This window comes from Lynx canadensis, chromosome F1 (assembly GCF_007474595.2).
Source record: "Lynx canadensis isolate LIC74 chromosome F1, mLynCan4.pri.v2, whole genome shotgun sequence".
Taxonomy (NCBI): Eukaryota; Metazoa; Chordata; class Mammalia; order Carnivora; family Felidae; genus Lynx; species Lynx canadensis.
The window spans coordinates 59,699,446-59,821,341 of NC_044319.2; the positions used below are offsets into that span (position 1 = coordinate 59,699,446).

At 49.3% G+C, this 121,896-nt stretch overlaps 1 protein-coding gene across 1 annotated transcript; it reads right to left on the reverse strand.

Moving 5' to 3' along the window:
- Positions 1 to 40,850: 40,850 nt before the first annotated feature.
- On the reverse strand, positions 40,851 to 121,455 carry UCK2 (uridine-cytidine kinase 2). The gene is made up of 7 exons (XM_030302640.1): positions 121,325 to 121,455; positions 59,123 to 59,282; positions 58,237 to 58,333; positions 54,537 to 54,679; positions 48,338 to 48,435; positions 46,195 to 46,243; positions 40,851 to 44,530 (listed from the first exon to the last, which is right to left on the reverse strand). Exons 1-7 carry the CDS (start codon positions 121,421 to 121,423, stop codon positions 44,391 to 44,393), a joined length of 786 nt encoding a protein of 261 aa, XP_030158500.1. The 5' UTR covers positions 121,424 to 121,455; the 3' UTR covers positions 40,851 to 44,390.
- Positions 121,456 to 121,896: the final 441 nt, after the last annotated feature.

Here is a 121,896-nt window from a genome sequence, read left to right on the forward strand (position 1 = left end):
TCTTACTCTATAGCAAATCATAAGATTTTCAATGGTGAGACCTCCATGATCATAAGCCAGGGTGAGGAGAACAGGGAGCAGGTTCCCTGCTGACTTGAGATGGATTTGTAGCATGAGTTAAAATTAAACTTTGTTGATTCAAGTCCCTGCTATTTTAGTCTGTTTGTTCCTGCAGCAAAATGAAGCCCATGCAGGGGCACCTGGGTGGCTCAGTCGGTTAGGAGACCGCCTTCGGCTCAGGTCATGATCTCGCAGTTTGTGAGTTCAAGCCCCGTGTCGGGCTCTGTGCTGACAGCTCGGAGCCTGGAGCCTACTTCCAATTCTGTGTCTCGCCCTCTCTCTGCCCCTCCTGCTCATTCTGTCTTTCTGTCTCTCAATAATAAATAAACGTTTAAAAAATTAAAAAAAAAATGAAGCCCATGCAAACTCCTTAGGCTGGCATTGAAGGCTCCCCCATATATCATAGCACCTACCCTCCCAGGCTTTTCTTTCACAAATCTGACATGAACCCTACACTCCAGCCAAACTGGTCTATTTCCCATGCTCCAAACACATCCAGAAGCATCTGACAAGCAGGCATTTCCCATGAGCACCCCCTTACCCAAAATGCCATTCTCCCAACTCAATCCTACCAGCTTATAAAATCCTTCTTAGCAACTCCCTCTTTAAGAAGCCCTCCCGGATGACTTGAGTTAGAAAGGAGTCCTCCTGTGGACTCCAAAAACCCTTTCAGTGTCCCATTCATGCCTATTTATCTTATGGAGTTTTCTAGAACATTTGGTCATTTGTTGACTGTGTTCCTGCAAGACTGTGCACCTTGAGAACAGGGCTTTGGGTCTCATTGATCTTTGTGATCCACACTCCATGTAAACCGCACTTTGAGTGTCTTACACATCACTTGCTGGAACATTCCCTAAACCAGCATTCATGAATGTAGATAGAAAATATGGTGAGCTCTCTCAGTCACATTATAAATCTAAGCCACTACTAACCTTCTAGTCTTTATCTCAAATGTCTATTTTCTGGCCCAAAGTCCTAACATTCACTTCCCTCCCTCCATCCTCAACACTAGTTGTTGCTTTCTTTCAGAGACTATTTTTCATCAAGACACTAAACGGTTATCATTTAACGAGCTATGGCTTCTTAATGGGTTGAGGTGCAGGCACTGAGCAGTCAGAAAGCTTCCCTCACCAGCTGAGAAACCCCCTCTGCACCCAGCCTCATGGTGCACAGACAGACTCAGCCTCGTCAACACCACAGATTGCTACACCCCAAGGACCTCCAGGTTGTTTGAGAATAGCTGACACTGTAAGTGATAAATACTGTCATTCTCACCTTGCAGGGTTCCTGTGAGGATCAGAGACTAGTCTGTGCAAACGCCTGGTACACAACAGGCACTCAAGTGACAAGCATGGACATTGTTGTTACAAGGTAGCCTTAGTCAGGCCACACATGGACACACAGATGCCCTAGCTTAGTGACCATGGCAAGATCTAAGGGATGAGAAGCAAGGCCTCTGCTTTCTCACCGTGCCCCTCCAGCCCTGGCATTTCCTCTCTCTCTTTCTATCTCTCTCTCTCTCACACAAACACACACTCATGCACTAGTCACCCCACTCTTTGTGTAGGGTCTGGAAATTCTACCTATTATGTTGGGGAATATTATATCTGTCCAAGAAAGGCCTCTAGGAAACAAAAATAAGTTTATTATATGATCATGTAAGCCTTCATCATCTAATATCTAATAGAAGATTCGTAACCTAGGAAATGTGGCATAGGATTAGGCCCCCTTCACCATTATTTGGGATCATGGGGAGGGAGACCCAGAAATAAGGAAAGAGAATCATTGGCCTTTAGACCTCAAAGAGACTGGTTGACCTTGGAAGTCATTTAGGTCAACCCCTCATTATATATAGGAGGACACTGAGTCCCAGGGATGGAAGTAACTTGCCCACAGTCCCAGATCCATTAACAAGAATGCTGGCTCACCCTCCTAGACCTCCTGACCCCATTTACTCTTCTTCCAATACCATGCATCTCCTGGAGACTGACATGGAATGCCCCAAAGGCCATTTTTCCGGGGCGCACCCTGAACTACAATCCCTACTTCTTTCTCCCCCTGCCCCGGGTGTCCTCCTCCTACAAAAGTCCCCATGCCCACAGCACTCTCCTTTCTTATAGTACCATCATTGACAGAAAATTCCAGTAATCCCAAAAGAAAAGAAAGTAGGTAGGGAGTGGTCAGGAACGAAAAAGGGGCTTCCCACATGTACAAAAAAGCCCTGGCAGGAGCCAAGGAAATATACAGCTGCTCTAGCTTTCTGAGTTGAGCTGTTAGCAGGTATTCCAGAAATTCAGCTGCTAACAGCAGCAGCGGAAGTCTTGCCTGCTCAGCCTCCCACATCTGCTCCCAGGCTCCAGAAGGGGGAGAGGAGCCCAGCCCGGGAGGCCTCTGAGCAGATGGTAACTCTGCGCCCTGTGGATGACTTCACCCGGGTAATTACGACTGACGAGGGTATTGGGAAGCCTCCTTGCTGAGGATAATTAGTCAGGATAAATAAACTGAGCCCTGCTCGGAAGTCTGGGAGATCATAAAACATTAATAATAGTAGCCGCTGGTCATGGAGCACCTACTAACTGCAGGCACTTTACAAATCTTTTTTTTTTTTTTGGTTAATCCTCGCTACAACCCTATGAGGTGTAGGTTTTATGGTGCCCATTTTACATGGGAAAACAAAAAAAGAAAAGCCCCTAAAATACTAAAGCAACATGCCCAAGATCACACAAGCACTAAAATAGCAGCTTCAAGGTTCAAACCTTAGTCTGACCAAATGAGGAATCTGTGTGTTTTCTGGGGTGCCACATACATACCCATGCTGCCACTGGTGGTCTAACAATGTGAGTCTTTTTAACCAATACGAATCTAGTCTCTGTTCTGAGACAGTAAGATGGCCCTGAGTATCCAAAGACAAGTAAGACACCATCCCTCTCCCAGGGGCTCACAGTCTAGAGGGAAAATAAAAACAGAGACCTCATGAGTAATGGTACCACCAAGCGGGAAATTCCTTCACAGAGGTGGGTAGTCACCTGGATGACTTTTTTTAGTTTCCTTCTTTTCCAATATCCTCCGGATCCTAAAGCACCATAAGGGTGATGTATAAATAATAAAATGTTTTTGAGATAAAGGAAGAAAGATGTAGTAAGTGCAGGAAAGAAAGAAGAGAAAAGGGAATTATATATCTATGTGTGAGCACAGGAAACCCCACACTAAGCTTAGAGGATACAACAGGGCACTAGTCATAACCACTCAGGTCCTGGGAGACTTGGCTACCACTAACCAGGGCTCCTTGCCATTGCTCAGAAACATTTATGGCAGATTAAACATAACTCAGGTCAGGCATCACACCTCCCTTATTTGAGTAGAGACCCTATGGCTTACCTCATGTCTCCCTATCATTGGTCTCAAAAGGTCCTTGTGCCTCCCCATTGCAAAAATCTTACCCCCTGAAAAGTAAGAAATGAAATAGAGCAATTCCATACTTTTATCATCTCCTAGAAATATCTGCAGAGGTTGGATGGTCATTTCCAGGATGGGACAGAAGGTTTCCTGCTCTGAATAAGTCCGAGAATTAAATGATCTATAAGGTCCCATTCCACTCTGAGGGTCCTGTGCTATGTAAGGTGATCCCAGGCAAAGAAAAGATGACAAGAGATCCAATCAAGGCTTTGCAGTTATTGTAAGATGACAAAGGACCAAAAATGAAAAGGTAAAGAATGTAAGAGGCCAATTTCACTTGTGAATCTATTTACTTAGCACCCATCATTTACCAGTCAGCAGGTTCTTAAGGGCAGTGACCAGGACAGAGCAGAAATATTCACCCTCAAGTCACATGCATCTCAGCAGGAGGAGATAGACAATCAGCACATAAACAAACAAACAAAAAATGCAATAAAGTAATTTTAGGCACCACTAAATCCTAAGAAGAAAATAAAATGGAATGATATAGAGGAATTGCAAAGCTGCCTAACTATAGAAACCTCAAGAAGACGTTCTCTAGGAAGGTGACATTTGAGTTGGGTTATGAATGATGAGAAAGAGGTAGCTTGGAAAAGATCTGGGGGGAAGAATATACCCCCCCCATGACAGTAAGGTTGGTATGTTTAAAACCAATGCTGCTGGATCTAGGGAGCAAGAGGGAAAAGTGGAGAGAGAGCTAGGTGGAGGTTAAATAATAAAAGGTCTTACAGGTCTTACAAGCAGTTTTACTTTATTCTCCTTACAAGGGACTGCTAGAGGTGTTTAAGCAGGAAAGAGACATAACTTGACTTATGCTATAGGAAGATAATTCTGGGGCACTTGGGTGACTCAGTCAGTTAAATGTTCAACTTCAGCTCGAGTCATGATCTCGGGGCTCGTGAGTTTGAGCCCTGCATCAGGCTCTGTGCTGACAGCTCAGAGCCTGGAGCCTGCTTCAGATCCTGTGTCTCCCTCTCTCTCTGCTCCTCCTTGGCTCATGCTCTGTCTCTCAAAACCGAATAAACATTAAAAATAAATACATAGGGGCGCCTGGGTGGCGCAGTCGGTTAAGCGTCCGACTTCAGCCAGGTCACGATCTCGCGGTCCGTGAGTTCGAGCCCCGCGTCGGGCTCTGGGCTGATGGCTCAGAGCCTGGAGCCCGTTTCCGATTCTGTGTCTCCCTCTCTCTCTGCCCCTCCCCCGTTCATGCTCTGTCTCTCTCTGTCCCAAAAATAAATAAACGTTGAAAAAAAATTTTTTAAAAAATAAAATAAAATAAAAAAATAAATACATAAATAATAAAAATAATAAATAAAAAAGGAAATCTATGAGTATATTATACCACAAGTTATATATGACAAAAGGTGTGAAAAGGGCATTTAATAATATTTGGATGCATTCTAAATAAACATCTTAAGATGTGAGAGTAGATGTGTTGTTTCTCAACAGAATAAAGAGTTCCTATTTCCAAGGGACATCATTTTTGTGTATAAATTATTAGAGACCCTAAACAAAGATGTCCACTGTTTTCATTACAGTTTATTATTTTGGTCATAAATGGCTAGACAATCTAATAAGACATGAAACACAAATAAAAAGCATCCATTTGAAAAGAAGAAACTCACCATTATTGATGGCACCTGTGTGCCAGGTGCTTCTGACATGCCATCTCTCTGAACCCCACAACACATCAGGGGTGACATCTTTCTTCTCATTTGATAGATAAAGATAAATGGTCTTCCTCGCTATTGAGCAGGGAAGCTGAGATTTGAACATAAGTCTGTGATTACAAGGTCTGTGTTCTTACACCATGTTGCCAAAACATAAAAAGATAAAGTCAGAAGCTGCCAACACTTCCTCTTTCCTGTGGTCCCAGAGCTGTGGAAATTTCAGCTCACCTGCAGGATTAAGGTAGGAGCTAGAGCTAACCAACATCTCAGAAGTCTTATTGCCAGAGGAAGTGATATGGCTGGCAGCTGCCTCCTTCCCTGCATCCCATGGGCCATTCCAACTGGGAAGAGGCCCCAGAACCTCAGCTGCTCAGTATAAATAATGCTAAGGAACTTTGGTTAGGTGTGAGTCTTGGCCCTTCCAGGGAATATTTTTTTTTATTTTTTTTCAAGATATGAAGTTTACTGTCAAATTGGTTTCCATACAACACCCAGTTCTCATCCCAAAAGGTGCCCTCCTCAATACCCATCACCCACCCTCCGGGATTATTTAAATTTTAAAAGAAGAACATTTCTTACCCAGATGACTCTATAGTTGGTTGAATTGTGTGAATAATATTTTAACATTGGGAGGGGTGTGTATTTGTAGTTTCTCTTTCATCCTCCATGCAGCTGCCAAAGTCACTTCCCCCTACAGTACAAGAGGGTATAACCTTGGCTCCCATCTCTGGAAGTGTGCCAACCCTGTCCAGAAGTCACACATTGCTGCACACAGTGACTTGAAGAAAGAGGTCAGGCCCTTGAGCTATGACTGCACAACCTGATTGTCCTCTTTAGACCCCAAGGAGGCTCAACCCAACACCCAGGGATGCTGAGTTGTCCTAAACCAAGGAACTCTGCTTCTCAAAGCTCCAAGTTCCTGCCAGGACTATAGAACTTTCTCTTTCCATTTTGATGACAACATCGAAATAAAGTACATCTCTTCCCATTTTCAAATGAAAACCTCCATTCAAGGAATTGAAAACTATTGCCTCTCTAAGATAGAATGGACTGGCATGTCTACATTTTCCACATTTCTCTTGAAATGCCAGTGTCAGGGGCAAAAGGCATTTCACCAGCTGCCTCATATCTGCCTGAATCCAAAGTTGGCAAGCCCAAACTGGCCTCTTCCCAGTTGCCAGTCACTTTGAAGCTTTTCAGTTTCCTTGGAGTGTTTTCTTTCCTCCCACCCTAAAAAACACAATAACCACCTGCAAGCGGCCTGCATTATGGCCCTTCTCCCATTTCTCCCATGCCCTCCAGCATGTAGCAGGTGTGAAGCTTGGATATGGTAAAGAGGAGATGGGAGGGACAGATAGGGCATGGGAAAGGGGAGGGGGAAAGAGGAGAAAGGGAGAGGAGGAATATCTGAGGAAGGGCCAAGAGGGTGACAGTAGAAGACTCTGAATCCACAGACTGGTGGCACACAGCACCAGCTATGTCTTAGAAGCACAGGGTCATGAGAGAAGTTTCTCGGTCGTGGCCTGAAGCACCTGTTGCTGTACCATGAGGGCCAAGCTGTCGCGGGTTGTCTAAACTAATATTCCAGCCAAACAGCTGAGCACAGAGGAATGTGGTATTTCACTGTCCTGGAACCTTAGGAAATCTGCCCGCCAGGAGGGCTCCCATTTCCTCCTGACAAAATCTTGCCGGACACCCTGGAAGGATGGCCAGCGGTGCCTAGCAACCCCAGCAGTCACCATTCAGTACCCTGGACAGCTCCCTGCCAGCCCGGCAGCCCATCCCTTTCAGATTTCCACAAAGCTAGGCAGTTTGCTTCTCTTGGAGTCCAGTCACATAAACAATAAAGACAAACAGACTTTAAAAAATAAATTTGGGGCCACCTAATCCATAGTCAGGGTTGGTTATTCTGCAGAACAAGTCTCTTTAAACATGGCTCCCACGTCCCCCTCGAGTTGCCCCGTTTATCATTTATGACAGATATTTATTAGCAGCAGAGCAGTAAACGGTGAGTGAACATCTGAAAACAGGGCCATAAAATCCTGTAAATCACAACACTGCACAGGCAGCCAGCAGCACTGGGACGACCCCTCCCTTCCTGGCTGTGGAAACCATGGCAGAACTCCATCTGTACTGGAGTCATTTACCCTGCTCAGGTGCTGTGTGCTACGATATGGATGGCCTTTTCCTAAGTAGACTCACTCTGTCCCCTCCTCACTTTGTTTGCAGAGCCCAGACTGTGTGTCAGATGCTGCACTCGGGGTCAGGACCTGAAAATGGTCCCAGCCCTCCAGGAGCTCATAATCCATTAGCAAGAGGCAAAGAGCCAACACCACAGTTGCATCCTTGGCTCTCAGAGGAACCCGGTCCCTGCTTCTTTCTGTCTCTTTTCAATCATCATGCCCCCTTCGTCAGCACAGGCAGCTGGGCCTACCGCTGCTGCTGCTTCTGGTCCCTCACGTTGCTCCAGGCTCAGTCTCTCACATGTCATGCTCCATGCTTCATGCACCCCGCCTCCCATGCTGCAGAACCCACTGGATCCCACTGAGCCGCTTGGCATGCACACTGGCTGGCCCACACGCATCTTCTACAGGCAGGCAGGGAGGGAGGGCGTGCCTCTGGTTCCCACCACCATCGCCAAGTCATGGGATGTGGCTTCCCCAGCAGCCTCCCACAGGGGCAGGTAACACAGCCTGAGAATACAAGGGAATTAAGGCCCCATGAGGGAAACTTTGGCTGATCAGAGCAAGAAGACAGGAAGGAGACAGTGGATCAATTCTTCTCCTTCCCTCCTCCCAATAGACTACTACCAGACTCAGTATCTCTGTACAACCCCTCCAGAGGCTTCCCATTTGATGGATCAATACTAATGCTTCTCGGTTAAACTGTAGCCTGTTTAGTAACACTCTTCCTCCCATTTGTTGTCCCTTCTTCTTTGCACCATTTCTCTTCCCCCTCACTCTCACTTCCCTGGGGCTGCATGCCTGCGCCCCTATAAGCATTAGCTCATAAGTTTTGCCTCAGGCTCTGTTTCCTAGGGAACTCAGGCCAAGATCCTTCTCAGTCATAAATGACCAAAAATAACTTCCTGCCAACCTCCTAGCTGCCCTGTTCAGCCCATCTCCACAAAGCCTGCTTCAGATTTTGCCTCAGAGCCAGCTCCCTGCTACAGGGTGGAGAGGAAACCAAAAGGAGTCACAATGGAAGGTGAGGAAAGTTTACCCTTTGATTAAAGAATAAGAGCCTTTATCAGCCTGGTAGGCCAGGCCCCTCATTGACTGAAAGAACTAGGTCTCAAACTAGGAAAGCTAGCTTATGGCTTATACACACACTGCTATCCCAAATTCTCGGGGAGGGTGATGGGATATGTGGGGGGAGAGAAGGCGGGGAAGCTATAAGATTTCCTTCAATTTTGAGCACCATGAGAAGCGACTTCCCAGCTGGCCTGTGACAAGGCATTGCTAGCATTAGTGGGTCCTTGAGACATACTTGGCATTTTACTGAAGATACAACAGTAAGACTGTTCCTGACTTTTAGGAGCTTACATTTCAGTAGAGTGCATCAGGTTTCAAAATTAGATATCCTTTGCATACACCCCCCCCAAACCTTATCAAAACGGATTCAGACCCATAGACTCATCAAGCTCCTCTTGTCACAAGTGGCATGCTCTTTCAACACAGCTGTCTGAGATAACCCACGAAATGGCCCGTTGACTGAGGTAAGGTCAGAAGCCACATTTGCAATATGAACCCATTTTTAAAACATGTAGTCTGTGCTTACTACGTACCAGCCATCTAGAGGCTAAAAGATACCAAGATAAAGAAGACTGAGATCCTGACTTCAAAAAGCTTGTCTGTTCCAGGACACCAATATATTCAGTTTTAATATGATGTGCTATTGGGGTGCCTGGGTGGCTCAGTCGGTTAAGCATCTTTCGGTTTCGGCTCAGGTCGCGATCTCACAATTCGTGAGTTTGAGCCCCTCATCGGGGTCTGTACTGATGGTGCAGAGCCTGCTTGGGATTTCTCTCTCCCTATCTCTCTCTGCCCCTCCCCAGCTCTCTCTCTGAAATAAATAAATAGATAGATAAATAAACATTTAAAAATTTTTAATAAAAATATGATGTGCCATCCTAATAGAAATGCATATTGGGAGTAAAAAGGAGAATATCTGGTCTAATCAGGAATGCTGAGCTAAGTCTTGAGGAATAATTAAATTTTTTTTTCAACGTTTTTATTTATTTTGGGGACAGAGAGAGACAGAGCATGAACGGGGGAGGGGCAGAGAGAGAGGGGGAGACACAGAATTGGAAACAGGCTCCAGGCTCTGAGCCATCAGCCCAGAGCCTGACGCGGGGCTCGAACTCACGGACCCCGAGATCGTGACCCGGACCGCGAGATCGTGACCTGGCTGAAGTCGGAGGCTTAACCGACTGCGCCACCCAGGCGCCCCGTCTTGAGGAATAATTAAGAGGTAGTCTGATAAGAGGTGATACAGGAAAAAAGGAATGGTATATGAAAGGGCTTGAAAGATTTAAACCATTCCAGGGTCTCCAAACATTGCTTCCAATATTTCCCATTCAGAAGCCCCCTGCTGCAGCTGACAGTGCTATCGCTATCCTTCCATCAGTCATACCCTACCGTGACATAATCTGCCAAATCTCTTCGGCACACTACTTACTTCTGGCCATTTCCCCCAAAGCTTTCAGGCATATTTACTCTACTTGTACAAGGAACCGTGGATGTGTCAGACAGACACGTAAGAGGCTTCCCACATTCCCATCTGCAACAGTGGCTCCTTCAAGCAGTGATTGCCAGTCTTGGGTGCAGGGGCAGGTACAAGGCAGAGGACAAGATAAGAGATTAGAGCATGTGCCGCATGAAAAAATAAATCCAAGGGGTTTACTAGGAAGGCCATAAACGACTTTCTGGGAGGATAGAAAAGTTCTATATCATGATAAGGATTTGGGTTACAGGGACGTATTTATCTGTCAAAGCAAACTGGTAAAATGTATGCATTTTGTTGTATATAAATGTTACAACTATAAAAGGATAAGAAAACTGAGTGTACGTTGAGGAGCAGGTAGAGGGATGGATGAAGCAAGGACGGCAATGGCAAAGTGTTGATGACTGTTGACACTGGGTAATGGAAACGTACCACCTTATTTGCTATGTAAATGCCAAGACTACATTCTTTGTAAAGTGTGGCCGCTGAAGTCTGTTCTGTTGGCTTAAGGCTGAGCTCCTGATTTGACCGAGATGTCCTTAAACACCTGAAGGGGGAAAAAAATGTAAAAAAAAGAAAAATTGCATACTGACAGTGTGCTATTCCTTCAGGACTCAGCTGGGCATTTACAACTCTGCCTTAGCCTTCACTTCCTGTAGGATGAAACCTAAAAGTTAGCTTTGCAGCAGTGAAAGCTTAGGGACTTCCCAGGTCTTTTCTGAGCATGTGTCCAGCCCTGGGCAAGTGTGTGACCTTCTACATGCCCCAGTAGACAGAGGTTTTTCAAAGCCCTTATTCTGTATCTCCTTCCCCAGTCTTTTCCTTTCTGGGATTTCCTCTCCATCTCTACCTGCCCTGAATGTTATCTCCTGCAGTGGGTGGCTGCGGCTAGTATATTTGCCTTTAAGTGCTTTCAACAACCACCACCCAGGGAAGCCACTTCAGCCCTGAGAAGGCAGGAGAAACAAAAGTCATTCAGCCTATCTTCAGGAAGGCACTAGACAGGTCAAATCATACACCCCAACCTTTTGAAAATAAGGTCTGCTTGCGCCCTCTCACACGGGCTGCCCAGCTGAGGAGCAGGGGTTGGGAAATGGGTAACTTAACACAACACAGTGCTCTCTTCCCGAAATTCAGCAGCTTCTTTCTTCACTAAGCACTCCCCTGGCCATTGTAAGTATTTTATTAGGGTTCCAGAGGTCTGAAAAAGTTGATTCTTGCAGCTTTTGTCTGCTTACTCATTGCTTTAGTCAAGAAAGTTTCTGAGTTCATGATCCTGTCCTTTTTGGTGACATCACTCCTGTTTATTCTATATATGTTTCAAATTTTCCGTCATAAAAAGTTTTTGTTAAACCTGCAGGTAAATCTGATGGGTTATAACCACTTCCACTCATCCAAACTTTCAAAACTCACTACTTTCTTCTTCCTTTTTTTAATGTTTATTTATTTTTGAAAGACAGAGGGAGCACAAGCAAGGGAGGGGCAGAGAGAGAGGGAGACACAGAATCCGAAGCGGGCTCCAGGCTCCGAGCTGTCAGCACAGAGCCCGATGCGGGGCTCGAACCCACACACCATGAGATCATGACCTGAGCCGAAGTTGGATGCTTAACTGACTGAGCCACTCAGGCGCCCCCAAAACTCACTACTTTTTAAATGAATTCTGGCTTTCTCTTTTTTTGCTTTGAGCAACTTTAACTCACTGCCCCCCTGTGGTTGTTTGGGGTTACGCTGGTCATCACTGTCCCCACCCCCACCCCCTCAGGAGGTCTCCTGAGTCTCCAGGGGACCAGACACCCTGTGTCAGCCAGCTCTGTTAGTTCATCTACAGGAGAATCAGAAGGGATGAGGAGTTACACAGAGCACACTGACCAGGACTGACTGGTTGGGGCCAGTTTTCTTCCCTCTCAATGCTGAGCATCCCAGATCCAGTGTCCCTCTTTCTTGTGTCTTTCTTGTGTGTCTCTTGTGAGACGCGGTTCATGAGAGAAAAATGAGGAAATTGCTCTCCAATAAGCACATCTGCAACCCCAAGGACTATTCATTGGCAAACACCGTTTAGCTTTGTTGCAATGTGGTTTTGGTTTTAATTGGTGCAGATGTTACTCCCACTACCCAGAATCTCCACCAGGCCTTTGAGAGCTAGGCACTGAAAGGATTAGGCATTTCTCCTCTTTTATTTTTTCTAATGTTTATTTATTTTTGAGAGAGACAGAGACAGAGCACAGGCCGGGGAGGAGCAGAGAGAGAGGGAGACACAGAATCCGAAACAGGCTCCAGGCTCCGAGCTGTCAGCACAGAGCCCGACGCGGGGCTCGAACTCATAGACCTTGAGATCGTGACCTGAGCCGAAGTCGGACGCTCAACCGACTGAGCCACCCAGGCATTTCTCCTCTTGAACGCTCTCAGAAGAAATCTTTTCGGACAGCCACAAACACTGCTAAGCAGCTGAGTACTTCTGAAATGCTTTCTCTTTCTTTCTTTCTTTTTTTTTTCTTTTTCATTTCACCATCATCGGAGCTGTTTCTGGCCACCTAGAGGGAACTCAGGAACAAACAGCTCTCCATGTGCTTGTTTCTCCTGATCCAGATGCATGCGGCACCTGGCAGCTGAGTGATTTGGGGAAAACAGCTTCTTGTCACACCTCCCCTCACTCCACAGCCCAGGGAACCCTGAGGGATTTCAGAAATGGGGGCACGGAGCTGGGCCTGGCCAGTTCTCACTTTTCACAGAACTCAGAGGAATGTGAGACACCGTCATCCTTTGCCTTTTGTACAGTTTCTTGGTTTCATCTCAGAACAAGATGGGAGTACACTCCTTCTCGCTCATTAACTGATGTAGAACTCTACACGTCATGCTATTCTGTGCCCCAAAGAAACTTCAGTGTCGCCCCATTGTTGGCAAATTAAATCCAACATCTTTTTGGGTGTCAAACAAGCTGAAACTGACCCGTTTTTCTAATTCTGTTTCATGTTGTGTAGCGCGTTGTGTTCCAGACAAAATCAAACATCATCCGTTTTTTTTTTTTTTTTTTTTTTAATGTTTATTTATTTTTGAGACAGAGAGAGACAGGGTGTGAGCAGGGGAGGGGCAGAGAGAGACAGAGACACAGAATCCGAAGCAGGCTCCAGGCTCTGAGCTGTCAGCATAGAGCCTGACACGGGGCTCAAACCTGCGAACTATGAGATCATGACCTGAGCCGAAGTTGGAAGCTTAACTGACTGAGCCACCAGGCGCCCCACTGTGTTCACAGTTTCTACCAGTTAGGGAAGACAGTGGGGCTGCTTCTGCTACTGACATTATCTTCTACATACGAGGCACTCAAACCTGTTCTCGTGCATGAATAAATGTTAAAAGGAGAGTGAAAGAACATGCCAGTTGTTCCTCTTGGGTGCCGAACAGCCCCCAGGGAAAACTCAACCAAGATCTGCCTCCTCGCAGTAATCTATTTAGTGCCTCCAAAGCTGCTGAGTTTAGCTCCCCACCGAAGTCCTGCCCAGCCAGTGTAGTGCTCCTGGAATTGACTGATCAATGCCTAAGGGATTAGAAAAACTCCTTTCCAGATGCACTGCCTCTTCTCTTGCTAATTATCCTCTGTGTCTCCTGAACAAATTGCTCCCTAATCAGTAACTTCATCCTCTGCAGAGAGAAAGCCTGGCTCTAACTTAAGATGTCTGAACCCAGCTCTGTCCTCTCCCACCTCCCCGGGGACAAGTGGGCCGTCAACAGACCTGAGAATGGGGCCTCAGCACTAAGTGGGCCGGGCACACAGGAAGGAAGGCTGCAAGCGCCCAGAGGGGCCTCTGAGCCCACCCAGCCCAGTGTTCCCCTGATGTACAGAGGGAAGGGGAAGATGGAGGCCAGAGGTGGAGGGGCGCTGGCCCACGGTCACGTGGCTCCGTGAGGGTGGAAAAGGGACCAGCCCCCTGGAGTCCGGATTCTCAGGACCGGTCTTGCCATTCGCGATGCCAGCATTTTCCCAAACCTGCCTGGGTGCAAAACTCACCCAGTATCTTTGTTAAGAAGAAAGAATCATCAACACTTTGCTACCACCGAGTTATGGAGGATAAAGGGGGCAGGATAAAAAGGGAAGGAGGTTTCATGCTTAGGGGGCTGGAAAAGAAGAGGGTTTTAAACACAGAACGGGAAACCACAGGCGGATGCTGAATTGCAGAGGGGAGTGGAGGGGAGCTCAGTGTGGGTCACTTTGACAGCTGCCAACCACGCCTCGAGCTGGACACCGAAGGTGACACAGAAGGCCCACAAAGTGTTTTATGATCTAGTTGTTAAAAACTAGACTAGGGGGGCGCCTGGGTGGCGCAGTCGGTTAAGCGTCCGACTTCAGCCAGGTCACGATCTCGCGGTCCGTGAGTTCGAGCCCCGCGTCAGGCTCTGGGCTGATGGCTCAGAGCCTGGAGCCTGTTTCCGATTCTGTGTCTCCCTCTCTCTCTGCCCCTCCCCCGTTCATGCTCTGTCTCTCTCTGTCCCAAAAAAAATAAATAAACGTTGAAAAAAAAATTAAAAAAAAAAAAAAAAAAACTAGACTAGGGCCTGCCACAGCAGTGGCTCGGAGCAAAGCATTGCTGGTGTTTGGAGGAGAAGAAAGAAGCCTGCTTACTGAATGATTAGCCAAGGCTTCTTGGAGGAGGCAATGCTTGAGCTGGACCTTGAAGGACAAGCAGGTTGCAGTGGAGTTTCCAGGAGCGAGGCGCTAAGGCAGCAGGCATCTGAGATTAGCCATCGCCAACTAGCGGTCAGGGAGACTTGAGAAAAACGTTAGAGTCAAAGAGTTAAGCAAACGTGGATTCTCTTGCGTGGTCTCATCCCTCCCCTCCTCACGGTACGCCTCACACAGCCCTGCATATCCCGCTCTCCCCACCCATGTTACCCAGTGCCTGCTCTTGACAAAGCCCCGCTGAGATCTGTCCTACCCTAGACAACTCCCGCATTCCCAACCTTCTTGGTGCTTCTCCCAGGTCCCCTGGTAAACCAGACCCACTCCGTTTGCGATCACCTCCTGGCCTTTCCAAACAACTGGCCAATGGAACTACCACCAACATGGCAATGACAGAGAACTCTCTCAATTTCCAATACCCAATATCCCAATAATAGCATACTCAATATTCCAGTAATAACTCGTTAACAGTTACCAGGGCTTACTATGTGCCAGGGCCTGTGCCAAACAAAGGACATATAGGATCTAATTTAGAACTCACAATTTAGTGCCTATTATAGATACTGTTATTATTGCCATTAATCAGAAGAACAAATCGGGTGCGGCAGGCCAAACAACGCCCCCATCAGAGATGTCCAAATCCTAATCCCAGGAACGTATGGATATGCTACCATCCATGGCAAAAAGGACTTTGCGGATGTGATTAAGTATCTTGGGATGGGGCAATTATCCTGGATTCACTGAGGGGGCCCAGTGGAATCGTAGGGTCCTTACAAGAACGAGGTAGAAACATCCAAGTCAGGGAAGAAATGTGATGGTAGAAGTAGAGGCTGGAATAGTGTACCTCGAGGGTGGGGAGGATGCCAAGGAACGCAAGCAGCCTCTAGAAGCTGAAAAGGCAAGGGATTTGATTCTCCTCCGACCACCAGAAGGAACGAAGCCCCACCAACACCTTGATTTTAGCCCATCAGGCCCATTTCAGACTTCCGACCTCCAGACTGCAGTGATAATAGATTTGCAAAGTTTTAATCTTCTAAGTTTGTGCTGATTTGTTACAGCAGCCACGGAAAACGAATACACTGACTTCACACAACATTTGCACCAGAACAGAAATCTTTACTATCTTAACTCAGTGGTGTTTCTTCAAGCAGAGGAAGTTTGGTCAAGTCTGTCGGGCCAGTAGGGGAGATGTTTTCATCTGATGCCTTCTCCGTAGGGCGTGCGAGGGAGGGTGTTGTAAGGAAGGGCTGTTGGAAATTCATCGAAAAGGCAACAAAGTGTTCTGCTGGAGAGAATTTCCCAGGGCGGTTAACGCTGCACCAGGGAGGAGATTCTGCCCCGGGCACCCGAGGAGACCAGGCCAGAATGTACCACGCGGGGACCTCACCCCTCACAGGGCTTTCGAGTCCTCTTACCGCCTTTGTACGGAACCAGCCTTTGTTCTCCGGGAGCCTGCTGTCAACCTGCCTAATTAGTATGGTGCGGTGATCAGAAACGGGAACCGTAAAAGGAAAATTGCTGAGCGGCTGGCTGCTCATTAGAGAAGGGCTGTGCCTATCACTCCCCATTAACGAAAGAAAGGTGGGACTTGGTGTCACCTCTCAGCTCTCACAGCGCCTGGCTGCTTTCGTTGGCCCGTAGGGGACTCTGGGCAGAAGATGCTGGAACGCTGCAAAAGCGCTTTATTATACAAGAGTTGCTTTGCAACCAGCAAGACAAGGTAAAGTTACTCTGCTGCTGGGGGGAGTGGGCACCTGAGCATTTTGGTTTTTGGAAAATATAATCAGTCACTGGGGAAAAGAAGTAAAAACTACCCTATGACACGATGCGAGGTAAGTGACCCTTTATCTCTGTGGTTTCCCCACCAAACCCAGACCCCAATCTGATCATGAGAAAAACATCAGACACTGCCATCCCCACGGCAGGTGAAAGTCTGGCTCACCGTCAGGGGTCCCTCTGAGCCAGGGGCCCCCGAAAACTGTGGCCTCAGGATCCAGCAGGCAGTCTGTCAAACTTCAGAAATAACCAAAGCAGAGAAGCACCCAGACGTTACCTCGGAGACATGACCTTGAGGAGGTGCTCCCTCTAGGTCAGTGTTTGCCAACCTCCAACTGCAGACAGGTCACCTGAGGACCTTGGCAAAGGCAGGTTCTGATTCAGGATATTTGGGGTGGGGCCTACCAAGTTCCGAGATGTTCTACCAAGTTCCTAGGTGAGGTCGATGTTACTGGGCCACTGGCCACATTTTCCGAAGCAAGGGGCTGGACCCCTAGTTCTCAAAAGGATGCTTTTTGCCTCATCGGGGACATTTGGCAATGTCTGGAGACACTCTGGGTTGTCACAATGGGGAGGTGCTATTGGCACCCAGTGGGGAGAGGCCCTGGGATGCTCTAAACATCCTACAATGCACAGAACAGCCTCCACAACAAAGAATTACCTGGCCCCAAATGTCTGTGGTGCTGATGTCGAGAGACCCTGGTCCACAGCAGCGTGGACCCGAGAACCACGTGGAGGACTTGTCCAAACACAGACAGCTGGGCCCTCCCCCGAGTTTCTCAATCAGCAGGTCCAGAGTGGGACCCAAGACTCTGCAACTGGAAGAAGTTCCCCAGGTGGTGTTGACACTGCTGGTCTCGGGAAGCACTTGGAGAACCACTGGTCCAAGGTCCTTGCAGCCATGACATGCCTTGCTCCCCTCTTGCCTCTCACAGGAGGCAACGACTCCTTATCTTCAACCCCCAATACCATCAGAACTTGCTGGTTCCCAGGTAGAAATTGGCATGATGCCCCGTGACAGCGTCAGATCTAACAGAAGGCAGAAGTAAGAGGGCGGGGGGGGGGGGGGGGGGGGCGGGCATGTGGGTGGTTCAGTTAAGCATCTGACTCTTGATCTCGGCCACGTCATGGTCTGATGGGTTATGAGTTAGTTCAAGCCCCACGTCAGGCCCTGCGCTGACAGGGCAGAGACTGCTTGGGATTCTGTCTCTCCCTCTCTCTGCCCCTCCCCTGTATATACTTGCTCTCTCTCTCTCTCTCAAAATAAATAAACTTTAAAAAAAAAAAAAGGTGGAGGAAGTCAACTCCATCGTGAAGAATATCCCTGATACATCTGGCCTTAGGTTTAGGTAGATCCACTTTTGAAAGAAACTAAGGACAGTCCTCCTAAGGCTCAAAACAAAGTATTGGGGGGGGGGGGGGCGCCTGGGTGGCGCAGTCAGTTAAGCGTCCAACTTCAGCCAGGTCACGATCTCGCGGTCCGTGAGTTCGAGCCCTGCGTCGGGCTCTGGGCTGATGGCTCAGAGCCTGGAGCCTGTTTCCGATTCTGTGTCTCCCTCTCTCTCTGCCCCTCCCCCGTTCATGCTCTGTCTCTCTCTGTCCCAAAAATAAATAAACGTTGAAAAAAAAAAAGTATTGGGAGGGCAATCTACCCCTAATTTTACTGCTCCCTCCATTTTGTTCCCCACAAGTGGACCATGAAATATCAGAAACATGTACACGGATTCAGCCAATGGGCAAAGTGGGCTGTCCATTTAGGATAACATCTTGGGGGGCCCCTACAGGGGCACATGGTGACCTTGGCTTACACTATGTAAAAGAGAATAATACGGACCTGTCATAGGGCTACATCCGAGGCGACAGGTTATGGATCCCCTTCTACGGGCCAGCACATTTTAAGCATTGGTGCTACAGCCATGAACAAAACAGACAGAAATCCCTGGCTGGCTGGCCCAGCGTAGGCCCTCAAAATTTTTTGTTGAATTTACTCAAGGAAAATGAGTGGAAGTGCTAAGAGATCTATCAAACACGGCCTCCAATCCACACACAAAGTAAAGCTCCAACAGGCAAGGCGGGTAAAGCAGAGAAAATGGAGCCCAGTGAGGCCTTCTCCGGGATGATTTATTTTTAGCTCAGCATGGTACAGGGCTGCGGCTCTCTGAGCTTTAAATATTCAGGGTTTCATTATGACTATTTCATTACCCCGAGCAGCACATTGCAGGAGACAAAGTGGCTCAGTGTGACCAAGGCAGGAGGTGAGGCTGGCTGGTGTCTGAAGCCTGGTCTTGCTGGGACCTGCCGAGAGCTCCTGGGGGGCAGGGCCATGTGTTGATCACCGGCACAATCATGCCTGTGCCAGGCACTGGCTGGGCACTGGGGACACAGCGGCACTCGGGGTGAGGGCTGAATGGCCCTGCAGTAGATGCCCAGAGCTGCCCCAGGACTACCGAGAGCCACAACGCTTTCTGGATGAAGTCTTCCAGAAGACGGCTGGGAGCTTCTGGCCGGCCAACAGAGCAGATCGGTCCGGAGTCCCTGCAGGCTCAACATCACGGGTTCAGTTGCTGGGGCCAGCAGCCCTAAGCCGACCCCTGTGCGTGTCTGCCTCGTCTCCTCCATCATGAGTCCCTTTTCACAGCTTTGCCTGGCCACCAGGCTGCTTCTTCCTGTCACCTCTTTCTCCTAAGGTAAGACTTCTCCCATGTTCTGGGCCTTTCCACCCACATGTTTCGATGCTTACCCAGCCTGTCCCCTCCCTGCTGTCAATAGCTAACTAGGCGTGGGGCACCTGGGTGGCTCAGTCGGTTAAGTGTCTGACTTCAGCTCAGATCATGATCTCACAGTTCATGAGTTCAAGCCCCATGTTGGGCTCTCTGCTGACAGCTCAGAGCCTGCTTGGGATCTCTCTCTCCCTCTCTCTCTTTGCCCCTCCCCTGTGTGCACTTGCTCTCTCTCTCTCTCAAAATAAATAAACATAAAAAAAAAAAAAAAAACCCTAGCTAACTACATGTGATCAACTATCCCCAGGCCTGGGGTTCAGTGGATGCCTCTTACCAGTGTAGCCCCTCCCTGCAACACTCTTGTCTATGGATCTTCTGGAGGGGGCACCTGAGCGGCTCAGTTGGTTAAGTGGCCAGCTCTTGATTTCAGGTCCGGCCATGGTCTCACAGTTTGTGAGTTTGAGCCCTGCATCAGCTCTGCCCCGACAGTGGGGAGCCTGCTTGGGATTCTCTGTCTCCCTCTCTCTCTGCCCCTCCCTGCTTGCACTCTCTCTATCTCAAAAATAGAATATAGATCTTCTGGAGACTATTTCTTAACTCAAGGAAACAACAAATGTGAAAAATTGCCACACCATGTAAAAAATGTAGGGGGAGTAAAGGCAAGGTATGGGGTCGGGGGGATGAAAACATGCATTTACCGCTGTGATGGCCTGCTAGGGTCACAGTGACCCTAAGAGATGAATATTACTGAGGCACATTTTTACAAGGGAAGAATCTGTGAATGAGAGACCTTAAGGAACTTTCTCGAGCCAGCAGAAAGCCCACTGGCATTTTCTGACTCTAAAACCGCAAGCCCGTCACCTCCCACAGGAGGAGGGGAACTCGTGCAGTGGACCAGGTCGTCCACGAGAAAGAAGCCAAGGAAACCTGGGGTGGGGAAGCCTGGAGGTGCGAGGCTTCCCCAACACCTGCCCTGAGCCCGCTTTTGCTCCCTGCAGCCGTATCCCGTGGGGGTGGGGCTGGAAGCCATCAGAGGAAGCAGTGAAGCTGGGAGACAGGCGTTCTCTGCTGGGAACCACAGCCCGGATCCAGGGCGCGAAACACAGGGTCCAAACCAGCTCCGACTGGGACAGCTGGCCCCCTGGAGCACCCTTCCGCTACTAAGTCCTGGGGGCCGATCGAAGCAGGGTCCAGCCTCACGGCTGGCCGTGGCTGGAAATGTCAGCCCTCCTGGATCACAGTAACATCTTGACCCCCATCCTCACGTTGCTGCACTGGAGAAATGGACACGTAAGTCTGTGAGAGGCAAGCGGGGCCTTTCCTAGACCCCACAAAGTCTTTGACTCCCCAGGTGCTGTTCTTCTGCTCCTTATGCAAGACTTCCCACTAAGGCTGGCTCTCAGTGCTTTCCTGCTGGTGGTGGGAAGGGCTGGCTTCAGGGCCCCCTGCCTGTCTCTTTTCAGCCAGGCAGCTTAGCCTCAGCTGGGGCTCCAGCTAATGGGCTCCCTCTGCTCTTCCCCAGCTGGGACTGAAAGTCCCTAGTGCCCTTTCTGCTCCCTCCCCCTGACTCCGGCACCCTCCTCCGCCCCAAACTGGATTTCTAGGTCTCCAACCCAGTGCCTTTGACGATGACGCCCCCAGCAGCACCGGAGCGGACCTGCTGGTCCTATCCTCCGCCATCCCCTCCCCTGACACGTGGGATGGACCACATCTCGCCCACACATGCCCGTGGCCAAACGGAAAGGACCTAGGGCTCTGAGCTAGGTGGCTCGGCGGGGACTCCCAGCTCTGCCACTTGTTAAGTGTGTGGTCTTACTCAGGACATGCCGTCCCCAAGCCTTAGTTTACTCAGCTGAGAAAGGGAGAGGAAACTAATACCTGCCCTGTCTCACAGAGTTGCCGCGAAGGTCAAATAAGATCATGCATGTAGGGGGCAAATAAATAATGCCCCTCCTGGGTTCAGAACTAATTGAAAAAAAAGAGACAAAGATGAAATGGTTTTGGGGCGCTTGGGAGGCTCAGTCGGCTGAGCAACTGACTCTTGATTTCGGCTCAGGTCGTGATCTCACGGTTTGTGATATCGAGCATTAGGTTCTGTGCTGACAGTGCAGAATCTGCCTGGGATTCTCTCTCTCCCTTTGTCTCTGTCCCTGCCCAGCTCACTCTCTCGCTCTCTCTCTCTCTCTCTCTTTCAAAATATATAAACATGTTTAAAAAGTGATGAAATAGGGTTTTTTAAATCAAATTTATTGGAAGAGCTGAGTTGGAGAATACTGACTGAATTTATGGCCAAGGTGGGGGACCTACTATATCCCTAATTATGTCCCTCCTGAATGCAGATGTGAAGGCAGAAGTCATGTGTGAGTGGCACTCTGGGCCAAGGGACATACCACCTATATCTCTGAGCATCACCAATCAGCCCTGAGGCAGGCATGATTGGCATTAGTTACTGAAGAGAAGATGAAGGCTGAAAGAGATTCAGTAGCTTATCTAAGACCACACAGTGAGCAAGTCGCAGAGCTGGGATCTGAACCAAGTTATTGGTTCCAAAGCCCGGGCTTGTACTGCTAGCCCGGGAGAAACCAGGGCTCAACTAGCAGGTGACTTTACCGCCACAGGAGGCAGAGGCAAGGAACAACAATCTCAACCTAGGGGTGATGCTTCCACTTTTCAGGGCGATTCCACACGCATTATCTCCTTTCGCTCATTCACCTGTTCAATAAATATATACTGAACATGTCCGTGTGCTAGACAATCTATCTAGAAACCATACAAAGTCCCCACTCACAAAACTTACATTCTAGTGAAGAAACAGACACAAAAGAATTATCCACATAGAAGGAAAGGTAGGCAGGGGCGCCTGGGTGGCTCAGTCGGTCAAGCGTCCGACTCTTGATTTCGGCTCAGGTCATGATCTCGCGGTTCTTGAGTCGGAGCCCTGCATCAAGCTCTGTGCTGACAGTGCAGAGCCTGCTTGGGATTCTCTTTCTCCCACTCTCTGCCCCTACCCTGCTCTCTCTCTCTCTTTCAAAATAAATAAATAAACTTGAAGAAAAAGAAGAAGAAGAAGAAGAAGAAGAAGAAGAAGAGGAGGAGGAGGAGGAGGAGGAAGGCAGATGGAGACAGACCTAAATGTAGATAATCTCAGTTTAAAAATGGGGCATCCGAGGGGGCTCAGTTGGTTAAGCATCCAACTTCATTCATCTCAGGTCAGGATCTCACATTTCGTGAGTTCAAGCCCCACATTGGGCTCTGTGTTGACAGTGAGGAGCCTGCTTGGGATTCTCTCTCTCTCTCTCTCTCTCTCTCTCTCTCTCTCTCTCCCTCCCTCCCTCCCTCCCTCCCTCCCTCTTAAAAATAAATAGACAGCTTTCAAAAATGAAATTAGGGCCCACCCGGGTGGCCCAGTCAGTTAACCGTCCAACTCTTGATTTCAGCTCAGGTCAGGATATCACAGTTCATGGGATTAAGCCCTACATCAGGCTCTGCGCTGTCAGCTTGGGATTCTCTCTCTGCCTCTCTCTCTTCCCCTCCCCCCTCCTCTCAAAATAAATCAATAAACACTGGAAAAATGAAAGCGGGGCTGAAGACAGGCTGAGTCGTCGAGGATGACTGCCCTCAGCATCACATCCGTCAGAGACCCCAGTGAAGTCAGCAAATGTGACTGTCGGGGGAAGAGCACTCCAGGCAGAGGGAAGGGCCAACGCAAAGTTTCCAAGAAGGGAGCCATGCAGGGACCTAGCACTAGGAAGTAAGACATCATGGCTGAGAACCAGCAAGAAGGAGGGTGGTAGGAGGTGAGGTCTTAGAGCTGGAGACAGGGGGTGAGTCTGGGGACAGTCAGCCTTGTCGGTCACAGGACAACAAGATTTGAGGTTTTCTTCATAAGCGTGTCAAGAACTGGAGGATTACGGAACAAGTGAGTGGCTTGATTTGAGTTATAGTCTTAGAATACGGCAGTGAATTGGAAGCAGGGGGCCCCGTCCAGTGACGAGGCTACTAGCTTGTTGCATCTGACAGACCAGGGTGGCTGGAACCAGAAGGTAAGCAGCGGGCATGGTGAGAAGCGGCTGGTTCGGGATCTGTTTGGAAGGGAGTTAATAGGATTGCGATCCTAACAACCTGCCTGTGAAGACGGGGGCCGGGCGGGGTGGGGGTGGGAGGGCGTGAGGTCATCCCCAGAAACAAAAAAGGAAGCCCAGAGCCCCAGAACAGAAAGAGGAGGGTAAGTGTGCAGTGTGCAGAGTGACCAGTCATGACGCCTGAACCTGCGCTGGAAGCAGCCCCCCCCCCCCGCCGCGACCCTGGCCAGGGACCCCCTGCGTTGGAGACACCGGAACCCCTCAGCATGTCCGGCGGGAGGCCCAGCACCGGCCACGAAACGCCCTTGGCTCCTCAGCCGCCCCCGTCAAGACGGCAGGCCAGATGCGCCATCCAACATCCGCTGCGCAGTTTGCAGAGGACATTTCCCCGTCGTGAAAACACAGCATACGCCACTTTCATGCAAGACGGTGGGACAAAGGCACAACTCCGGGGGGAGGCACGTCGGAGCCCTCCCATCCAGGCGGCCAGGCCTTCCGTCCCCTTTCCACATGGGACGCTCCATTTCCATACGCGTTCCCGACCGCCTGCTCTCCAGGGGCTTGCGGAGGTGCCAAGTGGGACGTTACAGGGTGCTGCGCTCTCAGTCCGGTGGTGGGAGACGGGTCGCGAGGCCCCAGGAGAAGCAGCGAGGACGAATCTAGGGTTGAGGAAAGGGGACGAGGAAAAGGTGTTCGGGGTGCGCCCTGAACGAGGTCTGGCGACCGTGGGTAGGTGGGGACAATCGTGGGTGGGCAGGACGACGTGCGAACGGAGGCACGCGGTGTGAAGAAACCTGGCAGGGTAGCCCCGGGCGTGGGGGTCTGGTGTGGCCCCCGCGACAGCAGCCACAGCAGAGACAAGACTATCTGCTGAGCCACGCGCCAGGGGGGCCCCGGTGAAGACCTTGGAGACATTTGCTCACGGAGTCCTCACAGCGCCTGGAGGCAGGGTGAGCGGACCGAAGCTCAGAGAGTTTAATGTTTACGCATTTATTTTGAGAGAGACAAAGAGAGTGTGAGTGGGGAAGGGGCAGAGAGAGAGAGAGAGGGAGAGAGGGAGGGAGAGAGAGAGAGAGAAGGAGGGGGGAGAGAAAGAAGAAGAGAGAGAGAGGGAGAGGGAGAGAGAGAGGGAAAGAGAGAGAGGGCGAGAGAGAGGGAGACGGGGGGGAGAGAGAGAGAGGGAAAGATGAGAGAGAGGTTGAGGAGAGAGAGACCACACAGAGCGAGAGAGGGGATGAGGGCGACGAGAGAGAAGGGAGACAGGGAGAGGGAGACAGAGAGACCCGAGCGAGGGAGGAAGGGTGGCGGGAGGAGAGGAATGAGAGAGCAGAGCCAGAGAGGGGAGAGCGAGACAGGCGAAGAGGGCAGAGAGAGGGAACGAGATGCGAGAGAGGGAGAGAGGAGATGGCGGGAGCCAGAGAGCGCGAGAGGAGACAGCGCGACCGAGAGAGGGCGGAGAGCGATGCGGAAGAAGAGAGGGAGAGGGAGGGAGAGAGAGAGAGAGGGAGGGAGAAAGAGAGAGAGAAGGAGGGGGGAGAGAGAGAAGAGAGAGAAAGGGAGAGGGAGAGAGAGAGGGAAAGAGAGAGGGAGAGAGAGAGAGGGAGACAGAGAGGGGGAGGGAGAGAGAGAGGGAAAGAGAGAGAGAGAAGGACGGGGGGAGAGAGAGAGAAGAGAGAGAAAGGGAGACAGGGAGAGGGAGACAGAAAGAGAGAGAGAGGGAGAGAGAGACAGAGAGAGAGGGAGAGAGAGAGGGGAGAGGGAGGGAGAGAGAGAGGGAGAGAGGGGGGAGAGAGGAAAAGAGAGAGAGAGAGGGAGACAGGGAGACAGAGAGAGGGAGGGAGAGAGAGAGGGAGAGGGGGAGGGGGGAGAGAGAGAAGAAGAGAGAGAAAGGGAGAGGGAGAGAGAGGAAAAGAGAGAGAGAGGGAGAGAGAGAGAGGGAGACAGAGAGAGGGAGGGAGAGAGAGAGGGAAAGAGAGAGAGAGAGGCAGAGAGGGAGGGAGAGAGAGAGGGAGAGAATCCCAAGCTTGTTCCCCACTCAGCAATGCCCGATGCAGGGTTCGGACCCACAACCATGCAATCGTGACCTGAGCCGGAATTAAAAGTCAGATGCTTAACTGAAGAGGCTCAGAGAGTTTAAGTCACTTGACCAAGACCACACAGTTAGTAAGATGAGAAATATAGATTTTTTTTAATATTTTTTTTAACTGGAGTACAACAGAAATGACTAGAGACCCTAAGCGTGCAGCGGGCGCATTCTTACAAAGAGGATACGCGTACCCGATTCAAGAAACGGAATCTTACCATTCTGAAGCCCCTCTCCTGCCCTCTTCCAGCCCTTCCCTTCCCTCCTCCACAAAGGTAAGCACTTCGGTCTATCCTGACTTCTGACCCCATAGATTTCTTTTTGGAGTTGAGATTTGCCCGCAGGTCTGTGGGAACCTGAGGCCAGGATTTTGAGCGGACACAATAACACGTGGACGGACTTCCCAGTCTGGTTAGGTCTGCATACCATTGCCAGCATTGTTTTCCCGACCACATCCCGATTTGTGCAGTGCTCCTTGCCGTCTCCCTCGTGCCTAGCGGCAGACAGATGACCACTCTAAAGAGAGTCCCGGAAACCAGCGCGGGAGCCGCCAGTGTCCTGTCTAGAATAGTCCCTTCCTGTGCTCGGCGACATGGACACGCGCTAGACTGCAAGTCAGCACCTGAGGTGTCCCACTTCCCATCTTCAGAAAAATGTGATTTAAAGACAAGTGCGTCCTTTTGGAGAGTGTAAATCAATAGCCCTGAACGGTGTCCTTGAATAGATTTAACCATATTCTCAAAGCTAAGGGTTTTAATTTGTGAGATGTGAAGAAAATTCTATAGTCATTGCAAAATAAAACACAAAGATTCAGCTGGATAGTAAGACTCATGCCCCCACCTTCACCACACACACACACACACACACACACCATCTGCGTTCTGGTACAAAGCAAAAAAAAAAAAGCACAGGGGCACCAGGGTGGTTCCGTCAGCTGAGTGTCCAACTCCCGATTTCAGCTCGGGTCATGATCTCATGGTTTGTGAGATCGAGCCGCTGACAGTGCAGAGCCTGCTTAAGATTCTCTCTCTCCCTCTCTCGCTGCCCTCCCCCTCTCACGCGCATGCGCTCATGATCTCGCTCGCTCAAAATAAATAAACTTAAAAAAAAAAAGCATGGGGGCGCCTGGGTGGCGCAGTCGGTTAAGCGTCCGACTTCAGCCAGGTCACGATCTCGCGGTCCGTGAGTTCGAGCCCCGCGTCGGGCTCTGGGCTGATGGCTCGGAGCCTGGAGCCTGTTTCCGATGCTGTGTCTCCCTCTCTCTCTGCCCCTCCCCCGTTCATGCTCTGTTTCTCTCTGTCCCCAAAAAAATAAATAAATAAATAAATAAATAAATAAATAAATAAATAAATAAATTAAAAAAAAAGCATGAACTTCGCGGAGAACACGACTGGATGGCTAGCCTGGGCTCTTCTAGAGTCCCAGGTAACACAAGCCCTACCCCGCCTGCTGCTTCCTTCGCCCCCAGGCTCATCCCGGCCAAGTCCTCACCGCACAGTCCTCTCGGCAAGTCTTAGTCCCCCTGCGTCCTGGCACTCGGGACAAGATCAGCCCCCGACCTTCTCGGGCAGCAGCCCTCACGGTCCTGCTCCCCTCACCTGCCAGTCCTGTCTCAAGTGCCGCGTGTGGGGAACAGTCGGAGGAAGCAGCACCCCCTCCCCTGCAGACTACTGGGGTCCAAGGAGCGGCCCCCAAAGGGCCGACTCAAACGCAGGTGTGAATGCCACGGTCCCACGTGGGGACGCCGCGTGGGGACCGGAGGCGCAGGCCGGGAGGCAGAGGGAACGATCACCTGCCGGTTGGGTGAGCAGGTCAGGGCCGGTGGGGAGCAGGGCGCTTGCGAGGACACCCAGGTGGGGAGCGCGGGAGGCCGCGACTCCGCCTGTGAGGTGCTGGGACACAGGAGGGGTGCCAGGGAGCCAGGGAGAGCTTGCGTCTCGCGATCGGAAAGCCACAGGTCAACTTCCGGCTTCCCCACGCACTGCTGACTTGATGTAGCTTACTTAACGTTTCCTAAACCTCGGTGCCTTTTATATAAAATGAGGTAATATGATCCACCTCACGGAAGTCAAGGGACATTGAAAACTAACGTATTTCGGCGCCGGACACACAGCACCGGCCGCCTGTGAGGGTTGACGGAGGACAGGATCGGGGGGGATGTTCAGTTCCGCCTCCTGGTGGAGTTGTGAGGCCCGGCGCTTTGGAGAACGAGGAGCGTACGGGGGGATGGTGTAATTTGCCGGGTGTGTTCTGGCCGACGCACACTCACGCGCGCACACACACGCACACTCACGCACACGCACACTCACACACATTCACACGTGGACGCACACTCACACACGTGCACGCTCACATGCACACCCACCTACGCTCTACACGCACACAGACACACACACATATACACACATGCACACGCACACCTACACACATGCACATGCACACTCACACATACACTCCTACATACACACATACACTCACACGTGGACTCACGCACACTCACACATGTGCACGCTCACATGCACACCCACCTACACACACACGCGCACATACATATACACGCACACAGACTCACATGCACACTCACACGTATACACACATGCACACTCATACCTACACACATGCTCATGCACACCCACTCATGCTCACACTCATACATACACACATACACTCACACGTGGACTCACGCACACACATGTGCACGCTCACATGCACACCCACCTACACTCACACACGCGCACACACACATACACGCACAGACTCACATGCACACTCACACGTATACACACATGCACACGCACACTCACGCATACTCACACTCATGCATACACACACTCGCGTGGACTCACATGCACACTCACACGTGCACGCTCACATGCACACCCACCTACACTCACATGCACACTCACATATACACACATGCACACTCGTACCTACACACATACATGCACACACATATACACACATGCGCACTCACACATATACACACATGCACACGTACATACACACATGCACACTCACGCATACTCACACTCATACATACACACATACACTCACATGTGGACTCACATGCTCACACATGTGCACGCTCACATGCACACCCACCTACACTCACACACGTGCACACATAGACTCACGTGCACACTCACACATATACACATGCACACTCATACACTCACACATGCACACGCACACATCTATACACAGACACCCTCATAGACTCACACATGCATTCTCATACACATACCCACTCGCTTGCACACTCACACAGACACACAATCACACATGTACGCATGTACACTCACACACATGCACATATATATTCACACATACACACTTAAACATGCACATTCACACATATACACATGCACACTCACACATACAGCACGCATATTCACACTCACACACTTGCACATATATATACACACTCACAAATATACATACATGCACACTCACACATACCCACTCATACATACTCACACCTATACATATACACACACTCACACACACGCAGAAGCTACCTCTGCCAGTCCTCCTCAGTGCTACAGCAGCACACAGAGGCAAGCGTGTATTAACCCCTTCTCCCTGTGCTCACACGCACAAAATGCAGCCAAGAGAAAAGTCTCCAGATCCAAGTATGTCCAGAAGCCATGCTCCAGAATGTCGATTAGTAAACTGGAGGATGTTGTTGCTGACTGAGTGATCCTTGCAAGAGTAAATAAATCTCTAACATAAAACTGATTAGAACCACCTCAGAGGAGATGCTCTTGTAAACCAGCCTTTCCTGCGGTGCTCACTCCCACCCCGGCAGTCCCCACGCACACTCACACGCACGCGCATGCACACACTCACGCCAAAATGTCTGCATGGAAATCTCACTTTAAGCTGAAGTTTTAAAAACATTCGTTGTGATCGAATTGACAGATTGTTTTTAAGATCCACTCCGGTGGCAGAAGGACCAGCAGGCTCCCAGGTGTTCCCTGGTGGGGCAGGAAGTTAAGCATGGTGACCTCTTTCCAGGCTGTCCTCCCCTCCCTTCCTCCCAGGGGCCCCACCAGCTGGAGGAGTCTCCCTCCCTCAAGAGTGAGCAGGGATGGGAAAGTCCCCACTAGCCAGTTGGCTCTTGTCTCACTGGTCCTGAAAAATGACTGTGGCTTTCTTGTTGGCAGCCTGTTTCAGGGCTTAGGGCAGCATCACACTGTACCCATCCAGCCCGGCTCCACCCCGTGTCCTCTTCCTCAGGGGCCCTGCCTGGGGCCCCCTCCCTGGGGCCTGAGACAGGAGCACCTGCTGCGGGAGCCACACCCCCTGTCTAGTGCCAGCCTAGACCCGCCCGTCGAGCATCAGTGCCTGACGCTAATCCTAGCACATCAACGGCACACCTCCCCTCTTGGCTCTGAGGTCGGTCAGAACCAGCCCGACATACATCAACTGGTTATGAGTCTCCTCTTCTGGAAGAGTCATTCCAACCAACTCAATAAATGGCCGCGATGGACCCAGCCTGCCCTCGAGAAACTTTAGGGAGATTTATATGAACAATTATTTTAGTGCCCCCACTAATGAATTTTCAAAGCATTAACCTTTATGACTTCACTTAAATATGAGACAACCCTGTGAAGCTGTCGGGACCAACACTGTCACCCAAAAATAAAGCAACTGGGCTGAAGAAGTAGTCACTCCAGGGTTGCACAAGCAGCCAGCCACTTACAGAGCCAGGCCTAGGAGACCTCTAGTAGGAAGAGCTAATGGGAAGACTAAGACGTGTTCACATGAAACAACCACAGAGGGCGTTGGATGGGCCAGAGCGGGTGACACAGGGATTGTAGCTTTCCTTCTTACTGACCAATCTGAGTTCTGCTGGGAAGGGGCCAATGGTTCCTTCTTCTTGAGACCCCCTACATCCAGGAACTGGAATCATCCCCCTCTGTGGCTGCTCCATTCTCCTTCACATAAGTGCTGTGTCTATACATGAGGGGCCACCGGCCACGTATGAGGTCCCAGAGGGCAGGGAGGGCTTGGCGCAGTACCTGGCACAGAATGAATGGTCAGTATGTTTGAACCGACTGTCCTCCAGCTGTCCTGAAGGTTAAAGCAGGACTCGACTGTGCTGTGGCTCACTGCTGCCACCTAGTGACCAGTTCTAAGAAACCAGACAGAGCTGTTTCCCCAGCCAATCAGCCAATCGGCCAACAGCGCAGGGCCACACCTAGACAGCGATCCACCCTTCTTCTTGGTCAGGAATGATTCACACACAGATTTCCACGACAGTCTAAAAACATACGTGTATCTCATGCTAGCACAGGGCCTGGCTCCAAAAAAAAAAAAAAAAAAAATTAAATAGGGAAATCAGCCAACTGTTAGGCATTGATTACATGGACAAGTGTATGTTATAGCACATTAAAATACAGGAAAAGCATACTTCACAATCCCTGACCTTAAAGAGCCTACAGTTTTGATTTGGAGTAACAACACTCCGCAGCAAAGCAAAAATTTCCTGAAGCAAAAAATTTGAGAAAACCAGTGGCATGCTTTTATATTTATTTTTTACCATGATGTAAACATTTTTACCATGATTTTTACCAGAAATTCCAGATGAAACATTTAAAAATCCTGCTTAGGGGCACCTGGCTGGCTCAGTCAGTAGAGAGTGCGACTCTTGATCTCGGGGTCACGAGTTCGAGCCCCACACTGGGTGCAGAGATTAAAAATAAAATCTTTCTTAAAAATAAAAAATAATAATAATAAAGGTCCTGCTTAATGCATAGGGGAGCACATGAGAAAATGAAGACATTTTATAGGAGTCAAGAATAGGAATTGAAATATAAGGATAAGACACTGTAGAAAAGCAACAAGCATGTTTTGTAACACGATGAAGTACTTTTTCTGAAAGCTAAAAATGAAGTCAACAAAATTAAAAACTCGATGGAAGGGTTTTAGACGGCAGGCTAAACATGGCTGAAGAGACAATAAGGGAACTGGAAATAGACCTGAGAAATAGCGAAAATGTAGCCTTGAGAAGCTAAAGATGTGAAAAATTAAAAAAAAAAGAGACTCAGAGGAGAGAATAAGGGTTCCTACATACATGTAACTGCATATCTGGAGGGAGAGAACAGAGATAAAGATGAGTGGCGAAAGGTACAGCTAGCAACAACATTAGAACTTGGAATTTAAAAAAATATATACTATTTACTAGGGCACCTGGGTGACTCAGTTGGTTAAGTGACCGACAGGCTCAGGTCATGATCTCGTGGTCCGTGAGTTCGAGCCCCATGTCGGGCTCTGTGCTGACAGCTCAGAGCCTGGAGCCTGCTTCGGATTCTGTGTCTCCCTCTCTCTCTGACCCTCCCCTGCTCATGTTCTGTGTCTCTCTCTCAAAAATAAATGAACATTAAAAAAAATTTTTTAAATATTATTTACAATAGCATCAAAAATATGAAGTACATAAAGACAAATCTGATAAAAGATGTACAAGATCTGTAAACTGAAAATGATAAAACATTGCTGAGAGAAGTGAAACACCAAAAAAAAAAAAAAAAAATGGAGAGGTGGACTTTGTTCAGAGGTCAAAAGACACAACGTTGTGAAATGTCAGTTGTCCCCAGATAATCTATGGATTCGACAACATCCCAATTACAGCTCAGCAGAACTTTTTGTAGAAATTGACAAAGTGATTCTAAAATTTATACAGAAATGCAAATGACCTATAATAGCCAAAACTATTTTGAAAAGGAACAAATTTAGAGGGTTAACACTACCTGATTTCAAGACTTATTATAGAGCCTCAGTAATCAAGACAGTGTGCTATTGACCCCAAAATAGACAAAAAGACCAGTGGAACAGAGTCCAGAAACAGAGCCACAAATATGAACAGCTAATTTTTTTTAAGTTTTTACTTATTTATTTTGAGAGAGAGAGAGAGAGAGAGAGAGTGCACAAGCAGGGGAGGGGCAGAGAGAGAAGGAGAGAGAGAATCCCAAGAAGGTTCTGCACTGTCAGTACAGAGCCCAACACAGGGGTTGAATTCGCGAACCGTGAGATCATGACCTGAGCTGAAATCAAGAGTTGGATGCTCAACCGACTGAGCCACCCAGGCGCCCTTGATATTTTTACAAAGGTGCAAACACCATTCAAAGAGGGGCGTCTTTTCAACACTGGTGCTGGAACAAGAGGAGATCACATGTAAAATAATGACCTTCTGTCTACAGCTCGCGCCATAAATAAAAATTAACTCAAAATGGATCATCGACCCCTGTGACCAGAGGTAGAGAAAGGAACGCTGTCTTCGTGGCTCCTGCTGGTTCTAGGATGCTGCCTCAAAGCCATGGTCTCTGAGTGGCTGAGACAGGCTTTGACTCCTGTTTTCATTTGCCCTAATCTTCTTTCTGGCCGTGGACAGACCTCTTATCTTCCTCACCCACACTCGGCCTGAGTCAAAGTTGATCTTTTTTTTTTTTTAAATGTTGATTTATTTTTGAAGGAGACAGAGACAGAGCGTGAACAGGGGAGGGGCAGAGAGCGAGGAAGACCCAGAATCCGAAGCAGGCTCCAGGCTCTGAGCTGTCAGCACAGAGCCCGACGCGGGGCTCGAACTCACGAACTGTGAGATCATGACCTGAGCCAAAGCCGGACGCTCAACCGACTGAGCCCCCCGGGCGCCCCAAAGTTGATCATTTTTAAACACCACTTGGGCCTAGTTACACTTTGCACTGAAAACAAAATAGCACACTTGATGTTTATATTAAGTTTTTACTGTTTCTCGTTCAGGTTCCATGCGTTCTTTCCCATCATGTAGCAAAGCATTAGGTTGAGGATGGCAGAGGTTACACTCTGATTTCGCAGATGGGAGAGCCCGGCAGGAGAAGTGCCGTGACTTTGCCAACCTCACTGGCAAGCGGGGGAGTTGAGGCCAGAGTGAGGTTGCCTCACTGACTGCGCCCATCCCGCACAGCCTGCCCGGCGCCGTGGCTCAGGCCCGGCTCACCAGGACATGTCTTAAAAGGGAACACTTCTGTCTACCTTAGTCACCAGGCGACTTGAAGGATTTGGATCTCAGCCAGGGGTTCTTAGTCTGAGGATTCAGGGCAGCATTTCCTTATGTTATGAATGCAGGCGACAAAGCACAGGAATATTAGCTGTAAGTGGGGGCGCCTGGGTGGCTCAGTCGGTTGGGCGTCCGACTTCGGCTCAGGTCGTGATCTCGCGGTCCGTGAGTTCGAGCCCCGCGTCGGGCTCTGTGCTGACAGCTCAGAGCCTGGAGCCTGTTTCAGATTCTGTGTCTCCCTCTCTCTCTGACCCTCCCCCGTTCATGCTCTGTCTCTCTCTGTCTCAAAAATAAATAAACGTTAAAAAAAAATTTTTTTTTAAAGAACATTAGCTGTAAGTGAACCTGTTTGCCAGCAGAAGTCACAGTTATTTTCAGAACACGTGCTCACTGTTACAGAATGTCACAGGATCACTTGGGTTCATTAATGCTACCTAACTGTGGTAGTTCTTAGACTTGACCCTGGCTCATGTTATTTGACGGGTTAATAAAGAAGCACATGTCTTCCCACAACACATGCTTGTTTTTATATTTGGGTAACTGTTTTACTACAATTTATTTCCTTTGATGTTTTGGGGTGTTATTTCATGTATGTAAAAACATTATCCTGAGAGGGCATCCTCAGAAGGCACACTTGCTACAGGGGGCTAGGGACAAGAGATTAAAAACCCTAATCGGGGGGCACCTGGGTGGCTTATTCGGTTAAGTGTCCGACTCTAGCTCAGGTCATGATTTGGTGGTGCACAGTTTCGAGCCCCATGTCGGGCTCTGTGCTGACAGCTCGGAGCCTGGAGCCTGCTTCAGATTCTGTGTCTCCCTCTCTCTCTCTCTCTGCCCCTTCCCCACTTGCACTCTCTCTCTCTTTCTTTCAAAAATGAATAAATATTTAAAAAGTTTATAAATAAATAAATAGATAAAATAAAATAAAATAAAACAAAACAAAATAAAATAACAAAAAAACAAAACAAAACAAAACAACAAAACAAAATAAAACAAAACAAAATAAAACAAAATAAAATAAAATAAAACAAAACAAAATTGGGGCGCCTGGGTGGCGCAGTCGGTTAAGCGTCCGACTTCAGCCAGGTCACGATCTCGCGGTCCGTGAGTTCGAGCCCCGCGTCGGCGGGCTCTGGGCTGATGGCTCAGAGCCTGGAGCCTGTTTCCGATTCTGTGTCTCCCTCTCTCTCTGCCCCTCCCCCGTTCATGCTCTGTCTCTCTCTGTCCCAAAAATAAATAAATAAATAAATAAATAAATAAAGTTTTAAAAAAACAAAACAAAATAAAATAAAACAAAACAAAACAGAATAAAATAAAACAAAATAAAACAAAACAAAACAAAATAAAACAAAACAAAATAAAACAAAACAAAACAAAATAAAAAAACAAAATAAAATAAAATAAAACAAAACAAAATAAAATAAAACAAAACAAAATAACATAAAACAAAAGAAAACAAAATAAAATAAAACAAAACAAAATAACATAAAACAAAACAAAATAAAATAAAACAAAACAAAATAAAAACAAAACAAAGCAAAATAAAATAAAATAAAACAAAACAAAACAAAATAAAATAAAATAAAATAAAACAAACAAAACAAAATAAAATAAAACAAAACAAAACAAAATAAAACAAAACAAAATAAAATAAAACAAAACAAAACAAAATAACACAAAACAAAATAAAATAAAACAAAACAAAATAACATAAAACAAAACAAAACAAAATAAAACAAAACAAAACAAAACAAAATCCCTAATCAAGAAAAGAGATGTGTTTCATCAGCCTGGTACATCCTGGATGAGGGGGACGTCATCCTTAAGCGAGTACCAGGCACGACGCAGGCGGTCCCACTGAAGATGCCCTGTGCCCACCCCCGATCTGTCGCACAACAGACTCTTCAGATGCAGAACCCGAGGACACCGTATCTGACGCCTTCATTTTGATGCCACGACTGTCTGACACTCATTATTTTCAGGTCTTAAGAAGCACACCATTAAGTTTTCAGTCCTTTGGGTTTTCAATTTTTTTAAGTTTATTCATTGATTTTGAGAGAGAGACGGTGGGGGAGGAGCAGAGAGAGAAGGAAAGACAGAGAATCCCAAGCAGGCTCCAAACCGAGAGCAGAGAGCCCAATACAGGGCTCAAACCCACCAACCATGAGATCACGACCTGAACCGAAACCAAGAGTCACTTAACTGACTGAGCCACCCAGGCGCCCATCAGATCCATTTTAAATGACTCGATAATACCTATGCAGGTGTCTTTCCTTACTCTGTCCCAGAATCCAACTCTCATCACAGAGCCTGACACCAGGGGAGGCGGCGGGGGTGAGGAGAGGCCCAGCAAGGGGTGAGTCTCAGCCTGGGAGGCTCATAGCCCTGGGGCGGCTAAGGCTCTGAACCCCTTGGGTATATCCCCACATCAAAATAGCCCATTTGGGTTTTGCTAAACCCTCCTCCGCCAATAGATGAGGTGAGCCTGGGGGCAAGGCTCTAGAAGTGCCTGTAGAGAATTCTAGTTTAGGAATTCTCCCTGAAGCCAGCCAGCCTCTCCCAGATGCCCTGAGCTCCAGAGAAGAAACGGCCTTTCCAGAATTCAGTGTCACCTGTGCAGCCCAATTACCAAGAACACCACAGCCACCACTCACGGGGCACCTTACACCGCCGTGCACAGTCCTGCCTCTCTGCCCACACGTTGTCATTCAGTACTCTAGGCCAAGCAGGGGACTTCGCCCCTAGGATACAGCTGCCCAAGACCACCTAGCTGTTATGTAAAGGAGCCAACGCGTGAAGCTAGGTCTGCTGACTGCGGAGTTGTTTGCCCCAAGAGGCTGTCTCTCCTTTTAGCGGAAGCTAGACCACGCGGAAATCATTAAGCAGAGGTGGAACCCCTTCCGCAAAACTCAGCTGACACCAACCAACTAAACCTAATTTTTAAATTTTTTTTTTCAACGTTTATTTATTTTTGGGACAGAGAGAGACAGAGCATGAACGGGCGAGGGGCAGAGAGAGAGGGAGACACAGAATCGGAAACAGGCTCCAGGCTCCGAGCCATCAGCCCAGAGCCCGACGCGGGGCTCGAACTCACGGACCGCGAGATCGTGACCTGGCTGAAGTCGGACGCTTAACCGACTGCGCCACCCAGGCGCCCCATAAACCTAATTTTTAAAAGGTGTTCAAGGGGTGCCTGGGGGGCTCAGTCAGTTAAACGTCTGGTTTCGGCTCAGGTCATGATCTCGCGGTTCATGAGTTCGAGCCTCGCGTCAGGCTCTGTACTGACAACTCAGAGCCTGGAGCCTGCTTCACATTCTGTGTCTCCCTCTCTCTCTCTCTCTCTCTCTCCGCCCCTCCCCTGTTTGTGCTCGCTCTCTCTCTCTCTCTCTCTCAAAAAGGAATAAACATTAAATTTTTTTTTAAGAATTAAAAAAAATGGTAATAATAAAATAATAAATAAAAGGCATTCTATTCTCTCTCCTTTTTCTCCTGCCTTCTGCAAACCAAGTGAGTATTACTTAGATCATTCTTCCTGCCAAAAAGAATCAATCCAAGAGCAGAGACCCACCCCAACTTTTGCCAACAACGCCTGCCCCTGGAGAAGCTCCAAGATGAGACCCAGGAGGAGGGAATTCTCTTTTTAAAGCCCTAATCAAGTCCACTGCAGACCTTCAGCCCACGTTGCTAGGATCTTGACCCAGTCACTCGGCCTCTGGGCCCTGGTTTCCTCGTGTGTAAAATGAGGGGCTTGGATTCCCGGTTTCAAAAAAAACTCAGAATCCTCAAGGAAGAGTCTGCATGATTCTCGAGATGCCCTCTTGCCAACTTTAACCACATTTTTTTTTCTCTGTTGAGACTTCAGGTAAGATGCCACAAAGGGCGCTGTGACCAAAACCTGCTTGAAGATGACTCCTAAAAAACGTGCCCACCTCTGAGGACATCCTAAGGCACTTTCCCGGGGCACCATAGTTTAGCATCTCCTGGGGCAGGGTCTTGCAACCTAAGAGGGCAGTGCTGGATTTGAATGTCCTTAAGAGCAGACTCACGCCTTCTTTCCAGTCCCCACACAGGCAGAGAAGAGACTTGAACAGCACAGACGACGTTCCTGGACGAAATGGGCACCCGAGTACGATGAACACCACGGATCTGAATGGTCTATATATGATTCAATACACGAGCCCCTCGGTTTCCAGCCCTGCCTGTGTGCCTGATTCACCTGCCAGTGTGTTACAAAGGATTTTTCTCCCTAGACCTACAGAATCAAAATTCTCAGGAATGGACCGCCCTTTTCAGCACCCCCCCCCCCACTTTGACTGTAACGAGCAGCTTGGAGAACCACTTGCAACAGATTGTAGCGGGAGAGAAAAGGGGGCAGCTCCGATCGGCCCTAACGAAGGCTCTTTTAAAGACTTTCCAGGAAGACACAAAAGCGAGATCACTTCAGCAGTCAGACTTCTGGGGGCGCTCTGATAACCCTCCTAGAACCACAGGAGCCAAGCAAACGACCTTAGCCCAGCCACTCCACGCCGCCCTCCGTCGGGATCTGCGTCCCACCGCTAGATGGCAGGCGCGCACCAGACAGCCCGGCGGCAGCTACGGCTCAAATCCGTCCCCTCCTGGAAAGCTGAGCAGGACCGCATTCCTTACATACCTTGCGGGACTGCTAAAGCGCAGTGAAGGTGTCCTGAAGGCTGGGCAAGTCCGAAGTGACTATTATCGCCATGAAAGCCGAAAAGTTCAGGAACTGAAAAGAAAGTACAGGGCGCTGATGAGGAGGAATCCTGAAACATCCACGGGTGTTACTACCTGACGTGAGAGGATCCTGGACTTTTTCGCATGAAACCCACCCAGACGCGTGGGATTTGTAGGCAGAGGCCACGCTAGCGTTCCCTGGCCCCGGGGGAGGGCAGCCAGAACTCAACACACACTCATTGAACCCCAAGCCATTGCCATTCTGCAACGCGTCAGAGGAACCACTGATGTAGCCCAGACAAATCTCTGAACATCAGCTGGCCTGCAGGGTAATGAGTTGTGCGAAGCAGCTTCGAGTTCTCCTGCCCCCTCACCGCCAGTCATTTAATGGAGAACACATGTCTAGGTTTACTCCTAACTCAAGCTGATTCATCTGGCTCTGTTATTTTAGGTACCTAGTTTATTGAAAGAAAATATTAAGTATATATACAGGCATAGCCGAAGATTCAACAAGTGGGCTGACTTCATTATAGATGTTAAGAAGTGATCTTTTAAAATTCAGCTTCAAAAACAGAAATCTTAAAGGGGCGCCTGGGTGGTTAAGCTGCTGACTCTTGGTTTCGCGTCAGGTCATAATCTCCCGGGTTCATGGGTTCGAGCCCCGCGTTGGGCTGTGTGCTGACAGCCGGAGCCTGCTTGGGATTCTTCTTTCCCTCTCTCTGCCCCTCCCCCACTTGCGCTCGCTCTGAAAATAAACTTTTAAAAAAGAACAAATCCTAAAAGAAAGAAAAAAAAAACCATATTCTACCATCAGAAGTTGGTTGAAATCCATCTCAAAGAGAATTTTCCCACCTCCCAGATCCCCTTCTCCACCCCTCCCCACTCCTTAGAACCTTCAAGCAGGTCCTAATAGGTTTATTTTCAACTGAGCCCATGAAGGGTTTAACTAAAGCTGCACCAGCCAAAGCGGTGTCTCCGAGCTGTGTAGGAGGAGGTTGGCTCTGTTGGCTCAGAGGATGTTGTGACAGAGGGTGGAGAAACAAAGCCAGTTTGCTAAGGGCTTAGGTGTTATTTAAAAGCACGGCAGTCTTGGGGTACCTGGGTGGCTCAGTAGGCTGAGTGTCCGACTTCCACTCAGGTCACGGTTGGTGGGTTCGAGCCCTGCGTCAGGCTCTGCACTGCCAGCTCAGGACCTGGATGGAGCCTGCTTTGGGTTCTGTCTCCCTCTCTCTGCCCCTCCCTCATTCACACTCTCAAATATAAGTAAACATTAAAAAAAAAATTATTTAATAAAAAATACAAGTGCCAGTTATTTTACCAGCAAAAGGTGGATTTGTTTGGAAATAGCAAAGAACAGCGAGCCAAGATAAGCTACCTGTAGCAAAACCGCAGGCAAGTGCCAGAACAGAGAGGTACGGTCTCTTATAGAAGAAAGGGGAAGTTGGGAAGGCTGTTACGAGCAAGCCCATTGGAGCAAACTGGGGGGGGGGGTGGGAAGTATAGTGGCCTCCCATTGGCTGGGCTGTTGCCGGCGGGAAAGGAGGTAAGCCTTTTTTCCTCCAGGGGGAGAGTCCAGTAGGATCTCCCTGCAAGGTCCTCTCTTCCGGTTGGATTTGCAATTGACAAGTGGTAAGGCGGTAGGGTGCGTATATACACCCCACCCACCCCTGCCAGACCTCCTGACTCCATTGTAGCCCATGTTTCCCTTTATTAATTTCACAGCACGTTAATGAGGGTCATTCAGTGTCTGGGAGGCAGGGGTGAAGGGATGGAATCCTAGAGGGCGCAGAGGTGGGGGGGGGGGGGTGGCAGGGAGCCAAGAAGAGCGCAAAGGCCAATTATCTTTACAACCTTTGGTGGTGGGTGACCTAGTCATTTAAAAACACGGAGCTATATGGGGAGCCTAGGTGTCTCAGTCGGTTGAGCGTCCGACTCCGACTCAGGTCATGATCTCGCGGTCCGTGAGTTCGAGCCCCGCATCAGGCTCTGTGCTGACAGCTGGGAGCCTGGGGCCTGCTTCGAATTCCAGGTCTCCCTCTCTCTGCCCCTCTGCCACTCGTGCTGTCTCTGTCTCTCTGTCTCTCTGTCTGTCTCTCTCTCTCTCTCTCTCTGTCAAAAATAAATAAACATTAAAAAAATTTTAAAAGAACAGGGAGATATATGTAAAACCTTGACGCGAGCAGAGTTCCTCCCAGAAACATGCTTGTCAGCCAAAGCACTCGCGTATCAAAGCGAATTTCAAGAACCCTTGCCTCAGTTGTGATCATGTGACCTCCGTACTACTCGTATGGCAAGACATCCCTTGTTTATCAAGTTAAAATGTATTAGAAACGTTGGCTCGCTTGCAGAACACTCCCAGAACAAGTTACTGGCAACTCCAAGGTTTTACTGTATCTGCACTGGTTAATATGTATCAATAGCTGTATCGCTTAGAGTGCTCACACACACACACACACCGAGAAGTTTCGCACATTGTTATAACAAACCTCCTCCACCACCACCCCCATCAAGTTCTCTACATTTGGAAGGTTGTTTGGAGTTTCAATGTGGGCGTGGAGGAAGGGGTGGCGAATGACCCAGGGCAGACCGCCAGGCAGGAGCTGCACTGACTGGGATACTCAGAAGCAGAACATCCCAGAGATCAGAAGCCTCCCAGAAAGCTTGGCCCTGGCTTTCGGGGACAGGGACAGGGACAGGGACCAGGAGAAATGCCCAAGTGTACGTCTGTCCAGGATCCCAGGCCAGCTGCGGTCTGGGGTCCGGCCCAGGACTGCCGGGGACTGAGCGGCTTAGTGACGGCAGGCCGCGTGCCCTCCGCCACTGGCCTCAGTCACTGCTCCTCCTGCCCAAACCTCACAAAGCAGACAAGAATTGGCTCTTTTTCCGTTCAGACTTTATTTACAGCAAAGTACATAGTATGCGGTCATTTTTGTTAACTACTAACAATAAAGGCAGGGCGGTAGAAAGAAAGGGAGGAAGACCAAGTATCTGAAAGAAAAAAAAAAACAAACCCCAAACAAAAAATGCCTACGTCTTTATTTAGCTACTCACCCTGTTCCTGAGGCAGGACCAGCTAGGCACTCGTGACCTCTAACTGCAGCAAGGAAGCTGATCTGAAGGCCAGCCACCTGGAGGCCCAGGAGGGCAGCATGGGGCCCAGAGACCAAAGATCAAAGAGCACTCTGAGCCCCAGACTGACTCCAGGCCTTTTCCCAACCTGCTGTCTCCCTTGTTTCACTGACACCAAGCCTGTTGCCCCCACCCCACCCTGAGACAGGGGAAAGGCAGCGTTAGACCCAAGTCCAGCCGGTCCTTCCCAGAAGCACAGCCCTGCGATCCCAAACCTGCCCTAGGCTACTGACCCCAGCACGGTCCCTTGGTGCTCGAGTCGCTGACAGGCAGGTGGGAGACTCCAGGGCAGAAACATTTCCCTGCAAGAATCTACGAGTTCCCTCCGCGGGCCTTCGGTGCCAGCACAGGTCAGGGGTGCTAAATCGGGGAAGCTGTACCAGGTCAGCAAAGGAGGGGCTCCACAAACCAACTGGGCTCCAGTCCCTGCTGGTTCCCACCTGCTCGGGGGAATACTCAAGCCTTCAGCCTGACCTAGTGACCTCATGAGAGACTGGCAACCCGCCCTGGGCCTGGGGACAAGCGTCCAGTGCTGAGCCCAGCAGGGGCGGGTGGGCAGCATCCGCGGCTGAGACCGGAGCGGGCTGTTGGGGAACGATTGGTTCTGAAGGGTGAACAGGAGACCCTTCCCTGCACCCGCCCCCTGGCCTGATCAGGGACCCACCTCGAGGGCCTGCCTTAGGCACTCCAAAGGACACCTGAGGTCCAAACACTTGCGTGTTCCTTACACAGACTCCAACCTCTCTGTCCCCACTGGCCTCCGGCTGCCCAAGGAAAAGAAACCCGGGTCAGCATAAGTTCTATTAGCGCGAAACAGTAGGAGGTCAGGCCTTCCCATGACACGAAGCTTGGATGTGTGTTCCCTAAACACTTGGTCTGTGGATAATACCTGGGCAGGGGTGGGGGCAAGAAGCAAGCACCATTGGGCAGCTCTGAAGCCACGGGACTCCCGTGCACACATGACCAACATCATCCCCACCCTGCTTGTCGGTCCCTCCTCCCTGGGCTGCAGACAAGACCCACAGGACTCAGGTCACGGTCTCTGGCCTCATGATCCTACCCCTGACTCACCAGTGGAATCAGACATCCCAGGGCTCTCAACACACCAAGTCCAGGATTTGCCAGATACTCAGTTGACTAAATGCTGGGGTGGCCACACAGGGGCAGACTCCTCCCTCCCTTGCCCCAGTGCCCCCAGCCAAGCCACCAAGACCTGGTGACAGTTTTACCTGGAGGCAAGGCAGGCCTAGCACTGTTTCCCAGCAGAGACACTGGAGGCTTGGTCCCAACACCACAGGTAGATGAGGAAGCAGCTAAGAAAGTCAAGGCTCAGAGATGAGAAGAATCCATCTTCCAAGGCAGTGGGACAGACAGCCAAGGCACTAAATGGTTTGGCACCTGGGAGCTTCAAGTAAAGTTGAATGTGCTACCCACCGGAAGGCCAAGGCTCCCCCAGACAGGAGTGGGCTGCCCCTGGGCACAGAGAGGCCCCATCAAGGCACGAGGCCTTGGGTCCTCAGGATCCTAACCCAGGCCTGCCACCCACGCTTCATGTCAGAACTGTCGAAGGCATGACGAGAAAGATAATACGGACTCTGAGACATCCAGAACTGGCCTTCAACGTGGGCACCTCGGAGAGCCTTCCCCTGCTCCCTCCAGAGCCTGCTGCGGTCTCCTGGATGACTCAGGGGTGGCAAAGCTCTGCCGGGGAGGAGGTTTGACTCTTTTGAAACAGCAGAACAGCGTTAGAGTCCAATGGAACCCAGAAAGGGGGAATCAAATTGGACGGCGGTTTAAGTCTCGGGGGCAGTGCGGTGTGGCGGGAGAGTGGCTGTGTCAGGTTTACCTGAACGACTCCAATGGGCTAGGACAGCAATGGAGGGAGAGGGTTCCCCAAAACGTTTCGGGCCGTGGCCACCCAAGCACTGAGAAGGTCGAGGAAGAAATGCAGGCCTCTGACTCATCTGCAGTTAAAAGCTGAGGCTTTAGGACTCTACACTCCTCAGTCTCGGTCTCACCTAGTCCCCCCCACTTCCTGCCCCCCATCCAGCAAGGATCATCAGGGATCTGTACTTCTCCCAGAGAGGGAGCCCTCAGGAAAGGTGGAACTCTCTACCCAGTAACTATGGCGACTGTCATGCTGCGAGTGACAATTCCTGCTGGAAAGTGCGTGCTGTCCTCATCCGGCAGCCAAGCCCCGCATCTCGGTGAATAACCCCTGCAGGGCTGCCGCCACCCTGTGAGGGGCCACCAGGTGTCTTGCTGCTAGCAGAAGCCCTCCTCTGAAGCCCGAACTCAAGAGGCCACCTGTGCTCTGCAATCTGGGAAAAGGCCCAGGGAATCTAACCGTAGACGTCCCCGGGAGGCAGGAGGAACCAGTGTTTCCTCGGACGCTACAGTAGGTACCTTGCTACTCTCTCCTCCCCATATTTTACCAGGAAATGATCCCATCAAATCCGTGTCAGGGAAGGAGAGAGAAGCGGCGCTGGCTTTCGGAGAGCCTGGGTGGCTAAGGAAGAGGACCCTGAGCTACCAGGCGGCCAGAGGTGGGGCATCGGGCAAGAAGAAAACACAGAAGACTTGTTTCTCTTCAGTGGGCCTCTTCCCTGAGTTTGATTTTTGAGCTGAGGTCTTGCCTAATTTCTACTCAAAAAAAAAAAAAAAAAAGGAGGAGGAAAGAAGAAGGGGGTATCTCTTGTCGACGTGTCACAGAGCTCCTGCTCCGGGAAGGTGGCACTGTGGCAGGGGGACAACCCAAGGCTCCCAACTCCACTGTCACTGAGTGGCACAGGCACTCAGAGCCACTCCAGCCTCCCACACCAAGGCCTGAGCCTGCCCCGCCTGGATCCATCACAAGGGCATCACAAGGGCAATCCCCACTGGACCAAGACTCCAGCTCGAGCCCCCAGACACTCAAGTACAGGCCCTCCTGCAGAATACTTACAGCAAACAGCTTTACAGTATTTGTACATTTACACAAAAATAGATCCTTTTATATATATATATGTATTTATAACTGGTTACACGTTGGATTCATAATTAGGCATCACCAGTAGTAGTTGGCACAGTTTGTCATTTAAGCTCAGGGTCAAATTCGGTTTCATTGCGCCGCTCCAAAGCACAAAAAGAAACAAAAACAGAGAAAGAAAAACCAAAGGCATGTGACCTCCACGGTGTTTTCTTAAATACAGCAATGTCATAGGAAACCACGTGTACAGATGAACACCACCTCCTGATCCCTCCTCCTGTCTCTTGAAGGTAGGGGCCGGGTCGGGGGGAGACAGGGGTCAATGCGGCCGGCTGCTGGACTCCGAGGACTGCCGCTTGCGTGACGGGATGTAGCCGTTGAGATAGCCATTGGTCTGCCGTTTGGAGAGCCCTCCGTTCAGGATGTCCTGAATGTGCTGCACGATGAGGTTGATGGCCACTGTGGGGCAGAGGGTGGCAGCGTGAGGGACGCAGGGCAGAGAGGAGACAACCCTTCTACCAGGGAACCCACCAGCTCCCCATCCCGAAGAGGCTGAGCCCGCAGAAGGCGCTTTCCTCCAAAGGAAATGCAACATGGGACTCTCTTTTCTCAGCTTTAGAAATAAATTCTACGTCTCAAGCGATTAATGTGTCAGCGTCACCAAAATCGGAACAAGCATCAAGTGCTTTCTGAGACGATGCACAAGGAACAGGACAGCTCTTGTGCGGTCTTCTCCAGGTGGTAGAAAGCGAATGCAATCATGAGGAAACAAACCCAAACCGAGGGCTGTTCTACAAAACCACGGGGCCTTTCTCCTCAGAACTGCCAAAAGAGATTGTCCCCATGTTCACTTTCCAGAATGTGATGGGTGTTCTGCGGCTATGAATGAAAATGCCCTCCTGTTTAAGAAATACACAGTGATGGTTTGCCTGGGTGGCTCGGTCAGTTAAGCGTCCGACTTCGGCTCAGGTCATGATCTCACGGTTTGTGGGTTCAAGCCCCACCTCAGGCTCTGAGCCTCACAGCTCAGAGCCTGGAGTCTGCTTCAGATTCTGTGTTTCCTTCTCTCTCTACCCCCTCCCCCACTTGCACTCTGTCGGTCTCTCTCAAAAATAAATGAACATTAAAAATAAATTTTTTTTTTTTAATTAAAATGTGGAACTTGAGAAACGTAACAGAAGACCCTGGGGGAAGGGAAGAGGAAAAAACAGTCTGAAACAGAGAGGGAGGCAAACCATAAGAGACTCTTAAATTACAGTGAACAAACTGAAGGTTGAATGGAGGGGGGGGGGGAACGGCAGGTAGTAAGGAAAATGGGTGATGGGCATTGAGGAGGGCACTTGTTGGGATGAGCACTGGGTGTTGTATGTAAGGGATGAATCACGGGAATCTACCCCCAAAACCAAGAGCACACTGTATACACTGTATGTTAGCTAACCTGACAATAAATATTACTAAAAAAAAAAAAACCAAAACACTGTGAAACAGTTATCGCTGTAATGGACTCCCAAATGGCTCAGCAAAAAACAAAAACAAAAACAAAAACAAAAACAAAAACAAACCTTTTTAAATGGGGGGAAAATTGAAATCAATGAAAAAGAGAATGAGAAGGCAGTCTTCTTACAGATCAACTGTGCCCCAGCCTGCCTCAGTCCAGAGCTACCCCTACTTCTTAGACCAGTCCAAACCAACAAATAAACGATACCTGGATAGTCGGTCACTCTAAATTAAATTAAGGGACTGTGTTTTGGCTGAAGGGTGGCCTCAATGGAAGGCCTCTGTCATCGAGTGTCATCCCACTGTCATGGGAGTGACAGCAAGAGACAGTCTCCAGCCCTCTGGTTTCTACCAGAGAAGCATGAGTTCCCATTTGTCGCTGTGCACACGCGCGCACACACAGATACACACACACACACACACACACACACACACACGTATGCAAAGGGGCCTGTTCCCAAGGCCAGGCACGTAGGCAGAAATTTCTTTCTGGCTCCCAATAGCAGACCAGTGGTTCGGCCCTGTCCATGAGCCTTGTCTGGTTACCACATCCTGTCCCAAAGTCTGACTGACAAAGGGTAGAATAGAAGTGATGCCCTACGAGAGGACCCTCGACCAGCACTCACCTAGATTATCTGCACCTCTAGGAATGATCACATCAGCGTATTTCTTTGTCTGTGGAGAAAGATATTCACAATGCATTACAGGGGGGTTCCAGAGAAGCGGGCCCACGCCCCTGTCAATGTGAGGCTAAGGGGAAAGGGTCAGCCTTCCTACTACTGACCCCACACGGTGGCATAATTATCTTCTAGTCCCTTTCTCTAAACTACAATACATCAGCTTTTTCTTGATTTCTCATTACTAATATTTAATATAGTTTAAGCTTATGACCTACACAGAGAACGTGGTCTTTGGAACGAAACTCGTAATTGCTTTCTCCCTACTAAGAAAAATATGAATTAGAAAAACCCAATTGAAAAGGGAAGCAGTTCACCGTGGACGTGTGGACACAGTCTGAGAGGTGACACCATTAACCCTAACACAAGGGTAAACCCCGGAAAAACAACCCCCACTGATGACCACTTTCACTGGCTCTGTTATCACACTTGGGGGGGGGGGGGAAGTAAAGCCACAATTCGAAGCATTCCCTTTTTTGTTTTTGTTTTTGCTTTTTATTTTACTGAGATTTTGTGGACCAATTTATAAATATGTCCTGGTGTATGACCCAAGTTTAGGTTAAGACCACATGACCATGACTTCAGACCATGGACATCTTTACTCCAGGCAGCTTCTACACAGAAACCATTCAGATTCATGTGTGTCCGGCCCAAACCCAACCCGAAGGAGGCAATTTGTCAGGTCCGAGCTCCTGGCTTACGTGGGAATGACCTGATCTTCTCTGAGCACAGAGTGGCTGGAAAAAGTAGAAACCACCCAGAAAACGTGCAGAACTTTAAGCTCCATTACAACTAAGTTAAACAGCAGAAAATTGGCAGTTACCTCTAATTTATGTACAATCACAAGTTTACCATGGGTTATTTTTAAGTTGAAAAGAGCAGAAGTCCTCCGACAGATAGATGGATGGATAGAATTTCCTGGCTTCTCAGCCCCTTGTGCTCTCTACCCAGAAACCTGATCCTGTGACCCAATCCTCTCTGGGGGAATGAATAGGGCATCAGCGTTACTCAGGCTGACTCAGAAAGTCCACCTGTCCCCGATCTGAAACAAAAAGTCTTGTCTGCTTTGACGCAAAACCCCACTAACAGACTTAAAGGAACAGACAGTTGGAGATCCTATTTTTCTAGGAGAAAGAAAGAAGTTAATTACCAGGAGAAACAGAGAAATTCCCACACTCAGCCTCACTCTACACCTCTTCTCAATGCCCTCATATTCCACTCTTTCAAAAGAGATCACCCAAGATCAGACTAAGTCCCAACATCTCCCCACTCTGTCCTACAGCCTAATGATTAAATTGTTAGGGAGTTAGACCATGGGGAGGCCAACCCGGGGACGACACATGATACAGGTGCAGAAGTCTCCTGAGTTAAACGTTTCTCCCTGTCAAACGACGTCATCTCCTGCGTTTTCCTCCACCACTAACCTCCCACCACTCCACACCTTTTGTCCCTGGTGGTCGCCTCTCAACATTCACCTGTCTGTCCTCAGGAGGCTGAGGGCTGATTCACTAAAGCCTAAAAATTCCCCGTATCTTCAACCTTCCTTCTCTGAAAGCCACCCCACCAGAGAGTTCCCAGCTGCCACAGGAGGAAAGATGAATCTATACTAGGGCAGAAGTATGGAAGCTTACATGGTGGGACACTTCCCATGTGGGAACTTACACAGGGGCCAAAGACAAGCTCAAAGCGGGGGCTCAATGTCGTGGCAGAAGAGATTCAGAAGGAAATATCTGTTGGCTGAGCCCTCCCTGCACCAATACGGCAACCATCATAGACCTTTTGAAGATCCAAATGGCCGAGTCTGTGCTGAGACATGACGCACCCTCACACCTTGAGGCCGCCAAGCAACGAGAGCAGAGCTTGCTGGAATCAGACAGCGGGACCCTGAAGGACCACTCTGACAGCTCCTGGGGAACACAGTGGTAGCACACAGAGCCCCAAAGGCTGCCCTTTCGTGGGACTTCGGGATAGAGGATCACTCAGAGAGGAATGGGATTCAGGCTGGGGGCTCCGTCAACTTATGTAGCTTTACTGGTACGATCAGGTTTTACATTCTAAATTCAACAAAAAACAAACCAAGAACGCAACTCACTGGCAAGCAGAATTCCTCAAAGGCAGGCTTGACGAACGTAATGTACTGAGATAAAATCTGCTCAAGGTCCCTCCCTCTTTCGCTGATGTCCCTTAATACTACAAGAAAAGGAAAAACAAGAATCAAGAAAACGGTGCACGAGCCAACACACGTCTGCCCTTCAGGAGGCAGACCCAGCTCACACGGACTCCACGATTGATCGGGATGATTCACAGCCCGGATTCCCGAGAGACTGGACCAAGAGCCAGTCGGCAGCAGCTTCAAGAAAAACAAGTTACATTTTTATTGCTATCGTTACACGTGGCTATGACCCAAGGCCGTCCAGCCTAAGCCAACAGTCTTCGTGTTTCAAGCAGCATTGGACCCGAATAAAATTTCAGTGTGAACGACATAAAAAGCAGGACAGTCCTACAGAGCTCGTAACAGGAAGCAGATGGGGCCCCAAGAGGTGGCAGGACTCCCCGGCGAAGGAGCCCCGCGCACACCTTGAGCCGTCCCCTCGCACTTACTTACCTGTGCACAGGCCACTGACCTACTGATGTACCACCTTACATACCCGGCTCCCCCCACCTTCCAGCCCCCCAAGGGTGGAGGGCAGGCAGAGGGTCCAGCTGCTGGGTCGGCCATTCCTGCTAACCTCCAGCATAGAGGTTTGCCAAGAGAAAACCACTTAGTGAAAGATGAGAAAAGCATGGTTTTAGAGATGGTGTGGCCACCCAGCGGGACTCATCATCGCCCACCTTCTTCCTCTCGGGCAGTGTTAGCCAGGGGCTTTCGTCAAACACCTTCATTATTTTAACAGAGTCTGTTGTCAAAAAAACAGAAAAAGGTCTGGGGCGCCTGCGTGGCCCAGTGGGTTAAGCGTCCAACTTCGGCTCAGGTCACGATCTCACAGTTCATGGGTTCGAGCCCCACATCGGGCTCTGTGCTGACAGCTCAGCACCTGGACCCTGCTTCAGATTCTGTGTCTCCCTCTCTCTCTCTCTCTGCCCCTCCCCCAACTTGTGCTCTGTCTCTCTGTGTCTCAAAAACAAACATTTTAAAAAGTGAAAACAAAACAAAACAAAGCAGAAAAAGGTCTGACCCCCTGAGGGACTGGAATCTTAGTTTTCCGCTCCATCGCTAACCACCCTGATCCTCGGTTTCCCCCAAAGTCAGCAGTGAGAGTTTGGAAGGAGAATCTCTCGGTGAACACGGCCCCGCCCTACAGGTGCCATCTTAAATCTTAGCCCCCCCAGTTCCTCCATCTTCCACCCCCACCCCAAGGCGGGGTCCTACCATCAACAACCATCTGCAGAGGCCCCTCGACTCAACCAACCATTTCTCAAGTTACAGACACAGCAGGGGATGAAACTCACTGCAAACAAACCGGGGAACACTTGTGAGTGAACTTCTGGAAAGCCACGTCTCCAGATAATTCTGTGCTTCCGCGCACCCCCGCACACAGGCACGCGCAGGGCAAGGGCGGTCGTGGTTAGGATTCAGGCTGGCATGACGTCCATGAGATTAGATGGCTAGAACCCGGTCTCGAAGACCACGCTCCAGAGAGTCACGTGATACCGCTACCACCACTTGACCTTTCCACCAGCTCCGCAACTTACAAGGACGTTTTCCCGCGTGAGCCCTGGTCACAAGATGGCTGGTTGGCCGCTAATGTGTCACCACTTGCCTCAGAGCCCCTCCTGGTCGCCCGCTGCCCCCCCGGGACTCCCCAGCCAGGAAGTGGTGCTCCCGGGCATTCTGACTCGGGGCCCGGCAGCTCGGCCACGAAGAAGGCCCAAGGGTGGCCACGTGGCTCACCCCCACAGGCCTCGAGAGCCCTGGCACGCCGGCTAACGAGCTCCCCTCGGCCAAAACACACAGGCGGCGTGGCCTCCAATTCTTCACGTCTCCAGGTAAAGTACAAAGAATAAAGGAAGCCGGAGCAAAGGGTTATCAGAGCTGGGGAAAAAACAAACACACGCCCGCACTTGGGCAGCTTTTACTTGAAAGCCCTGCAAAAGCCCGATGTGGGTTTGTTTCCCATGCAAAGCATCACACAAGTGCTGACGGCTTTAAGCAGACTGGGAACCGCTGTCCTGCCCCACCTCCCCCCCAAACGTGCACACACGGGCACACGGGCTCTCCCATAGCTGTGCCACGGCCCTCGGCCCCGGCCTGCAGCTCCCTTGTAACCGGCAGACCACAGAGCTTCACCCGCAGCGTCGCCGAGTGAGGGCCGGGGAGAAAGTGGATGGAGCAGGAGAGTCACGGGGAACCAGCTCTGCGGCCCAGAGCTGCCTCCCCGTCCACCATCTACAGCAATGCAGGCAAAACTGCCCTGCACTTGGGGCGCCTGGGTGGCGCAGTCGGTTAAGCGTCCGACTTCAGCCAGGTCACGATCTCGCGGTCCATGAGTTCGAGCCCCGTGTCGGGCTCTGGGCTGATGGCTCAGAGCCTGGAGCCTGTTTCCGATTCTGTGTCTCCCTCTCTCTCTGCCCCTCCCCCGTTCATGCTCTGTCTCTCTCTGTCCCGAAAATAAATAAACGTTGAAAAAAAAAATTTTTTTTTAAAAAAAACAAAAAAAAAACTGCCCTGCACTTGAATCCTGACCCCACTCTTACCTCTCTGTGACCTTAGACAAGTTATTCAACCTTTCTGCACCTCATTTTCCTGAACTGGAAAACAGAGACAGTGATACGCAGAGACTTTCTCAAAGTCATCACTTAGGAACACAGGGAGAGGTACACGTGGGAAGACACAGCGGAGAAGGGAGCAACAGGGAAGACGGACAGGAGCCCTCCTACAGTTTCTGCCCTGGAAAAGGAAACAGGAAATGGGTGAGGATGTTGCCCAGACACGGGGAATGTGCAAATTCAAAAGGCATCACCCACCTCCGCTCTCGGAGAAGCTTCCACCGCGTTATCGCCTTCAACAGCCCGAGACCCCTCCCTGAGCCCAGACAACACTGCGCGGAACTGCCCTGCTCCTCGGGCGAAGTCAGGAAACGGGGCCAAGCCAAGCACTGAGTCACAACAAGGTCTTGGCACAGACCGGAAACTGCAGGGACTCCAAACCAGCTCCTTGATGATCACTCTGACCTCGGCACATTTGCTTGGCCAGGAAAGACCCTTTCAGAGGAGGGGGGTAAAGAGCAGGAAACTCACTACACGTCCGCCCACCTTCCCCGCCTGGCTTCCACGGCAGCCTTTCCAAAGTGCTCCTTCTGGTCAGCCAAAGCCAAGAACGAAATTCAGAAGGCCCCACGATAAATACAATTCCTTGGTGGTTAAGCCAATTCACTTTAAAAATTAGTCAAGGGGCACCTGGGTGGCTCATTTGGCTGAGCGTCCGACTTCGGCTCAGGTCATGATCTCACGGTTCATGGGTTCGGGCCCCACACTGGGCCCTGTGCCGACAGCTCAGAGCCCGGAGCCTGCTTCGGATTCTGTGACTTCCTCTCTCTCTGCCCCTCCCCTGCTCATGCTCTGTCTCTCTCAAAAATAAACGTTAAAAAAAAATTTTGTTTTAATTAGTTGAGGAGATGTGTTACTCTAGCAATAGAAGAGACTGACCGTCCACCAGAGCCCTGATGCTATGGGAACCGGACATAGAGAATTATGGCAGGAGAGAGAGTAGGTGTCAGGGGACCTTGGACCCCTGCCTCAGTTCTTCCCTGTCCCCGAGTTCAAGGGTGTGTGGGAGTCAATAACACACACGGAGGGAAGGTGAAGGCTGGAAGAAGCCAATTCCCCAAAGTACAAGGGATTCCCATGGGATGGAGGGAGGTCTTTCCAAGGCTGCGTGGACCAAAGGCAAATCCCCCCTCCCACGGGAAGGTCAACTTTGATCATAAGGGTCACCGGCCCAGAAAGTATGACACACAGAAGGGTGAAACTGCGGCACCAACTCAAGTCTCCAGGAATGTTCTTAGGCCCAGCAGCTGCTCCTGACTAACCCACCCTCTCCCTTACCCCACACCCTCCCATCCCCCAAAGCACATGCCAGGCATGGTTTTGGTCCTATGTGGACAGAGTTTGTAGAAACAGCATGTGGAAAGGCCCTGAAAGTCCACCAGGAGAATAACTCTCCAGCGGGTGACCTGAGAAGACGGAAGGCATAGGAGAGAAAGTGGGAGCCTCCCTGCAGGGGTCACTGAACCGACCCAGAGAAACCCACAGGAGGCCACCGTCCTCACTGTCACAGAAGGATCCCAGCACCAGAGAGCAAGGGAGAATTTTGTGTCATCGGCGCCATGATGATCTGTTTGAATTGAAGGCCAAGGTCGTCTGATTTCCAAGGGCGCTGAATTCTCTATTCCCAAATCTTGGTCCTCATCCCCTGTGCCACACCTCACACGTCCTGCTCCCTCAAGCATAACTTCAGTCCCCAAATGATGGTATCAGCCTCGCATCCCAGCTCGTGAGAATGTGACCGCTCATAGGTTCCAACTAGTCCCGCCGGGGAAAACCCAGGAAAACAGAACACCGACCCCATCTATCAAAGCGGACTTCCGATCTAACCCAGCAACTGTCATCAACTAATGCGCCACCCGGCACTCTACCCACGTTACCTCTGATCATCACAGCCCAGGGGTCCTAATCTTGACATGATGGACCACTGGGGTGATTCCGATTTACGAGGGACAAAGAAGTTAATGCGTAACCCGCCCGAGGTCACACGTCTACGAAATGGTGAAATCAGGACTTAAGTCCACTTCCTCTGATTCCAATCGCTTCCCCTGGATCATCACACTGCTTCCCTGATTTGGCAGACTGATGGGGACATCCAGCAGATCACCCAAGGCAAGGCCTGGCTTTGGGGACTGAGGTGATAAACCAGGCCCTGGGACAGCTGTGTGATGGACCGTCAGCCTCAGGCCTCGAGCATCTACTAAAAAAGGCCACGGAACTTCTTACCTGGCCAGAGTCCTGACCCAAAAAACAGGCTTGCCTCCCTCATAAAGAAACCCAAGCGTGGGAGGTTACAGGAGTCACAAGCACAAGGGCCACCAAAGTCACAAAGGTAGCTGGAGGCTATGGGGCTAGAATACGGGCCTCCTAGTCTCCTTTTATCCATCATGGAGTTCTACCCCTCCCCCACCCCACCTGGGAGTGGAAGTGTAACAACAACTCACTTAGTAGAGTGTAGACACTACTACTTGGGAGGGCAAAACTCATTTCCCTGGATTCTGCTGGTTTCACTTATCGTTCTTGCCGTGAGAGGACTGGTAGAGATAAACTCCAAGTTGGTTTTGTGAACCGAGAAGAGAAAATGTCACAGGCTCTGAGGTCAGAAGGCTCTGGGTTGGGGCTTACAAAACTCCAAAGTGCCCAGGATTTGCTCTGTGACTAGGAGCCACCTTGTCACTTCCTAGGTCATGTTCCTCTTCCACACGATGGGGACTCGAAGCCTTCCTCGCCCCCACCCGCCGCCCCCATGGGGGGTGTCCTTTCCTAACTCTGCTGGTACCTTCTCACCCCTCCCAAAGCCCCCCAGCCCTCCCCTCCCCACCCCTGCTCAAAACCCCTTGGTACCTCCCCCTCCTCTGCCAGGAAGCAAATCAGAAACCACAGTCCCCACAATCTGCATCAAGCAATTTCTAGTGTCTCTAGAAATGAATGCACGAGCCCCGTGTGTCTATATTTGCACCATGTGACTTCTTGGGTTGTCTCGTCATCACTCTACCACACCCTGCATGAAGCTTCCCAATCCCTCTGGTGGAGGCAAGGGCTCTCCTCTCCACCGAAGGGCAGTTCTGTGTCCTTGGGACCCCCTGGCATGGGGACTCGCACAGGCACACTCCCAAATAGCCCTGCAGAGGAACTGACCCGACCGACTTTGCTCCACAGCCGGCTGGACAGAATGACAAAACCTCCACAGAGCTTTCTGGAAAATCAAGGGCTAGAGAAGCAGCCTGGTGCCACAGGCACAGGGCACTTCTGCACCTACACCTCCTACAGTTAGCTCCGGTGTAGATTACGATGCCTGTGGGAAAACCAGTAAGAACTGGGCATTTAACCAAACCTTTTTCCAGCGAAACCAAAACGTAAACCTCTCGTTTCACCTCCGTGACCTCACAAGCCTTCCGTTATCTGAAACAGTGACTAATCCCTTCTCAGAGGTCACCAAATGTTTGGGCAGCAGGATGCCCTGGAGCTGACTGGACTCAGCTGGGCTGGGCCACCCACGTGGCCACTGGGGGCTTTCTAGAACGTACCTCTGCGGGAGAGCCGCGTGTCGGCATCTGTGTCCACAAAAAGCTTCATCTGGAACAGGTCTCGTACTTCCTGGGAGTAGAAGGCCAGGATCCCTTCAAAGAGCACCACGTCTGCGGGGTAGACAGTGACCGTCTCCTCCTTCCTGCAAAACACAGAGCGCATGACGGGCCGAACCGGGCAGGGTGGGCAACAGGGCAGGAACAGCATCTGTCTGGGAGTCTGGGGTCCTTTCCTACAGCAGGACCGAAAGGGGGTAGAGCTAACACAGCCTGGCAGAGCCCTCGGACCACCACTGAAGACCCACCAAAGGGCCAGCAGCACCGGGGCAAAGGTCCCCTTTGACCAGTTCTTCTGGGCTCTGGCCATAAAGCAGAAATCGAAGCCCGTCATCCTTCTCCTTGGAATAAACAGCCTGCTGTTTGTTGAACGCACAACAGAGACAGACAGAAGCAGATGCGATTTCTTCTTTTCTCCGGAGGCGTCTGGGGGAATGCTCTCGTGCACGGGCATTTATGGAACCTAACCCGGAGCTTTCACAAACAGAACCTCACAGTTTTCTCCCAACAACCCTACCCCTTCCCCGCTGTCCTGAGGCAACTGGAGAGGAGAGGAAGGGCCGGCAGGGAGGGAGGGAGGGAGGCGAAAGGAAGTTGTAAAGAGAAGAGAGGGGAGGAAGCATCTCCAGGGAAGGAAAGACTCCCGAGCTCTGTGGGGTCGGCCCCTACAGCTAGCAGAAGCGCCGTGGCGTGGCGTGGCATGGTGTGGCCGTGGCCGTGGGTCAGGGCCTGTGGGGTCCAGGGCTGCAGGGCGCTGCTCCCTCCCCCTCATCACTGATGCAGGGGTCCTGCATCACCACCTACCCCACAGGGCTGGGTAGCCCAAGGCAGATATTAGCAAATAGAGGGCTTCTCAAAAGCAAGGCGGGCGGGGCGGCTTCTGTTGCCGAATGCGCTAAAGGGAGGCTGTGGGCCAAGTTGCGCCTTGCCTGCATTTTCAGAGCATTCTTACCATCTGACTCTGTCCTAACCACCCTTCGCTGCACTGTCACCTACTGCCTCTTGCTCCAAAGTCACTGAAAGGGAAGTCCCGATTACCACCGCAAGGTTTACTCCTCACGCGGGCCTCGGTGAATAAAACCGAATGAAGCATTATTTTTTAAGTTCCTTAAGACGATACGTCCATCGGGGCGCCTGGGTGGCTCAGTCCGTTAAGCGTCTGGCTCTCGGTTTCGGCTCAGGTCATGACCTCACGGTTGGTGAGATCGAGCCCCGAGACGGGCTCCACGCTGACTGTGCGAAGCCTGCTGGGGATTCTCTCTCTCCCTCTCTCTCCGCCCCTCCTCCGCTCATGCTCAGTGGCTCGCACGCTCTCTCTCAAAATAAATAAATAAATAAATAAAACTAAAAACAAAACCAAAAAAAGCCGATAGGGGCGCCTGGGTGGCTCAGTCGGTTAAGCGTCCAGCTCTTGGTTTCAGCTCAGGTCATGACCTCACAGTTTCAAGGGTTCGAGCCCCGCATCGAGCTCTGCACTGGCAGTGTGGAGCCTGCTTGGGAATCTCCATCTTCCTCTGCCCCTCCCCCACTCACGTCGTCTCCGTCTCTCTCAAAATAAATAAACTTTATATAAAAGAGAAAGGACAAGAGGTTTATCTGTGCAAACGCAGGGAAGCCAGCAGCTACCAACCCAAGAGGATGCACTGAACTTCCCTCCCATAAACACTCCTCGATTCCTTCTTAGCTCAGACCCTTGGGTTCCTGTCTAATTTCCAAGGCAGGCACTGTTAGAACAATGCCAAAGTGGCAGAATGTGGGGTGTAAATGACAGCAATAAAGGACCAGGTGAGTAAGGTCAGAAGATATTCTCTTAGAACAGTGGTAGAACTCCAGATTTTTGTTTTGTTTTGGTTTTTTTTGAGAGAGAAAGAGAGAGAGAGAGAGAGAGAGAGAACACAAGATGGGGGGAACGGGCAGAGAGAGAATCTTAAGCAGGCTCTGCGCTTAGTGTGGACCTAGGTGCCGGGCTTGATCCCATGACCCTAGGATCATGACCTTATCCGAAATCAAGAGTCAGACACTCAACTGACTGAGTCACCAGGTGCCTCAGGATGGGCTTTTAATTATAGAAACATTTGGCCATCAACAGATGAATGCACAGATGTGATTTATACATACAATGGAATATTACTCGGCCATCAAAAAGAATGAAATCTTGCCATTTGCACAACATGGATTGAACTAGAGTGTATTGTGCTGAGCGAAATTAGTCAGAGAAAGACAAAAAAAAATGTTTTCACTCATATGTGGAATTTAAGATAAAAAACAGAGAACATAAGGGAAAGGAAGCAAAAATATAAAAACAGAGAGGGAGACAAACCATAACAGACTCTTAAATACACAGAACCAACTAAGGGTTGCTGGCGGGGTGCTAAGTGGGGGATGGGCTAAATGGGGGAGGGACATTAAGGACACTTGTTGGGATGAGCACTGGGTGTTCTATGCGGGGGATAAATCACTGGATTCCTCTCCTGAAATCATTATTGCACTATATGGTAACTAACTTGGACTTAAATTTTAAAAAATAAACTACATTAAACAAAACAAAATTAGAGAAATATGCGGTAGTAAAAGATGAAATCTAATTTCCCATTAAAAAAAAAACAAAAAACAAAAAAACTCCACCCAAGGGGCACTCAGTCAGTTAAGCACCTGACTTTGGCTCAGGTCATGAGCTTGTGGTTTGAGTTCGAGCCCCGTGTCGGGCTCTGTGCTGACAGCTCGGAGCCTAGAGCCTGCTTCAGATTCTGCATCTCCGTCTCTCTCAGTCCCTCCCCTGCTCATTCTCTCTCTCTCTCTCTCTCTCTCTCTCTCTCTCTCTCTCTCAAAAATGAATAAATGTTAAAAAAGTAAATAAATAAAAAATTCCACTGGAGAGAACGAAGTCAAGGAATCAAGAAGAAGGCGGAATGATAACCAGGTGGGAGAAGCCTTCAAAACAGCAAAGGGCTGAAAACAACACTTACTGAGCGATTTGTAGCCCAGAATATGGAGCGACTACGTGCGGTTGATATACCAGTCAGAAGTTTAGCGTCTGCCTGGGAAGTCCTGAGTGAGCAGAGTCCCTGGAGGCTCGAAGGAATTTGGGGGGGGGTCTAGCCAGGAGCCCCCTGCAACCACGCAGAGGGAAGGAAGACAGGACGGAGGTCAAGCCACACTCCTCCATTCCTAATCAGGAGCACAAACACAGAGCCGCGGAAGGGACAGGACTGAGAAGCTCTCCTGAGAGTTCAGTGTCCCATCTCTGGTGACCTCAGCGCCCTCACACCTCTCTGCACGATCCAACTCAAAGTAAACCAGGAGAGAAGAAAGAACAGTTTCCTTTGTTCTTCTTCCTGTGTCCTCTGCCCAGCCCCTTTACATCTTATTCCAGGAACAACAGCTCAGGGATGTGAATCAGGACAAATACGTAGTCCCTCACCTGAGCCCAAATTCGTGAACTTGTCCCTTCAGAGTTAGCAAATCGTGATGAGCAGACAGTCCCAGGAAGCGCTGGGTAAAGTCCCCAAGCTGTGCCCACCCACGCACATGCTAACAGGCTGCAGTGGGTACCACACAGGGGAGGACCCTGGCTGCAACTTGACAAACGGGAATGCTCGGGGAACTACAAGGAACAACACCCAGCCCAGAGCAGGTCACTTACCGGGAATGAGAGACAAAATCATACACGGGAATCTGTACTGTTTTCCCTTCAGTGATTTCTTTGAGTGTTTTGAAGATGAGTTCATTGTCAAAGGCATCTGAAGGAAACCAAACTGTTAAAATGTTTCTCGGTTTTAAAACGATTTCTCCTATAATCTTACACATGTATTTCATGTATGTATATCACACCCTAGAGGAGCATATACACCCACCCCAAAAAGCCAGATCTCTACCCAAAGCAGAAGGCAAACTCCCTGTGACTCAAAATAGAACACATGAATGAGTTCTGAGACCCTGCTTTTTTTCTACCTTTCTATCCCACCCTTGGCTTCAGACCTCACTCTCCTCCAAGTTCAGCTGCTGCCTTGGGCACTGGCATAAGTTAACCTGGAAAGCATACTTGCGACACGGGGAGGCAACAGGTTTTGATTCCAATGGTTATAAGGACCCAAACCAGTTAAAGGGCAATGTGCTGATCTGGGACCATCAGGGCAAAAATCACTCCGTCAGACATCCTGGACCCTCCTTAGTCCTTTCTGCCAGTGAGTTTCACACCATGCCATGCACACGTGTGCGCGGGTGGGGAGGAGGGTGTGACACAGGCTTCAGGTCAGAGGAGGCAGATGTGTTTGTGCTAGCCTGTGTCTGGCCAACCTCAAATAACAGACTCCTATGGAGTCACCCTCGTTCAGATGCAGATTCAATCAGTATTTACAAAGTCATGCAATGTGTGATGTGTTTCAAAATGGCTTCTTTAATATGAGCCCCACCATAACCCCGCAAGGTATTTAGTAATCCTCCCTTTTACAGGTGGAAGCAGGTTCCAAGAGGTTAAACAACTCCCTCAGTGAACCAGCACACAAACACACCTTCAACTCCTGACTCACCCGGGTGATCAAAATTGAACTGGCCCTTCAAGGCTTTGGCCTTCTGCTCCGAAGTGAGGACACGGTAGAAGCTATCCTGGCTCAGGATAACCACCTGCTTCTGGCGACAGTCCACCTCATTCTGTCCCAGGAGCTGCACAATCTTAGCACAAACGGAAGACTGGAGGAGAGAACAGAACACCAAGGATTAAAGGGGAGTGCAGAGTCACTAACTCATGAACATGCCCTAAGCAAGGCCTTCTGGAAGGAAGACTCCAAAGGCTACCATCTTGTATGATGGATTAGAAGGTTAGAGGAGAGAGGCAGCCTGCTGAGAAGGAAGTTTGGAGGTCCCAAAGTGTCTTCCTCCCTTTCCTAAATGTGAGCAGTAAGGGAGATGATTCATTTTCAGAAATACCAAAAAAAAAGCTGTGCTGTTTAGTTAACGGTAGGTTTACAACCTATTGGAAATACGTACAAATCCTGCCAACAATGGGTATCCAACCCTTAGACACTTCACTTCCTGGTTCTTCTTTCCCTCTCTGCGGGCTTATTTCCACAGGCCATACAATGAGCATGCGCCAAAGAACAAAGGGAGGAGGGGCTGAAAGTCTCTGGGTCACCACAGGGAATGTACATTGTTACAATCAGACAACTTCTTGCCTTACGTGGGCATAGGGGACTTCCGGGTCAGTTGTAACCTCTGTAGTACTCAGCCAATGAGGAACCAGGGGAGGGACTTGCCTCTGTAGTACTCAGCCAATGAGGAACCAAGGGAGGGACTTACACGCTAGGAGATAAAATGTCTGCTGTAACTGCTTGTCCATCATCAGACACCTGCTCTTGCAAAACGATTGAAGCCTCGCTTCACTGTGCTCCGAGTCTCCGCGTCCCTCCTTTGATTGGGTCGGTGGGCTCATTTCTCACGCTAAACACTGCTTACTACTCTCAGGTGTCTTCAGGGACAGCAGCAGTGAGGAGAGCAGTCATTTCTACCTCCTCTTCCGTAAAGTCTTTTCTAAAGCCACTAATAAAAACGAACGCAAATTTATTTATCCCTGCTTGTGCTCTGGCATAGATACACAAAACAGATAGAAAGTTGAAAGAGAGCACACTGATGATGCGCAACGGGCCTCATGAAGTGATGGCACGTCCATGTAGAATCAAAACCGCAACCAGAGAACGTGGCCAGTTAGCAGTAGGGCCAAGGTCGTGGCTTTCAGCCCACTTCGGTGGGTTACTCTTGCTCTAGTGCATAGCCGTGGACTTGTTCACACTCACGGTGGAGGCTTCTTCACAGATGTTTGCCACTACTTACGGACTGGAGTGACATGGGACACAAAACATCACCAACACCTAAAACACTGGGGTATCCCAGCTCAGAATGGGGGAGCCAGAAGGAACTCAAACCTACATGCTTTGTGTTGTGTGGTTTGCAAGACACAAATCTACCTGTGACGTTGTCACTGGTAATAAGAGACATGGACTTAGTCCTCCTATTTCTGGCCAAGAGTTCCTAAAACCCCCGCATTTCCTCAGGGAAGAGCAGCAGGTGACAAGTGTCTATGTTATGTTAACGAGGTAGCCTTTGGAAAGCACCAAAGGATAGGTTGGGGCTGGTTGCCAGGGGAACCAAGCACGTGATTAGCAGGTTAGAACTTTCACTCCCACCACCCTGACCTCCAGGGAGAGGAGAGCGGAGAGGAGAGGGGCTGGAGGCTCAGTCAATGGCCAACACCAAGGACAGAATCAGTCATGCCTATGTAATGAAACTCCATACAAACCCAAGTGGATGGGGTTTGGTGAGCTTCCTGCTTGGTGAACACGTGCAAGTGCGGGGAGAGTGGCACACTCAGAGAGCACTGAAGCTGCACTCTTCTTCCACACCTCGCCCTGTGCAAGCATCTCCGCCACCTGGCTGTTCCTGAGTGACATCCTTTTATAACAGACTGGTAACCCTGGAAGTAAAATGTCTGGGTTCTGTGAGCTGCTCTAGCAAATAATCAAACCCAAGGAGGGGGCCGGTGGAACCTTCGATCCATGGCCAGTCAGCCAGGAGCACAGGAGACAACCTGGGCTGCCCACTGATGCCTGAAGTCAGGGCAGAGGGGGTGGAGGGCGGTCTTGCAGGGCTGAGCCCTTAACCTGTGGGACATGATGCTGTCTCCAGGTAGACAGTGTCGGAATTACTGAGGTGATGGGGCGCCTGGGGGGCTCAGCTGATTAAAGATCCGACTCTCAATTTCAGGTCAGGTCCTGGTCTCACGGTTCGTGAGTTTGAGCCCCATGTCACGCTCTGCATTGACAGTGCTGAACCTGCTTGGGATTCTCTATGTCCCGCTCTCTGCCCCTCCCCTGCTCCCAAACTCTCTCTCTCTCTCAAAATAAACATTTTAAAAAATTTAAAAAAGACTTATTGAGATGAATTCTCAGATACCCTGCTGGTGTCCCAGAATTGCTTATTGATGTGGGGAAGCCCCTCCCCCACACACAATGGAATTGGAATTGGGTATAGAACCTAATATCTACCTTTTCCCCTCCAATAATATACACACTTCATAAAGAGAAAAGCGTAAGAACAAGCGCTTTCCAAAGAATGAGGCAGTGAAGGACAGTATTTACCAAAGAGCTCATTTCTTTTTTTCCATTTTATACAGAGATTAATTTAAAGGTAAGAATGTCGGGGCGCCTGGGTGGCTCAGTCAGTTGAGCGTCCGACTTCGGTTCAGGTCCTGATCTCACGGCTGGTGGGTTGCAGCCCCACGTCGGGCTCTGTGCTGACAGCTCAGAGCCAGGAGCCTGCTCCGGATTCTGTGTCTCCCTCTCTCTCTGCCCCTCCTCTGTTCACACCCTGTCTCTCTCTTTCTCTCAAAAATAAACATTAAAAAATTAAAATAAAAATAAGAATGTCTACATTACCAAAAAAGCCTACAAGCCATAGCCACGCCCCCTTCTGGAGTTGGCTGACCTAATTACAAGAGGTGGAAAATAGTGGCATAAAGATTTCTTGGGTTCGGTCTTGGGAGCTTCACTAATGAACCTGTTTTACCAACTGGCTTTAACAAGGTAAAACAGGAAACTATAAAAAGTTACATTTCTCACAAGCTGTGCATTTGATTTGTACAAGCATAAGGAGAACCGGCCATTCCTGTTGCCCTAGTCAATCCACGTGAAACTGTTTTGCACAATATTTCCTGTTGGACAAATTGTAACACACAACCAAATAAGGATCTTTAGGGGCACCGGGGTGGCTCAGTCGGTTAAGCGTCTGACTTCAGCTCAGGTCATGATCTCGCAGTTCGTGGGTTCGAGCCCCGTGTCGGGCTCTGTGCTGACGGCTCAAGACCCTGGAGCCTGCTTCACATTCAGTGTCTCCCTCTCTCTCCACCCCTCCCCTGCTTGTGCGCTCTCTCTCTCTCCCCAAAATAAATATTTTTTAAAAATTAAAAAAACATAAGGATCTTTGAGAGAACAATATTTTGATAATTCTTAATTATTTGAGAACTACTTTACTTTTCTGACAACTTTGCACATTAATAGAAAAGCATTTAAAACAGGATTTGAAACAGGAGCTATGTCGGCAAAAAGAAAAAATCATAGAAAGGTAAAACTTGCACATGACTTAAGCTAGATTCAAAAATGAAAATACCACAAGAGAATCAAAGGCTCTAAACAATTATAAACTATATGTTTTTACACAGGTATGAGCCCATAATTTCCTTTCCCTAACTTCCATCTGGTTCTTACATCCTCAGGCTAAGGGGGGCCCGGGCGGGGGCGGGGGCGGGGGGGGGGGGTGGTGGTAAAACCTACACCTACACCTTTTATTAGTAGATAGAATTACTTTTGCAAGTCCAAAGAACAAAAATGAAAAGAGGGATTCATGGGACCAGATATATTTAACATATCTGGTGATTCAAATCATGGTATTTTTTATTTATAGTTAAAACCCACTAAATGTTTTTTAAAATACGGAGAGTAATCTCTCTTCTACCAAAAAAAGTATATATAAAGAAGTTACATTGCCTAATTTTACAGGTAAACAATCACTTCCCTTAACCCAGGTACAACCTAGAACAAATGGATGTAACCCCAATAAAATCAGGTTAATGGGCACCTCTGGAAAGCCAGTGTTTACAACGACTTCTCAGCAAGGATAAAATATGGCTGTTTTGGTGCACAGCTACATGTCGTAGGCTCCATGCTCTTTCATGGACCTGTTTGGCGACCCTACTTGCTACAAATATGCCACCACCACTGCCTATAATTGGTTTATTTAAGTCACATCCTAGGCCAAGTGCTCCATCACAATCACCTCTGTAAGTCACAAGTGCTATCCTTCACGGACATGGGAAGCTGGTGAGAAGACTTGCCTACAATCCTGGTTCTTTTCTTCCCCTCAACCTAAAAGGTAGTCAGAAGTCCCAAGGCAGAAATCCTAAACACCACTGCATGCACCAGCACAGAAACACTTGCCTCTAGGTTAATCTAGATTTTCCTAGGACGGTAAAACCTTGGTTTGCGAGTATAATTCATCCGGAAACATGCTTGTAATCCAAAGCACTTGTATTATCAAAGCGAATTTCAAGAACCCTTGGCTCAGTAGGGATCATGTGGCATTCGGCATCGTGTAGTACTCGTACTGCAAGACATCGCTTGTTCATCAAATTAAAATTGATGAGAAATGTCGAGACGCCTGTGTGGCTCAGTCAGTGAAGCGTCGGACTCTTGATTTCGGCTCATGTCATAATCTCACAGTTCCGGAGTTCGAGCCCTACATGGGGCTCTGCACTGACAATGTGGAGACTGCTTGGGATTCTCTCTCTGCCCCTCCCCTGTTTGCACTCTCTCTCTGTCTCTCTCTCTCTCTGTCTCTCTCTCTCTCTGTCTCTCTCTCTCTCTCTCTCTCGAAATGAATGAAAAAACATTTTAAAAAGATTATTAGAAATGTTTGCCTGACTTGCAGAACACTCACAGAACAAGTTAATCGCAACCCTAGGTTTTACTGTATTTTCTTCCTTGTGGAACTTACTTAAAATGGCCCTTAGAGGGGCACCTGGGTGGCTCAGTCAGTTAAGGTCCGACTTTGGCTCAGGTCATGATCTCACAGTTCACGAGTTCGAGCTCCACGTCGGGCTCTATGCTGACAGCTCAGAGCCTGGAGCCTGCTTCGGGTTCTGTGTCTCCTCTGTCTGTCCTGTGCCTCCCCTGCTCATGCTGTCTCTCTCTCAAAAATAAATGAACATTTATTTTTGCCCCTAAAAAACCTAGGCAGCTGTTGAATCAGGGGCAGCAGGTACACAGGAGTTCCTTCCAGTTTTCCTCTACTTGTGGATGGCTTTGAATTTGCGCACAGAGGCTCCACTTTGCCAGGAGTGAGTGGTCTTTGCCTTATTTAAGGTCCTCTTCTTAGGTCTTTTTCATTTTAACACCCCCTTCCCCTAACCCTGCCTTCTTCGATAGGACAAAATGAATTGCGAGGTGTCTCATTCCCTCAAGAAAAGAAACAATTCATTAACGATGAGCGTTGGAGACGGTCGTGAGCTTACAGAAAGCTAAAGGTGGGCGAGGACGCAACGGCGGGCTAACATTTAAAATCATTACAGTCACAGAAAGACAGATACTGCAGGATCCCATTTATAGGAGGTTTCTAGAGTAGTCAAATTCACAGAAACGAAGTAGAATAGAGGCCGCTGGGGGGGGGGGGCTGGGGGGAGGGGGAATTGGGGAGTTAGTTGTTCAATGGATATAGTTTCACTTTTACATGAGGAAAATTTCTGGAGATTCGTTGCCCAGAGATGGGACTACACCAAATACTAATATGGCTAAGGCGGTAAATTTTATGAAACAGGTGTATTACCACAATCGTTATGCGCAATCATCATTATTAATTATAACAAGAGCAAAACGGGCTGTTTCTTCTTTACTGGTACTAGGCTCAGTATTTGGAAACCATCTTATTTACTTATTACAACCCTAGGTGATAGAAATTATTATCAGATGCACTCCACCGACGTGAAGACGCGTGGGAAACAAAGACAGAAGGAAGTGGTAGCCAAAATTAAATTTTCTTATAATCTGCAAGCCAGCCACTGACAAATACTTGAGACAGGCAGAGTGTAACATTCCTCCAGGATCTCTCAACTGTCTTAATGTTAATGCTTTGCTAGAGGAAGAAACCGCCTTAGCTTGACAACTGCTAGGCCTCCGGGATCCATGGAATCTTCTTCAGCATATGAAAGTCCTTCTGGAAACTTCCCTCGCCTTTACCTCCCCCCCCCAGATCCCAAGTATAGAATCAGTCACTGCTCACAATCCTGGGACAGCTCTTCCTGCCCATGGGTCCTGTCCCTGTGCTTTAATAAAACCACCTTTTTGCACCAAAGACATCTTCAAGAATTCTTTCTTGGACATTGGCTCCAAACCCCAACATTCTCTACATCAACAGGTTACATGACTTGCCCAGGGCATGGGTAGTGGAGTCAGGATGCAATCAGCCCAACCGGTCTAACCCAGAGCTCACCCTCTTACTGGCTGGCACCCTCTCAGGCAAACAGACTTTGCCCACGGGAGCCAGAGCGGAGCTTAATTTTCCATGGTCTCTCCAGATTCAGCGCAATGTATCCAGAATATATTTGGTTCTTGCCACTTCTAGCATATTATTTTAAAGGTGAATAAGCTAGCCAGCTAGTGGGTTGCTGTCTGAATACAAAGTGAAGGTCAACATGAGGTTATCTTTAGAAAAGGGGGTGGGGGAAGGAATATATATTTGTTTATATAATAATCGGTAAAGGGGATGTACAATTTCTTCACTTGAATGGCATTTTGAAGACCTCATTCCCTTTAATTCCATTACAACAAGATGTTGATATCTTATCTCTTTTTTTTATCTAATGAACAACCTGAAGCTTACGGACTCCATCAAGCTAAATGCCATGCTCAAGGTCACAGAGCTGCATCTCAAATCTCAGGTCTTCTAACTTCAAATGCCCAATTCTTTTCACTCTTCCAGAACAAAAGCCCCGACACTCTCCATAAACGTACGTACTCTACCTTCAGAGAACAGAGATGGGGGCAGGGAACTCGTTAGCAATAGAAGACAGTTCTGTCCCACCGCGTCATTAAAGTCCACATAATGGTAAATTTCATAGAATTTCAGACAACTAAAGGCAGGCAAGTGATATATGTATCGAAAAGAAGCCAAAAGTACATACACACACACGCAACTGTTCTCGAGATTTAGAACCTAAACTTGGAGTCTGTTCAAAACAATCTAGCTGTTTAGAAGCCAGGAACTAGGAGAGCCCCAAAGGCTGTGTAATTCTGAGAGCAGGCCAACACTGGACCCGCTGATCCGGCCAGTTCACCAGATGTGAACAGTGTGCTGGACTCTTAGAGAGACAGACTTCCCATTCGGGAAGCCCCGGGAGCAAGCAGGCAACACGCCCTTCCAGCCGAGAGGCCACAGGTTCCTTGTACTTACCACCATAGGAAGGATTATTTCTCTAAAAAAGGATTCTTGCGGAGAGAGTGGCTCAGACAGCCCAGACACCATCTAACTGCTATTTCTAGCGTGCGTGTGTGTTCAACACACATACACACATGTAATTCTTCAGGTCTTCGGTCCAGTTCCGACGCTGCCGAATAAGTAAAAGAAACAAACCAAACAGGACAGCTGAACTCTGGGTCGCTTCTTTGCCAAGAACTCTCCATCTCAGCTCTTAGCTGCTGGGAAGGTGGACAGAGATGAGCCAGAAAGCTCAGAGTAACGTTAACTCAGCACCGAGGAGTTAGTGAGTTTCTGATTTAGATCTTTGTGTGTGTGTGTGTGTGTGTGTGTGTGTGTGTGTGTGTGGTGATGATGATGGAGGGGGTGGTAGTAATTATATTATGGCTAGCAGAACCCATTTGTAATGCGTGGGTACTGGGGCCATCCAGGACACCAAGACTGGATGTGTCTTCATGCTGGGTGCGTCCCCGGAGGAATGGGCTAGTATTTCGCACGGGCGACTTTACGGAACACAAAGGGACAGGCTGCCCTGCATTTAGGAATCCCATCAAGGTGCCTGTCCCGCTCTCGGTAAGCTGCTTCAGAATCGGACAGAGGGCTGTTGAGATAGAGAAAAGCCTAGTAACCACCCGAGCCAGGGCTTAAAAGAGCCAGCCAGCTCCAGGTGAAGTGAGTGGACTCCTCATGTCGCAGCCTTAAGAATGGGATGTGGGGGCGCCTGGGTGGCTTGGTCGGTTAAGCGTCCGACTTCGGCTCAGGTCATGATCTCACGGTCCGTGAGTTCGAGCCCCGCGTCGGGCTCTGTGCTGACAGCTCAGAGCCTGGAGCCTGTTTCCGATTCTGTGTCTCCCTCTCTCTCTGCCCCTCCCCCGTTCATGCTCTGTCTCTCTCTGTCTCAAAAATAAATAAATGTTAAAAAAAAAAAATTAAAAAAAAAAAAAAAGAATGGGATGTGGACGTCAGTTAACAACCTGCTTCGAACTTGCCACCACTATTAGCTAATCGAGCAAGAAGGCCAGATGCTTATTAGCCTCTTCGAGCAGGGGGACCCCCTCGAGCTCCTTCCCTCGGGGACTGTTCGCAGGTCACTTGCTGGCAGCCTTCTGTCACTACCATGAAGTCAGAAATACACTGCTAACTTACATGGTGTCCAGCACGGCCCTCAGACATGACCTCACTCCTTTGGGGGCAGGGGTTTCTCCCCCCACAGTGCTGAAGCTCTAATTTACGGGCATGAGGGAACCAAAACGCCAGTGGTTTGGCCTGGATAAGATAAAACACATCTCAGGGGCGCCTGGGTGGCTCAGTCGGTTGAGCGTCTGACTTCAGCTCAGGTCATGATCTCACAGTTCATGAGTTCAAGCCCCGCATCGGGCTCTGTGCTGACAGCTCAGAGCCTGGAGCCTGCTTCGGATTCTGTGTCTCCCTCTCTCTGCCCCTTCCCTGCTCACGCTCTGTCTCTCTCTGTCTCTCAAAAATGAATAAACGTTAAAAAAAATTTCTTTTAAAGATAAAACACAGCTCATGCATGCTGATTTGACTCCCAGCCCGACCGCATGGTAGCAACAAGAAGGGGTTTCTCAACGCTCCCTGGTAATATCCATAAGGCCATCCAGTCTTGGGGTCCTGGATGGCCCCAGTACCCAAGCATTACAAGTGGGTTCTCCTAGCTAGAATACAATGACTACCACCTCTCTATCACCCCCCCAACACACACACACACACACACACAAACACACCAGAAACTCACTGAATTGCTATGTAATAAAAAGGTCTTAGATACCAAAAAGCAGCCACAGGTCAATCCAACGTACAACCCCTGGAGCACAGAGATCACCTGTGACTCAGCGTTTACTCCCTGAGTCTGGCAGGACTTGGGGGCGCAGGGGGAGGGGGTGCTCACTCGAATGTGTGTCACAGTTACCACAGAAAATCTCTGAATTTATCGAGCAGACCTCTTCTTCCTTCAGAGCTGGAGTTTCTAAAAGTATAACATGCCCTGCTCATTCTTTGCACCAGCCTCAATTCTGTCCTTAAAGGACATAACGCACTCTGGCACAGACCAGCTAGCTGCGCACCCAAATCTCAGTCCCTGAGTTTTAGCTGGACACGTGGCCCTGATTCCCAGCAGCTTCCCTCGCGGCTCTTGGGTGATTGTGCTAAGTTCGAACCAATTCAATGAGCAGAAGTGTGAAGCAGGAGCTTCCTGGAATCTCCTTTAAAGCATCAGGGTCCCTCTTGACTCTCCTTCCTGTTGGCTGGAACGAAGACTGGACAGCTGGAGCATAAGCAGCCACTTTGTAGCACTGAGGCCACACCGACTAAAGGTAGTGGATCAGCTAAATAAAGGAGTCCCAGACTCAAATGGCAGACCTGAGAGAGGATGGAGGGGGGAGATCAATCATCTTGTTTAAACCCTGTCGTTTATGGCTTTCTGTCATCTCCAACCGAAATGACCCTAATACTGACGTCCACCCCCACCACATACCCAGTATACCTCAGTGTAAATGTTCTCCAGAGAGCTGGGGTAATCCTCCCATCCTGGGCCATGAGGCTGCCTTATTCATCACAGGAGCCACAAACATCTCATCACCCAAGTCCATGTGAGTTTTAAAAGGTGGAGTGAGGACCACTTGCCTGACCAATGTGCCCAGACCACTGGGCACCTCTCTGCCACCTGCCAGCCTCTATGTGTCTGCCCTGACGTGTCAGGGCAGAACTCAACATCTCCCCACTTTTCAGTACTTGTTTGTGCTGCAGGCTGAGCTATCCACAGAGGAAGCAGTACCCAGGAGGCGGAAACCCAAATTATAAACAGTACCAGGTAAGAAATTCTCCACAATAGAAGCTCTCAGTTTTAATTCCCGATCCTTCCGCTGGGGCTGCAAAGGTCGTTTAGCCTAGAAAAAAACCCAGGTATTCGACTGCGTGAGAAAAATTCTGGTTGATCAACAGTCACCAAAATAAACATGTTCCCAAGACCTTTTGGTGCCCTGTCCATCTCATTAAGCCCCATTCCTAGGAAAGACTCGTTTTAAGGACTCACCTCTGGGTTCATAAAATTACATGTTTGGCCCTGCTCTCCTGAAGTCACGAGCTCTTACTGACAAAGCCCATCGATGAGCACTTACAAACCGCTTAAATGCTTTAGAATCAACTGGGGGAGGGAAGCCCTTCAGCTAACACTTAACAGCTGCACAAAACACACCCAATGCAACTGTTCTAAGGACTTTATAGATACTCCCTTATTTAATCTTCAAACCAGCCTTAGAAGGCCGGTGTTCTCATTACCGCCATTTACATAGCAGCTGATGGGCACAGGGTAGGCAGGTTACACAACCAGCCTAAGATCAAACAGCTAGGAAGCAGCTGAGACGGTCCTCAGGCTTCAAACTCAGGCAGGCTGGCCTCAGGATACACGCTCTTAACCGGAACACATACTGCCTTGCCTTGCCACACCAGAGGCGGAATCCTTTTCTGTTCCCAAGGGCCACAATGACCTTACCCACGCAGGTATAGCACCAACAAAAATCACAATAAACAAGAGCTGCCAGGAACACGATGCTCTCAGCAAGGCTCTGCAATTTAGTCCCTGCGGGCTCCGTAAAGCACAGGCTTCCTTAGAAGTTCATTTTTCTAGGGCGTCTGGGTGGCTCAGTCGTTTGACCGTCCAACTTTGGGTCAGGTCATGATCTCACGGTTCAGGAGTTCGAACCCTGCGTTGGGCTCTCTGCTGTAGGCGCAACAGCCTGCTTTGAACCCTCTGTCCCCCCCTCTCCTTGCCCTTCCCCTGCTCACACACGCTCTCTCAATAAATAAAACATTAAAAAAAAAAAAAAGAGGTTAATTTTTCTGATAAATATTTTATTAGGAAGAGGGCAAGACAAATCACCTCTGATCCCCTACGATTCATTCTTTGGGAGAAAATGGTATTTAAGTACAAGCCAATGGAGGCCAGACTGATGCTCTGCGAAAAAGGTGAGCCCATACAGATGTTTTCGAGCAGAAGTGAGCAAGGTCTTTAAAACCTCACTACATGACGGGGCACCTGGGTGGCTCAGTCGGTTAAGCCTCCGGCTTCGGCTCCGGCCATGATCTCGTGGTTCGTGGGTTCGAGCCCCGCGTCGGGCTCTGTGCTGACACCTCGAGCCCGGAGCCTGCTTCGGGTTCTGTGTCTCCCTCTCTCTCTGCCCCTGCTCCTCCCCTGCTCGTGCTCTGTCTCTGTCTCTTTCAAAAACAGAATGGAGGGGCGCCTGGGTGGCGCAGTCGGTTAAGCGTCCGACTTCAGCCAGGTCACGATCTCGCGGTCCGTGAGTTCGAGGCCCGCGTCAGGCTCTGGGCTGACGGCTCAGAGCCTGGAGCCTGTTTCTGATTCTGTGTCTCCCTCTCTCTCTGCCCCTCCCCCGTTCATGCTCTGTCTCTCCCTGTCCCAAAAATAAATAAACGTTGAAAAAAAAAAATTAAAAAAAAAAAAACAGAATGGAAACGTTAAGGAAAAAAAAAAAGAGTTGTGAACTATGAAATTAATCCAAGTTTAAAAAAAAAAAAACCTTCTTAATAAATAAAACCTTGCCACATGAAAACAGGTGCATGCACACTGGCGTGTTACGAGCTGGCAAACCCCTGATTCGGAATCAGTACAGAGAAAGGGTCATAAATTCCTACCCTCTTACCGGGTACCAAACTCACAGTGAGATCAGTGAGGGTTACACGACTAGGAGTGTGTGCGTGGAAAAGAGAACCCAGACTGGAGTGCACACCAGGGCTACAACCATGTAAGAAACACAGGTAAACGTGACGAGGGAAATCTGGAAGGCAAATTGGTCAAAACTGAAAATTCCCGTGGTTCTTGGACATCCTTTTAAAGGAAAACAGCGAGGGGGAGGGGCGCCCATACTCCTCACATACAGCCAAGTGCTAGTTTTCTCCACAGCCTGCTTAACAGCTGCCTCCAAACAAAGGGCAAACAGCAGGCAAGACAGGACTGTGCTTGTAACTCAAGCGGCAACCAGGCCTCACAACTGGATTAAAATGATTCGGTACAAAACAATGACGGATTTCAGCCTCCTCTGGCTGATTCTGGGCCTGAATATGGAATTTGTGGATGTGTCTTTGCATCCCCCACAGGGTAAGTACAAAAGGCACACACACACACACACACACACACACACACACAGTCTCTTGAAAGTATCTAGGATTACTCTAGCTTTGGTGACTGTTGCTTATGAAGCCCTCTTGGAAAGGTGGGAGCAAAGAGGAAGCGTGCTGGCCGCTCAATTCTTCCTGCCCCGTGCGTGCGAGACTGAATCTATTTCCTTCCCCTTTTACTTGCGGGTCAAGACCCAGCAAACCAAGCCCCTTGTCTTAGGAAAACGTCCAAACGACATCTTTGGACGAGGCAACCCCACAGCCACCCACCTGCTGCAGTCTGGCTTACTGAGCGAGAATAATACTGCCCATCACAGAAATTATGACCCAGGACTCAAATTCCTCCTGAGGGACAGACACAAAAAGAAAGTTGACTTTCCCCCCGTTTAAAAAAAAAAAAAAAAATGAATAGGATAAAGGAGAGCACAGTATGCCAGTTGGATCCTCTGCTGAATCTTTCCAAATTGAAGGCCACACGTGGGTAAACATTCAATGAGGACTTAACAGCCCAACACGGCTCTGTTGTACCAACTGTATTTGGGTTAACCCTTCCTTTCCAGCAGTCCTTATCCACACTGTGGAAAACCAGAAGTCAAAGTATCGGGTTATCAAAAGTTTTGGGGTTTTGTTTTTAATTTCCTCTTTAGGTCTCCTCCGGCACCCATGCCTCACCAGGGAAAGGAAACCGAAAACATGTGCCAAGCACCTACTTCCCTTCCTTTTTGAAAGTCTCTTTTAGTGTCTTTGAAAACTCAGTATTTATTCTTCAAACCATTGAAGAAAGGGGTTCAAATCTCTGCTCGACTCAATTCCTTCAAGGTATCCCTTCTAGATTTTGATGGATTCACCCCCCCCCCCCCGCCCCGGGGCTCTCAAAACTCCTCTGGACTCAAAAAATAGAAACTACACAGGCCATGTTACTCTACAAAGGACAGTAAGTTTACCACAGTGAAAGTCACCATAAATTGTCAGGGCTAATCTGCTACGGCAAGTAAGAGGAGTTAAAGAAAACATCCTTTGAAGACCATGATTTTCTTTTACTAATTTGTGGAACGAAAGCTACTATCAGTAAATACAGGCCAAACTTCTATTTTACAGCCACACAAATATGTCCAGTGGATCTGACAAGGGCACGAAATGCAATTCCATGGAGGAAGGGGCGCCTTTTCAAGAAATGGTGCTGGAACAAGGACATCCACAGACTGACATATCAACCTTGACCTAAACTTCACACCTTGTGTGAAAATGAACTCAAAATGGACCACGGGCTTATGTAAAGCAAAAATCTATAAAATTTATTAAGAGAGAAACATAGGAAGAAGTCTTCAGGATCTAGTGCTTAGCACAGTGTTCACAGGCTTGACACAAAAAGCACGATCCATATAAAGGGAAGTTGATAAACTGAATCTCATCAAAAATAAAATGTACTCTGTAGAAACATGCTCACTTAGAATGAAACAACAAGCTACAGATGGGGGAAAAAATAATTGTAACACACATGTCCAACAAGGGATTAGTATCTAGAATACATAAAGAATTCTCAAAACTCAACAGTAAGAAAACAATACAATCAGAACATGGGCAAAAGACATGAAGAGGCTTTTCACCCATGAAGAGGGTACACAGATGGCAAATAAACACATGAAAAGATGCTCGACATCATTAGCCATCAGGGAAATATAACTGAAAATCAGGACTACCTATCAGAATAGCTAAAAGAAAAAAAAACAAAAACGGCAACATCAAATACTGGTGACGATGGAGAGAAAATAGATCAGTCATACACTGCTGGTAGAAATGTAAATAGTTGATCTACTCTAGAAAACAATTTAGCACTTTTCTTTTTATTTTTTAATTATTTTACATTTTTAAAGTCATCTCTACACCCAACGTTGGGGTTGAACCGATGATCCCAAGATCAAGAGTCATCTGTTCTACCGAATGAGCCAGCTGGACACCCCCAACGATTTGGCACTTTCTTAAAAAACTAAACATACAACTACCCGTAAGTTCCTGCAAATTGCACTCATGAGCATTTATCCCAAAGAAATGAAAACGTGCTCACCCTGGAACATGTACACAAATGTTCATAGAAGCTTTATTCGTAACAGCCAAAACAGGAAACCACTCAAATGTTCTTCAAGGGGTAAACGGCAAATTGTGGTACCTCCATGCCATGGGCCACTACTTAGCAATGAAAAGGGACAAACTACTACCTGTATGAATTTCCAGGTAATTCTGCTAAGGAAAGCAAAGCAAACCCAAAACATTACATCCTGTATGATTCCATTTATAGAACATTCTAGAAATGACGATTGTGGAAATGAAGAACAGGTTAGTGGTTGGCAGGGATGGGGGGGCGGAATGATAACACAGAGAGGGCAGGGGTGGCAACCAATGCATGGCATGAGGCAGCGACCTCAAAGTGATGACAATGTTCTGTATCTTCTCTGTATCAGTATCCATATCCTGGCCCTATCCTGGCTGTGTTTTGCAAGACATTACCATTGGGGGAACTGAGTAAATGGTGCGTGGGATCCCTCTGTATCACTTACTACAAATGTACGTGAATTGACAATGACCTCAAAAACAAAAAGATGACCATCCATCTTGTGCAATGTCTTTTTTTTAACACCAGAAATTCAAGCTCTCACCTTTCAAAATTCTTTTTTCCTCACAAACCCCAAATAATTAATTGGTGTGGAGCAATTGTATTCTCTGTGTGGGACAGACATGAGTTTGAGGGGGGTAGGGGGAGAACAGACTGTTGTGGGTTGAACCGTGGCTCCAAAAAAGATACAACTATGTCCCCACCTTCAGAACCTCAGAATGCGACCTTATGTGGAATAAAGGTCTTTGCAGATGTAACTAAGGTTAAGGGGCTCAAGATAAGATCATCCTGGATCAGGACGGGCACTGAACCCAAGGACAAGTGTCTTTACAAGAAACAGAAAAGGAGGGGCGCCTGGGTAGCTCAGTCAGCTAAGCGTTCAACTTCAGGTCATGATATCACAGCTCATGAGCTCTAGCCCTGCATGGGGCTCTCTGCTGAGCCCGTTTCCCTCTCTCTCTGCCCACCCCCCTCATGCTCTCTCTCTCAAAATAAATAGGAAAGAAAGAAAGAAAGAAAGAAAGAAAGAAAGAAAGAAAGAAAGAAAGAAAGAAAGAAAGAAAGAAAGAAAGAAAGAAAGAAAGGAAGAGAAAAGGAGAAAACAGAGACACATGACGCGGGGAGTGCAATGTGAAGACAGGGGTAGAAATTGGAGGGAGGTATCTATAAGCCAACGAGGTCCACCAGCAGCCAGGAGGAAAGCAGAGAACAGATCTGCCTTCGGACCCTCCAGAAGAAAGCAATACTGCCAAACCCCTATATCTGGGCTTGTGGCCCCCAGGACTGTACGAGAGGAAGTCATGCCACCAAGTCTGTGGTTCTTTGTTACTGCAGCCCGAGGAAAACTAATGCACCGGTCATTGTTTGGTGGGCTCAACTTCTCACTCCTTTTTTAAAGTACGTACCTATCAGTAATTACTTTATTTCGTGTTTTGTTTTGTTTTGTTTCAATAATTACTTTAAGTAATCTCTAGGCCCAACATGGGGCTCTAACTCACAACCTCAAGATCAAGAGTCACATGCTCTTACCAACTGAGCCAGCCAGGTGCTCCTTCCCTCTCCTTTTTAAAAAAAAAAAATTAACATTTATTTATTTTTGAGAGAGAGAGAGAGAGAGAGAGAGAGAGAGAGAGAGAATGAACACAAGCAGGGGAGGTGCAGAGAGAGAGGGAGACACAGAATCTGAAACAGGCTCCAGGCTCTGAGCTGTCAGCACAGAGCCTGATGCAGGGCCTGAACCCACAGACCGTGAGATCATGACCTGAGCTGAAGTCAGACGCTCAACCGACTGAGCCACCCAGGCGCCCCTCTCCTTTTTTAATCACAGAGGGTCTGAGCACCTTCAACTTTTTTTTAAATATTTTAACATTATTTATTTATTTTGAGAGACACAGAGACAGCGTGAGTAGGGGAGGGGCAGAGAGAGACGGAGAATCCCAAGCAGGCTCTGCATTATCAGCGCAGAGCCAGATGTGGGACTCGAACTCACGCAACCATGAGATCGTGACCTGAGCCGAAACCCAGAGTCAGACGCTAACTGACTGAGCCACTCAGGAGCCCCTCGCAACTCCTATTTTTTTTTTTCAGCGTTTTTTATTTATTTTTGGGACAGAGAGAGACAGAGCATGAACGGGGGAGGGGCAGAGAGAGAGGGAGACACAGAATCAGAAACAGGCTCCAGGCTCCGTGCCATCAGCCCAGAGCCTGACGCGGGGCTCGAACTCACGGACCGCGAGATCGTGACCTGGCTGAAGTCGGACGCTTAACCGACTGCACCACCCAGGCGCCCCGCAACTCCTATTTTTATATATTCCTAGACCCAATTTTTTTCTTCTTCCAGAGGATATATGCCATAAGGACGTTCCATTTCACTTTATACTCTTTTCCTACAGAATTTTTCCTGGAGTCTGCTCTAACAGTAAACTACTGCTCGCTGGCATTTTCAGGTGTCTACTTCATCCAATAGCCTGGTTAATGATTACCCCGCATGCTGAGGCTCCTGGGTGTTTCAGTCGGTTGAGCGCCCAACTCCAGATTTCAGCTCAGGTCGCGATCTCACAGTTGTGGGGTCTGGGATCGAGTCCCGTGTCACTTAAGATTCTTTCTCTCCATCTCCTTCTGCCCCCCACCCCCAAGACACACGCTCTCTCCAAAAAAAAAAAAAAAAAAAAAAAATTAAAAAACAAGAAAGAAAGAAAAAAAAACTAAAACTGCACAGCACTGGACTGAATCTGCAGTTGACCTGGTGACAAAGAAGTTGCTTCTAGGTCCAGCCATGTGCTTTAGGGTCTTTAAAATGAAAACAATTAGGGGCGCCTGGGTGGCTCAGTCCGTTAAGCGTCTGACTTCAGCTCAGGTCATGATCTCACGGTTCGTGGGTTCGAGCCCCGCGTCGGGCTCTGTGCTGACAGCTCGGAGCCTGGAGCCTGTTTCCGATTCCGTGTCTCCTCCTCTCTCTGCCCCTCCCATGCTCATGCTCTGTCTCTCTGTCTCTCAATAATATATAAATGTTAAAAAAAAATTTTTTTAATAAATAATAAATAAATAAAATGAAAACAATTATTAGGCTGCAGATATGTAAAAGTGTTATTCAAGAGAACTTTTGCATTTTGATAGAAATGACCATAAGCTTCTGAGCAAGACAGATTTTTTTTTTTTAACGTTTATTCATTATTGAAAAAGAGAGACACAGCATGAACAGGGGAGGGGCAGAGAGAGAGGGAGACACAGAATCGGAAGCAGGCTCCAGGCTCTGAGCCGTCAGCACAGAGCCCGACGCGGGGCTCGAACTCACAGACCGTGAGATCATGACCTGAGCTGAAGTCAGACGTTTAACCGACTGAGCCACCCAGGCGCCCCAAGACAGATTTTTTAAGAAGATAGACCAAAGCTACCCACTTACCACATAGTTCTAAAAGGCGAAAAGTGGGTCCTCCGGAGACAGGTTGGGCAGGACCTGGCTTGATTCCTGATGTTACCACAGCCCCACCAGTCACCCCTCAAGCAACTCAACCTCTCCGTCTGTTAAAAGCCTTCGTAGCGGTGAAGACTGGTGTCCCCTCCACAAAAGGGTGCTGGGTGCTAGCGGCCTGATACACACCAGTCAGTGGCTAACAGAATACGTGTTCTATAAAAATTATTCTGTTCCCTAAGACCCCTCAAATTTTCACTGCTATAGATATCTCTTGGAAACAGCCTATCAAGAAGCTTTCATTGTGTAATTCAGTTGAAGACTTTGTGTTTCATGCCCATGTTTGATTTTCTTCATATCTATCAAAACGATATTCTCTAGCTCAGAATTCTATAATTCGTCCAATCTTGGTGATCTAAAACCTGAACTGAGGGGCGCCTGGGTGGCTCAGTCGGTTGAGCGTCCGACTTCGGCTCAGGTCATGATCTCGTGGTTCGTGAGTTCGAGCCCCACGTCGGGCTCTGTGCTGGCCGCTCAGAGCCTGGGGCCTGCTTCGGATTCTGTGTCTCCCTCTCTCTCTGCTCGTCCCCAGCTCATGCTCTGTCTCTCTCTCCTTCAAAAATAAATTTTAAAAAATTTATAAATAAATAAATAAATAACCTGAACTGAAATTCTGGCTTTTTTTTTTTTTTTTTGGAAACATTTATTCAGTTTTGAAAGACACAGTGTGAGTGGGGCAGGGGCAGAGAGAGAGAGAGAGAGAGAGAGAGAGAGAGAGAGAGAGAGAGACACGGAATCCGAAGCAGGCTCCAGGCTCTTAACTACCGGCCCAGAGCCCGACACAGGGCTCGAACTCGTGGACTACAAGATCATGACCTGAGCCGAAGTCGGACGGCTTCACCACCTGGTGCCCCTTTTCTGTCTTTTTTGTTTGTTTGTTTTTAAAGTTCTCCCCCCTAGTTTTTCCATTTACTTTTCTTTTCAAGGTGGTCAGGTTTTTTCCTTCTTTTCGGGTTTTCAGAGATAGTATCTCCATCACGGTACAAAATTTAAAAGGCATAAAATAGCACAGAGCACAAAGTCGGCCTCCTTTCTACCCCGTGTCCCAACTGCCGAATTCCTGACTACCTCTTGGCAGCCACTGTTTTTCCCTTTTGTGCACATCCTTTCAGAGGTGGTCCCTGAATCTAAAATCCTGCACGTGGCAGCGTCTGGGTCGCTCAGTCAGTGAAGCGTCCGGCTCTCGGCTTCGGCTCAGGTCATGATCTCGTGGTTCATGAGTTCAAGCCCCGCACTGGGCTCTGAGCTGACAGCAGGAAGCCTCCTGCTTGGGATTCACCCTTTCCCTCTCTCTCTGCCCCTCCTCTGCTTGCTTGCTTGCTGTCTCTCTCTCTCTCTCTCCAAATACATTTTTAAAAACTTTTAAAAATGTTTTAATAAAATCCTGCGGGTGTATGAACTGTTCAAACCCTAACACAATGCCGTCTGCCCCTTCATTCACTTGTGCATTTAAGAACACCTCCTTTTTAAGAGCCTCACAGTATTCATACAGCAGCTGGTATTCCACTGATGGACATTTAAATGGTGCTTAGCTTTTTCTAAAACAAGCTTTATGTGTGGGCATTGGTATGTATCAGTAGGATAAATTTCCAGTAGTGCATTTGTGAGGGCAAAGAATCTGCATTTTCTGAATTTCCATACATAAGCCCAGATAGCCCCCCTGCCCACTCCCCTACCATCAATGATTTACATGTATCTATTTCCTCATATTTTTTTAATGTTTATTCATTTTTTAGAGAGACAGAGAGACGGAGGCAAGTGGGGGAGGGGCAGGGAGAAGGGGAGACCCAGAATCCCAAGCACGCTCCACACTGCCCATGTGGAGCCCGACGTGGGGCTCGAACCCCCGAACCCACAGATCATGACGTGAGCCACCCGGGCGCCCCGATGTTTCCTGAAGAAAAATTTTGTTTGTGTAGACTGATAAATTTTTGTCTTTATCATGTTATAGCTAGAAAGGACTTCCTCACACAAAAATTTATAATAAAATTTCCGCTACGATTTCTCCTCCTCAGTGACCCTCACACCCTTTCTTTGCCTCCGACGGCCGAGATCCCTCCCGGACCAAAGCAGGGCCACAGGGGGCCACGGGGGCGCCAGGCCAGCAGTCTCCTGCCAGACACCCAGGGACACGGATGACGAGCAACTGAAAAGGAAATGAGGTCTAGCGCTGTGGGTTGTAAGGAACTTCCTGCGCGCATACAAACAGCTACAGAAAAGTCTGCGACAGTGTCCTCTGGAATTCCTCCGGAAGGGGACACTGGCTGCAGGCCCACAGCTGCATACACGGTGAGGGACCCGGCCTGTGGCGCCCCTTTTAGAGCAGGAATCAGAAGCAAGTTTGGAGCTCGCCGCAGACGAAGGCCATTTGTGAAAGTATCTCTCTTTAAAACCCAAGGTGTGTTTTTCCCACCTCATGCAGGATATTCTGTTAAGAGTATCAAATCCTGGGGTGCCTGGAGGGCTCAGTAGGTTGAGCGACCAACTTCACTCAGGTCATGATCTCCCTCCCGGTCTATGAGTTCAAGCCCTGAGTCAGGCTCTGTGCTGACAGCTCAGAGCCTGGAGCCTGCTTGGGATTCTGTGTCTCCCTCTCTCTCTCTGCCCCTCCCCTGCTCATGCTCTAACGCTGTCTCAAAAATAAATAAAAACATTAAAATAAAAAAAAAGTAACCTAAGGAATGGGAGAAAATATTGGCAAATCTCCTCTGATAAGGGATTGGTACCCAGAATATATAAAAGAACTCCTACAACTCAACATCAACAAACCAATTTAAAAATTGACAAAAGACTTGAACACCTGTTTTGCCCAAGAAGATATACAAACAGCCAATGAGTACATGAAAAAGACGTTCGACATCACTAATCATTAGGGAAACGCAAACCAAAACCACAATGAGATCCCTCCTCACACCCACTTAGGATGGTTATTATCAGAAGAAAAAAGCCCAGAAAATAGTAAGGGTCAGTGAGGGTGTGGAGAAACCGGAAGCCTGTGCACCAATGGAGGAAATGTAAAATGGTGCGGCCATTGCGGAAAACAGTATGGCGGCTTTGCAAAGCACTGAACTGAGGCAACAATTCCACTTGAAGGTATACACCCCAAAGAAGCGAAGCAGGAATAGATACTTGTATACTTGTGTTCACAGCAACATGTGTCCCAAGAGCCAAAAGATGGAAGCAACACAAGTGTCTACTAACAAAATACGTAAACAAAATGTGGTATATACATACAAAGGAATATCTATTCACCCTTCAAAAAGAACAAAGTTTGGAGCTCCTGGGTGGCTCAGTCGGTTAAGCATCCGACTTCAGTTCAGGTCATGATCTTACACTCCGTGAGTTTGAGCCCCGCGTCGGGCTCTGTGCTGACAGCTCAGAGCCTGGAGCCTGCTTCAGATTCTGTGTCTCCCTCTCTCTCTGCCCCTCCCCTACTCACACTCTCTGTCTGTCTGTCTGTCTCTCTTTCTCTCTCAACAATAAACATTTTTTTAAAAAGGTTCCAATGGTAACTTTGTTATGCATATTTACCACAATTAAAAATTATTTGTATTAATACTCTCTTCTCTGCCACTAAATCTAGGACAAGGATCTTACCTCATTACTCTTTGCACACCTATGCCAGTACCAATCATTCAATAAAAGTATTCTGAACCCAACTCACACTTTTCAGGCAGAGTCTCGAAAACCAAGATGTTCTCCAGGTTCAGGTTCAGATTCAGAGGACGGGTTCAGATTCAGATTCAGAACCCCACAACGGGGACGGGAGGTAGGGGAGGAGGGAAAGCCCTGATCATATAACCTTTTGGTCAGTTACAGAAATCAATTCCCTCATTAACAAACAATTTTAAAAAATCAACAGCCTGTATTACTAGTTACCAACTTCAAACCACACTCTTAAGAGGTGCTTACTTCCTAGTATGTGAAAAGTACCAGAACATACTTTAATCTCCCAGAGTTAACTTCCTTTTCCAGGGACACTTAAAAGATTGCTCCCTGCAGGTGCCTTCTGTTCCCAGACCTTCTTTTCTTCCTCTCCCCACTGCCCACATTGGCCAGCCACTCCTTTTTCCAGCCACACACCAAGTAAGCGTTGAAGAAACAGGTTAGTGAAGGAGAGCTGGATCTTTCTGCTAAGTATGTGGAGGCAGTAAGCTTGGTCGCACCTTTACAGAACCACGACTTCTGTCCCTACTGAGGGCAGCAAAGTCTGATTGTGGGTATTCTGTAATTAGCTATTACGGCCGTGATTATGCTAGGTAACCATGCCCTTTCCTTCTCCCAGTGTTCTCATGGGGTCCTTGGCTACCATCAGAAGTGTGCTCATCAGATCACTTTTACTATGTTCTCACGGTAGGCACTGAAGAGATTCCTGCAGAAATAGCATGGAGAGCCAGTGGCTCCCTTTTTTCTGTGGGAGAGGTTTAAAAAGGCAATAGAATATAGGCCTATCTTTTTATATGAGAAACATAAAGAACATATAAATGAGGCTGAGAAAGAACTCCAAGCCCCCACCCCCACAAAACGGGAGAAAATGTAAACAGCAGTTCTAGTGTTTATGCCTGTGGGGCCGGGGTGGGGTGGGGGGTCTTCCTGTGCATGGCCACCCCCAACAGTCGGCTGCATCTGCGACCCAGCTGTCCTGGGAAGCCACTCGCAGTGCTACCAACAGTGAGCACGAAGAGATCTGCCCACCAGGCATGAGTATGAAAAATGTTCATCCTTCTAACTGATAATTCAACTTTTAGGAGTCTATCCTAAGGGAATAAATTAAAGCGAAACAGAACGTCCATCATCGCAAAACCCTTGATGTCAACAATGAGAGGGGTGGGATTTGTGAAATAAATCTTAGTACGGTGGGTTAAGCACCTGCCTCTTGGTTTAGGCTCAAGTCATGATCTCGCAGTTCATGGGTTCGAGCCCCACATCGGGCTCTGCACTGACAGCTACAGAGCCTGCTTTAGATTCTCTGTCTCCCTCTCTCTCTCTCTGCCCTTCCCCCGCTATCTCTCTCTCTCAAAAATAAATAAATAAACATTTAAAAAATAAAATAAAATGGGGGGCCTGGGTGGCTCAGTCAGTTAAGCGTCCAACTTCGGCTCAGGTCATTATGTTGCGGTTTGTGAGTTCGAGCCCCGTATTGGGTTCTGTGCTGACAGCTCAGAGCCTGGAGCCTGCTTCGGATTCTGTGTCTCCTTCTCTCTCTGCCCCTCCCCCCTCACACTCTGTCTCTCAAAAAATGTTAAATAAACATTTTTAAAAAGTAAAAAGTAAAATAAAAAATAAAATAAATCTTGGCACACATAAAATGCTACCTAGTCCAATTTACACAGAATATTCATTAATATGTTAGGGAAAATGCTCAGGACCCAATAACTTTAAAAAATTATGACATAAAACTATTTTTTTTCTCAGTCTTGTCCAAAAACCAAATAAGTTTCATGGCTGTATGCATATTAAAGTTCAAAAAGAAACAGAACAGTTTCAACAAAGGATAGGTCTTTTTTCTTCTTTATACTATTCTAATTATTTTTTTTTATAAAGTGTATTTATTTTGAGGGAGACAGAGACAGCACAAGTGGGGGAGGGGCAGAGAGAGAAAGGGGGAGAGAGAATCCCAAGCAGGCTCCGTGCTGTCAGCACAGAACTCAACACAGGGTTCGACCCCACTGTGAGATCATGACCTGAGCTGAAACCAAGAGTCAGACGCTTAACCAAATGAGCCACCCGGATGCCCCTATTCTAATTATTTTTTATACACCAAATGGCATGGCTCAAGCCGAAAGACGTCCAACCCAAAACCCCATACACGAGATGCTGATACTCAAACAAATAATAAAATGACACTTGTGTCTGAAATGTCACCTAAAAAAAAAAAAAATCAGACTGTTTACAATCCTTAAACCGGACTTCTGAGAGGAAAAGCTGTGGTCTCAGGTGAGGTTTCCCCTCTATTATCATTAGGATACACAGTGCTTGGGTGGAGATGGGAAAAATTCTGTGGTTTCCTACTCTCATTTGGCACCCCGAGTCTGACCTCTACGGATGCCAAAGAACGTACAAAAACAGGTGGATCCAGGACCAGGATATGAGAGGCCACTTACCTGGCTACTGGAAAAATCAAGGCAGGAAATGCTAAAACACAAATGACTTTGGAGTGCCTGGGAGCCTCAGTTGGTTAGTGTCTGACTCTAGGTTTCATGGTTCATGAGTTCAAGTCCCACATTGGGCTCTACGCGGATAGTGTAAAGCCTGCTTGGGATCTCTCTCTCTCTCTCTCTCTCTCTCTCTCTCTCTCTCTCTCCCCCTCCCATGCTCGCTCTCTCCCTCTCTCAAAATAAATAAAACAAATACAATTTAAAAAATAATGACTTTTTTTTCTTTTTTTTTAATGTTTATTTATTTTTTAGAGAGAGAGAGACACAGCATGAGTGGGAGAGGGGCAGAGAGAGAAGGAAACACAGAATCCGAAGCAGGCTCCAGGCTTCGAACTGTCAGCACAGAGCCCAATGTGGGGATCAAACCCACGAACCATAAGATCATGGCCTGTGCTGAAGTTAGACACTTAACCAACTGAGCCACCCAAGAGCCCCAATAGATGACTTTTTCGAACACAAGCAACGAACGTGACTGTCATATTTAACAAACGTGTAATGTAACTGACATATATCACATATACTTTCTATAGACATTTTGGAGAAACAAAACCTTTACCACAAACCAAAGCAGTCTGTAATCCAGCAGCCAGGAAGACTAGATGACCTCACGTCTCCGCGACTAATATTCTGCATTTCTAGAACACCCTGTTCGAGGTTATTCAGGTTCAGCCATATCAAGGTCAATTCCAAAACTAATTTCAAGCATGCTTTTTTAGCATCTGGTTCCAGGGACGACTCCCCTTTAACTCATGGAAGGCCCTGGCTTGAAAAGAAGGTTTCTTTCTTTACAAAATACCCTACGAGCAGCCCCTCACTTACAGACACACCGTCCTCGGAAAGTTCACTGGCTGTGCAAAAGCAGGAACACGTTTTTCCGTGCAAATGAGTAACAATTAGGATCCCAGGATGGCTTCTTTAAGTTTTTTAAGTTTTATTTTATTTTGAGCGACACAGAGACCGTGCAAGTGTGGGAGGGGCAGAGAGAGAATCCCAAGCAGGCTCCCAGCCATCAGTGCAGAGCCCAGTGTGGAGCTCGAACTCATGAACCGGGAGACCACGACCTGAGCCGAAACCAGGAGTCGGACGCTTCACCGACTGAGCCACCCAGGTGTCCCCCCCACAACATAGCTTCTGATGTCAATTTGACCCATGATGCTGACAAAATACAGATAATGTGTCTACAAAATAGAGAAAACAGTGCACTGCAATTCTAAAACTTGAGCAAAAAAAGAAAACCAGTACAAGTGGGTACATGCTGGAGCTTGAGGGTACAGGAAGACTGAGGTTTCTGAAGCTTTCTTCTTCATGCCACTCACCAAAACTGGCCAACGTGGCTTGTTCAACACACAACCGGCACACCTCCTCCATGCCTCTCTCCCCCCCCCCCCCCCCCCGACCTGTCTGCATGTCCCCGGAGGTGAGCCTTCAAGCGCATCGCACCTCTCAGGGTCTTAGGGTCAATGTGCAAAGCAGACCTCTGCACTCCCAGTGCCAGGCACAGGAAAAGGCAGTGCCCCCTGATGGACACCCCTGGAGCCGTGCATTTTCCTATGCTGGAGCCCAGAGGCTCGCATAGAATTCCATGATTCCTACGTTCCAGATGGGGCTGAGGCAGCTGAGAACCAGACAGTAAGAACCATCTCTCAAAGTAGCCAAATGCCTAACAAGGTCCCTAATTTAATTTTTTTAATGTTTGTTTATTTTTGAGAGAGAGACACAGACAGAGGACAAGCAGGGAGGTGCAGAGGGAGAGGCAGACACTGAATCTGAATCAGGCTCCGAGCTGTCAGCACAGAGCCCGACGCGGGGCTCGAACCCACGAACTGTGAGGTCACGACCTGATCATGATGCTTAACCGCTTGAGCCACCCAGGTGTCCCGCAAGGTCCCTAATTTAAATAAAGCTCTGTTTATTGCTGCCTGTGGAGACTGCTCAATTACGGTTACGTTTACTTTTACACACAGATCTAACAAGCTTCTCTTCCAGATTTCAAATGAAAGGGGCAGTAACAATCGTTAGTGCCTCTGGATGACACTATTTTATTCTCAATTAAAGTTTCAGTATCTGGTCGAGGCCACTCAGCAACATTAAGACCTGTGACCTGTGAGACCCCACCTGGGTGGCGCCTATCAGTGGAGGCAAAGTCCCAGCCAACAGCCAGCAACCACGTGACTGAACTATTAAGGCAGTAAAAAAAAAAAAAAAAAAAAAAGCTGACCTAAGTCTCAGACTGTAGCTGTTCCATTCACGGACACAAAGGGTCCCTGGAATCCTTTTCAATCATCTGTCTCTAAAACGAGGCCTTCCAGGGGGTCAAGATGTAAAGGAGGCTTACCTGAAACATGTGGCTTGAGGTCCAGGGGGGTGGGCGGGGGGGAGTGGTTTACTCCGGGGATCTCATGGTCAGAAGACAGCCCCGGGGACATTTTCTGATATGGACGCTACCTTAGCAAGGGCAAGTTCACTCTTCCCGAGACGTAGCAGGACATTCCAGAGCAGGTGAAGGGCTTAGCTTCGTGGGACTTCTTCTCTGACACCACTCAGGAGGGAGCAGAGATGGAGAGAAAGAGACTGCAGGAGGACACAGGGCAGGGGACTCTAATGTCTCATCCAGGTATTACTTTACTAAAGGATGTCTGTCAAGGCTGACGGAGTAAGTAGGACTTTCCTTCCAATCAGCAACGACCTTCAAGGGGCAGTCATTAGAGAATAAAAAGTGATGAGGGCCTCAACCCAGCTCCTTCTGTTCCCCAAGGGCCACCCGGAAATTATCGGTTTACTGAAAACGTAACACAACTTACTGACATTATAAAAGCGGGATCACGAAATTAGTATTACGCCCCCGGAGGCAGGATAGCATGATAAAGAGAAATTAGGCTCGAGTTACACACATGTGCGTTTGCATCCAGATGTGGCTAGGTGACCTTGAGCCAAGGAGTTAACCTCCTTTGGTCTAAGTTTCTTCATAAGATGGCCAGGTAGGGGACACCTAGCTTACAGGTACATAGGAAATGGTCAATAAACCATAGCTCATCCGCTTTTATTGCCTGTTGTTGACACAAATTCTATTTGGGAATTTCACTTTCACTTTTAATCCAGTTGATCTAGTCAACGGGGTGTTGCTTAGGTCTGAAGTGCAGGGGAGGGTTCAGAGATGGGACCTGACTCTCCCCGATGGGAGGAGAGACGACTGACTGACTGAGAGCTGGGACACATGTAACATGGATGGCAATAAGAGACCACAGCAGGGGCGCCTGGGTGGCGCAGTCGGTTAAACGTCCGACTTCAGCCAGGTCACGATCTCGCGGTCCGTGAGTTCGAGCCCCGCATCGGGCTCTGGGCTGATGGCTCGGAGCCTGGAGCCTGTTTCCGATTCTGTGTCTCCCTCTCTCTCTGCCCCTCCCCTGTTCATGCTCTGTCTCTCTCTGTCCCAAAAATAAATAAACGTTGAAAAAAAAAAAAAAAAAGAGACCACAGCAGAGGGCAGTTGAGCGTAACCAATCCAAGGATGGGGGCCGCGAGTCTCCAACACAGGAGGAGAGTGACAGCTAAGGGTCTCTCCCTAGACATCCCGCAAATTCCAGGACAGCCGCTGGTGTCAACCTCCACTCTCAAATTGCCAGCAGCCTCCTCAGCAGGGGGGGACGCCCCCCCCCACCCCGAACACCTGTCCCAGGATGCTCTAAGTACACATGAAGAAGACCCTTTTACGAAGACCTTCCCTGTGTCCGAACTCGGTGAGCTGCTTTATTTCATTCCTCCTTCAAAACACACACTTATTAAACATGTCGTAGTTGGGGCACCTGGATGCCTCAGTCAGTTGGGCGTCTGACTTCGGCTCAGGTCATGATCTCGCAGTTCATGAGTTCGAGCCCCATGTCGGGCTCTGTGCTGACAGCTCAGGGCCTGGAGCCTGCTTCAGGTTCTGTGTCTCCCCCCTCTCTGCCCCTCCCACACTCATGCTCTGTCTCTGTCTCTCTTTGTCTCTCTCTCTCTCAAAAAAAAAAAAAAAAAAAAATGTCACAGCAACAGAAATAATCCCGGCAGAACTTATCCAGCAGATGCTGACCTGGAGAATTTGATTCATGGCTTACCCGACCCTTTCAACACTCACTGTGCTAACCAAACAGTCCCAGAAGGCCTCAGACAGATGGGTATAGAAAACAACACCAGGCACCTGCGTGGCTCAGTCGGTGAAGCATCCAACTTCAGCTTCAGGCCATAATCTCGAGGTCCATGGGTTCGAGCCCTGCGTCGGGCTTTGCGCTGACAGCATAGAGCCTGCTTCGGATTCTCTCTCCCTCTCTGGCCCTCCCATCCACTCACACACACACTCTCACTCTCTCTCTCTCTCTCAAAAATAAATACACATTAAAAAAATAAGGAGGGGCGCCTAAGTGGTTCAGTCAGTGAAGCGTCCGACTTCAGCTCAGGTCATGAGCTCACGGTTCGTGAGTTTGAGCCCCGTGTCAGGCTCTGTGCTGACAGCTCGGAGCCTGGAGCCTGCTTCGGATTCTGGGTCTCCCTCTCTCTCTGCCCCTCCCCTGCTCACACTCTGTCTCTCTCTTTTTTCTCAAAAATAAATAAACATTAAAAAAAATGTTTTAATAAAGCAGGCCTTTTAATTGACTAATTAACATAAAACAGCACCAGGTCCCACAGTAACCTTTGTTGCTTTGAACACAGATGGAATGCCTAGGTCACCTTACCTCATTGGTCACTCATCTGTTCTTACAGAAGGGTCCCTGGCTTGGCCTCTGTGAACAACTTCTCTGGGAAGGGGAGGGGAGGGAGGGGAGGGAAGGGGGAGAGAAGGGGAGGGAAGGGGAGAGGAGGGAAGGGAGGGAGAGGGGAGGGGAGAAGAGGGAAGGAAGGAGAGGGAGGGAAGGGGAGAGAAAGGATGGGAAGGAGAGGGGAGGGAAGGAAAGAGAAGGGAAGAGAACAGAAGGGAGGGAAGGGGAGAGAAGGGGAAGGAAGGGGAGGGAAGAGGAGGGAAAGGGAGAGGAGGGAAGGGAAGGGGAGGGGAGGGGGAGAGAAGGGGAGGGGAGGGGGAGAGAAGGGGAGGGAAGGGGACAGAAGGGAAGGGAGGGAGAGGGGAGGGGAGAGGAGGGAAGGGAACGGAAGGGAGGGAAGGGGAGAGAAGGGGAAGGAAGGGGAGGGAAGAGGAGGGAAAGGGAGGAGAGGGGAGGGGAGGGGGAGAGGAGGGGAGGGAAGGGGAGGGAAGGGGAGAGGAGAGAAGGGAAGGGAAGGGAGGGAGAGGGGAGGGGAGGGAAGAGGAGGGAAGGGAATGGAAGGGAGGGAAGGGAAGAGAAGGGGAAGTAAGGGGAGGGAAGAGGAGGGAAAGGGAGAGGAGGGAAGGGGAGGGGGGGGGGGGGAGGGGGGGGGGGAGGGGGGGAGAGGGGGGGGGGAGGGGGGAGGAGGGAAGGGAAGGGGAGGGGAGGGAAGGGAGAAGAAAGAAGGGGAGAGAAGGGGAGAAGGGGAGGGGAGGAACATTCCTACAGCACAGGTGCAAAGTCTCTGTCCGGAAAGCTCCCTCCTGCATACAGGTGGTCCTCTCCTGGGCTGAGGGCCGAGCACCAGGCAGGGAGTCAGCACGGGAACTGCTGACTCGGCAGGTCCTGTGACATGTCCAGACACTTCTGCTGCAAAGCCTCATATCACCTTCTCGGACTTGGCCAGTCTCCCCAGGGACAAGTCCCCAGACCTATGAGAGCAGCTGGCTGCTTGTCTGTTCATCCGTCCGCAAAATCGAGCTAACGTAGGCAAGGCTGCCGGCCAAGGGGGCAGACAGGGAACCACAGTCACTTGCTGCGTGACACCCAAGGCAGTAGCAGACTGCAGGAAGAACTGGACGGACCCACATGCAAATCCTGGCCTCCACCCGTCACTGGCTGAGCAACCCTGAGCAGGTTACTTCACCTCTCTGAGCCTCCATTCCATCCCCTGAAACAGAAGGCCAAATGCCTAACACCTCGGGGCACAAGCAGATGGGCACGTGTTGATCTGTATGTGCATCTTGCAAAGTGGCTCAACATTCCATAAATGCTGGTGGTGCCTCACACACAAACCCGGATAGATCTATCCCGACTCGAGAGTTTTTGTAGCCATCTGGAAGAACCAACCACTTTTCTCCAGTCCTCCTACCACACTCACCTCCCTCGCTTCCTCACAGTGCTAACTCTAGACGCCAAGACCCTCGGAGTTCCTCTGGACCACCCTCTCAATCCCTCCAGCCGAGGCAGAGGGAAAGCGCTCCCGGGAGACAGGGCTGGCCTGGTGGTGGCCCCTAACCCTTTAATGCCAAGGCCCACAGGGACTGTCTAAGGCAGAAGCTAAGAGGTGGACTGGAGAAAGGATGCTGGGGGCGGGTGGGGGGGGACAGAATGACAGTCAGATGACGGCCAGGGCGGCAGGTGAGGGACACGTGGTGCCGCAGCAGGGCATCATTCAAACACCTCGGCTGGGCACACGGGCCTGTCGCGCTGTCCCTGCCTCTCACCCCTGCTACCAACCGGCTGGGACCACGCGCTACTCTTCCCAGCTCTCCGGTTCCGCCCGGAACGTCCCCACCGCCTCCCCAACCTGGCTACCTCCTGCCCATCCCTCCAACCCCCAGTTCAGGCATCACCACAGTCACCTGCCTGCCTTCTCCAGCTACTCACCCCTGCAATTCTGTCTCCGGCCGGGCGTTCCCAACATGCACTGCAATACATGTGACGCCAAGTTTACTCAACTGCCCAGCCACCGCTCCTATCCTTTATCTGTCCTCCCCTGTGGCCTTCCTCATCTCAGTGCACCAAGTTCTAGGGATGTAACGGGCACTCTGGGTTTGCGAGATCAATTAGTGACGCGGGTGGTACCTCGGACCGTAGTTTGCCTACTGTCCCGAAGGAGCCTCATTAGCTCATCAGCTTCGTAGCCAGGGGGCTCCGAGAGAACAGGGGTCACATGCCAAGTGTGCTTAAAAAAGACACTGTCATTCCCGACCTTGGTTCTACGGTGTATTCAAGGACGGGAGACGAACAAGACCACCTACTTCCCATGACTGTGGTTGACCTCGGATCCCTGAGAAAGCAGGTGTGACAGAGAGGTCTGGTAACCACTAGCTCTGAGTCCAAATGCTTTCCCAAGCCCTGAAAATGTCCCGTCTGCAGAGAATGAAGCCATGACACGCGTATGACTGGCTTCTGAGTCTCGTCTGCGTCAACACAGGACCAAACGTTAAAAAGAAAGCCCCAGAGCCTCTGAGGGCTGTATTCAGTATACATACATCCTTAATTCTCAGGCTCCGAACACTGGTCCCCGCTGACACCTGCGGCTGCTGAAGGAGTGACATTTGACTCCGGGAGTGGTTTCCGATTGATTTATGTATTAAAGCCTTCCGGCTCCCGCCAGAGAAGGCCAAATCTGGAGTTTGTTAACGGTTAAGTCGCCAGCGGGCCGACTGAAGACAAGCAAGCTGATACATGTCACAACTCCTCGTTGGCTCACTGAAGTCATTCCAAGTCTCCTTCCCTAAGAGACACCCCCTCTGGCCAGCTGCAAGATAAATAAATACACACAAGAATGTCAACTAAGAAATTAATGCTAAGACTTGTGGGTGGAGTGGCTGAAAAGAAGATTTGTTTCCAGTCTTTAAATCAGCTCATTACAAGTTATTTAAGGGGGGAAAAATACATAAAAACAACCAACAAAACTCACCTGATACCTAAACTGTCCAGTATTAGGGATACAACAGGCACTTAATATTCGCGGAATAGCTGAATGCATTAAACATAAGGTGCCTACTACGTCAGTGGACCCCAATCAGGTTAGGAGAAACCAGGTTTCAAACAGGAGATTGAGAAGTGGCTTTGTCACCTGCTAGCTGTGTGAGCATGCCTTAAAACGCTTCATTCTGAAGCCTTGGTTTTATCACCTACTGTAAGTGGAAATGGTTACACATGTTAGAGAATATGTAACACACTGTTTGGAACATGTCACATATTGTAACATATTGTTTAGAACACAAAGCGCACAATACCCTCCGTAGGTCACACAGACACCGCTTTCCCAGGGATCCTTCTTTCCCAGTCACCATATTCTCATACCAGGGCGCCTGGGTGGCTCAGTCTGTTAAGTGTCTGACTTGGGCTCAGGTCATGGGTCATCTCAAGGTTTGCGAGTTCAAGCCCCACATCAGGCTTGCTGCCATCCCACCTGTCAGCACAGAGCCCGTTCTGATCCTCTGTCCCCCTCTGTCTGCACTTCCCCTGTTGGTTCTTTCTCTCCCTCCCTTTCTCTCTCTCGCAAAATAAATAAATCAGCTTAAAAACTAAAATAAACTGAAAAAGCCATTTTCGTACCTATTTTCACATTTCACGCTCTCAACACCCAGGTGCCGCAGACACCTTCTTCCGCTTTCCAGAAAGGATCAGAGATCGTGGAGGTGAGTCCACTTACACTAGGGCACACCCAGAGTCTGAGCGGGAACGGACACACAGTGTTCCGATCCCTCTACCGTGACTCCTGCCGGTGCCCCGTGCCGGCCGGGACAAGGACACGGCGTCTCCCCTCCCCAGGCTAACTCTGGGACGCCGTGCGGGCCCTCCACCCTCACCTCTGCACCCACCAGCTGTCCCGGAAACCCCCATGTTCTACGTCACAGGCGGCTCCCGCTTCTGCACAAGACGGGCTTTCAGCACGCGCCCCAAAGCAAGGTCCAAACAGCACGGGTCCTACTGCCCCGCGTGTTCCGACATCGACACGAAGTTCAGCTGACAGAGGCGACGTGGGCCCCAGTCAGGGCAGAGGCTTGCCATGGAAGATGCAGGGAGTGGGAAGGGTCTGAATGGGTAAGTGACAGCACCTAGGCATGGTGGGGTCTGGGTCTGTTGAACCGTGCTCTGAAACAAGACGGCAAGGATGTAGGTCTGCTGCTGTATATGAGAGCCTGATGTGGGGACATCTCGGCTGCAAAATACATGGAGATTTGGACAAGGACTAGAAATAGGCATTTGTGCAAGGAATTCAGGAAGCCTGACTCACGGCAACCAACCTTCACACGGTACGGTCTACTGCTTCCGGAAAGAAGTCCTAAGGAGAGCTAAGCTGGACCCTGCCAGTTACAATCTACGTCATTCCAGAGATAAAGAATGTCCTTTTCACGTGTCTTACAAATGCCCATCCAACCAAGGGAGAACAGTTCAAAACAGGCTCCACACATTCCACACCGCTTCCTGGAAAAAATGGCGATCCCCATCTTCCCCAGAGCGATACTCTACAGATTCTGTCCTCTTTTCAGTGTCCATGTGTTCAAGGTATTTCGCCAATTATTAGTAACACCTGTTAAAAAGAAAACCGCAGGCCCAAAACGGTGTCACTTGGGCCAGGCCAAGCCACCAAACCATGCTGAACGCCTAACCTAACCACAGTTGCAGCCTTCTCCAGAAATGGAGTCTTAACCTGGCAGTCGGGAATTTTCTGGTAAGTGCCAATGAGGGAATGTGTCTCATGCGCCCTCTCCACCCCCCAAAGGAAGCTGAAGTCACCCACCTGATAAGACCCCCCCAGTCCTGCTCCTAAAAGAAGGTGACCTTGCCTGGAGCCATATTTTCTTTTGTCTTGCTAATAACTCCATTGCCTTCCCTCCTTCCTATGAAACCCTTCCATTTGGGGATACCTGGGTGGCTCAGGCAGGTAAGCATCTGACTTTGGCTCAGGTCATATCACAGTTTGTGGCTTCGAGCCCTGCATGGGGCTTTGCACTGACTGCACAGAGCCCACTTCAGATTCTCTGTCCCCCTCTCTCTCTGCCCCTCCCCCACCTGTGCACACATACCCTCTCTCCCTCTCTTTCAAAAATAAACAAACATTAAAAAAAAAACAAACCTCCCATTTTGTACTACTCCTTGGAACTCCCCTCGACTTGCTAGAAGGGAGGCAGCCTGATTCATGAATCACGTAATAAAGCCACGGAGATCTTCAGATTCACTCGGTTAAATTCTTGTTCTTTAACACACCTTCGGAAGAGAACTTATCTAACTTTTCACACCCAGTTAAAATCTTAATTATGTTCTCCCTTCTTTGTTTAGGTTTGTGTGTTTTTGAGAGAGAGAGAGAGCATGAGTAGGGGAGGGGCAGAAAGAGAGAGAGGGAGACCCAGAATCCGAAGCAGGCTCCAGGCTCTGAGCCGTTGGTACAGAACCTGACGTGGGGCTCGAACTCACAAACCTCAAGATCGTGACCTGAGCCAAAGCTGACACTTAACCGACCCAGCCACCCCAGTGCCCCTTTCATTATGTTCTCTTAAAGTAGGGTTTAGTACGCGTTGGGGATCTGCAGGAAAAACAGAAGCACAGAGGAAAGAGTTTCAGAACTGGAGTAAAGAAAATAAGGTATTATTGACAGGCTAGGAAAGATGTGGTGTAGTAAAAGCTAAATGGAGAGCTGCTTCAGCGTGAAAGGCAGAACCAAAATCAACATAAACATAGGGAAAGACAGATTTCTTTTTTAATCTAAAGAGATTCAAAAAATACGCTAAATTAAAAACAAAAAAAAGACCGAGGCTCCTGGCTGAGTGCGACTCTTGATCTTGGAGTTATGGGTTCAAGGCCCACATTGGGTGTAGAGATTGCTTAAAAATAAAATCTTTAAGGGGCGCCTGGGTGGCTCGGTCAGTTAAGCATCCGACTCTTGATCTCGGCTCAGGTCCGATCTCGCGGTCCTGTGGGTTCGAGCCCCACATCGGGCTCTGCACTGGTGGTGTGGAGCCTGCTTGGGATTCTGCCCCCCACCGCACAAGTACACAACTGCCCCAGTCAGGTTAGCAATGGGGACTCACACTACCTGTCAGTTCTCGTATTCTTCCAGTGATCAGGTCCTGGAGAGAAACCAGAGCTTACCTTCCCCAGGGCAAGCTGCATGGAATCACCTGAATACAGTTAATGAACATCCTGACCAGACCGCAGCTGTTCCCCAGCCCCTGGCTGGTGCGGAGGCCGAGCCCAGTCTTTTTGCGTGTGAGGGCGCAGGTGCTCAAGCCTGCCATTGCCCGCCAAGGCAAAACCATTCCAGAACCCCCTGCCTCCCAGCTCTCCCTGGGGGCCAAAATGAAGGCGGAAGGGAAAGGGGCCTTCGCTTTCTCGCACTTCCCCAGAGACCACGGGACCCGGCTGGGCAGGCTCGTGGAGGTTCGGAACCCAAGATTCTGAGTCTGTTGAGGAAGAAACTTTAAAAGATGAAACCTCTATGTTCAAGTTAACTAAGTACCACCGCTCCCATAAACAGACATTCCCAAAGCCCCGTTTACCCAGAGCCTTGGGCTCCTGTACTGATGAAAAAGAGCTCCCAGGAAGGTAACTCGCTCGTCCCCGGGTGTGAAATACTCCAGACGGAGACACAGGGCGTGGAGGGAAGGAGGAAAAGCTTCCATGACATCACTCGGACGTAAGCCTGGTAAACACCACGTAACTGTTCTGGGACGTGGAGAGATCTCAGGTTCCCTGCCCTTCCTAGCATTTCTGGGCCGCCCGCGTCACATCGCTTACCTGCTAATCCAGTCAATCTCTCTGAGTCATGGGTGCTTGTTAATCACGCTTACTTTATACAGAAGATGACCAAGCTGCAGACGCGGATGGCTCTAGTAACTATTCAACAAAACCTGGCAGAGGCTGGATGGATGTGTGGGGTTTAGACACCACGCCAAGAATAGAAAGGGAAGAAAAAGTACCTGGAACAAGGAAACTCTCCGTGGGGCGCCCGGGTGGCTCAGTCGGTTAAGCGTCCGACTCTCGGTTTCAGCTTAGGTCACGATCTCACGGGTTCGTGAGTTCGAGCCCCACATCGGCCTCTGCCCTGAGGGTGCAGAGCCTGCTTGGGATTCCCTCTGTCCCTCTCTCTCTGCCTCTCCTTCCCTCTCTCTCTCTCTCTCTCTCAAAATAAATAAACTCGAAAGAAAGAAGGAAAGAAAGAAAGGAAGGAAGGAGTCAACAAAAAAACTCTGCTACCTATTCCAAGGGACACTTCCTGTCTAAAACTAGCTTTTCCAGTTTTCGCAAAAGATTCCAGATTCCCTCGCTACCACCGCCCTATATAAACTGGCCACCAACACCCAACACAAAATTTTAGAGCCAAAGACGGGAAAAGGAACTATTTTTGCGCCCGAAGTTAATCTCATTTTCCTCTTATCACTTTGTTTAAAACTATATACAATTAGTCCCCGGGCATTGGCTTTCTCCTCTCCCTTCTGCACCACCCACCCCACCGCTCTGCCCGGCCCCTTTTCCTCGAAATCTCCACGGCCAGAAAGTCCCAGACCACGTTCACTCCAGCACTAACTACCACGTGAGTGCCGGCAGTGTGGTTCCAGAGAGAAACTCTGCTTGGTTCCGGGTGCCCCCCACTTCCTCCCGGAGCCAAAACCCACCGTTTTGCCAGGCACTGCATAGACACAAGGCTTCGCCTCTCCTTGGGACCCTCAGGGCAGGCCACCCGACCTCCTCCACTGGGTTCGTGGGTAAACCACACAGAAGAGCCAAACCTCAATTCTCTTTTTCCTTATCCTCTGCCCCTCCCCCACTCTGGCAAACCGCACCAAGTAAAAGTAAATCAATATTGACATTCCAACGGTGAGAATCTGCCCGGCCCTTCTGCTGAGGGCACTTTTAAGATTCTGTCCTTCCCTATTATTCTGACTGACTTGTCATGACTGCATTCACCTGCCTTTTCCCACACTGGGCTTATTTTGTTCCATATCGGCCGAGACAGTCCCATCACTGCGCCTTCCTATGACCCACCGTGTAGCTAAGGCTTTCTAGCCTCAGCTGACATCAGCCTAAGGGTAAGGACGTGAGGGGCAGCTGGTATCGAGACCTTTTTTGCATTTCTTTTTTGCGTTTCTTTTTTGCATTTTTTAAAATTTTTAGACAGAGAGAAAGAGGGCACACGAGTGGGGGGAGGGGGTTGGGGGGGGAGAGAAAGAGGGAGAGAATCTCAAGCAGGCTTTACACTCAGTGCGGAGCCTGATGTGGGGCTTGATCCTAACCACCCTGGGATCATGACCTGAGTACAAATCCAGACTCAGGCACTCAACAGACTGAGCCACCAGGTGCCCCAAGGACCACCCATGTCTACTCCAAACGCCCTGTCTATTTAAACCGCAACGTTTCTTCTAGAAGTTTAACTCCTACCAATTCTTCTTTCTTAAAAATCAAAAAGATATATTTAATGTTTATTTATTTATTTTAATGTTTATTTCTTTTTGAGAGAGAGAGAGAGTGTGCAGGGGAGGGGCAGAGAGAGAGGGAGACACAGAACCCGAAGCAGGCTCCAGGCTGAGCTGTCAGCACAGAGCCCAACTCGGGGTTTGAACCCACAAACCACAAGATCATGACCCGAGCTGAAGTCAACACCCAACCAAATGAGCCACCCGGGTTCTGCTAACTCCTACCAATTCTTTGTAAGATTCTAGAATGGTTATCCAAATGAATGAGGTGAAACCAAACATCAAAGGAGAAAAATCGGCAGGTCACAGAATAAGCCTAAAAAGACAGCAGCCACATGGCAAACTTTAACTTCACTCATAAGTAATGGCAAATCAACAATTCCCCATTCTGTTTTTCTTCCATTCAGAACTGCAGTTCAAATGTTTGATAAGGCCCAGCAATCCCACACTCGATTCCGTGACTCAGCTGTGAACGACATTTATATGATGATAATAATGTAAAACAGTCAATGTCACTGTAACTGAACTTGATACAATTATAATAGAAGAGACATGTGGGGAAGGGGAAAGTGCCAGTTAAAAACCTAATGATCTACAATAGGAAGTCAATAAGGAATGCCGATATTGAGAGGGGGAAATCAGAATAATACCGTATAAATGTGATTTTTTGAAATATGGAGACAAATAAAAGTAGAAAAGAACAAAAGAGCTGAATGTGGCTGTCTCTGGGGCACCTGCGTGGCTCAGCGGGTTAAGCATCGGACTCTTGGTTTCAGCTCAGATCATAATCTCACAGTTTTGTGAGTTCAAGCCCCACATCGGGCTCTGCACTGACAGTGTAGAGCCTGCTTGAGATTTCTCTCTCCTTGTCTCTCTCTGCCCCCTCCCCGGCTCTCCCTCTCTCTCAATCAATCAATCAATCAAACACTTAAAAATTAGAAAAAAAGAAACAAAGTGGCTGTCTCTGAAAAAAATGGGCTGGGATGAAGGAGGGGCCTGCAGGTTCTGGCTACAGACCTCACAGCAGGTGTAATAGTCCTAACTGTCCTCATCACCTTCATCTTCGTAAGAACTAACACTTATTGGCTGTTTCCCATTTACCGGACAGCATTTCAGTTGCCTTCTCTGTACTACTTCACGTAATCCTTACAACCTCTGAGAGGCAGGCACTATTTTGTACCCATCTTACAGATGAGGAAAATGAGGCACGGAGCAAATGACCTGCCCAAGGGTAGAGCTGAGGCAATATTCTCTTTTTATACTATATACTTTGGTAAACTTCTCCCAAAGTAATAATACGCAGGTTAGGTTTTTAATCGCGTACTTGCACGTAAGCAGCAGCATTTGGAAATAAGAATGGCCAGGGGCGCCAGGGTAGATCAGTTAAGAATCCGACTTCAGCTCAGGTCATGATCTCACGTTGAGTTCGAGCCCTGCCTCGGGCTCCTGCTGACAGTGTGAAGCCTGCCTGGGATTCTCTCTCTCCCTGTCTCTGCCCCACCCCTACCCCCCAAACAAATACATAAGCAACGACAAACAAAAGGAAATAAGTACGGCCAATTACCCATGAGGGTGAGAACAATTTCCAGTGTACATGACAGAAGGCTCAGATGGGGCCAAAAGCAAGCATAATGGTGTTGCTGCACCAGAAGGTGACTATTTAAATTGAATAGGCGCCCCCTGTAACAGGCTGAGCCCGTAGGTCCACTATTAGCAAGAACCCCTCTGCCTTCATGAAGAAAAGTCCAAACTGCCCTCTCTGGGACAGTACAAAAAGATATCTAATCTCTCAGTCAAACCAGCTTCCAGGGCTCTTGCAGCCTGAGACTGAGAGTGTGTTAATATTTATATCAAAGAGGGCTCTCTGCTCTTTGATGTCTCACGCTCACTTCCAGGATGGAATGCTGTCCCAGCAAAATGTGCACTCTTGACAAAATTCTGCACACATTTTCAAGAGATTGATGGCCCTTCTGAAGCCCATCTGTGGACCCCAGGCTTATCTAAGGAGCCCTGCCCTGCAGGAAAACCCTGCGCCCCCACTGGAGGGGAAGAGAAGGAAAGACAAGACTTCACCACCTTCCAAATATTACTATAAAATATCGCCCCAAAATTTAATCAGTCTTTTTTCTCATCAGCCCAATTACGGGAACCAGGAAAAGACCAGTCCGTAACCAGGGTGCTCAAAACTCCAAATAAGGCATATGCTTAGAATTCAGTGACACGAACTTTCTTTACAGGGATGATGTCTAGCAGTAAAAAGCGACTGCGGAGACATGGCAGCAGCCGTCTGCAAGAGCATCCCTGTCCTCAGGATCCTGCTGATGCGGCTGCCACACTTCCCAGAGCTCAAGGACACTGACATTTAGCTCATATAAACCAGGACTTCAGATCCTGTTCATTGTTGCAAAGTTAAGATAATGTCACACCCTGGGGTGATGGGTGGCTCAGTCGGTTGAGTGTCGGATGCTTGATTTCAGCTCTGGTCAGGATCCTGGCCGTGTGGGATCAAGCCCCGTGTTGGGCTCCACAACGAGCTTGGCGCTGAGCATGAAGCCTGCTGAAGATTCTCTCTCTCCTTCTGCCCCTCCCCTGCTAAGACAAAAAATAGGTAAGGTCCTACCTCAAGGGACATGGCCCCCAGGGAGTCGTGGAGAAAAGAAAAATATGTTTCCCAAAGGAGCAACATTTATGTAAGAGGCACTACATCTATGTATCAGTGCATGTCTGTAACTGAAAAGAAAGAGCTTTTGGTTGGGGAAAACAAGCAGGTTGTAACAAGGATCAGTGACGCAAGTTTATGCACACGCTCAGTAGAGCAGCGCGGACTCCAGCGACGTGGCTGGAGTCTAAATTCCAGCCCCACGGCTTAGTGCTGTCGGCATCTGGGACAGTTCCTTCGCTTCTCTAGGCTGCGATTTCCTCATCTGGACACTGGACAGATTTTGAAAGGAAATGGATAATAGACACACATACAGGGGCGCCTGGGTGGCTCAGTCGGTTAAGCATCCGATTTATGCTCAGGTTATGATCTCATGGTTCATGGGTTGAAGCCCCACGTTGGGCTCTGTGCTGACAGCTTGGAGCCTGGAGCCTGCTTCGGATTCTGTGTCTCCCTCTCTCTCTGCCCCTCCCCTGCTCACACTCTGTCTCGCTCTCTCAAAAATAGATAAACATTAAAACACACACACATACGTATAAAGATGGCATTAAATGATAACAAGAAAATAAAATAAGGCAGTGGAATGCAGAGGGGCTCCACCAGTATTATGTCAGTGTTTTGCAAGAGCATGTATCCGTCTGGAAAACATGGTAAAGCATGATAAAAGTTATTTTTAATACATTAAAAATCTGTGCCACCCCTCAAAACACCTCAATTCAAACATTTGCCGAGAGCTCAATAGCAATGTGGTTGTTGATATAAATGCAGGGTCCATTTAAAGCTGGCTTTTCCACACTTAATTTACAAGAACCGTCCACATGACATAACAGTTTTTAATCTCACAAGGTCAAAGTTTTCTGCACTGGTCCTGTGTTCCAAAGCAACAGTGACCGTCTACCATCCCTCCGGCCATGCCTACCCCCTTCACCATCCACACACCTACACACTCCCCGGGCCCAACTCACAGGGCAGGAAGGACAGAGGGCAAACTGTTCCCGATGTAAACAAGTGTGCCTCCTGCACGAACACTTCTCACCAACACTAGCCTAACGTTCAGCTCTGTGCACAGCAACCACCATGGAGATGGGGAGCATTATCAGCCCGGAACTATACACGTGAGGTTAACTTTTCAGATCTCAGATTCAGATGAAAGAAACCAAAGAAGCCAGATGACAGGGCGCCCGGGTGGCTCAGTCGGTTAAGCATCTGACTTCAACTCAGGTCATCATCTCACGGTTTGGGGTTCGAGCCCCGCGTCGGGCTCTGTGCTGACGGCTCAGAGCCTGGAGGTTGCTTCAGGTTCTGTGTCTCCCTCTCTCTCTGCCCCTCCCCTGCTCACGCTGTGCCTCAGTCTCTCAAAAATAAATAAATGTTAATAAAAAAATAAATAAGCCAGATGAACCCCATATGTAACCCAATCCCACACTCGTGACAAGAAAAATATCTCCTTTACACTCCCTCCAGTATCTTTGAGCACCTATGATTTTCTTCTTTTTTTTTTAAGTATTTTTATTTTGAGAGGGAAAGAGTATGAGTGGGAGAAGGGGGGTGGGGGGGGGGGGAGAGAAAGAGAGAGAGAAAGAGAGAGACAGAGAGAGAGAGAAAGAGAATCCCAAGCAGGCTCTGCACTGTCGGCACAGAGCCTGATTTGGGGCTTGAGCTCACGAACCATGAGATCATGACCTGAGCCGAAGTCAAGAGCTGGACGCTCGACCGGCTGAGCCACCCCGGTGCCCCGGCACCTCTGATATTCTAAGCACCCTGGGTACAGAGAGAAGTCGCTGCTCTTAAAAAAATTTTTTTTTCAACGTTTATTTATTTTTGGGACAGAGAGAGGCAGAGCATGAACGGGGGAGGGGCAGAGAGAGAGGGAGACACAGAATCGGAAACAGGCTCCAGGCTCTGAGCCATCAGCCCAGAGCCCGACGCGGGGCTCGAACTCACGGACCGCGAGATCGTGACCTGGCTGAAGTCGGACGCTTAACCGACTGCGCCACCCAGGCGCCCCAAGAGAAGTCGCTGCTCTTAAAATCCACAGTCTACTGGAAAGACAGGCAGTGGACAGCAACATGGGGTGCTGGAGGGAGGAAAACATAGGACAGAAGCCTCAGTTCAGACTGCAGGGGACTGACAGACACTTCCTCGGGCTTTGAAGTGACCAGACAAAAGAGGAGGTGGCAACACGGGGAGCAGACGCAGCAACACGTCCAGAGGAATGGAAGTGAGCGCTCTGAGATCTGGGAACAGGAAGGAGCAGACAATGAGTTTGGGAAGGGACAGGATGGCATATGGAGGGCGGCAGGAAGGAAGGCTGGAGGGGCTACGCTGGCCGGCTCCGGGGGGAGGCAGTGCTGACGACAAGCCTGAAGGTGAAAGGAGAACCACCAAAGAATGTTAGGGGAGCGACAGACTTGATCACAGCCGCATTTTTTTTCCCCTAAAAGATTGCTCCAACAGCAATGTGGAGAATGTTTTGGAAAAGGTCCAGATTGGCAGCTGGGAAACCGGCCACTGGAGAGTTATCCAGGCAAGAAATGATGGATGCAGGGAGGAGAAGGTAATTTCAGGACAAAGTAGAACTGATCGGACCCTCCGGGGGGCCCGCCGGGACGAGCGAGGACACAGGAGCGCTACCTGGACCGTGGCAGAGCTGACGCGGGGTTTCTGTCCCGTGCCTTCGTGTGCACAGAAAACACAGAAGTGCAGGTCTGTGGATGGCACCAGGTGAGGTCGCCTCTTACCGCTGAATGAATGGGGAAGGAGCCCAGGAAAGGACTCAGGACAGGAAATAACCTGGGAGTCACTGCCAAACAGACGATACAGAGACAGAGAGGGCAAGGACCACGGGTCCAAGCAGGGGGTCCTGAGGCAGGATGCATTCACGGGTAGAAAGGAACCCGGGCAGTTGGCTGAGAAAGAATAGCGAGAGAGGTGGGAAGCCAGCCAAGGGCAGTGAAACGAGGTTCCCTGGAAGAAATGGTCCTTCTCAAATGTTACAGAAAAGCAAGATAAAGGATCAGTAGCTTTAAGAGGACTTGGGGACTACGGGTGACTTTGGCAAGAAGAGCTTAACCCTAGCCCGTTAACACGTTCCAACTCCTTTTGACCTCTGACAGCATTTACCGACTCCCCTCACTTACATGCCACTTGTCACGCCTTCAATAATCAGCATGAAGTCCTTTCTCTGCACAAGGCTAAGGATGCAAAGGTGGACGGCCTGCGTTCCAGGGTCCTGGAATCCAGAAATCGCAGATCCGCCAGCCGACCACGATAGAGGAGCGTGAATGCTACAGGAAAGTAAAGGATGGGAAAGCAAACTGGTGCAGCCGCTCTGGAAAACAGTGTGGAGGTTCCTCAAAAAATTAAAAATAGACCTACCCTATGACCCAGCAGTAGCACTGTTAGGAATTTACCCCAGGGATACAGGAGTGCTGATGCGTAGGGGCACTTGTACCCCAATGTTTATAGCAGCACTTTCAACAATAGCCAAATATGGAAAGAGCCTAAATGTCCATCAACTGATGAATGGAAAATAAATTGTGGTTTATATACACAATGGAATACTACTTGGCAATGAGAAAGAATGAAATATGGCCTTTTGTAGCAATGTGGATGGAACTGGAGAGTGTTATGCTAAGTGAAATAAGTCATACAGAGAAAGACAGATACCATATGTTTTCACTCTTATGTGGATCCTAAGAAACTTACCAGAAGACCATGGGGGAGGGGAAGGAAAAAAGTAAATAAAGAGAGAGGGAGAGAGCCAAATCATAAGAGACTCTTAAAAACTGAGAACAGGGGTGCCTGGGTGGCACAGTCGGTTAAGCGTCCGACTTCAGCCAGGTCACGATCTCGCGGTCCGTGGGTTCGAGCCCCGCGTCAGGCTCTGGGCTGATGGCTCAGAGCCTGGAGCCTGTTTCCGATTCTGTGTCTCCCTCTCTCTCTGCCCCTCCCCCGTTCATGCCCTGTCTCTCTCTGTCCCAGAAATAAACGTTGAAAAAAAAAAAAAAAAAAAACTGAGAACAAAATGGGGCGCCTGGGTGGCTCAGTCAGTTAAGCGTCCGACTTCAGCCAGGTCACAATCTCGCGGTCCGGGAGTTCGAGCCCCGCGTCGGGCTCTGGGCTGATGGCTGGGAGCCTGGAGCCTGTTTCCGATTCTGTGTCTCCCTCTCTCTCTGCCCCTCCCCCGTTCATGCTCTGTCTCTCTCTGTCCCAAAAAAAAATAAACGTTGGGAAAAAGAAATTAAAAAAAAAAAAAAACTGAGAACAAAATGGGGTGCCTGGGTGGCTCAGTCAGTTAAGCGGCCGACTTCAGCTCAGGTCATGATCTCGCTGTCCGTGAGTTCGAGCCCCGCATAGGGCTCTGTGCTGACAGCTCAGAGCCTGGAGCCTGTTTCAGATTCTGTGTCTCCCTCTCTCTGACCCTCCCCCATTCATGCTCTGTCTCTCTGTCTCAAAAATAAATAAACGTTAAAAAAATTTTTTTTTTTAAAAACTGAGAACAAACTGAGGTCGTTGATGGGGGGTGGGAGGGAGGGGAGGGTGGGTGATGGGTATTGAGGAGGGCACCTGTTGGGATGAGCACTGGGTATTGTATGGAAACCAATTTGACGATAAATTTCATATTAAAAAAAAAAAAGGAAACTTCGTTTGGTCTGGCAGGCATTTATTAAAGGACTATGTGAAGCACTGGGTTAGCAGAGATGAGTCAGACCTAGATGCGTCAGCTCCTTGAGGTCAAGGGCTTTTTCTAACGCACTCCTACGTTCCCAGCACCTGCCGGAGTGCCTGGCACTTTGTAAGGAACCAGCGAGCATTTGCTGGATGAAGGAAATGAACGGAAGACGTGACCTGCTCTCTCGGGGGTAGACAAGGGTACACACTTTGGGAGACAGTTGTGATCTGGATCTGAGGAGCGGTAGGATTTTGCTAGACACACGAGGGCTGAAATGTTTTTGACGACGTATCTTCTACGCAAGACCAAGTTCCCAGAGCCACACAAGTCTTGGTAACCCGCCAGCTATACAACATGCCTTGTCTCTACTAAAGTCATCAAATCGCTGACGGAAGAGGTAGGGAGGCTGACAATGTGCTGGTCGCACGCTGCTCCTTGACTCGGTGGGGATCTCCACGGGTGGGTCCACTGAGCCATACAAAACGTGTACGCTTTCCCATGGGTTCTTCTTTTCGTTGTTACTTTTTCTTAATGTTTACTTTTGAGAGGGAGACGGAGCGCGAGCAGGGGAGGGGCAGAGAGAGAGGGAGACACAGCATCCGAAGCAGGCTCCAGGCTCCAAGCTGTCAGCACAGAGCCCGATGCGGGGCTCGAACTCACGAACCGTGAGGTCATGACCTGAGCCGAAGTCGGATGCTTAACTGACTGAGCCACCCAGAGGCCCCCCAGGGTTCTATTTTTAAATAGAAGGGTTTTTTTTTCTTAAGTTTATTAATTTATTTTGAGAGAGAGAGAGAGAGAGAGAGAGAGAGAGAGCATGAGTGGGTGAGGGGCAGAGAGAGAGAGAGAATCCCAAGCAGGCTCCACACTGTCATTCCAGAACCCGACGCAGGGCTCAAACTCACAAACCCTGAGATCATGACCTGAGCGGAAACCAAGAGTCGGTCGCTTAACTGACGGGGCCACCCAGGCGTCCCAATTAGAAGGGTTTTTTTTTTTTTTTAACGTTTGTTTATTTTTGAGACAGAGAGAGACACAGCATGAACGGGGGAGGGGCAGAGAGAGAGGAAGACACAGAATCGGAAGCAGGCTCCAGGCTCTGAGCCATCAGCCCAGAGCCCGACGCGGGCCTCGAACTCGCGGACCGCGAGATCGTGACCTGAGCTGAAGTCGGATGCTTAACCGACGGGGCCACCCAGGCGTCCCAATTAGAAGGGTTTTTAAAAGGAATGTCAGTAAGCTGCTTTTTCTTCCCCTGTAACCACCCACTGTGAGACAAGTCCGCCTAAATCTTTTCAAGAAGAGGTCCAACTTGACAACGGCAGGAAAGGACCACTGAGGCCTGCGGCAACGAGAGAACAGGACGACTGAAAGGTGGCCCGCGGGAGGGAGTGGCCAGCATCTGACCCGTTGGGGGGCCTGATCCGCAGGGAAGCAAATCACATCACATCAGTAAATGGAAATCAAACTGGCCCCATCACCATCCGTGCCACCACACCTGGACACGTCGGGCTCACACGTCCAGGAAGCTGGGCTGGTTGGAAGTGGGCAGACAGCAGCACAGGGCACGAGCCACGGGTTCCGGCCACTGCAGAAACGCCGCCACGGATAACCCCCCCTGCGTGCATTTTCTCCTCACATCCTACCAGCAATCCTCCAAAGCAGACATTACCTGCTCTTCCCAGATGTACAAACGGGTTCAGAAGACACAGATGAGGAGTGGTCGAGCTGGGATGTTCACACGAGCATGGCTGTGTCTGTTGCACCCCACGAAGCTGTCTGGCCTTGCAGCGGGAAAGCACTTTCCAGAAGAAACCAGGGAGCTGCGCTCCAATCCTTGCTTGAAGAAGAGACCTCATAAAGTCTCGAGTCTATCAACCATAAAGACTTTAATCCCCACTAAGACCTGTAAAAGGAGCCTCAGGGCAGGCCTGGGATTTTAGGTCTTAGAGGACACGTCCAGAAATGCAAGCTTTTCCACCTCAAGCATGACCTCTCGTGATCATAGCTTCTAGAGACCAAAGGGCCAATCCCGCGTGCACTCAGCTCTGTGTCCCTCAAAGTCAAGGAGAGCACCCCCTGCTTGCCTTTTCTTCCAGAAGAGTATTCACTGCCTCTCTTGCTTAAAGAGAGTATTCGTTGAGAGTATTCAAGAGTATTCACCGCCTCTCAGTGTTCAATACTATGTGTCAAATACTATTCTGTTCATTCTGTTTTCAAATATTTACCCTCTCTACCAAGGAAGCGGAGAAAAATAAAGCCACTGACCAGTCAAAATAGTATGTTTTGCCTCAGTAGAAAAATCAACAGGTCCTCAGGAGATATGCCTCACCCTAAACAGCAGGGCCCTTGGCCAATCTCCTCACCAAATTCAACTCACGGAGAAAGTTTCTCAGACGACCGATATGCCACACAATAGAAACACGCCCTAGGGACACCTGGGTGGCTCAGTCAGTTAAGCCTCCAACTTCGGCTCAGGTCATCACCAAGGCTCATGAGTTCGGGCTCCACGTTGGGCTGTGTGCTGACAGCTCGGAGCCTGGAGCCTGCTTCGGATTCTGTGGTTCCCTCTCTCTCTGCCCCTCCCCTGTTTGCACTCTGTCTCTCTCTCTCTCTCTCTCTCTCTCTCTCTCTCTCTCTCTCTCAAAAATAAACCTTAAGAAAAAAAAAAGAAACACCTCAGAAACCCCCACAAAGACAAAGGGCAGTCATTCCATAGCTGCTTCAATAAATGTCCACTGATTCCTAGGCACCTGTCGTCAGAGATGCCAACCCACGAGCCACACAAACGAGGCAGGGCCACCCCTAGCCCCCTGGATATATGTCCTGGGTTCTGAGTTCTATTCCTGCTCAGAACTACTTCTCATGACCAATCCCATCATGAATTTACCTCAGCAGTAAAGACCATAACTGGTCCAGTCTACAGGGTTTGTGGTTCTTTTATCAAAAAAAGAAAACGTTTTAAATACAAGCATCTCATGGGGCACCTGGGTGGCTCAGCCAGTTAAGCATCTGACTTTAGCTCAGGTCACGATCTCACGGCTCTTAAGTTCGAGCCCCATGTCGGGCTCCCCGCTGTCAGCACAGAGCCCACTTTGGATCCTTTCCCACCCTCTCTCTCTCTCTCTCTCTCTGCCCCTCCCCCACTGGTTGTCGTTCTCTCTCTCAAAGAAATAAGTAGACTTAAGACATTAAAAAAGTATCTATAAACATCTCAGATCTTAACACTGCTGTTGTACAGCAGAAACTAAAGTTTATAATACATATAATTATATAGCATCTGTGTTGATGAAAGGACATCCATAATCCCAAAGGGACGACAGCTTTGGAAGGCGGCTGTGCCGTGTCAACTCTCTACGTCTCGACAAGGATGCATCGGGTTCCCTACAAGCCACACTAAACTCAGAAGCCAAAAGGCTGCCATGCCCTCACCCAAAGCTCTGCTCAGCACTTTCCTGGCTCCAATCCAAGCTACAAAAGGCCGGTTATTCAGACTAACGCAGGCTGCCCAAAGCCAAGACAGCTTTTCTCCGAAGACGATGGCTCGGTCTCCCCCTAAGATAGGGAAGATAACCACTTTGGCTTCAAAGAGCTACTCTTCCAGCATTTCTCGAGTTAAAGACCCAGTTCACATCCGCAAGCATCACTCAAACAAAATAAGGTGTCATTCCTAATAAGAATCTGACAAGATGTGAAGGTTACCCTCCAGCTGATTTGGTATTTTTAAAAAATGCACCACTGAGGCCGCCTCGGTGGCTCAGTTGCTTAAGAGTCTTGACTGTTGGCTTCGGTTCAGGTCAGGATCTCGCGGTTCGGGAGTTCGAGCCCCTTCGAGCCCCAGGTCTGCTCCACGTCGCTGGTGCAGAGCCAGCTTGAGAGTCCCTCTCTGCCCCTCCCCCACTCTATCTCAAAGTGAATAAACTTTAAATTAAAAAAAAAAAAATTCAAAATCAGGCCCCTGGGCGGCTCAGCCGATTTAGCGTCCAACTCTTGGTTTCAGCTCAGGTCACGATCTCACGGTTTGTGGGTTCGAGCCCCACGTCCTGCTCTGCGCTGATAATGTGCAGCCAGCTTAGGATTCTCTCTCTCTCTCCCTCCGTCCCTCTCCCCCACTCTGTCTCTCAAAATAAAGTTTAAAACAATAAATAAAAATGCACCCGTAAACAGGCACCTAAGCCATCTAGCATGTACCCCTACACTGAGCTCTGTGACGGACAAGGTACCAGTCATCATCCTACCCAGGTAAAGGGACCTCACAAGGAAGGACAAATGCGAACAGTCAAGGAAGAACCATCCACATCTCCCAGCAAAAGCCAAAGCAACCAGGTTTAAATGCTGAAAACTAGTATTAGACGAGGCAACCTAGCAAACAAGTAATGAATTCTTCAACCATTTATCCAAAAAGTACAGTAAAACCTTGGATTACAACTTGCTCTGGGAGTGTTCCCCAAGACAAGCAATCGTTTCTACCAAATTTTAACTTGACAAACAACCGATGTCTTGTCATTTGTGAGGCCGAACATCACATGATCACCGCTGAGCCAATGGTTCTTGAAATTCGCCTTGATATATGAGTGCTTTGGATGACAAGCATGTTTCTGGAACGAACTATGCTCACCAACCAAGGTTTTTCTGTAACTGAGTGCCTACAGTGTGCAGTTTTTTTTTTTTAATTTTTTTTTCAACGTTTATTTATTTTTGGGACAGAGAGAGACAGAGCATGAACGGGGGAGGGGCAGAGAGAGAGGGAGACACAGAATCGGAAACAGGCTCCAGGCTCCGAGCCGTCAGCCCAGAGCCCGACGCGGGGCTCGAACTCACGGACCGCGAGATCGTGACCTGGCTGAAGTCGGACGCTTAACCGACTGCGCCACCCAGGCGCCCCATACAGTGTGCAGTTTTATTTTTTTTTTTAATTTTTTTTTTCAACGTTTATTTATTTTTGGGACAGGGAGAGACAGAGCATGAACGGGGGAGGGGCAGAGAGAGAGGGAGACACAGAATCGGAAACAGGCTCCAGGCTCCGAGCCATCAGCCCAGAGCCCGACGCGGGGCTCGAACTCACGGACCGCGAGATCGTGACCTGGCTGAAGTCGGACGCTTAACCGACTGCGCCACCCAGGCACCCCATACAGTGTGCAGTTTTATTTTTTTTTTTTAATTTTTTTTTTCAACGTTTATTTATTTTTGGGACAGAGAGAGACAGAGCATGAATGGGGGAGGGGCAGAGAGAGAGGGAGACACAGAATCGGAAACAGGCTCCAGGCTCTGAGCCATCAGCCCAGAGCCCGACGCGGGGCTCGAACTCCCGGACCGCGAGATGGTGACCTGGCTGAAGTCGGACGCTTAACCGACTGCGCCACCCAGGCGCCCCATACAGTGTGCAGTTTTATTTATTTTTTTTTTCCAACGTTTATTTATTTTTGGGACAGAGAGAGACAGAGCACGAACGGGGGAGGGGCAGAGAGAGAGGGAGACACAGAATCGGAAACAGGCTCCAGGCTCTGAGCCATCAGCCCAGAGCCCGACGCGGGGCTCGAACTCCCGGACCGCGAGATCGTGACCTGGCTGAAGTCGGACGCTTAACCGACTGCGCCACCCAGGCGCCCCATACGGTGTGCAGTTTTAAACAACGGGACCATGAGGAGGTGAGAGAGCTAACCACGCTGATATCGGAGAGAAGTGCTACCCTGGCAGAAGGAACAGCCAGTGCAGAGCCCATCTTGGGGACTTGCGGGTCTCTGCAAGGGCTGTGGCTTCTACTGCGAGTAAAATGGGAAGCCACTTCGGGGTTCTAAGCAGAGCAGGGAAATTATTATCCAGCCTTCTACTTGAACGGGATCACTGGCCGCCATGAGAACGGAATGCACAAGGACAGAGGCAGGACAGGGAGAGGAGCTAGGATACTACCGCAATGGCCCAACCCCAAGATGTTGGTGGCCTGGACCCGGAGGGAAGCGGTGGAGGTGAATAGGGGCAGACTGAGGACACGCTTTAATGGTAGAGCCAACAAGATTTCTTAACGGACTGGGTGCAAATGAAAGATGGTAGTCCAGAGTGACTCCACGGTTTAGGTCAGAGCAACCACAAGGATGAAGGCTGTCATCAGCTGGGATGCAGAAGAGCTGCAGGCTGAACCCATGTGAGGGGAAGATCAGGAGTTAAATGTTGGCCATACTGAGGTTCCTGTTGAGATCCCAAGTGAAAACGTCAAGGATTGTGAAAAAGAGGCCCTTAATATTTGGCTATTCAACAAATATGTATGGAGAACCTACCTAGACTGGTTTTAGTTTTAGCCCGTGTGTGAGCCTCAGGCAACAGTGAGGAAAAACAGTCCCTGAGACAGCAGTGGAGAGAGGAAGACAGACTTAAATGAGCAAGGGCAACACAGAATGGGGGACATCCTATGACTGATGCTTTAGCAACACAGAAGAGGGACACTCAATCATGCCTGAGAGGACTTCCCAAGAAAGACCATGACAGGACGCCTACAGAAAGATGAGCAGGGGTTAGCCAGGTAAGGAAGAGGAAGGTGCCGGGAGGGAGGGATGCTAGGAAAAGCAACAACATCTATGAGAGCAAGATACAGGGTCACAGGATCTACAGGAAACCCAGTTAATACCCAGTTGAAGTGAATGTTGGCAAGTGGCAGGGAATACCAGTTTCTCAGGACTCCCCCCCCCCCAAGAAGGTCACAAATGCCAACCACACTATGCAGGTGTGGGTGGGAGAAGTACTTGGTAAGTGTGACCAGTTGTGAGAGAACAATTCAAGAACACTCGAGGCTAGCTACAGAATTGAAAAATGTTAAGGGATGAAAAGAGAGCCTTTCCTGTAGATGAAAATCCAGATACCCAGTAAGCAACTGGCAAAGCTGGGCTGGAACCCACAATCCCTAAATCAGTGGCCATACAAAGAGGCAACATGAAATACGAGTGCCAATACCGAAAAATGAATGGTCTGATGATTGGGTAATAAGTCCTTTTACAAGTCTGAAGGTCTCCAGTTTTCTGTCTTTGACAAAATTAAAGGAGGTGAGTGGCAAGCTGGTTGACTCATAAAACTACACTGGATTCTGGGGCGCCTGGGTGGCTCAGTCGGCTGAGCATCCAACTTCAGCTCAGGTCACGATCTCACCGTCCGTGAGTTCAAGCCCCGCGTTGGGCTCTGTGCTGACAGCTCAGAGCCTGGAGCCTGTTTCAGATTCTGGGTCTCCCTCTCTCTCTGCCCCTCCCCCACTCATGCTCTGTCTCCCTCTCTCTCTCTCTTTCTCTCTCTCTGTCAAAAATGAATAAACATAAAAAAAATTTTTTTAAATACATTGGATTCTGACACATACTTTGGAATGTAAAAACTGAGCGACCTTGATAGAACAAAAGCCTTTCCATTCCCATCTAGTTATGTCAACAGCACTTCTCAAAGTTTCTGTCTATACAAGAGAAAAATCTTATTGTAGCCTTAAACAGTAATAACCCACCCCGATACAGGCTATAACCATCGAGTTGCTTTCCAACAGAATTCTACCTTTTTCGCTTAAGTATGTATCAACTTATGATTAACTTATGACAATAACCACAGTAACATAATCTGAAAGAAATTAATGCTGAGACTTCTAAGAATAGAAAAAACCTTCCAATGTGCACATACATTTTGTCGCATAAGGATGACAGAATAATCGGGGCGCCTGGGTGGCTCAGTCGGTTGAGTGTCCAACTTCGGCTCAGGTCATGATCTCACCGCTTGTGAGTTCGAGCCCCGCGTCGGGCTCTGTGCTGATGGCTCAGGGCCTGGAGTCTGCTTCCGATTCTGTGTTTCCGTCTGTCTCTGCCCCTCCCCCACGTGTGCATACGCACACACGTGCACTCTCTCTCAAAAATAAACATTAAAAAAGATGATAGAGGGGCGCCTGGGTGGCGCAGTCTGTTAAGTGTTCGACTTCAGCCAGGTCACGATCTCGCGGTCTGTGAGTTCGAGCCCCCCGTCGGGCTCTGGGCTGATGGCTCAGAGCCGGGAGCCTGTTTCCGATTCTGTGTCTCCCTCTCTCTCTGCCCCTCCCCCGTTCATGCTCTGTCTCTCTCTGTCCCAAAAATAAATAAACATTGAAAAAAAATTTAAAAAAAATAAAAATAAAAAAAAAATAAAAAAGATGATAGAATGATCAATAAAAGATTTAAGAATAAAAATAGATGAAATTAAGTTAACATTTTGTGGGAAAAGTGGAATTGAAATGATTTCAAGGAGAAAAAAGAAAAAAATGAAGCTTTCTGACTCAAATATGAGCTTATTCATCTATATTTTTAATGGATGACAATAGGCCAAATTATTCCAGTATTTAGAAGCCCACTAGATACACTTTAAAGAATGAAACAATTATTATTTCAGAATGTCAATATTTATAACATCAGAAATTTTAGAATGTCACTATTTACAATATATCAGAAATATATCCTTTGCTACTCTTTACTCATGATGAAAGAAAACTGGTGTCAAAAAATAAGCACTGGGAGGGGAGCCTGGGTGGTTCAGTCGGTGAAGCAGCCGACTCCTGATTTTGGCTTACGTCAGAATCTCGAGGTTCATGAGATCGAGCTCCACATCGGGCTCTGTGCTGACAGTATGGAGCCTGCTTGGGATTCTCTCTCTGCCCCTCCCCTGCTCATGCTCTCTTGCTCTCTATTTCTCAAAAGAAATAAATAAATTTAAAAATATATAGATGTAGTGGGGTAAAGAATTCTCCAAAGCTTCTCATAGCAGTTAAGGATGCAAACATGTTTGAAGACCAGAGTCCAAATCACAAGTCAGGGTTCTCAGCATTGCATGCTACAAGCTCTCTCTCTATAGCCTGAGACCCACCAACCCACACAAGGCAGACAGGGCTCACCCTCCACTGTTGGGGAAGGAGGCATTCCTGGCTACACCTGCAGAACCCGCGGCTTCCTAGAGGACAGGCAGGCGGTGTGTGTTGAGACAGGACAGAATGGCCCTTCAGCTAAGGTGGGGAAAGGCCAGCATTTCAGACAAGATGGCATACTCACACACCGATTAAAGCACTAAAGAAGCACAACCCTACTTCACCTGCACACATAAAACCCTTATGCTTCTACCGCGTCTTATACAAGTCCTACGATACCGTTTCTACAAGTCACACAAAGGGCATGTGGCAGAACCTTCTATGAGGTGGGGGACCACATGGGGCAGGAATAAAACTGCAGGCCACCTGCTCCACAGGGTACTCAAGGTTACCACAGGAAGTATCGGGAGGTTCAGAGACACTCTAGACACTTCTCCTGCGGTTGCATAGGCTGTGACCATGCGGAAATAACTACTTTTTTTCTTACACTATGGAAAGACCATTTTTAATAGCCAGGTAACAAAGCAAACTGATTTTTTATTTATTTATTTTTTTGCCTTACTGTCTCCTATCATCATTCAAAATTCTCAAAGCATGCGTGGTCCATTTTAGAACCAATGCCCCCGCTCCCCTCCCCCTCCCCATGTAATCCAATTACTGCTTAGGAGAGGCCCAAAGGTTCAATGCTTTCTAGCATTCTTCAGACCTTTCAGGTTATTATGTTAAGTAGCCTATTGATGGTAATTTCTTTATTGTAACTACTTTGGCTTTCTCTGTATGAACTTTCATGTTCGCTTAACTCTTGCACGCATGTGACCTGAACACCCATTAGTTTGGTTTGTTTTTGGTTTTGTTTTTGTTTTTTTGGAGAGAGAGGGAGAGAGTGAGCCTGCACATGGGCAGGGGAGGGGCAGAGGGGAAGGGAGAGGGAGAGAGACAGAGAGAGAATGAATCCCAAGCAGGCTCCTGCTGGCAGCTCAACACAGGGCTGGATGGCCACTGAGCCACCCACAAGTGCCCCACTGATTAGTTACTTTCTGTCAACACCTGACAGCTGTTACACCTTTTCTCTGGTCTTTTAGACACTCCTGTCTTATCATTTTCATGTGATCTTTGCAGTTACTTGTTCATTTAGAAATCCTGCTCTTTCAAAAATAAACTTTGACTTGTTGTTTTATGTAGGATTGAAGGCAAAGAAATACATCTATTAAAAGTAAACGATCCAATTATCTGGTAAAGAGATTCGAAAATGTTTCCACTGTTAAGCAACACTGTTGCCAAAAACTATGTGTGCACCTGTAAACAGAAACTTGTAAGAACTTGTAAAATACTCCAGATAAGGATTTTCAGCGGAGTTTGAATTCAACTAGTTAATGAAGCACCTTGGTTTGCAAAAACAGCTGATGCACAAAGGTGAAAATTTTCTCCTTGGGTTTTGGGGGAGGGGACTAATGTGATTTGGTAAACACTGCAAACAGGGACTTTCTTGTTCTTGGATCTTTGAAGGAGATAACTTTTTCAAATAGGATGGTCTTTTAATCAGCATTCTAAAGACTAAACTTAGAACCAAGCCTTCATTCAGCCTTGTAGTCACCAAGACTAATATCACCAAGATCATCCAACATCCATGAGTCACCACGTGTGAAACAAGATTTTTAAAAATAAAACACTCTTTAGTCACAAATAAAAAATATCTTAGTAAAATCAAAAGGTTTTATACCTTTAAAGAAACCATCATTTTGGGGCGCCTGGGTGGCTCAGTCAGTTAAGCACTCGACTGCGGCTCAGGTCATGATCTGGCAGTTCGTGGGTTCGAGCCCCACTCTGGGCTGGGCTCTGTGCTGACAGCTCAGAGCCTGGAGCCTGCCTCAGATTCTGTGTCTCCCTTTCTCTCTGTCCCTCCCCTGCTCATGCTCTGTCTCTCTCTCTCTCTCTCTCTCTCTCCCCCCAAAATAAACGTTTAAAAAAATTAAAAATAAACCATCATTTTAACTCTTTATATCATTTTTCTGTTTTATAGCTCTTATTTTTGTGTTTTATAGAGATTATGTTCATGTAATTCATATATACATATACACGATACATCATGAAAAAGAGATGGTCAAATGCTTTAGTAAGCTGGCTTACTGATAAAAGTGATGATGATATTAATTAAAATTTAAAAAAAAATAGGGGCGCCAGGGTGGCCCGGTCAGTTAAGCATCTGACTTCAGCTCAGGTCATGATCTCACAGTCTGTGAGTTTGAGCCCCATGTTGGGCTCTGTGCTGACAGCTCATAGCCCGGAGCCTGCTTCGGATTCCATGTCTCCCTCTCTCTCTCTGCCCCTCCCCTGCTCGCACTCTGTCTCTCTCAAAAATAAATAAAATGTTAAAAAAAGTAAAGAATAAAAATTAAATAAAAAATAAATGAATAAAATAAAATAAATTTTTAAATAGTGGTTTAATGGACACGAAAACACACCTGAACGCGTGCGCTCACACACACACACACACACACACACACACACACACAGGGTACCCCCTCCAAGCTTTTCCACTGGCTTAAAACACGGAGACCCACACCTAAAAGACCTCAGAGATCTTGAATAGTCCAACAGCACCATCTCAGACCCCACCAGCAACAAAGACCAGGTCTTCAACAGGGAAACTTCCCAACACAATCTGTCCCCAGCACAGAACTTCGTGAAAGCAACACCCAACAAAGAAACAAGGACATCAGGCAAAAGATCTCAGCAAGGGCCACCGAGCCAGCCAGAGTCAGGTGACCACAGAGAGTGTGCATCAGAAGCCACACTTCAAAGACATTCAAGCAAGGAAGGAAAAGGAAGGCAGCTGACCACACAGGCACAGCTGGGGACAACGGGCAGGCGGCACGAGAGGAACACACAGGAGCCCTCAAGGTCTGCTAGGTCTCCTTTCCTCTACCGGGCTCCGTGTTAGGTGCTGGCACAACCAACAACGTCCTTGGGCAGAGGGAAAGCCAGGGGTGGGGTGCAGCCTGTGTGGCTGCAACACAGAGAGCAAAGGGGAGAGGGGCAGGAGGCCAGCAGAGCCACATTGCGCCAGGCGTTCGTTGATGGCCACGGCAGCAGTTTGGGGCGGCAGAACGCACACAGTGCCAGGTCTGAGAAAGCCAGTGGGACCAACCCAGTCCCCGGAATTCTGGGAGAACCTAACAGAAGGAGGGTGCGGAGTGAGCGGCCCGGCGGGAGGGGCACGGCCGCTGAAGGGTCCAGGAACAGGGTGATGGAATCAAGGGGATGCAGGCCCCACGGCACATTCCAGATGCTCCAAAAGCAGATGAGTCATGGTCGAGCTACGGGGAGGTGACAGCCCAGACCTCTGAGGGCACTGCCGTTTGCCCTCTTGGTCTGTGTTACTCACACACAGTCAGACCAACCTCCTTGCTGCTTATGAAGATAGCTCAGAACAGACACGGATCTAGGAAAGGGAAAATCCGGACTCCGATCCAAGCTGTATCCCTTGCTAGCCACCGTCAGTCAAGTCAAAAACTCTCCTAACCTCATGTCTTCCCTTGTTTCCCATCAACAGGGAAGACAGCCGCCTGCCTGACTTCAAATGGAGATGGAATCAAATGCTTTACAGATGAACAGGCTTGGGCGGGGGCGGGGCACCAGGCTGGCTCAGCCGGTGCAGCACTGGACCTCGGCTTGTAGGTTTCAGCCCCTTGTTGGGAGTAGAGGTTACTTTAAGAAATGAATAACATCTTTAAAAAACAAAACAAGAAAAAGAGAATCTAGCTTCATTGTAAAAGTGGTTTAAGCAACATTCAACTGCAAAATACTGATAGACTTTCTCTCACATATCCTCACATCCCAACTTCTCCTCAAAAGCACTTAATACAGGGGCGGCTGGGTGGCTCAATCCGTGGCGCGTCTGACCTCGGCTCAGGCAGGTCATGATCTCACCGTTCGCGAGTTCGAGCCCCACATCGGGCTCTCTGCTGTCCCCCTCTCTCTCTGCCCCTTCCCCCACTTACGTGAATGTGCTCTCTCTCTCTCAAAAATAAACAAACAACAAAAGAAGCACTCTGCAAAATGACCTTCATTCAACAAATACTTATTTAGTGCATACTAAATAAATGCTAGGCTCTGGTTAAGCAATACCAATGCATTAGGGTTCAGGGAGCTTTTTTTAGAGTTTGGTCGTTACAACATGCATCACAGAGGTAAACGTGGTTTCAACTGTGGCTCCAAATCCTAATTCAAATAGTCTTATGAATCAAATAACAAAGGATAATTACAAGTCTTGGTCTGCGTAACGCAGCTCAATGAACACCTAACACCAAACAGCAGCACCGTATCAAACACTGACGGGGACGTGAAGGCCCAAATACTCGAGATGCTCTCACAGAACTTCTAGTGCAGTGGGGGAGGCAGTCAACAAACAGCCAGACGCCAAGGCAAAATGTCGGTAAGACTATGGAAGCACGGGAGACAAAAAAAAAACAATTCTGATTAAGGAAATGAATAACAAAGTCCCCTGGAGGAAGTTATTTACAGAACTGAAGGCTTAAAAGGATTAGAGGCCATTCCAGAGAAGATCCTAAGCAAAAGTTTAAGTGAAAGAGGTTCCGTGCGTGTGTCTGTCTGTGCACGTGGGTGGGGGAGAAGAGGGGAAAAAGAGACAGTCTGGGACATTAGGGGATCTGCACTAGGCTGAAATATTTGACCAGCAGTCTGGGCAACGGAGAGTCGTCCACGATTTCCAAAAAGGAGAGTGACATAATCAGAGCTATAGGCAAAGAAAGAAGCCCACTCTGATGGCGGCCATTGAGAAGCGACTTTAATTGGTCAAGGAAGAAACCACCGAAAAAAGACAGAATGGCATCTACGGTCAGGGACATATATGTGGGCAGAGAAGTTGAGGCTTTTTTTTTTCCCCTCTTCCTGTGTGACTTCTTGCTCATCTAGACCTGTCCTTTCGGAGGAAAGCAGGACAATCTGGTTAACATAGGTCAGAATAACCTCCTCAACCCACCACAATTTTACCGTGAGTCTTTAACAATGACTCACCATGTCAGCCTGGCAAAGCTTACTCGCAAGTTCTAATTCGTCGTCATTTATAAAACAAACTAAAAAACGTGATAGATGGAACTGCAATCACTTTTTTTTTTTTTTTTTTTTTTTTGCCTCGTACAACCAAAATGACTTAGTCTGAGATACAATTTTTGTACTTAGGGCGGCCACAACAGAGACAAATCTGAGCCCTCAAGAGAAGCTGAACAGGGAGTTGATGTTTCTTATAAAGGAGGGGTGCGGGGGGGCGGGGAACAACCAAGATCTACAGGGCTGGGCCAAGAGTACAGGGCAATCTGCATTTCCATTTCCCTTTGGGTCAAGTACGTCTGAAACCAGTCCACGGCCATTTCCCCGCAGCCCTTTTCCAAGGCGAAGGCTGTAAACATGTGTTTCCCACCGCCCCCCACCCACCTTAGCCTTACTCTTCGTCCTCAGTCAATTGTTTCTTAACGAGGCAACAGCAGGGATCAACCAGCATCAGTCCAGAACTGGGTTTGCCGCTAAGTACATCACATGGATACATTTTTCTATTCTAGAAGTGATGAGACTAAGTGTTGGACTCCAGGGACTGGACTCTGAGGTTCCTCCTGGCTCTAAACTGTCATTTTTGATGATGTTCTGAGACCCTTTGCCTTTCCCAAATCCTTTTAACAGACACATAATAAATACCCGGGGAAGCAGAGGACCAATCTTGCTTCCAGATCCTCTTGCACAACTATGTTCAGATTTCAGACTTCCAAAGGAGGTCCAGCCTGTTGGTGCTGCACATCCTCTAAAAAAATACTCTGAATTTCTTTCAGGAAAGGCACTAAGGCCTGGAATAAGAGAATCAAGATATAATCCCAGCAAACGAACTACTATATGGAATTACAGAAGTTCAGTGCTCCTTTGGGCTTTTTAAAATAACAGGGGTGCCTGGGTGGCTCAGTGGTTAAGTTAAGCATCCGACTTCGACTCAGGTCATGATCTCGCGGTTTGTGAGTTCGAGCCCCATGGGCTCTGTGCTGACAGCTCGGAGCCTGGAGCCTGCTTCGGATTCTGTGTCCCCCTCTCTCTCTCTCTCTCTGCCCCTCCCCTGCTCATGCTCTGTCTCTTTTTGTCTCTCAATAATAAATGGGTGTTTAAAAAAATCTTTAAATAACAAAACAATGATATAATATTCTTAAACAATGACACAGTATTTATTAATGCCCAAAATGTACAATATGCTTTACACTGTTTCCTTTTTTTTTCCTTCCAGTGTGACTTCTCGTTCTCTCTAGACCTGTCCTTTCAGAGGGAATACAAGAACCTGGTTTTGAAGACTCCTTCTTCGGAGTTACTATAATCTTCCTCCTCCATGAGAACCCCAGGAGCAGGGCTCACTACTACTTCCCATGGGACACATTACAGAAGTAACACGACTGGGGCGCCTGGGTGGCTCAGTCGGTTAAATGGCCAACTTCAGCTCAGGTCATTATCTCGCGGTCTGTGAGTTCGGGCCCCGCGTCGGGCTCTGTGCTGATAGCTCGGAGCTGGGAGCCTGGAGCCTACTTCTCTTTCTGTGTCTCCCTCTCTCTCTGCCTCTCCCCCATTCGCGCTGTCTCTGCCTTTCAAAAAATGAATAAATGTTAAAAAAAGTTAAAAAAAAAAAAGAAGTAACACGACTTACGGGGAGAATCAATTGAGACCAGGTGATAACCGATGAACACAAAAATAAGGAGAATGGAGTTATTTCACCGCACGGGGTCTGCTTCCACGTTTGGAGTGACGATATCATTTAGACGATTACCAAGGACATGGTTTCTAAATGCCACACTCATCTGCCAGTTTAAGTCCCCCTCCTCCCAGGAGGACTGAACCTCAGGTTAATGATTGGGGCGAGCTACGTGCCAGACATGTGCTATAGGAAGGAGCGCTGGGAATACAGCCATCAACAACAAAAAGGCCCCATGCAACAGGCGTAGGCTACACAAAAGAGGGGGGCAAGAATAATCCTAAAAGAACAGGGAAACCTTCCTGAAAGTGCTTGGCCTCTACCTTTGCTTCTAAGAACCAGCAACAGCGCTGGCAGAGAACATTTAGCAGCCTGCAAACGCATTCGGCCGGGGGGCAAATGCCACATCAACTTTGGGGACCTCAAAGCTGCCCGATTCCTCGCCCTGGGAGCGAGAGACAAGATGAACTCCATCAATAAAGAAGTTTCCCAGCGCCAGCTGCCGGGTCTGGGCCCCCGCGGGGACCCGGAGGGGAAAACGTGGAGCCAAAATGGAGGAGGGGCTCGGGAGGAGTCGGCTGGGGCGCGAGAGCCTCGTGGCTCGCTCCTCATGGCGCCAACCAGCCTCCCCGCTCCGCTCTCCCCGGCCCTGGGAGGCAGCATCCCACCTCGCCAAACGCGGCGCGCACAGCCCACGGCTCGCAGGCTCGCCGGGAGGAGCCCATGCTCCCAATGCAATGGGAGCTTGCTAAACGCCGAGGAAACAAGTACCCACATCTTAAATGCAGTAAAGGGGAGCGAAGAAAGAAACATCTGCGAGGTCTCCACCCTTCTCCACCTGCAGGAAAGGCCCGGGGTAAAGCTAAAAAAGCATTTCCCTCGTTTTTTCTTGCTTGGCTGATAAAACAAAGACGGGCTCCTGAGGGGGGTCGGACGCCCCTAGGACTGACCCCTTTCCGTGCGCCCACGACGCTAAAGCCCCTGCAACCGAGGAGCACGCACGGAGCCAGAACAACTTTCTCATTGAAACCGGCCACGTTTCTGCTCATAGCCATACGGAAGCCCGTATTGTCATTTGGTCCATGTCACCGCACCTAGTTGGCGCTCAGGATTTTCCCCCCAAGAAACCCCCGCAGTCCCCAGCCCGACACGAGCTCCCTTCCCCGGGACGCCGCCTCGCGCGTTCCCGCAGCCCTCCAGGTCGGGCTTCCCGGCTCGCCCCGCCCTCGCGGCCCGCGCTGCGCCGCGGGGCGAGTTCCCCCACCCCACCCCCCACCCAGGCGGGGCTTGGGGGAGGGGGCGCGTCGGGGGCTCCCCGGCGACCCCGCTTAAAGCCCTCTCCCCCCGCCCCCACCGTCGGACTCGCAAAACAATAAGCCTCCGCTTTCTCTGCCCGTTCCCCCTAGGAGCCCGGCCACGAGTTACCGCAGCGGAGAAAAAGAGCGAGCGGGCGCGCGCCAGCCCTGCGACCCGTGGCCGGCGTACCCCGGGGGACCGCGATGACCGGAATCCCCGCCCGCAGTCCGCGCAGAGGCGGGGGTTGGGGGGGGGGGGGAGACACTGGGCGCTGGAGCGCGGCCAGGAGCGGAGGCGCGCGGGCCACGCGGTGGCTGCAGCAACTGACACGGCCCGCGGCCGCGCCACATGCGCCGCCGCCCGGCCCGGGCCCGGGAGCGCGGCGCCGCGACCCCCCGTACCTTGCCGCTGGCCGTGCCCCCGCTGACGCCGATCAGGAAGGGCTCGCCGCCGTTGGGCTGCTGGTGGTTCTGCAGGGTCTGCTCGCTGTCCCCGGCCATGGCTGGCGCCGCCCCTCCTCCCGCTGCTGCCGACGGACGCACGCTCCCCGCCCGCGCCCGCGTCGGGCTCCCCCGCTCCCCGCAGCCGCGGCTGGGGCGCTGCCCGGGTCCCTGCGAGCCGCGCGGAGCTCGGCCGTGGGGCTGCCTTTCCCGGAGGCGCCGAGAGCCTGCCTCTGCCCGCAGCGGCCGGCTCGGTTTACAGCCCAGGCGGAGGTCAGCGTGATGCTGCTGCTCCAATCCGGGCGGGCAGCGCGCTGCTATTCGCCGAGGCGGAGGCGGCGAGGCGTCCAGCCCCAGCCTCCGCCCCTCCCGGGCCCCGCCGCCGCCGCCGCCGCCGCCGCCGCCGCCGCCGCCGCCGCCGCCGCCGCCGCCGCCGCCGCCGCCCGAGGTCTCCCGGAGAGGTGTGAGGCCGGCCCTCCTCCCCCCGCCCCGCTGCCCGGTTAACCCTTTCCCCGACGACCTCCGGCGGACCG

What these genes read in the sequence shown, in the direction of transcription:
- UCK2 (XM_030302640.1), bottom strand. Translation starts at nt 121,423, where the DNA reads ATGGCCGGGGACAGCGAGCAGACCCTGCAGAACCACCAGCAGCCCAAC. An exon ending in GTTCAATTTTGATCACCCGG is followed by an intron (nt 58,334 to 59,122) that starts GTGAGTCAGGAG and finishes GGTTTCCTTCAG; the next exon opens with ATGCCTTTGACAATGAACTC. An exon ending in GATTTTGTCTCTCATTCCCG is followed by an intron (nt 54,680 to 58,236) that starts GTAAGTGACCTG and finishes TGTGTTTTGCAG; the next exon opens with GAAGGAGGAGACGGTCACTG.